The following is a 123,885-nucleotide window of genomic DNA, read 5'->3' on the forward strand; positions in this document are numbered from 1 at the left end:
CACCATCAGCTTTTATTATTTCATCTGACTCTTAAAACTTTGGCAGTAGCAATTAGTTGATACACATATTCAGGAAAACAAGCATCAATAATGTCAGCCAAAAAAGATATGTGAGTAGCTTCTGTATATAGATGACATTTGTTACTACTGTGGAGACTGAGATGCATAGCTGTGTGTGACCAGGCACAGACCACAGGCTCTTCATGTCTGCAGAAGATCTCCTTAATGGCAATTCAGCCATCTACACTAATATGTATTTTTAAACTTAGTCAGAAAGCCACAATAAGAATGTTGTTTAATTCACTGACAGCAAAGTCCGTCTCCATTAAACATTTGTTATAGAAAGTCCACAGTAAAAAGGAGGTAGTAGGCAACCCAGAGGTGGCAGGAAATACCAGCTGGGCCAACGCTTCTCAGGTCAACTGGCAATAATAAGTGGGGAAGGTGAGACCTAAGAGCAATGAGAATGGATTCAAAAAAAAAATTGATCAGAAACCCCCCTTATACAGTTAAATCTGGTGTGTTTGAAATGATTTAGCAGTTCAACACAAATAAGTAATGTAAATGCTTGAGTATTTGAGGGAGGAATTCTTCTGGCCTTCTTCAGAAGTTCATGACCTCTCCATGTCCTTGCTCTTCCAAAACAAATGTTGTCTTTCTTTCATCATGTTCACAGAAGAGCACATATAAACCAGTTCTTGAATTCTGCTTTTTCTCCTTGTTTGTACATAATGACAGCAGTGATGAGATTAAGTAAAAAGTTTGCTCTTGTACAAAGAACAGAAGAAGGGAATTCCATTTTGAGAAAACTGTTGAAGTGATGGTTTAATGAACCATTCAAGATCCTAAGCTATTTTTTCCAATGAGACAGGAATCTGTAGCACCTCTTGTAGTAACTTATTCCAAACAATCAGAAGCAACTGAGTGATGCTTTGGAGGTCAATATTTAAATTTATTTTGATGAGTAAACACATCAGTTTTCTTGCAGAGGAAGTCAAATGTTCTGAGTCCAGAGAAAAGAAGTGCTAACGTGTTAAAACACACGTACTCAAAGAACAATTTATATCCTGTATCTTTTAAATAAACATATTACTAGTACTATTACATATTAGTATTTTGAAACTATATTCTACTGTTAAAATATTTCAAACTACTTGACTGAAAGATAGTCAAGCAGAAGGTTTAAATCTTAACAGTTAGCATTCCACTAATGAGGATGTATGTATAATCACTAATCAGGTCTAAAACCAGCAGCTTCTCTCACCCTGCTCCCCTTGGTGACAGTCCCCTTGCCAGTTGGACAGGTCATCTCTGCCTTGCCTGGAATTTTCTTGATCATCTCTCTTGAGTGGCAGCTGCTGGCACCCTGTGAGCAAGAGGAATTCGCTGGCATATTGTGGGGCAGGCACAGTGGACTCCTGATCACAGCAGAAAAACCAGTTGAGACCCTGCTAGTAGAGGGCAAAGAGCACTCAAGAGAGAAAGGAAAGGGGGGAGTTTGTTGCACCAGATCTGAACCACTAGTTATCCTTTAACTAGTTTCTGTCCAAACAGTAACCAATACCATGTGCCATTTTTTGCCTGCCCCATATTTATTAACCCAACTGCAGTGGCAGCATGTTAAAACATCCACATATGCATACTTGCATGCATGCCCCATGACTGCAAAACTCAGATGCCAACAGACACAACCAGCTCTCCACTGTGCCAGGCAGCAGCAGGCTGGAACATCCCATATAATCAAAAAGCCTAAATTACTGCCTTGGGGTTGAGGGTTGAGGTTCATTCTGTGGTCCCCCCATCTAGGTCTGTGTGGGCTTAGTTAGCATGGGCACTGTGCTATGTGCAGACGTGGAGCCTGCTCAGGGCCAGCTCCAGGGCAGCTGCTCCACACTGCACCCTGAGCCAAAGGGAAGGCCAGGAACATTGTGCCAAGGTGTCTGACATGGATCTGCCTTGGCCTCTTCCTATCCAAAGGGTAGCTAGCACGCTTTGTCACACCTGAGTCAGCACCTGGAATTTCTCTGCCTTTGTGGCATTGCTTACACAATTGCATTACACAAAGAGTAATCAGCCCACAAGTATCAGTTGTATTTCCTTTGGCTTCAAAGCTTTCATTAGACTGGAAGCATTTAAAATACCAGACTGTTAATAATGGCAGACATTTGCAAAAGCATATCAGGCACATTTCTTACTGCTCTTTTGCTTAGTAAGTGTATTTCTTATTAAATACAAGTGTCTTGCTCTGTGCTATAACTGAAAAACTCTTGGAGATTTCCGTTAGAACAATGTACCTCAGGCTGTCTCCTTAGTGGAGTTTTCTACAACAAATGTGCTGCTCCAGCCTGTGTTACCTACCCCATTTTTCTCAGTGTAAAACCCAAGCCTTGTTTTTAACACATGTTTAGGCACCTTGTGGGCTAGTTAGTTGTTTCTTTATGCCACCAGCAGAATCAGATGGAGCATTCCCCATTCCCATCTCACAAATAACCCAGAAAGCTCTCTCTGACCCTATTTGCTTTGTGAGAGGATGTCTGTCCTTGCAGAGGGGCATGCCATACAGCCCAGGCTATGTGCCTGATGTCTAGGTACAGCAAACCACTTCTAGCCAGGAGTGCTTGGAGCAGTTCTGGTGCTCCTCCTCACCAGCACAACTGGCAGAGACCACAGTGCAGTGGAGACAATTACAAGGTCTAAAAGCTTACAAGGAAAGGGGACAGAAGGATATATAAATTCACTTCCATTTTCAAAAGGCTTTGAACTGTCATAAGGTTGAGAAGACTGACTTGAGCAGGTGGCTGTGCAATGCAAGGGCTCATTGCGCAACAGATCAGATCAGTTTGATCTTCACATCACCATCAGACTTCTCAGTTCAGAATCATGAGTTGGTAACACAGAGGTTAGTGGTGATGAGAAAGGGTGCAGAGCCTATGTGGAAAAGTGTGTTCACTTCTTAAAGTTCTGTAATTAAATAAAACACCAACCACTACAATAGCCAACTCACCCAGCCTGATATTCCCTAGCCAATTTCTCAGATACACCTCAACATACAGAAAAGGCTTAGGAAAGGATTTCAAGGACAGATAATTTCATGAAATAAGGGCATTTTGGGCTGTGGAAGTATGATAAAGCCTAGAGAGCTGTGTGGGACCTTGCCAAATGGGCTGCCATGGCCAGAGTCACTGGCCAAGTGGATGGAGGTAAGTGTGATACAAGAGGATACAAGTGTAATAGCCATCCTAGTGCTGCATCCAAGAAAATAGTCCATACATGCACAAAGAGTTTGGCTCATTTATTTTGGTAAATGAAAACTTCTGATTACCAAGCAACCCAAAATGTCTACTTTCTAACCAGCTGGTCTGCTGCTGTTTCAATTTAAAATAGTCTTTCCCAGTTAATGTACAGCTTTGTAGAAACCAGGTGTCCGGGTTCTTCATTCTCAGGTCAGGAGAATTTGTCCATCATATGACTAAATCAGGACAGAAGCCAAGGTGATGCATTTCTACCATGAAAAAAATAATGGCATAATCTCGTCTTAACAATCATTATAGGATGTCTTTGGTCAGAGGAAGCCAGAAGAGACTTCTTAAGTCTTCTCCATAAGGTAGATCAGCTGCTATATCCATTACAGGAGCCCAAACTGATGAATTACACACGGCGCTGACATTAAATCTTCGGGCGTCTCACTCTTTTTTGGTTTTTAAATATGTCTACCCTCCGTTGGAGAGTCAGCATGTGTTGTCACAGCTCGGCTGCCTAATTTTAACCACTAATGGGGCTCGCTTATCCCCAGGATCCAGATTCGGGCCAGAAATAGGAAGCCGAGTGATGGTCATGTGTTTGACAAGGAGCCGGGCAGTGGGCCAAAACACATTTGAGCTGGATGGAATTTCTTGCCCCTGTGAAAATGCAGCGCTAAATCTTCCTCCCCCACTTGCCTCTTTACACACAAGTGGATGTCTCTAGTACAGTGAACTGTCACCCGAAACTAACAAGGAGGATGTGTCTCCCGGCAATCCGAGCTTCGGTCAAAAGTTCACCACTTGCCAGCCCTATGCCAACTTGGACCCAGATTTCTGGAATGGTTAGAAAAATATTTTAATGTAATTCACCTTGCTATGCTATTTCATTAATAACCTCTAAAAATGCAAAGAGTGCGGCCTTAAAATTCCTTGACATCCTCAGCATATGACTAATAATAATGAAACTTTTTCACTGTCAGTGGAGCCACTCTGTGAATGCTCTCTTTTCCCTGGAGGTTCATGGGGCCTTAAGTAAATGCAGTACATTTGCCATGTCCATTTTTTACAGCCCAGTAACCGCTGTTCAGCCAGGCTCGTCTGAGCTGGCTCTTTGTCCACCCCACTCAACTGTGCTTTCCCTTCTCCCTGCACGGTGCTATTTTTCTCACAGAATATTTCATCCAGGCATAATTTGGATGTGCGTGAAATACTCCTTTACACATTACGTCTTTCTTATTTTCTCTATATTTGTTTTGAATCCAGTCTCTCAATGTCTTCCAAAATATGTTGTCCATGCGAAGTATGGAGTTGTTACCAGTTCAGGATTGTGTGTGCTCTGTACTGTGTTGAGTGAAAAGGGCTCAGCCATCGGATGGAGGCAGAGCATGTCTGACATGCCATTATATAACATGAAACCAATGTATACAAGACCATCTTTAAAAGAAGATTTTACAGAGATCCCTATTTTTATATCTTGCTTTAAGCATTTCTCTTTAAAGTTTCTCTTAGTCTTTTGGGAGTCAGTGGATGAGATTCTTCTCACTCAGGGTAAATCCAGTGCCACCAGATTGTTTTCTGCTTGATGTGTGGATTCAGACTGACAGAACCAGGAGTTTATAAACCATCGGATGGTATCTAGAATTAAATTAACACTCCCAGTAGCAAAAACAGAGCATAAAGTCAAAAGTGTTTGGTTCTCAATACCTCCCAAACTTAGCCATCATGTGAGGTTTTCGGATAACAATTATTTTACACCTGTCATTTGATAAAGCTAGTAATAAAGCAGAAATCCTATTGTCCTCAGGTTCTCCAAAACATGTAACAAGGCCTGATTATGGTCCACATTGTGTACACCCTGTCCATCCTCGGTAGGTCTTTCTCCATTGCACAGCCAAATCTAATGGGATTAGCTGACACACAAGTACTTGGAGATGCTGCGATAGTTTGTTGGAACACATCCTTTACCCAACCAAAGACTTCTTTGTGCCTGGAAGATTTGCAAATATGTAGTTATTCTTTGGAGGTGGTGATTTTCCTACCATGAGAAGTACTTGAAATCAAATCAGGAGTGCTACCAAAGGTCGTGAGAAGTTATAATGCAAACATATTCTCTCCAGCAAGCTTAGCAACTAGTTCTCTGTGGCGCATCCTATGCAGTGCCCTACTGCCCAGTTGACCTATTTTGCAATGGGGGTCTGTTCATGCAAAGAGAGGTAAAAGGGCAGATCCAACAGAGTGTGGAAAGGGGAAATGGCTTAGAACTATATTTATAATCTGGTGAGCTTCTACTGCATTTATTCTAAATTATCCCTTTACTAATAAATCCCATTTTCCTAACCATGCCCCAAGCCTGCCTTAATTCATTTTAGATTAAATATGATGTTTACAAGACATGCCATATGCAATGTGAACTTTCTGAGAGCTTCACTCAGTAAGACACATAATGTAGCCTAGGTGATTTTTTTGCCAGTGAAAATTTTTTCCAGAGGTTAAATGAAAAGGAATTATTTTTTTCAAAAATATTTCCCTGTTTGCTCAGTATTTTCCTATTTGTTCATAAATTGGTCCCAGGGAGAAATTGGAACGTTTCAACCTGCTCTAGAAGTAAACAAAAACTAGGGGAAGTGAAACAAAATTTTATCAAGGTAGTTTAAGAACATTTTAGAGTCCAGAATATTAATGAAGCTATTTATATTCCCAGCCCTGGTGTCCTTGGATTTTGAAATAACACTGACAATTCACAGTGGGCTTGAGAGTGCATTTTTTGTGATGTGGATATTTGATTTGATTTGTGGAAAACAGAGACCAGCTTTCCTCCAAAGTATGGGCAATTGTTACTATTACATCAAACACGGCTATGAACATGAACACTGTTCCCTTTCTTCTTCCCGTAGGCTTGTCCAACATCTCCAGTCACCATTTATAAACCTGTGGTACATGGTGAAGGAGCAGCAGCAGCCTGAGAGCTCCTGCAGGAGGAGGAAGGAGTCACCTGCGAAGGGGCTCTGGGAACGGCTTCTTTCCATGTCCTCCAGGAAATAAATGTTTCTGGCATCTTCTGGTTTCAGAGAAACATCAGTTACTTGCCTGGCCATGTGCTTTATGTTGAGCCTGTTCTTCAACCAAATAACAGGTTTTACCTTTAATTTTTTTAATTTTTTTAATGTAATTCTCCCAGTTTTTGGCAGTTTTTAATGAACAATTCATTGGTTGCTGACAATTCTCATCTCCAGACTTTCATTATGGTTGCCAGAGAATGCAAAAAAATGTGTGTATATATACTTTATATAAGTATATATAATATATATTTAAAATATGTGTGTATGTGTTCATGTATATTTGTATAGGTATACACGCAGAGACTTTTTAACTACTGTTACTTTCTTATTCATAATGAATGATTCTACTCATTGTCCATTTATCATATTATGCCAGAATATATTTATCTGAGAGCACGTCCCAAGTGGCTGCTGTAGCAGTGGTGCATCACTCTGAGTAGTCGCAAACATCATTTAACCAGTAAAGCTAAATGTGCATGTATTATTTGTAAGCTCAGTGGAAAGCTGCCAGTGCATGTAAGTTAACCAAGAAAACAGTTTGGGGAAAGATCTGTGTATGCAAGAAGTGTTTCTGCAGGCTTAGTCCTACTGCAATTGCTGTTAGTCCATAGCATGAATGCTCATTTAGTGCACTTCTGAAAACTTCTTGTCTTCCTCCACACCTTTTCTTTTCCCTTTGCTAGAGGTGCCACCTATAGCAAACCATTTTCTTGTTTTTCCAACTGTTTTTCCCTCTGGGTCAGCAAGCCTGTGGAGCTGGAAACCCCAGTGCAGGTGGGAGCAGGCTGTCAGGAGCATTTTTCACACATCAACAAGACCTGCCCTGAGGTTTACAGAACAAGGTGTCAAGGGAGGTTGTAAAAGCCAGCTGGCCATTCCCATGGGGAATGCTGCTTACACTGGCAGTGTTGATATGAGGATGCAGGTTTCTAGGAAAATGTCCCAATCCAAACCAGGTCTGCAGAAGTGAAGGGTGCCTAATGAAGGCACGCGCGCAGCAAGATCTCACAACAGAAATTGATGGAACCATACTGGGATCTCCAGGGGCTGCAGCTTCAGCTGACTTCAGCAAAATGGGTGGACAGGATGACTCTGGTGGAGGAGCAGGGCATATAGGGAAAGCTCCCCCCATGACAGCATGGCAAGCACGAGACAGCAACAGCATCATGGAAAGCTCTGTAAAAACTATCAAATACAACACTAAATACAGAACTGAATGGTGATCAGCTGTAGTTCATATTGTATTTCATATATACAAATAATATATATGATATTCACTAAATATATACGCCCTGGGAAGCCAAAGTGCTTTTTCCAACCATGAGTTTAGCAGTTCCCCTGTCATGCCTTTTAGATCTGAAGGCCTGGCTTCTAGGTATTAGGAGGTGAGACTTCCCTTTCCATGAAATCCCTTTCAAATTGCCTCTACCTAGGTATTTGATCATTTTAAGAAATTTGTATAATAAGCTATTAGGTAGGTAGGTAGATAGATCTGTAGAAAGGTAGATATGTAGGAAGGTAGGAAGATACATAGGTAGATAAATAATCTCAGTGGGTTCAGTCTAGCAGACGTGTAAACTACAACTTCCAAAACATTTGGGGCTCTTCAGTGTGTAAGTCACTGCATATTTTTTTGTGCATATTTTCATATATATTTTAAATATCTATTATTCTTTCTGTAAAGCAAAAGGATTGATTCTTTGTATGGACAAAGAAATTCGTAATTGATTTAGGTTTTAGGATAAATAATGAGTAGAAAGAAAAAGCTGGTGGATACAGAGAAACATATTTGAAGGAAAAAAAAATGTGTTGGCTTAGAAATAGCTGAATTTCTACTAAGTTAATGAGAATGATAGAATATTTTTTGTCCTTAGTGTTTCTTGTGTGTAGAGTCAATATTGCACCGTGAGCTCGCCCAGATGCAGAAGAAAGCACAGTTCTGACCAAAGCACTTACAACTACTTGGATGAAAACATGCAGTCTCAGGATGCCCTGAATACCCTTTGGAAAGTTCATTTTACCCTTGTGCCAGGTTTCTCTCATCTATGTAAAAGCTGTGAGGCAGCATCACTGATTTAGGAGATTAACACTGATACGATTCATAGAGCAGGAGTCATCTTGCTTTTCTCAAATAACAGAAGCACACAGAACAGTGTCGTGGGGGAGTCACTTTTGGGATGCTGCTAGGAAGAACGTGAGTTTTTCAGAGAGCTTCAGAAAAAGTCCCTGGATAGGGCAAACTGCAGAAGGCTGAATAGATGAACACTACCCTATTTTTATGGGGTGGCTGCCTTCCAACACTCTGTCAGGGCAATGCACAAATGTTACATGAAAAAGGACATGCAGCCAACTTCTGAAACTCCAGTGGAGAGCATGAGGGGATGCTCACCTGGAAAAGAGCACGGCACCCGTTAATCTGCGTTGGGTTTCCCCTGGGGCACGGCAGCAAGCTGTGCTCTGTACTGCAAGGGGCAGGAGCAGGGTGTCCCGTGCTGCGGGAATGCGAGGACTGTGGAGTTTGCATGGTGCTGGAAGGCGAGAGACTGAAGTATGGCTTGGCACACACATGCTGGAAAGACACGGCATACTGAAAGACATGCTTCTGTCCTCGGCTGTGCAGGAGACTGGGACGCAGCACAGGGTGTGTGGGAGAGGAAGGAGCTGGAGATTCCCGGGGCTCCTGCTCTTCCTCTCAAGTGTGGAGCTGATGGCAGACTTTCCCCACCAACTTTTGCCTGCCTGTTTCTGATTTCCCTGGAAATCCCCCTCAGCCCCTGCTTCTTCTGCTACCAGCTGCCCTAGAGAGGCACGTGAGGGCATCCCTGCACTGCAGAGCAGCTCCAGCAGTAATGCCAGGTCTGGAATAGAGGGGCACATCAGGACAAGGGCCACACGGACTGATAATTGTAAAATTGTCCCCTGTGACCAGCAATAGGCAATATAACAAAAGCGGTGCCTTAATGAAGGGCAAGCCAGTTTATCTAGTGCGGCAGTTGTATTATTTCAACAGCCAGGGACACACAAAAAGTTTTGCGCTGCCTTTCCCTTCCACTCCGGGTTTGGCCAGCTCTTCAGCACTCATGCTATCCTCTACAATACACCATTCTCCCACCTGGACAGTGAACTCTGTGAGTTAAAATCAATTTCTGCAAACCACTATTCAAAAAGTAATGGCAAGTTCTGAGCCTAAGCAAAGCTCTGACTATTCACTTCTTGTGAGACAGCAGCTCCAAGTATCTGTTACCCTGTGTGCACAGCTCTTACCAGCAATACAGAACTCCAGCAGAGCTTGCATTCTTTATTATCTAGTCTAAAAATCATAAATCGGCTTGATCTATAAACTGGACCTGCATTTCAAAAACTTAGTTTGTTACGATGCTCTCTCCATAAATTTCACTCCATACACCAGAAGTACTTTAATGCATGCAAGTCATCCTTGGATGACTTCAGAAGGAAGCATAAATATGGGAGGAGTATGAAATGGCTTAGTTTCTCTAAACTGATCTTACCCCATCTACCAGACTGCTGGCCGATTTATATGTACATGTAAAACACTTTGCAGTTCAGGGAAGTGCCTACCTCAGCATGAGAAGAGATCCATCCTGAAAATGTACAGCCATCGTGTCTGAAGGTCCCAACACGTGAACCCTGGTATGCATATTAAGATTTCCTTTTGATAGTGTGTTTATGGCATGGGTTTTCATAATTTCATCCCTATTCTAGCATTTTTGTGTACAAGCAGGGACACGGGGGATGAGTTACATATCTTCAATAAATTCTGAGACAACTTTATTAATTACAAATAATGCATATGCATACTATGTTCTTATTCTTCTGTATTAAGTGAGCTAAATCTACATCAATACAAATATGAAAGCATAGCTGACTTTCCAGCTGGGCTACAATATCATTATATATGCACTAGTTTCCAGTAGGTTGGGCTACAATAGACAGATGTTATTAAGAAAATCAAATGACATTTTATTTTGTCCCATCCTCCCACACATGGATTGGGTGCATATTGGCAGTGGCAATACCTTCCTTTCTTCCTTTCTTACTGTATTTCTCTCTCTTTCTTGTTTGTTTTTCCAACTTTACCTCTAACGATTAGGTTGGCTTTTGCAAACATTAGGACTAAGCTCTCTATTAAGTATGACCATAAACATTTTTAAGTGTGGGCTCTGCTCAGTTTCAGAAAGTCAGGATATTTTCCAGCCTCTGAAATCACACCTATCTGCACTGAAGCCAGGAGCTACATTGTCTGGGGCAACTCCAGGAGATGAGAACACAATTCCCTGTACCATGGCTCCACCTCCAGTATTTTGCTGTGAATTTTCCTTTTACTTATTTTTGCCTTTAATTTATTTAAAATTTATAGTTAACATTTTCTAGTAGCATTTTCTCAAGACTTAGCCAAATACACATTGAAGAAAGCTGAAGTGAACCAGTGAGCACCTCCAGTATGATATAATATTGCCCACTCTGAGCAGTAGAAGTTTCCACTCCTGAGAGACTTGAGAGTGGAAGAAAATGTGTCTTTCTTTTTCCCATTCTAGATATGTGCTGTCACTGTTATACAAAAGTCAGGACAGACAAAAAAAGCATATACTTTACCAGATTGTACTCTACTAAAAATCTGCTAATCCTGTCATTTTCTTGCATTGAGCCACTTCCTCTCTCAAGCTGCGGTCTTTCTCTGCCACCTATCTCCCTGTCTGAAATATTATCTACAATACTGGAAGGAAGAACACTTCTAAAATGAAAACATTTATAGGAACTGAGATTTTCATGTTACAAGACTTGTGTTTTGTTTTTGTTTCAAAACAAAGCACACAAAAGTATGACTGTGCACCATCAAACTCACTGAGCCTGGATATTGTAGAAGAGCTACATGTCACATTTACTTCAAGAGCTGACTGCTTATGTTATATTAATAAATCTAGTGCTTAGGTAACTTCTACGCAGCTCAGACACAACCTGTTTCTACTTTTACTTCATGCCAATAAGAACATGCAAAACAAAACAGAAAAAAACTATTTTGTGCTTGGAGATGATTTTAAGGCACATTTTGCCTGCTATTGCCTCTTTGTCCTGAGCACAGCTGAGGAAATATGTATTCTATATTCTCTATATAAATACAAAATAATATGTAGAGTGTCTTGGGGAACACTTCTTGGAACAAGCCTGATGTGGTAGCTTGGTGGCTCTGGTGATTCAGTGCCTGCAGAGCAGAAGTGCACAGAGATTCAGCTCAGTTCCAAATGCCCTGTGACACAAGCATCACAAAAGCTGCTAGCTCTGCCTCTGAGGACCAAACCAAGCCTATTCCTGTATTGATCATGAAAAAAACTTCCATGAGCTTTAATACTGCAAAAGCCAGCCCGTTCAATGGGTTCAGTGTGTTCCCACACATGTTAATCTATTCCCTCATGACAGCTCTAGGTTCCCCTTCCAACCCTGCATAATGATCTCTTCATCTGCCACAATCAGTAGAGGAGAGACAGGTGATGCCCTGGCCTGCGAGCCAGCGCGCACGGCAAGGATTGGGCAGGAGCAGTGAGTGACACGCACCAGATGCTGCACCCGCACCGGGGCTGCAGCTCCCCTCTAAATACATCATTGAGGAAAAATCACCGCACACGGTCCAGCTGCTGCAGGGCCCGTCACTGAGCGGGCACAGTGTCACATACGGCACCAAATAGTAGCTGTGCATGTGGTTAATTAGCAGCTAGCAGTTAATTCATAGAGCCACAGGAAAGGAAAAATAAATAGGAAAAAGAAAAAAAAAAAGCACTCCTTCAAAGGAAGATCAAAATTAACTATAAAATGTCTTTGAGATTGAAAATAAAATATAAAACAAAACTGGGTCCCACGGGGCAGTGAATGAGACAAGGAAGTCAGTGATATGTGCCCTCATTCTATTTTACCATACTGATTTTTGTCGTTAAGTTTCATGAATTCAGCACCCATGAATGCTACCAAACTAGCAGCTCCTGAGCCTGAAGTCTTCTTCATCCGTGCAGACCCAGAGACTGCACCTCAGAAACATCCCTGAGAAAACCATGGTAACAGTTGCCGAGTCCTAAAAAGAAACAAAAAGCTTTCAGGGAGACTGAGCACAGAGACTACAAAGACCAGAAAGAACAGGGTTATCGATCTTAATTCATTTCAGCCAAATTTCACCATTGCAAACCCACAAGTAGCACATCCAAAGTTGGATACTTTAAGTTAAGTATGAATCCTTCATTTCATGACATTTGAGAATAAAATAAGAACACAGAAATAGGAAACCTACTGAAACTGGAGTTACCATCTCACAAAGGAGATGCTACACAAAAAACAAATCACATGGCAAATGGACAAAAAACGCATAAAACTGGAGTCAACAGAAAATCTTTATTATGTAGGATCATTCATATTAGATTGTAAACTATTTGGGATGATCATTGATAACTTGGAATTTGATATAGAGTCTCACCAATAAATTTTGGAGGTAACATAGTGGCAAGAATGCCAGCAAATGGAATGGGAAATGGGAAAGACCTGAGTCTGCTGATAAGCCTACTGGCACTTTCAGGCAAACAGCAAATGAATGGAGCCACTAACAGTGTTGCACATCTAGGAACACAGTAGGCAGGCTGTGGAAAGGGTCCTGGAAAGAATGACTCCAAAGGCATCATGAGCAGGTGTCATCTGATCGCATGGCATCACCAAAGCTTTGAGTTGGTTGCTTATAATCTCAGTCAGCTACGTAAGAGCTCAGAAGAAACATCAAAAATAGCCTCGTGCTATCTGCTACACACCACAAAACATCCCATAATTTTCACAAACTCATAATAGTGATTTTGAAAATGTGTAGTGCCCACAGTGGGAAAGCAGGTCAGTGTGAGTTCCTTGTCTTTAAATCTCTTTTTTTTTTTTTTTTTTGGGGGGGGGGGGAAGGTAATCTTCAAAAATAAACAGAAGTTGCTAAGAAGATATTTTGTGTATACCTCTGGCAAGAGAGTTATTAGAACAGTAACAAGTTCTTGTGTGAATATTTTTTAAATATTAAAAAATTGAACAGGGTTCAAGCAAAAAAAAAAAAAAAGGTAAAAATCTCTCTAATGACTAGAGATATTGCCACAGAAAATTAAGGAGCTGCATCTGTCTCTTTTGGCAGGGAAAAAAATATATAGTGTGGAATAAAATAAGTTTCATAAAATATTATGTATGAAAGGACTCTTTAGCTAAGTGCAGTAAGGCATTACATGAACCAACAGCTGGAAGCTGAAGCCAGATCCGCTCAAACTGGAAGTGGGAAACACTGAAGGCTGTTAAGCACAGTGACAAACTGCTAAAGCAAGGGCTGCATTCTCCATCCAGCTTGAGATATCTCCCAGTAAGGACAGCGTGCCTTTCTGGAGTCAGCAGAAGTTTCCCTGAACTTCTGAAAGAGGATGGCATCAACAGCATGAATTATCCAAGTGGCCAGATTCAAAACCTGAACAGTGCTTTCTGGCTAATAAATGTTTCAGCCTTGGATCAGACATGAGGTTGGCTGACCAAACCTGCGTGCAGAGGGTGGACACACTGGTGCTGGATGTAGGACATCCAGGGCAGGTGAACAGCATAGGCAGTCAGTCCTACCATATTTCCATTGTTTTTTTGTCCTGGTCTCTCTGAGTGTTAACGCCTTGTTGGATGGGTTGTTTGGTTGTCCAGACCTTCATTGTAACACACAATTCTTATTTTGTGTAAGGTTACAGCATAATGAGAAGGTAACTTTGAATCACATTATAGGAATGTTTTCCAAGGCACGATGCAACTTTCCTTGTGGTGCTGTTGTGAAACACTATGGGTATATGAACATAGGATGAGGCCCATGCAAATGTTTTAAGTGTACACAGCCAACTCTAACCCATGTCTTTCCTAAACGTTTTCTTCCCTTCATCGCTGTCATAATTTTCTCTGTAAGATATCTCAGCTGCTTTTTTTCCAAGGTTTTGTTATTTCTTATGTGATGCAACCCACTTTTCTGGTTCTTTGGTTGGGACCAAGAAAAGATATTTACATATAATTGTACATATGTAGTGAGATCATTAGTGAATATAGTTCTGACCCGTGGTTTCCACGATAATTTCTTATATTGGGACCGACTTCAGAGAGTGCACTGACAAGGCAAAACAATGCCAGCACTCTGCTATGAATGCTTACATTGCTCTGCCTTAAGGCTCTACAGTTTGGTCATGTCTTACATTAGGCAGTTTCACTGTCAAATGACTGTTTGTAAAAGAAACTGCATTCACACCAAGCCACATCAGACCTAATTCCTGTAACACATACTCGTGTGTGAGGTAAAACCACTAAATTCAGCCCTGGAGAGGTTCTCCAGGGGACACAACCTAGGCTCTCTGCCACATCACAGCACCCAGTCTCGTGTTGCTTTGGCTTTTTCCTTCATACGAAGCATGTGCTCCACCATGACACATGCCAGGTGTCACCCCAGTGTTGCACAAAGCCATTGGAGAAGCGCTTGTGCAGACAGCAGGGAAATATGCGGTGTTTTGGGATGGCATGTCCAAGGTGTACTCACCTCCTGAGAAATGGGCACCCTTTTCGGACTGCCACCCAGAGTGCTGTTGCCTTCGAAACAGGCGCAGATCACCCGGTGATGGGGGAGCTGCCAGACCCCCGACCCCTGGGAGCAGGGGCAGCAGAAACGAGATCCCAGGGCCCTGGTGAAGTCCCGCAGCCTCCGGCCGCAAGGAGCGAGGGGTGCTCCCTCGCTGGCCACAGTCCTTTGGATGCCCACCACAGAGTGAGCCCTTCCCTCCACGGTGCCTGTTTGCTTTCTGCTCAGGAGAAACAAAATGATAGAGTGTGAGATACGCTTCCTTTTTAAGGCTGGATACTGACAGTTCCTCCCCTTGTTCTCATCTCAGCCACTGGCACAAAATTTGGTGTGACGGAGGAAGGAGTGGTGCCGGGGCTGAACCATGCAGCCATGGAGTTGCAGGTCATGTTTCCATACAGAAAACAAATTTACCAAACTAGAAGAGGGAGAAACAAATGTTTTAAATATGAATTTAAAACCTTGCCCCCAGTTAAGAAAAAAATATGCTCGTTAGGCACTGAAATATGATTTTTGGCAAAGGATGGGCATTCAGAACAATTCCTGAAATTTGAAACATAAGATTAGTTTTTCTGAGCAACAAAACAGAGACAAATGCTAACCTTTTTAATTATGAGGATTTCCTGCTAAAATTCAGTTAAAGAATTCCAGGTCTTCAAAATCCAAAGCGTTCATTCATTTCAGCTTTTTCTTCCCCATGATTTTTGTTAATAATCAGCATTTGAAAATTAAGTGATATTCTTTCACTTTTCCTTTATTTTCGGCTTTAGTACAAATGCTTAAAAATAATATAGAAGGTATGAAGAAGCCGGCAGTCTGAAAGGGCTGCTGCTGAGCTGAGGACTCACGGCGCTGCCTTAGGAGCCGCTCTCCCTCCTGGGCATCGCGGGTGAGGGTACGGCCACCTGCCTGCTCCCGGGGGGCTCCCAGCGGGCAGCCGGGGAGCAAACCCCGCTTACCTGCACCAGGATTTGCTCGTTCCACGCGAACCGCGGCGTCGCTTGGGTTTCCGTTCAGAAAGCATCCTCGCTCCCGCGACGTTTTTGGGGAGGTTCCTCCTCCAGAAGCAACTTTTTCCCACCTTGCTCGGCCAGACCTGGGAATTCCCGCAGCTCCAGGGCAGAGTTTTGAGGCTCACGTTGCTCCCCTGGGGGCTTGGGGGGCTTCACCCACGTCCCCCCCTAGCCGGGCAGTGCCAGAGACCCCCTCGCTCCCCGTTCGCCCCAGCTTGGCGGCTGCATGGGCAGGGAGGGAGAACGGAGAAACCCCCCCCCGGAGCGACAGCAAAAATGCTGCCGGGGGTCCTGCCCGGCTCCCCCCGCCCCTGCCCCGGGGCCGAAGCCCCCCGGCGCGGTTGCGGGCGGTTTTGGGAGCCGGGAGGGAGCCGCGCGGCGGGGGGAGGCAGGGCGGGGGGGGGGGGGGGGGGGGGGGGCAGCTCGTCCCCCCTCACTCCTCCCACCGAGGAGCGGTGCCTCTTAACCCCCCGGATCCTCCCTCCGTCCTGCCGAGCACAGCTCCGCTTTGCAGAGCAAAAAACGAAATTTCGGCCGCGGCCAGCCATGAGCTGCCTGGATGTTATGTACCAAGTGTACGGGCCGCCCCAGGCGTACTTCGCGGCAGCCTACAGCCCCTATCCCCAGGTACGTGCGGGCTGCAGGGTGGGAGGGGTGTCGGCGGGAGGATGGCCGTCTGGGGCCTCACCAAAAGGAAAAAGGGAAAAGGAGAAGGGGAGGGGACAGGGTGGGGGAGAAGCTCCGGCAGCCTGCGATGGTGAGCGGAGCAGAGCCGCATCCCACCTCGGTGCGGGGCTCGGCGCGGTACGTACCCCGGCGGGGCGCCCCGGGAGCGGGAGCGCGACCTGAACCCCGCGATGGCTTTTTAGGGTTTTTTTTAAATTTATTATTTTTTTCCCTTTGCCTGCACGGGCTCCATCCGAGCGCGGCTGGAGGGGGGTACAGTCATTTTCCAGCTTTACGGGGGGCCCGCGCAGGGCCCGGCGGGGGAGCGCTGCCCGAGCTGCCCCCGGCACCCCGCAGCGCGCCCCCGCTTGCGGGACTTTCCCTCGGGAAGCGGAGGCAGCGCCGGGAGGCCGGGGCGGGAGCCGAGGCCCCGACGGGAGCCGAGGCTGCGGTGCCGCCGGGGATGCTCCGGCCCCCGAGGGACAGGCGGGTGCCCTGGGGGGGCCGAGGGGACGTTTGGTGGCATCTGCAGCCCCCGTGCGCGGCGGCCTCGTCGCATCGGGGTGCGCGCTCCTTCCCCCCGGGCTGCACCTGCTGCACGGCGCTTCCACTCGTTTGCTCGTGGGGTGTGGGTTTGTTTTTTTTTTATTTTTTTATTTTTTTTTTCTTCCTGCCCCTTAGTCCTGCCAAAGCCGGAAGGCGGAATTTCCCTGCAAACGAAAAAGGGGAGCGGAGGAGGCAGAAGCGCCCCGGGCTGGCGGCAGCCCCCGGCCCAGCTCCTCGTCCCCACGGCGTGGCCACCCGGGTGGCACCTCGGGCAGCTGGCAGCGGGGCCGGAATACCTGTTACAAATAGCAAATGATGTCTTCCCCCACCTTGCCTCCCCCCCCCCCGGGCCCGTCCGCGCACGGGTGACATTATTTAGGGGGATGATTATTACCTCAATGGCCGAGCCGGCAGCCAAGTGGAAAGGCGGCGGTCACGACGTGACTCTCAGCCGGATTTCGAGCCATGGTTCAGCTATGAAATACCCCGCGGGGCTCAGCCCGGGGCTCCCTCCTTCCCTCCCTGCCTCCCCCCGGCCCCGGTGCTGCTTCTCCCGACCCGCAGCGGCCGGGAAGAGAAGGGGCTCCGCGCCCCCTCGCTTATTTCTAAGAAAGTCCCAGCGGCTGCGGGCGCTTTGAGGCGGGTGCAGAGGGCACGGGGAACACCCAGCAAACTTCCCAGCGCCTGCGGCTTGCTTCCCCCGGCGGAACCTAGCAGGAGCAGTGGAAGCTCGTAGGAAATACCTGAGGCTTCTCGCCGGCCGAGGCGGTGCTTTTTGCCCTGAAAAGTGTTTGAGGCTGCCGGCGTTGGGTTGTTTATTTGTGGTTTTTGTGTTTGTTGGTTTGGTTTGTTTTTTTTTTTCTTTTCTTTTCCGCTTCCTCCTCTCCGCCGTGCACTCGGTGTGCAGCCCGGCGCCGCTCGCCTCCCCCCGCTGCCGGCACCGCCGCCGCCTTTCGCCCCCTCGGTATTTCCCTTCCTGTGCGGGAGGGTTTCTTCGTGCTTTTGCATCCTTCTGCCACCTTTTGCATCCTTTTGCAACCCTTTGCATCCTTTTGCGGGAGCGCGGAGGGAGCGCCGAGCCTCGGGCACCTCGGAGCTCTGCACGGCGTGACCGTCTCGCTTCTCCCTCCCTGCCTCCCCCCTTCCTCCAGAAACTCGCCTTTTACTCCAAAATGCAAGAAGCCCCGGAGAGCGGCAGCAGCGCCAGTACCAGCAGCTCCTTCTCCGGCCACGCCGCCGCCAGCATCAAGGAGGAGGACTGCAGCCCCGAGAAGGAGCGACCCCCCGAGGCCGAGTACATCAGCTCCCGCTGCGTGCTCTTCACCTACTTCCAGGGAGACATCAGCGCCGTGGTGGACGAGCACTTCAGCCGGGCCCTCAGCCAGCCCAGCAGCTTCTCCCTCGGCAGCGCCAAGGCGAGGAACGCCGGCTCCTGGCGGGGTGAGCGCGGTGCGGGGCGTGCGGGTGCGGGGTGCGGGGCTGGAGGGCTGCGGGACCCGGCTCGGTCACCACAGCTTTGGGTTTGGTGAGGTGGGGAGTGGAGATGGGAGCAGAAGGACAAGTGGCCACGGGAAGGAGCTCAGCAGGTTCCCACCGCTGCAAACTGGACGATGCACGACCCCATGTATCGCCCAATGTGTGTCATTGCACTCGTCAGTGGCAAGGACCCCAAATTACACAGATCCTCCATAGCCATGTCTTGTTTTACCCCAGACGGGCTCATGGGGTACCCGATGTGGCAGGGAATAACCTGTCCATGGGCGCTGCTTTCCGGGACCCCCATCGCCAGGCCAGCTGCACAGCTGAGAGCTAATTTCCCAGTCTGTCCATGAAATTCTCATTGGTGGCTTCTAAGACTGAAACGCTAGTTGAAGTATTTCATGGGTGGAAGGTATGCGGTGCTGAAAGCAGGGAGATTTCCTGGTCCATCATGAACTGCTTCCCTTTCTCCTGAGTAATGCCAGGGCTCTGAGCTAATTTACCTCCCCGGAAAATGTGGATTAAGGGCACATTTTCATTTGTTTCAGCAACACTCTGCATTCCCGATCAATCATGCGTAGCACCTATCTCTGTACTCTGTTAGCAACCACTATTCCACCTCACACGTCTTACTGAGCAAGGAAAATGCAGGGTCCTTGTCCTTCACCCTGCCAATCCCTAAAGACCTGCAGAATGCTTCCCAGATATGTTAGTGGTATATCCAATAAACAGGCATAAGCCCAATGCAATAGATGGCAAAATTGCCCCCAGATGTTTCAAAACTTTAAGCTGGCACATAGTCACATCTCACACTGTTGCTGTCCGCTCTGAAACCTCACCGAGGAAGCAATGGCTTTCCTGTCAGGGTCAGGGCATCCTCCAAGGTGTTGGGCATAAATGCTTTCACAGGGAGATTAGGACAAAACAAACAAATGAACAAACAAGAGAAATCCATCCCTGGAACTTATTGTGGTGCACAATAGCTCTGACTCAGTTTCCACTACTGAGGGATAGATATTTACCTTGCCTTAGGTAACAGGCTTTTCCTTAAGCAGCTACTATAAGAAACCTGGAGCAAATCGCTTCATTTTCATGGATCATCCCTGGGCTAGGCGTGTTGGATGTGTGGCTGGAGAGGAATCTGTTCTCATGTAAAGTGTCTCCTTGTGTTCAGCAGTGCTCTGGGGGATAAAGGCAGTGGGAGGGCTTGCTGGGTGCTCACCTCCCTTTCCTCTCTTCTCTTCCGCACCCAGACGGCTCCTTCCCGATGAGCCAGCGCAGCTTCCCCCCGTCCTTCTGGAACAGCACCTATCAGCCCGCCTCGGTCCCCGCCACCCTCAGCAGCCCCCTGGCCGCCGCCGCCCACAGCGAGCTACCCTTTGCCGCCACCGCCGACCCCTACGCGCCGGCCTCCCTGCACGGCCACCTGCACCAGGGCGGCCCTGAGGCCTGGCACCATGCCCATCACCACCACCACCACCACCACCACCACCCCTACCTCGGGACGCAGAGCACCGCCTACCCTCGCCCCGCTGCCGTGCATGAGGTCTACGGCCCCCACTTCGACCCCCGCTATGGCTCGCTGCTGGTGCCCACCGCCTCCGTCCGCCCCCACCGCCTCACGCCCGCCACCGTGCCCACGCCGGTCAGCCCCCCCTGCGACCTGGGCAAGGCCGAGGCAGGCGCTGCTGCCACTTGGACAACACCGGCACCCTTCCCCAGCGCAGCAGGGGACATGGCGCAGAGCCTTGGCCTCAATGTGGACCCAGGTGAAGAGCAGCCCCCGGCCCCTTTGGGTCCCCCCAGCTCAGGGCCACCCCCATGAAGCTGGTAGAAGGGGAGGACCCAACATGGTGGGGCCCTAAGGGGAAACAAATCGGGGTTGGGACCTCCTGGCTCTGGCCCGTGTGCCCTTCTTGCTTTGGAGCCCTCTTGCCCTGGCCTTGCAAGGGCTGCCAGCAGGGTGGAGCCCCGAGGGCCATCGCTGGGCTCCTGCCATGGAGCAGGTGTGCAGGCAGCTGCATGGCTCTGTAAAGTACAGTAGGTTTATAAACAACCACAGCTACTTATTTTTTTCTCCCAGTCTTTGAAAAGTACAATTACATTTGCCCAGCAAAAATAATAACAAAAGAAAAAGGGCAACGGTTATTGCCGTGGCCAGTGAGGCTGGTGTCAGGCATCTGTCTGGTCAGGTGCCTGGACGTAAGGTCTGCAGCCATGTCAAAGAGGTGACAGACATGTAGCCAGCAGTGACTGCTCCTCAGCCAGTGGCAGCAGAGGCGAGGAAAGCCAGCTCTCGCTGCAATTTGGTGACCGCAGCCACAAATGGCTCCGTACGGCATCCTTGCTTCAGGTTCAACAGGGATGCGTGCCTGCCTCTGGTGCAGCCCATGCTCTTCTCACCTCACTGTTTCCTTCCAGCCCTGCTTTAGGAGCCCGTGCTTTAGGCTGAGCCTCCGATCTCGTGTGGCAGAAATGAAGTTTGTCTTTCTCTGTCCTTAAATGCCTGTTCCTATTTTTCTTCCCTTTTTTTTCTTCTCTCCGTTCTCAGGTTTGCAGCCTCAGGACAAAAGCAAGGATCTGTACTGGTTTTAGAGCTGTCCTTCACTCTTCCTCCCCTGGCTCTCCCCTCTAGATCTCTGCCTCTTAGGCATGGTGGCATTTGGAGCTGAAGTCGGGTCAGTTTGTAACAGCTTCTGGTCTTGGTTTGCAGCTCGACGTTACTCCTTCTGTGGTGGATCCCTTCTGAGCTGACGAGCTGACTCAAAGCCTCCCAGACCCCCCTTGCCCTTTTCCAAGCCCACCGTGGCCCTGCAGCTCGGGGAAAGACAACGGGACTTAAGGCGACCTGGCATTGCAAGGACAGTCCTTTAGACTTATTTTGGAGAGGAAAACTCTTCTATTGAGAGAGGAGAGCCAAAGACTATGAACTTCTATTTAACCAAACTCCACTCCCTGAACTGCAGTTGGACTGCTTTAAAAGAGTCAAATGACGTCATGGACAGTGATGCAAAACCACTGGCCTTCTTACAGGGGACAGAGGAAATTGTGTTGTTTTTTTTTTTAGTGGTGTGAATATTTTTTCATGGCAGTGAAGATTATTTCTCGAATGCAACATGGGAAAATCTATTTAGCAGTTTTGAACTGGATTTTTACTTTACATTATAGAAAAGTAAAAGGAGAAGAAACTGGAACGCATGAACATTTTCGGACTACCAAGGAACTGGTCAGATTTTTCAGCTTTGTGGTTATGAGTGGCAAGCGTCTAGCTTGGGCCACCTGCCTTGGGCTTGCAGAAATGCAGCTGTTCTGTGGACAACTGTTCAAACTCCAGAAATACAAAAACCAAGGTGGCACTTCTCAGAGTTTGGCATTTGCATTGGATACGTAACAGTTGTTTGTTTTCTTTCTTTTTTTTTTTCTCTTTTTTTACAAGAAACCTTTTTATGATGAAAGCTAAACCCTCTTAAAGAAGGGGGGAAGGATATGAAAAACTGCTTGCCCTCAACCCAACAATTTTAAGGAAAGGCCCATGATGAACAATAGGTCTGGGTTTAACATTTCCCTTTGTCTACTTGTTGCTGTCATTTTGTCACTTTAATAGCTGTTTTGTTTTGTTTTGTTTTGAAAGAGGGAATAAGATATCTATTTAACGGTAGGAAAGCTGCATTAAAGGTATCTCCTTCTTTCACCCTGTGTGCTTTTATGAAGAATTAAAACTAAGAAAGAGAAATGAGGCAGACTAGAAACTTCAGGATGAAATAGGAAAAATACCTGTAGTGTGGATGAAGTGAGTTATTTTATTACTTCGCATTAAAGCTAAATAGAGATATTGGTAGTTGAAAATATTTTGTTAATGAGTAAAAAAATATGGTGATAAATACAAAAGATAAAAAAGCAAGACTGTGGCAACACTACATTTTAGTGTACAGTGTATTTTTAAGGTGGGTTAAAGCAAAGGTGGCACCCCGTAATAAGAGGTGCTTCTTCACAAAACCAATAGAAGAAAGGACTGTAACAATCAGCATGGTTATTTTGAACTGGTAAGTTAAAATGCTATTATAGAGTGATGAATGGCTAATGAAACAGTGCAAAAGTGGCGATTTCCCCCTATACTTAAAAGCTGATGTTTTTACATGCAAAGTATCTGATCCCAACACTACGGCATTTTGTTTTGTTCCATTTTTTTTCTTAATGTAATGTCTTTGGAGGCTGATAAATTTCAGTGTGTGTGAGAGGACAGTCCTCTCACCAGGAGAAGCAGCATTAGAAAATGGACTTTTGTACTGTTCTGAGGGTTTTCACCTTCCAACACCTGGTGTAAGGTGGCAAAGTGTTGAATAACCAGAGCTTGCTTCTCCTAGGTTCCAGCTCAGCAATAACTGAGAGAAATAATTTATGGGAAAGAACAGGAATGTTAAGAGCAAGAAAATAATAAAGCAGTGTGAGCAAATATTGTGAGAAGCTGGCAAGGAGGGGCTTTGAAATACAAAGTGTGCAGAGCATCCCCAGTCAGAGCTGGGCAAAAGGCAGGAGGTGACTTGCCATGGTCACTTCAACCAGACTTACTCACAGGCATTTCGTCCTCAGTCCCCAGTCAGCAAGATGCCAGACAAGCTGTAAAGGGTGAGCAAAGGACTACAGGCTTTATAGTACCGGTTAAACCAAAAGTATTCTGAGGCTTCTATCAAGAAAGAAGGCAGATTAATTGGGCTCTAGCATTGCTTGTGCTTCAGTGCAATTTCTTTTTTTTTTTTTTCTTTTTCATTTTCTCTCTCTCCTCCTAATGAGGATGACTGGGGAATACAGCCCAAATACATTTGGAAGCATTTTTGTAAATAAAAAACACTCGTTTACTTCATAGGCATTTACAATTTATTTTGATTTTGACCGTTTTCAAGCATGAGGATTTATGCAATGAATACATGAATATTGCTATTGATATTTGTTCTCCAAGTACTTTTTTATTGTCATATCATGGAAACATCCAAACACCAAAGTCAGGATTGTGGCTTATGGCCTTAGGTGCTGTGCAAACCACCTTTTTAAAGTGCTCCTACTCCAGACACGCTGCAGTCTGGAGGTGTATGTGCCCTGTTTTGGTTAAGCCTTGCAGAGCTTGGCTCTGTGGGTTATCCTGACTGTGGGGGCTGCTCACAGCTCCCACCTTTAGGTTTGGGAGTGAGACTTTGCAGAACTGGGGCTGCAGCTCATGTTGCTAGAGGAGGAACTTCATCCTGTGCTTCAGGCTGCCTGGCACAAGGGAGGGGAGGCTCCTCATGCAATAACCTCAGTGCCATTTCATAAATCTGTGTTATTCCTCTTCGCATCACAGCATAATTGCTTAATCCAGAAAGTGTGCAAGAAATCTGTAAATGCAAAACATTTGCTTCTTATATGTTACATTTGTCTTATATGCTGCATGCTGATCCCACACCAGAAGAGCAGGGCTGTCGGTCCCGGTCCTGCAGCCTGAGGAGCAGACCCTTCAGGTGCCCTTCCTGTGAGCATGGCACACAGGTTAGCACCGTTTGCTGCTCTCCAGCTATGCCCTAACAAACAAACACCACTCATGGCCCCTCCATGCAGACGCCAGGGCAGGAGGTGAAGGGCCTGGGGTGGCAGCAGGTTGGCACCGAAGCAGGCACAGAGGTGAATCTGCTCGGCCGCTGAGTGTCAGCGTGCAGAGTGAGCTCCGGCATGTTTGCTGCAGACATTTCATCCCTGCTCTGAAAATAACTGAAACTGAGCGCAGCACAGAGCAAAACTCTTTAGTGAATGCAAAGGTTGACGGTGAAGTTTTGTCGGGGAAAGTGGGGATGGGACGTGGTATTTGTGGCCACAGTCTCCACTGTATTTTACCAAGGGTCTCCCTGTGGAATAGCTGCAGTTGCAAGAAGGCAGTGCAGGGCTCCTTAGAGACAAATATATGTGTCCCTGCATTAGCAGCCTCATGTCAGCTCACTTTAGGGTAAATGTTCCTCCCTTCCTGCCGCCTGTCCCACTGGGTTTCCCACTGGAGCCCCCAGGGGAGCAGAAGGGGAGGAGAAAGTCTGAAAACCCCTCTGTGCCTCCCTTGGATTGTGCACTGCCCGTCTCCAGGGAAATGTATCTGCCCTGTCTCCTCCTTGGGTCAGAAGTCATCCCTTCTCGCTTTACCTTTGAAGTCCTATTTAGGTTCGTGACAAGCCGTAGCAAGGGCTTAAAGGTTGGTCCCTTCCTAGAAGGGAGGAAAATGCTACGGGTGCCTTTAGATGCAGCAGGGGCCTCTGACTGGCAGTTCCCGTGCATCTTTTTCTGGGCAAGGGTTGTAATTAAGATGCCCTTTTGGTTACAGAAAGGCGAGTCAGCTCCTCTGGGGGATTGTGGTGTCCTGGCTGGCTTCCCTGGCCTGCCACCCAGAGGAGCAGTTGCAGCAGGGGAAGGAGAGAGACTTGTGGTGTGATTATTTGGAGGAGTGAGGTACTTGTTTTGCAGGTTAGGCAATTCTGCAGAAGGTAGTGCAAGAAAAAGGAAAAAAAATAGAACAAGAAAGAGGGAAAAAAAAGGAAGAAAAAAGAAAAGAAAAAGAGAAAGAAGAAAAAAAGAAAAATGAAAGAGAAAAGAAAAAAAGAAAGGAAAAAGAAAGAAGAAAAAAAGAGAAAAAGAAAAGGGAATAAAAGAAAAATGAAAGAAAATGGAAAAAGGAAAGAAAAAAGAAAGAAAAAGAAAAAGAAAAAGAAAAAGAAAAAGAAAAAGAAAAAGAAAAAGAAAAAATATAAAAATGAAAAAAAATAGAAATGAAAAAGAAAAGGAAAGAAAAAAAAGAAAAAAGAAAAAGGAAAAGGAAAAAAAAGAAAAAGAAAAAGGAAAAAGAAAAGAAAAAGGAAAATAAAGAAAAAAGGAAAAAAAGAAAAAGGTGAAAGAAAAAGAAAGAAAGAAAAAGAAAAAGCCTTATTTTTATCAGCCCTTAAGCTTTGAGGATACAGCCTTGGGAAGTGATCCGTTCCTTTAGTTCCACCACAGTTAGCCTGTTCTCTAACCCGACTGCACTGACAAGCAGCTCGGACCAGAAAGGTCCTACCTTTCCTGTCCGTCTCTAACCACACAGAAGGAGCCATTTTGCAGCACACCTTCTGCTGCCTCCCCAGGCAGGGACACCCCATGAAAGCTGTGCCTACACCCACGACCACATTGCCTCGGAGAGGTGCATGCCCCCTCCTCCTGCCCAAGCCTGCCAGGTGCAGCCCCTCCACGCCCCACCTGGCACAATGCCTCCGGGCTCAGCACCCACACCTCTGTCTTTCGTCTTCTTCGCTTCTCCTCTCCCCAACCACGGGCTCCATTCCCCAACCTCCATCCACAGCTGCCCTGCCTCAGGCAGCCTCTCCCCTCACACACCTACCCACCCAGCCCCATGAGAAGCAAAGGGGCAGCAGTAGGAGGGACACAGGCCTTCTCATCAGTACTGCTTGCATGTGTTTAAAGTGTCAGTACTTGTACAAGAAACAAAACTGGACCAAAAAAAGCCAGCACCTTGCCCTCCAGTCCTGCTCCCTGGTAGCAGAAACCAGCTCTGAACCCCTGGCCCAGCAGAGCCAGGGATTCTTTTTTTTCCACAAGCAGAGTCCCAAAGAGCTGCAACAGCCCCACTTGCACACAGACACAAATGATTATTCTCTCTTGACAGACCTGCACAGCTCCGTCTGTGTATTTAAGTGCAGTCACAGGGAGCTGGATCAGGAAAGAGACACTTGATAGCTGCTGTTTCCGTGGTTGAAATATTTGTGAAGTTAGCGCATAATCTGAAAGCAGAAGCTAATAAATTATAGGGTGCTAATTGGGGCCGGAGTGGAGCTGTCAATCATATTTATCCTAAACACACAGAGACCCTCATAACCTAAAAAGGCAAGAGAGACTCCAGGAACAGCTCCCAGTTGTCACTAGCCATGACCTCCACTTCAGTGAGAGCACAGAGAGCCAAGGCAGAGAGTTTGTTCTGCTAAGAAAATGCAAATCCTGCGCCTAAGAGGGCACTTGTATGTGTTTTTGTTTACCCTCTTCTGGCAGTGCATTTCCCAGGACACTTTATTGTTTTACAATACTCTTGCAATTTTAAAAAACATAAAAACCTGCAAATCAGATAAGAATTTGCAATGCCTGTATTCACATAGCCCTTAGAATAACAGGCACAATTTTTGTCACTGTCTAGTCCCATATAAGTCTCTCTTCTAAAAGTCACCTTATTGCTCCATTTCTTTTTTTGTTTCTCATGCACTAGAAACATGTATATTTCCTGAAGGCTGCAGGGGTCTGTGATCTGAGCCACACAAGTGTGCAAACATCATAGCAATAGGGCACTTACAGTCACTCTGTTTCCTCATTTTCCTATATTGTTTCCATCAAGATCTTTGCATGTTACTCATCATATCGCACAAAATTGTCTCAAAGACTGCTGAAGAGGATCTTAGTAACACATTTCCCCCAGAAATTCATGCCTACATTAATATAAGAAGGCATTTCAGGAAGTGCTCTTTTGAAGAAAGATCCTGAAAAAAGTTTAGGAACAACCCAAAAGTGAGGGGTGGGAAAGCTGGATGTTACTGACAGCATGTCTGCTGCATGCACACCTGAGAACTGAGCTGCAATAAGGCCAAACCCTTGTCCTTCCTGGTGGCAGACACCTCACCAGGCCTTTAGAAACTCTCTAGAGTAATTGCTGCAAGACCACATGATACATGAATGAAGACTTTTAAAGGTTTTCCTAAATGGGTCATTTTTTCCTCATTTTTTTATGCCTGATTTAATTATTTAATGCTTTAATTCAGTGTTAAATTAAACACTATTCAGCATTTAATAGCATTTATTTTAACATTGGTTGCTGTCAAGCAGCAGAACCAATAGTCCCTTCTCAGCTTGCTTCCATGAAATGACAGCACCCAACCTGGCTATGGTGCCTCTGAAGCCAAGAGCCACCTCCGGATGGGACAGATGTGAGGACGTGTTTGACAGCTGGCTCTGGTTTATCTCGGCCATCCTCTCCCTGACGTCTCTGTGCAAAGCAGGACAGCAGGGCTGTTTGCATCTGCTCATCATACGGTTGCAATAGCAAGTCTTAAAGAATGGCAGTGGGAAAAGGACAGAAAAGTAATCTTAATTCACCCATACTCAAAATGCAGCTAAGTGGGATATTAAAAAAAAAAAAAAGTTAGTTCCTTAACTACTTTTTATTTTCCAGCAGCAAGTATGTGGGAAAGCTCAGATGAGGATTAAGCCTGTGTGTGATGTATGTTGACTGCTTCTGTCTTCTTTCCAAAATTAGTCCATGGTCACCAGCAAAACCTAATCATCTTCCTTCCATGTCTATGGCAACACTCTCAGTGTGTCACACTGTAGTCACATCAGACACTGCACATTTATGTTTTGGAAAGTTTTGTTCATGAATTAGAATCACACAACCATACACAAACTGAAGTGTGAATACAAACCAATGTGTGGTTTTTTTTTTAATTTTGGAAATGAAATCAGTGGGTATAACAGCTGTATAGCTATTGCTGCCCTCCTCTCCCTTTCAGTGGAGAGGCGTACTTAGCAGCTCCTGTACACTGGTACTGAGAGCTGCACCTCTCCTGATACGGCAATCCTCAGACATTCAGCTATAATTCACCCAGACTCCTACAGATTCCAACAGAATTTGCTTATATCGGTACTTTCTGTCAGGAACTCACCCCGAGAGTAAACATTTATTCTTCAAGATATGAACTGCTGGCACAGGGAGTCTTCTCAGAGCTTTCTCCAAATTAGCAAAACCCTTCTGTCTGCAAATGCAGAGTGGTTTTAATGAAAAAAAAAAAAAAAAAAAAAAGCCTAGCAGGTATAAGATTGGGTATCTGCATGCATGGTGTTTGTACACACAGATCATGTTATTAATTTTGTATTAGCAGATTCAAGCAGAGGATAATTCTTATTGCCTTAAGCACCAAACTCAAAAATTATGGAGTGATATCTTTATTAAGATGGCAAAGACTATGTCAGCAAACAAACTGAGAAAAGCACAAAGCTGGCAAGATCCTAATTGAAGACCATAGGGCTGGACTGTGTGGGTTGATTTCCATCCTCAGGGATGTGGTGAGGTCAGACTAAAGAAATACAAAGATGTGAGAGAAGATATTCTTATAAGAGGTTAATTCTGTGACTCCCAGAGTTCCGCCACTTCTGTTTCTCTGTAAGAGAAAGCCAAATATATTTGTGACTGGAAATTACTGAGAACTTAGGCATGGTCAGGCCTCCTGGAAAGGTGTGAAAATTGGATACGTGAAGAGAAATACGCTAGGAGATTAAACAGGATACTGAGATTTTGGTGCCATAAAACAATGTTGAAACTCCACTGAATTTTCTGTGGAATGGATAGGAAAGTAACTGTAGTTGCTTACCGTACTGCATCAGACCACAGAGGTATTTTAGTGGCCTCATCTCTAAGAGTCACTGAGTGACTTATACTGTTAGGGAAGATAGGAGGAAAAAAAACAAAGAAGAAAGAAAAAAAAAATAGAGCCAGCTATGTAAACAGCATTGCAAAAGAGATTGGTATCCACACTGAGAGTGGCTATTTTACAGCTCACTTCTTACCGTAAAAGATAGAAGGCAGTGATGAACGCCCTCCAAATGGAAGACGTCATCTGAAGAAGTTAACACATTATAAAAAAGGTTATTTTATACGGTAGTATCAGTCATGCCACTGGCAATAATGACAATATTTTGGCATCATCACTTGGCTTTGAAGCACAGGGTTTCTGGTTATTTATTAGAGTTAAAACATAATATCAGCTAGAGGTGCCAAGTGTCATTATAAATAGAGCCATGATCGTTTGAAAAATCCACCTGGTATGCAAGCTCCTGCAACTCACTCCAGTGTGCATGTGTAAGAAAACCTTTCAAGAATCAATTAAAAGAAATGAAGGTGAAATAAGACTTTTCATCCACTGACAGAGTTGTTAGGGCAATTTTACAGACATTCTTCACTATAATGACTATTTTCATCTCTGTTATAGCCGAATTAAGATCATCTTTGTGTAGAAAGAGGTAAATTTGCTACTAGAAGAAATCTTGCCTTCACGGTTTTTGTTAAAATGCATTATCCTAAACCCAAACCACGGAGAATCAGTTTCACCCAGTTATGCTCAGTGGAATCAAACCTGACTACTGAATCCATCATAGGCAACATTCCATAGATGTAAAAGAAAAGAAAGAAGAAAAAAAAAAAGAGAGAGAGAGAGACATTAGTCAATCCAAATAGATGGTAAAACTTTCTTTGATGAAAACTGCTGCAGGGTCTCACGCAAGGGTGCAGTGCCCCTGCTGTGAGTCCTTTGTGCCCCTCCATGAAAGTAGTAAGGAAACCAAATTTTGAGGGATCTTGTGTTCTGGAGGATGTCACTAGACTCTGTTATCTAGGGTACCAGGAAAGTTGAGGAACACCAACTTCACTCTCAGCTCTGGGCTAGAGCTTCATAGAGAAGTGAGGCTGTGGTGGAGACACAAATATTAAGTATAAAAAAAGAAAAAAAGTCATCTTAATGTCCCACATTTTTCAGTCCAATGTGATACATTGTGATGAAACAATGATACACAAACACCTCTTTTGCCTTTTATTTCACCTCTCAAAAATACCGGTTTTCAAGCCACATGCTTCCTGTTCAGAGCTCTTGACAGGCAGGTTCCCCGAGCTCATGTTAAACGACTGAGCACTCTCTCTGGAGCACATGGGAAGAACTGAGTGATCCCACTGGAGTTTGGCATATCTCTCCTCAACAGCTACACATAAACTTTCCACAACCTTCTCTTTGACCTGGTAAGGACTCAATAATTCTGTCAAAAAGTGTTGGGTTTTGCTTTGTAGGTTACTGATTGTGTTCCCAAATAGATTAAATAAATAAATAAATAAGTAAAAGTGAGGTGAACAGTTTTTGGACAGATTTGGTCACCAGTATGTGCTAGCTCAAAAGCTCAACCCCCAAACCCAGAAGTGCACCAATGGTTGGGTGTTACTGCCTTCTGCAGACCAAACCACTGCGGGGTCTGAGGACAACAGACCTAGAAGTGAGGCCACTGAAATTGCTGCCTTAGTAAATAAGTAACATCTGCTCTGGCCCTTCCAATTTACAAAATAAATTACAAACATTAATTGATCACCACAGCACTGATGTTATGTCATGGTAAATGCTGTTCATAGGTAGCAGTAAATATTTCTCATCCATCCGTATTGATATATTTTATACCTAAAATACAATACCCTGTGCATATGTAGCGGATTTTCGGCTTTCTGAATTTCTGTCTTAGCAGGGGTGCTTACCACGGTATGAAGAAGACAGATTAGAAAGTAAAAAGCCACCAGATGCTAAAAGATTCAATGCTGATATTCAATTCAATTTACTTGGCAAAAGCTAACAGCCTCTTGAAAAGGGCACTTCTACCTCACAAACTAACAGACTTCTCTGAACTAACCAAACATGGATAAGGATGATCCAGTTGATATGGTTGATGTGAATTTCCAAAAGGCTTTCTACAAAGTCCTCCACCAAAGACTGTTAAGGAAGCTAAGCTTTCTGTATGAGGAAGGGTCCTCACCTGAATACATATCTTGTTAAAAGCTCAGAGACAAAAGATAGGAATAAATGATCAGTTCTTGGAGGGAAATGAGCTCACCAGGGGAGCCAGTTACACTAGGACTTGTGCAATTTGGCATAGTCAGAAAGAACATGGTGGGAGGGCATGAAGAGTTAAAGTAGGCCAGTGAGGAAGAGGCCCAGCTCTGAGGAGCTGCAGAGGACCTCACGCACCTCAGTGACCAGGCAATAAAACAGCAGCCGAAATTCAAATATGGAGTGATTGAAAGGTGAAGTGAAATATACAGTAAAACTGTAATCATAACTTCACAAATTAGTGGATGGGCTCCAGGAAGGCCATTATTACCTAGATACAACATTTGGGGATTATGAAATAATCATAGAATATCTGAGTTGGAAGAGACACACAAGGATCATAAAGTCCAACTCCTGGGTCCCCAAAGGACCACCCAAAAAGAAAACAAAAAAATTGATCATGTGTCTGAGAGTGTTGTCCAAATGCTTCTTGATCTCCAGCAGGCTCGGTGCTGTGACCACTGCCCTGGGGAGCCTGTCCCAGTGCCCAACCACCCTCTTGGTGAAGAACCTTTTCCTAACGCCCAGCCTGAACCAACCCTGCCACAGCTTCAGGCTGTTCCCTCAGGTCCTATCACTGGTCACCAGAGAGAAGAGATCAGTGCCTACCCTTCCAGTCCCCCTAATAATATAATCCCAAGAATATAATATATAATTCACGTATATATTACATCCCATGGTATAATGATATTCTGTGATATGTATATGTATATATCCCACGAATATGTAATCTCACTACTCAGAGTGGTCAAAACCCAAATAAAACAGCGTGATTGATTAAGAAAGTAATGGAGAAGAAAGCTGAAAACACGTACAAATCTTGAATGCTCTGTGTGTTCCTGATCTGCTCTCAGAAAGGAGCTTGTAGAACTGAGCACAGTCTGGAGAAGAAAAGTGAGGATAGCCAAGGGGATGGGAGAGATCTTGCAGGATAACAATCCACTAGGTTAGGAACCCTCAATGTGGGGAACAGTTGCTGCCAGTGGGTGAGTGTGGGAGCGACAGAGCTCTGTAGAGTTTCAATACCATGAAATAGGAGAAGAATTGGCAACTGTTCCCCCACTTCCCTCTCTATTATAAAAAGGAAGTCTACTCCAAACTAATTTCCTGGACTCTTTCTGTGTTCAGTGAGCTAGTCCCCTCCAAGGGATGGCATTCACGCAGACCTTGCTCCTTCCACAGTCCAGCTATTTCTGCATAACCAGCAGTCATTTGTGAGAGAAGACGAGCCACAAAGTTGGGTGAACACAGCTCTACACTAGATCAGAATTTGCTTCACCAATTCCTTCAATGCCACTTTAGGACAGAAAAGAAAATGTGCAAACAGCCGTGCAGGAAATGCTCCCCAGAATGTTGTGTGCCAGAAGGAATATTCACCAGAGAGAAAGCAGCCTGGATCCCCATGGAGCAGGAATGGGGAGAACTATGCAGCCACTCAGCCATACTGATGATGCCATATCATGACCAAGGAAGGAAGAAGGAGGTGTTTAATACTCTGCAAACTTCTGATAAACCCCAAACTGATGTAGGGGACAGGAAAAAAAAAAAAAAAAAAAAAAAGTGTGCATTAGGGTTGTTCATTACTGGACAGGATCTAGCTTTTCTTTCACATTCTCTTTTCTAGAGTTACAACATAACAACAACATAACATAAGCAACATAAAATATCTCTTGACTTTGAGTTTTGATAATATCCCCTCTTAGATCTTTATTTCTCATGTTCTTGGGATGTTATTTTTGCACTGTTCCACAGGGAACTAGTCAGAGCTGGTAGTGTGAATGCTGCCGGCTTTACTGGGTGCATGCACTGCCTGACTGCAGTATCACATCAACCTGACTACAGCTAAAGTAGCACTGTTATTCCCACTCCCCAACATTTCCAATTCTTATCTGAACAGGGACTTTTCAAGACCATGCCAGTCATACTTTCTATAAGGCTGGTGATACCGAGGCCAGAACTTTACACTGCACTGAAACAGTCAAAATTTGGTTTGTAATGACTAAAGCAGTACTTGCCAAACTCATGCCAAATCTTGAGAATCTGCTCCCCTACCAGAGGCAGTTTCTCCACTGCTGTGCATCAGCCTATCTTAGCGTATTTAACCTGATTTGCAGCAGGTGAAGTCTGGGACCATCTGCTTTATACAAGCCAGAGAATTATGCTTTTGTTAAGAAGCTTTCAGAATTGCCAGCAGGAATTCCTGTGCATTTATGATTCAGATTGCAAACACCTCTTTCTGGTTCCTCCAGTTCATGCAGAAAGAATCTTCACAGGAATGGTTTCTCATCTTATTTGGGTGGCTTCCTCTGGCTCAGAAGGGAAATCAGGAAGAATTCCTCTTACTGTATAGATAGCACGCCCTACACTCATTGTCAATGTATGTTTTAAACAAGGAAGATAAAAATGCACAATATTAACTCTACACTCGAGGATGAGACTCTCAGCAGTATGTCACACGTGTTGTCATAATGACATTCGTTAGTACCCTTATCTCACATTTAACACATTTCTGACACATCAGGATTCTTTTTTCCCCTAAATACATATCTCCTTAAAAAGACAGTATAATCCTTAAACCCATTTACACTTATTTAAAAAAAAAAATACCCTTGAAAGTCAAGACTCTTAAATTCAAGGCTTTCTCGAAGTGCCTTTTGCACCTAATCACCATAGATCACTGGTCAATATCCTGAGTATCATTTATTGGCAATGCATTAAACCTGACATTTTCTTCCTCATCTTGCTGTGATAAATCCTCCATCAAATCTAGTTTTGTCTTGCAGCACTTAGAAAATGCAAACAAAGCAACACATCTTCCCTCTGCTCTTTCTGTGCAGTTCTGGGTATGTGTGACTTTGTCAAGAACTCAAGGGTTCTTCTGACTGCTCTCTCACTGGCATTCACCTTATCCACTAACCCAATTTACCCATGTTGAATAAGCTCTTACATGATCCTTTTTCAACTCAGACCAACATAAGACTGAATCGACCTCAATTATATCACAGACCTCGTCATGAGGCCTGGGAATGGTGCTGCCTAGACAAGCTTCTTGACAGGGCTGAAGGCTTCTCCTGCTAATGAAAAAGATAGCATATGAAGTCAGGTTGATTTTCAAACTTTTGTTTGCAGCTGGCTGACTGAGCAGTCCTCTTCAGTTAGATTGAATTACACATGCACTTAAATTCATCCAGGTAGGGTGACTACAAAACTGGGATCTTCCTGGTTTCTGGCTAGCACATGTTACTGGTTAGTAAACATTATTCATGTTTAAGTTACTGAAATGTAAGGAATGGCTGTACAATCAATCAAATAGCACTTGAAGAGAGAGGAAACATTATACAGTATTTATTTATCTGTCATTCATGGCCTGGTGAGCATAATTTAAGAAAAAAAAAAGATGGAAATGCTCCAACTGTTGGTATTAGAAAATGTTGCTTGTGCATGTACAAATGTGGTTAATCTGCAAACGAGAAAAACATTGATTTATATTTACAGACTACTTGGATTGGTTTTGACAGAGAATTTTAAAGAATCATAATTCAAAATCCCTCATTTTTTGTTAAATTTGAAGTAAAAAGTAAAAAATCAAATCTTTTATCTATGTTGTTTCTCCATTTAAGAAACTTTTGGAACTTGATTTCAGTGGAGGTGCACCTTAAAAATGTCTACATTCTGATCTCAGATGGTGCCTTTACTACTCTCCAACATGTCCCATGATCAAATATGTGCATAAAGTGGGCATGATTCTATCTTCCTGACAGATGTCAATGAATAACTGCAAAATTTGCAAATTACTGTTCATGATACATTCCATAGAGCTTATTTCTGTCTTTTATTCAGTAATGATTTATATATTGTTTTATTATATATTTTAATTAGATCTCCAAACACATCAAGGAAAATTATCTCCTTTTATCCAGTCTAATAAGAAATGAGATGATGATCAATATTAAAAATGGAAAGGAAAAGAAATGTAAGAAAACACATTCATCTAGATTCACAGATCAGTTGCTGCACAATTTACATTCAAGATGATTACAAGCACTGGTTTAAATTAAATAATAAAATAGACCATCCCCTGCAGTGAACAACCCAGCCACCTTTTGTCCGTTGCTTACAGATTTGGAGTTCATAAAAATACAACTATAACTTCTATTAGTTTTTCCATTTGTACATCCTTGTGTGCACACAATGGAGCTAGATTTCAACTGTTTGGGTTTTTTTTTCTTTTTTTTTTCATGAATAAGTTGGTCCCTTCTGTGAGACAGCATACCAGTTCTTCTGTTTTGGAAGGACTGTCTATGTGTGAGGTGAATGTGGCTGCATAAAGTTAATCAGCATCAGAGTAAAATTATTTGCTGTTTGATTAAAAATTTTATTTCCTTAAACTATTTATTGTGAAACACCTGAACCATAACATTTAGAAAATCAAAAAGTATGTAATTGTTGTCTTAGTCTACACATCATTCAATACCTTATGACATTCTCTGGTAGTTACGTTATAAGTACGATAAAGTGCAGAATATTTTCTTTGGCTTACGTCGTCTTCAGTAGAGCTTTCTCTTCTGTCCTCAAACAGAGGGAATCAGACTGAACTAAGTTCCTCAGAATTGATGCTCCCTTGATCTTGGTTGCTGTCTTTGACTACTACCAAATAATTTAAGCCTTCTTGATCCCTTGTTTCCATTAGTGTAGTTGAAAGTATACTGTCCGAATCTGCATTAAAATAATAATAAAAAAAGACAATCATACGGTGATATACATGTAGTATTTGAAAGCATGCAAAGTCAGCTGGTGGAGAAAGTTGGTCTAGTGACTGCATAAAGAGTGACTGATGAATCAAACTTATTTTCTCTTATTGCCTGCGTGGATTATATCTTCAGCCAAATCACTTAGGGACGCTTGGTCGTCACCATTCATACCTTCACGGGCAGCAATACAGTTATGAATAAAACTTGCTTCTTTTGGTATTAAAGACAGCCTGTATAAAGCTAAAGTAGTTTTAATCTGTGTCTTTGTGTAACCCTGCTAACAATACAATAATACTGCTAAAGAGTCCTGTAACATGGGCAGTTTTCTACCTACTAAATTATAATATCCTCTCTTTCTAGATGAATTGTAATACTCTGTCTTTCAAGAAGCTTGAAGTTGGCAATTAAGTGTGCTTTGCCAATTCCTAAAAACTGTATTTTTTTCTTATTTTGATAGTGTTCACATATACATGGTTGCCTGAAAACCATTTCAGGGGCTATATCTTAAAAAAAAAAAAAAAAAAAAAAAGTAAAAGTGATTAACTAAAGGCTCAAGTTATAATTGTTGCTATTTTGTACATTTATTCTTAGTAACACATACCTTTTTTTATTACACTCCCTCCTTATTTTACTTCACAACTGGAAAATGAAGCATGTGACATTCACAGTTCTCTACTCATAAGGCTCACAAGCATTGTGCTGTTGCAGCAGGCAACATACAATTTATTATGTCACTACAATCACACACACACCAGCTACAAAGTCAAAAGTCATTTCCACACGCTAGAGTCCATTAGGAAATGTTACAAAGAAAAATATGAAAGAGAATTTGGAGTTTAGAAACCTGTTAGCAAGATGAGGATTGGGACAGAACAAACTGTCTTCACATACCACAGTGACTGACAGCTATGAAAAATCATTTGATACTCACTTTGTTAGTTCAGGACTATTATGGCAATATTTAGTAACTCAATCCCAACCAAGCCTTCACCAAACAGTACAGCTCTTCTTTGTATGTGGTTTTTGTTCAATAATTCTTTTAATGGAAACCCTCAGGCGCAAGCTGCTTTGGAAAAGGCACGCTGGCAAATGTTGACGGCATGTTTGCGGCAAACTCTTAAGAGAGAAACCTTAAAATAAGGACCCAAGTAAAACTGGGTATTTAGAGACCAGACATATGCCGGCTGACCTGCCTAAGTATAGAACACTAGAGGAGCATTCAGATTTGTTTCCTGTATAAGTATCTGGAACTGATGAGGTGATGTTTACACAAATGTGAGTATGAGGTCACTGAGATATTTTTACCAGATATATAGATACATTACTAATTCTTTCCCCAACAGGTCTGAAGAACTACAGAATATATAAAATATTATAATCCTTTCTTAGCCTATATGCCGCTGCGTTTATTATTACAGAGAAAAAGACCTAAAAGTCAAATATCTTGCCTCGGTTTTACTTCTCGAGTTTTGGAAACAAAATCAGCAAGAAAGACTATTTGTTGCAGAATACTCTTTCCCTATTAAAAGACAGAAGTATACAATGTTGATATCCTTTCTCCTCTGACACAACACATACAAGCTACGTAGCCATTGTTGTAATGAGATTTTTCACTACAAGTACCCTTTCCTTTGCTGTTGTGTCATCTCCTCTTACCACAGCATTCAGCACCCATGGAAGCTTAGCACCATTCTGATGTACAAGCCAAAAAACCTATGCAAAGATGCCAGGTTACACAGTATGATGCTTGCCTCTCATGTAAGTCAGCAAAGCAAGCAAGCAATTTCTGCTCACTTAGTTATATGGTGGATGGAGACAGAAGAAACTGAAAATGAGCAGTTAAGAAAAAATCATTATGTGCTGTGAAATTCCCCCAGAAATGTGAGAACTAGAAGCATCACCAACACCCTGGGAAGCCATAAGCCAACACAGAGAAGTCTGAATAATCTTAGGAAGACCCTTCCAAAAAACGTTAAGAATTTGAAGGAAGATAGAGACAAGCTGGAGTGGGGAGGCAGGTCAGCATATTCACGAGATATCATTCTTTTCTTTTCAGTTTTAACATTGCTAAAATTAGTTGATTGATGTATAGTCATGCTGGGTTATACGTGAGTAAATGCAGAATAAACCATGTGATGTGATCCCCTCAGATTTCACAAGCAAAGCCTGGCTGAGCCAACAGAACGCCCCGAGAGGAGGCGTCCAAGGAACACCTTCATGGAATCTGAAGTCGTGCTGAGGAGTTGACTCCAAACACTTAAATCCTGAGGGGTTGTCTATGCTGGAACTGCTGCATAGTGTAGAGTTACCCACATTCACTTCAAACAACCTACCTCAGGGCACGAGGCAGGCTAGCTCTGGCAGCCCAGAGCTCTGTACCGGCGGAGAACAACTTTGCTGAGAAGTTGGTCCCCACTAAGCTCTGTGTGCCCTCAGACAGACTGCTTCCAGTAATAAAATGGCACCTTCAAAGCTCTGTGCTGTAGCTGCATAGATACCTGTCTCAGGTCCTAAATGCATGTGACCCTGACCTCTCTGGACATTTTCCCTAATAGCAGTGGTAAGCACAACATCTGAGCCAAACTGCTGGTAAATTAATTACAGTGCACCTCTCCAGGGGTAGCAGAACCATGTCCTAAAGAGCCTTGCATTAAGTGATACAAGAAACGATGATCGCCTGACTCATACTCATGAGGGATGGAGTTTGCTTGCTTAGCCTCCTCTGAGGAGACTGGTCCTGACCTGATAAAATCTGTGCTTCCCCGTCCAGATCTCAGCATCTCAATTGGCTGCTTCCTGCCATGGGGCAGCTGAAGCATGGAGCATCGCCATCGCACGGAGCATTTTGCTGCCTTCTCGTTAGGCTGTGCGGGCTCACAGCATGCTTTGAAATCCTGCCTGGAAGGGTGCAAATTTTTATGATGTCTTGATAAGCAGATGCTTTGGGGGGGGGGGGGGGGGGGACGGTGTTAATTCCAGAATACAACAATGTAGAAGAGGAAAAAAAGTCATTAGAAAAGCTGATTGGTAGGGAGTGAACAAACTGATCTTAGAGATATTGGTCTTCTGATAGAGCTGTTTCATGGCCAGATACTCAGCTAGCACAAATTAACAAAGCTGTATAGAAAACGGTGGGACACCACTGCCTTACACCAGCTAAGTTTCCAGCCTGAGACATTATTAATTCTGGGCAATGCAATCATATACAATGCTTAGCACCTACAACAGGGTAAGAATCACTTCTTTGGAAGTGCGGTCACATTTACTTTTTCCCATTAGCATCCTCTTGCTTTTCTCATACATATTCTGCCTTTTGTCCCTTCTGCACAATTTACGTGCAGGTGAAGAAGAGACTGGCTGACTTGCTGGCATGGCAGAAAGATGTACCGTGCTCTGAAAGCATTCAAAAGAAGCGCTTGATGATGTATCTTTGTTCGGGGAGAAAAAGGTGGTTACTGAACCCTGACTGCTCTTTCTCAGCTGTGTCAGTTAGCTCAAGGAGACAGTTCCTGTGTGTGGAGTGTTTTACTGATACCTGTTGGCCACCTGGAGCTGGAGGTGCTGTGTTTCAGTGTCTGCACATTGCCAGTAAGAATATAAATAGAACAAATATATATCCGTTTTAATACCCCACTCTGTATTATATATCAGTGGAGATATATCTGTGTTTCCTGTCTAATGAAGCATATGATCTCGCATGGCTTGAGGGTGACTCACCAACCCTGCTATTCTGTCAGACACTAAAGATGCTAAAAACAAGAATTTTGCTCATCCTGCACTTTTACAGCACTAAACTGCTTGAAGCATAGACTGACGTTTTTTATTTTATTTGGATAGGGTTTTTTTTAGAGATTTGTGGACAGAACCCCCTGTGTGCAAGATGCTGTCTTGGGAAATACAGATATAAATCTGTTTATTAAATAGTTTGTTATCATTTTTAATATAAGAGCACCCAAAAAAGGCCAGTTTCACACTTGTTGCAATACAATACGTCTATATATATATAAAAGCAGGGAAGCAGCCCCATTCTCTAGGTCACAAAGCAGGAGTCATTTTACCAAGTTTTAATTACTCAGATCTTATGTGCCTAGTTTAGGCTCCTTGCCCAGACTCCCTTTACAGTCAATGGAGAGAGAAAAGAGGGATGAGTCGTTTTGCTGAGATGCTTATTTTTCACACTTACCTTTACGCAGTAACGTCCTCTGAACATGTCTACAACTCTCTGGTGACTTTCAAACAGCTTAGACAGCCAGTATAAACACAGTACTTAATTTTCAGTTGGTCATATCTTTGCACCCATACAACAGAAATCAGATCATCTGATTTTATTTTATTTTTCCCTTGGTCCAAGGCAAAGTAGTAGCATTACTTTTCTTGCAATGTCATATGGCTCATGTGCGCTGTCTGGAATCAAACAGCATTAGTCTAGGTTACACATATGAAATGGTCACACCACCAAGTTTACCTTTTCCCTCAGTGTTGTAGCCACTCACTGTTTTGGAAGAAGTCTTTTCACTGACCTCCACAGGCTCTGGGTCAGGCACTCACTAAGCTAAGTGGGGAAGAGGATTACTGAATTTCAGAAAAATACAAAGGAGGCTAGATACTAGGTTTAAAAAAATGTCTCTTATCAACACATCTGCTTCAGAGGAGCTTCCGTTTGTCCAAGTGATTACTTTAAGTCCAGAGAGGTGTGCAGAACAGTTTTTAAAAGGCAGCTGGTTTTAGGAAAATAAACTGATCGCTCTTACACAGGGAACAGCAATCCAGTACTACTCAGCCAGCAGAGAAGGCAGCTATTATCATTAATGGTGAGATCACTGACCCCAGATTTTAAAAACAAACACCCTCAAAAAGTTTGCAATGAATTAAGAAAGAAAGAAAGAAAGAAAGAAAAAATTTTAGCAGGTAATTTAATTGCTGGGAAAAAAAAAAAAAAAAAGTAAATACACTGAACAACTGGCTTTGGAAAAAAAAAAAAAAAAAGGAGAAATTGCAAAAATCTCTTCCTACATATTTCAAGAGGCAGCTCCAGTTTGGGGATTAAAAAATGATCTCTTTGAGGCCAAATGTGTTTCCTTTTACTCTTTCTAAACAAAAGCACTTATGGCTTTTAAACAAAACAAAATACTGTGGGCAAACGTAACCATCCTTTGAGTTGTTTTTTTTTTTTTTTTCTGTAGTCGCTGTTTGTGTCCAGTCATGCCAGAACTCCTCTCCTCACCAAATTTTTCCATTCAAAGAATGAACCAAAAAAAAATAAAATCTATGATCCACATGGTTCTACCAAAGGTAGATTAGCACATTAACAGCCTTTAAAAAGTGATTTAAAAAAATCACTACAGGAGAAATGTTGTCAGTTGAAGGTAAAATTCCCTCCTATCTACAGGATAACTACAAGGTATCCATGGAAATTGGCACAGCAGATTGGCCTGGATTTCCTCAGGGACCCTCGAAGAACCTTATATCTGCCTTTGCAAGAGGAGACACTTCTAGCAGGAACAGTGTAGTGCTCTGACAAAGTTTCTGAGCAGTTTGACATTTTCTCCTTAAAGGTCCAAATGGACTGGGGCGAGCAGCGCTGATAAGAATAGTTCCACTGGGTCATAAAGGCAAGGAGCTGCTCCAGCTGCTTAATGCCCAGTTGTCTGATGTCGGCAAAGACATTTGCCAAAACAAACAGGTGTTTCCATCCGTAAAGAGGAACGCTTGGGACCTGAAAAAATATCATGCTGTCTTGCATGTACACATGTAAAAAGTTGCGTCTGAAAATAGATGGACTGGTTATTTTTACAGCAATGCAGGACCATCTTTTTAGCATGCTGATTTATGAATCCTTTGTACATTTCCTTTGCACTTACTGCAATTGGGGGAAGAACAGCCAATGTTTCAGCAATGGATGGGCATCTGCTGAATCAATTCCCATTTGATTCAAAACCGTTAAGGTAACCCACAGATGTCTCAGTCCTCCTGACGGAAAGTGCTTCCCTCACTCTAAAAATGTTAATTCTTCTTGCCTGCCCACAATCAATGCCCCAGGAAAGCCTGTAAGAGCAAGAAGGAAAAACTCTAAACTGGTAGATTTCTGGGTCCTTTACATTGCCATGATACAGAGCACTTGCAATGATTGCTGGGACTGGTATTGTGCCCAGCTGCTGAAATGCAGCAGTAACAGGGTACAGGTGGATTTAGGTACATAACTCTCGTTGATAAGGGTTTCACTGGAAATCAGTGAGAGGTAGGTGAGGAAATACCCATGGAGACCCAACAGAAATGCTGAAAATATTGAGTGGAACTGAGGCTTAATAAAGTATTCATTGCAGCGTTTATTTTGCAGACTGATAACCCAAAGAAACAGACTCATGTTCTCCTGACTGTGATGTTTATTTCTGTAAAAATAATACCGCTTTTAGACCACTGCTGCTGGAGCCTGAGAACCAATCTGCACATCCTGGTGGGCTGCTGCCTGGTTCTCCAGTGCTGCAAGAGTTACTGTTGCGTATAGCCGGCCATCCCCATCATCCTTTAATCAAGGCAGTGGAGTCAGACTCTTCCTGGGTTTCCTTCCCTCCCTTCCTAAGCAACAGTGCCACGACCTGCCAGTATTGCTTGGGTGTATTTACCACTACTCGTTGCCTCCTTTAGAAGGGTAGCTTGCAGTAACAAGGCTGGTGTCCCTTTTGCCATCCCTACACTATCTTGTTAGCATGCAGTCCAGATCACTAACATACTCCTTATATTAATTCACCCATACTTTCAGTCTGCATGACATACCGCACCAGCATTAACGTTAATACGGAAATCTAACATTTTCCAGCTCTTCCACCTATGAAATAGTGCTAACAGCACGTACGGACCTGCGAAAGGTGTGACTAAGTACAAGCAGGTAAGGTTCAACTGAATTTGGAAGATGTATGATTCCATATAGGGCTAAGTATCGTGGTTATTTTGAGGTCTATCATTTCACTTTGCTTGACATTTGGCTCTTTCTTTTGGAACCAAGTCTCCTGGTGAGAGCAAGCATTTCTTGGCGGGAGGCTCATGACAGGAGTTTCATTACACACAAAGGCCAATGACTGCGTAACATTTTTGGAAAATGTTGTCCAGGACAATCCATCATGGAACAGTATTTTGGATTATTTGTTCTGGCTGTCATGTTTCTACTACTCCTACAAACACAAGAAGAGCTCCATTCAGTCCCAGATAAAAATGAATCCAAAGTTACGGTTATTTTAAAAATCACTTACTTGTAATACAGCATTTTATAAATCACTGACTGGGACTTGCTCTGTGCCCCAAACAGTGTATGGCAGGGTTATGAAAGAGTGTGTGTTTTAGTCTGGAAGGCTGACTAGAACCTGAATTGCTAGTTCTTGCTTAAATCAACCATACTTCCAGAGCCAGCATTACACTGAACTCCACAGCAGGGGGTTTACATTGAAGGCAGAAAAACAGTTCAATAATTTCAGGGCTGGAGATCTACAGAAAACTGGTTCTCTGATCAGATAATCCAGCAACATTAAAGTATTGCCAGGACTCCAGGCCTTCAGTCAAGTATGCAGTGCGTAGTTTTAATGGACTTATAAAAACCCTCTTGGGGAAAGATGCAAATAGCTGACAGATTAACTATGAATATATGGAGAAATAAGTATGTTTGTCATAGAGACTTGTAAAGAGCTTATCAAGTGTTTAGTAACTTAAAATGCAATCATATGAAAGGACAATATGTAGATGAATAAATTTCAAGACATACTGTTAACACTCAAGCTACACCGTTTTCTGATGGACATTCTCTGTGTGAAAATCACCACATGAGCCCGGGGAGAAGTTAAGGAGGAATTTTGAGAACTGGAACGTGAAAAGATGAAACAGAAGCATTAAAAAGATTTGCTTTGCCTCCCTGTCCCAATGCAGATGCAACAGTGGGTCTATGGCAACACCACATGGGCAGATACAATGTTAAGGAAAGAACAGAGGGAATCTTTGAGAGGGAATAGGGCACCTAATGGGGAAAAGGGTAAGACTAGGGAAGAGAATGTGCTGAGCAAAATACGCTCTGGTTCTGAGAGATACTGCCAAAGTTCCGCTTATATGGAATTGCCCTGGTTACCATAGTGGGTCAGATTTTACCAATTAGGTTATCACAAACAGATACAGAGCCTAATTTAAAAAATGACCATTGCCAACAGATTCCCTGTAATGTACATTATAGAGTAGCACTATTATTAAAACTGCCCTAAAAACCCCACCACATAACCATATTTTGTGTAGTAAACTTTTTTACAAATGTTACCTATTCAAACCAAACGTTTCATGTCAGTCTCAATCCATATTTTACTTTTCAGTAATTTCACCATTTTTAAGAACACCGTTTTCGTCCATGGCAAAGAAATAAATCATCAATGTTTCTCTGTGATTTCTGCAGTACGGCAGAACCTACAATTTTGGCATAAGGATTGCCTAGCTTGAGCAAGCTAACAGCAGAGCAAAGATTGTAGTTGGAACATACTAAGCTGAGACTTGCAACAAAACTAAACTCATTGCATATTACATGTGTCATGTCTGCTCCACCAAAAGAATGACAACCTATATTCCTGTCTGTTCCCCAACATCAAGCAGCAGAAAGGCAGGGTGCACATGTAAAATTTCAACCCTGCTGAAGTTCTTTAACTGGTATTGATTTAATGCCACAGTACTGTCTTAACTCCCTTAGTTTTCATGTCTTCTTTCTTCTCATGGAGTCAGGGAACACACAGATGTCTAAATTAGGAAATCAAACTAGCTCAGGAGTAGATGGAAGCAGACAAATCAGCACAGCCCTGTGTCCAGTGCATGTTGTGTTTCAGTAGCCTTCTGAAAATTAAACATCTAATCCAAATCATGTCCAAATCCAGTACAATGAGTCATCTAGAAGCCAACTGTCGTCAGTGGAGAGAAAGGCAAAAGATGACTCCTTTCCTGCTATGATACATGCCTAAAACAAGAGAGTCATCACTCTCTGGACATGGCTGTTTCTCCTTCTGGCCACAGAGATACCTTGTTGAATATCTTAGATGACACTGCTAGCTTCTGGACAGCTGCATTTAGGTGAGGTAACATCTATCCAAAATTTAAGGCCTATTAGCTTGGGTAAAGTGCCTAATTAATTGGCTGTACTCATTTCCTGAGCTAATGCCAGGTTTAGACTTGTACAGATTAAGTATCTCTTACCTGAACCTACAATTTTGGCATATTCTGAGCAAAGATGCCCTTAAAGAAACTAGGAAATTACATGCATATACACATAGCACAAAGCTCTTCATTATAGGATATGGACGCAAAATCAACCATTAAAAAAAAAAAAAAAAGGCAGGAAATTATAGGTTATCAGTGCTAAGTTGCTTTGGTCCATCATGTCAATGATAAAGTCTTTAGCCTTAGTCTTTACCCTCTTTACACATAACCATATCATGCACAGAGTGAATCTGACAGAAAGAGAAATCATGATGGGTAAAATAGGAGAGGCTCACACCTGTAAAGCTACATTGAATGGTAAAGATTAGCAAAATATCAAATAAACTATCATTAACCAAGCATTGGACAATGCCATGGAATTGAACATGGACAGAATATCTAGAAAAAATACTACAAAATTGTGTAGTTGAATACTGCATCATTCCTGGAATGGATCAGCAATTTATTTCTTTATTTAGAAAGTCACAATATACTGATGTATAAAAACTGTTTATGAAACAGGGTGAGTTCCCAGTTCAATATCATTTTGTGAGGAAAAAAAAAAAAAAACTCTTCAGAAATTTTATAAACAAGTAGTTTTTGCTTTCTTAGAATGGGAAGCACTTTTCTTACAATATTTTTGTTTTTTCACTAGAAAACCATACTATGAAAACAGGTTAAATTGAAAAAGACTGATAAATAAAAGGAAAATCAATAAAGAAAACTTTCTTTTTGAAGATTTTCAGATCACACTGTTTACAAAGACTTCACTTTCCCCTACGTTTAGTCAGACTGCAGGACTGGAAAAGCTCCTGCTTCTGCTCCAGTCAGTTGTTTTCATTTCCATGTTTAGATGCTCCAAATCATAGTTGCACAGGCAACTTCAAATTTGGCATCACCTATTTTTTGAATTCTTGCCTTCACAACTTTAACAATGTTATTCTCTAATTGGATTTTGTTGTGTAGACTGTTAAGCATATCTTCCCTAACATCACTTTGTTTTATTCATTCAGTGTGCAGAACACAGGCATACCATGATTCCTGACTGAAGCTATCACAGTTCAGGCTAGGATAAAGCCTGCCTTATTTAGGTATCTAATTTATGTCCCCCTTCAGGCAACTGCTGAACCGGTACTCCTAAATTGCCCAACTGCCATCTTTAGCTAATGGAGAAATGGAAATTTAGGTGCAAGTTGGATGTGTCTTGTGAGGCAGACTCAGTCTCAACCTCACAGCGTTGTTTTTTTTTGCTTGGTAATCTTATATACGCTTTACCTAATGCATCATACACAGTGGCACCTAATGCATCTTTACAAGTTCATTATGAGAGAAGTAAGTAAGTCTCTTCTGTTCCCATTTAATCGGCAGAGAATTTGCGGCAGTGACTAATGAAAAGAACTGCTGAATCACGCTTTGTTGCAGTTCATGGGGCTGAGGCAGTGAGGACAGCAGGTGCTGCCCAGACTTACCCTCAAAAGCTTGGTTGATGACTCCAGTTGCTGCCTCTTTGTCTCCAACGCAATGGTTGAAGCACAGTGGAGAATGTCTTATCTCTTGCAGTTTGTCCTGAATATAAAAGAAAGTAGGTCTGTTGTGAGGTTCTTGGGCCCAGCATCTTGTGATTAAATCACATCTGGAAAGAAAAAAAAAAGTGTTAAAATGCAAATATTAAAGATAATAGTCATTCATCTCATCACTTGTCATTAAATCATCTGACAAGCAAGTTCAGCCTAGGTTTTCAACTTCTGAAAACTTTATATGTGGTGCAAATATTATCACCAGCTGCTGAGGGAAGGAAAAGTAGATTAAAGGTCAGTTGCTGGGAATACTCGTTATGAATACTTCCAATTTTTCAACAATGGACATTTTTGAGATTGGGAGGATCTATAACATTGCAGGGGAAAAAAAAAAAAAAAAGACACTTTTGCCATTAATACCTGCTCCCACCACTCTCACCTAAAAACTGACCAACATTCTCTGGGAAAGGTGACAAGGAAATAAACCTTTCACAGAAGAAAGATCACTAACACTAAAAATGAGCTTGAAGTTATCAACTTATTTAATTATCCTTCAACTCACACCACCTCAACTTCAGGGGAGGTCGAAAGCAAATCCTCCAGCACAGAGAAGGTTAATTTAGACTTCTGCCTCCAGAGTAAAACAAATAGGAGCATTTTCCCATCAAAGGCAAAAATGGCATGAGTTTCCTCTGGGTGATCTGGCAGGGATCCTAGCCTGCCTTGAACAAAACTGTTGGTACCATTCAGAAGAAAATCTGCCATTCTTGTTTGTCTAAAGGATAGGGCTGATTTACATTGCTTACTTGAGGGCATGAAATGTAGCAAGTCCCAGCTACACAAAACCAAATCCTACAAAAGCCAGGGGGAGCCTGGTTGAAAACCAAAATGCAGCCAGCACCTGGATATGCTAAGTGTTGGGAGAGGAGAGGGGTCTTAGGGTTTCAAAACTGGAGTGCAGCATTTAAGCAGTCAGTGAAAGGATGGTTCAGGAAGCTGTTACGGGAATGCAGAGTATTCACCTCTAAGCCCTAAGTTCAAATCCTCCCTGACAAACAGCTTCAGAGACTTGCTGCTATGTGATACCAGGCGTTACTGAGTTATGTGAAATGAATTGGCTTGCTCAGATCCTCACTTATCCATGTTAAAAAGGAGACGGCTGTCCTTCACCACAATTCAGTGTTTTACAAAACTCTTGGTGACAGCTGAGAGAAATCTATTTCTGATTTTTGATATTTTTCATCAAATCATTGTAGTTGAATGGAAAAAAATTCGAAAAATAGTTTCAGAACCACTTTTCATCAACCTGTATCATGCAGTTGCAGAACTGGCAGAGTGATGCTGGCTTTTCAAAAGAATTCAATGAAAACTTGAAAATTTGTTTTAAGAGGCTAAAAAGTGGTAGTGACTTCCTGACACACTGAATCACTTCCTCTCCTTACTTACTTTCAGGTGAACTGGTTATTGATGACACTGGAAATATAGATGGAAAAGTATTGAGTTAGACTCAAAATGAGATGAGCTAATTCTGGTTTTCCTTCTGTTGACAAAAAATGTCTGTCACATTCAACTCAAAAGCCAGTTTTGGACCCTGGAAGCCAAACAATCTACTTTCTTGTCAGACTGATTTGCAGGATATCCAAGAAAAGAATAAGAGCTCAGGTGCTGTGCTCCAAGGTTAGCACCTGGACCCTGATGAGCAGAGCCTTTTGCAAGGTGTAGCAACAAAGTGTTCAGAGCTTGCTGAATACACTGCTGCTCTGATAGAAAGGAAGAAACAGAGAGCCGTTAGCCAGCAGAGGGAGAAAGAAATAAGAAATGATACTTATGAAACAAAAACTTGACAAATGCATATTCTGAACATTTTTGCATTCCTAAGACCAACTTCTGTCTTTTTAAATAACTAATCTTTTTATTGGACAATCTGCTTTACAAAGCCATTCAGTTTCATTACAAAGAGGAGATATTCAATGAAGGAGAAAAAAAAACTGACAATTACTTGCTGGTTGTCTTAAAATATTAATACCGGGTAGAATAGATATAGTATTTAATTTATTTAATTCACATAAAGTTTTGGTTTCTAATGACTGAAGCCAGAAAATATCTGCAAATTTTGCAGGGACAGCTATTTATGGCATGATTTTTAGATTTCAAGGCATGTTGTAGCAGCTGAAGCTTTAAGTCACATGGCATAAACTTTCACTAGCCCAGAAATGCACCAGCATGAGACCAATCAAGAGGATGAAAGCTAGGCTAATAGGCCAAGATGTACATGAATGACAGCTTAAGCGCTTTCCTGTATTTTCTTGGGGGCCAAATGTGCACTAGCAAATATATTGCTTTAGTATGAGGATGAGACTCAGAGGATTGCCCTACATCATGGGGAAAGCCTTTCAAGAAGAAATGAAAAATAACAATTCCAAACACATCATCAGATAAAGTTTTATGTTAGGTTTAAGAGCTAGCCTGTACACCTAGATGTACACCTACACATGACAGCTGTGTTTTATCTGGGCTGGACAGCAGCTAGCCATGTGTCCAACAGAGCTGCATTTGTGGAGAAGCTGAGAGCCTGGAAAACCAAAGAACTAATATTGAGTAGCTGACGTTGGAGGTGGAAAGTGAACTACTCCTGAAATTTGCTTTAGTGCACACAAGCTACAGGACATTACCAATTTTCTCACACACAAAATGGAAAATATCATTGATGTGGGGACTGTTTGTTAGAATAAAATAGAGTCCCTGCTCCCACTTGATGCATTCTGAGCAACCCTTCCTTGTCCCCCACCCTCCAAAACCTCCAGGGGAACTTTCCTACAATCAAAGAACAAAAGTCTGTAGTTATCAAAAGTTTCTTCAGCAAACTCAGTCATACAACTTTGCAAGGGTGTGAGCATTTGGTGAAACTTCAGCTTAATGTCAGTAAGTGGCATTGCACTTGTACAAATTCTTCTGATTGCAATTGCAGCCTTTCAGGGTCTGTTAAATGAGCTCAGTTCTGCCCAAACCTCACCATGCTCTTGCATGCAAGCCTCACACCGAGGTGACCAGATGCATGTCTCTGACTGCAAAACTAGTACCACTCATATATCTGATTCATAATTCAATAAACCTAGCCCATTTACAGATCCCAAAGCCCCTTTTTCAATTCATTACCAAGCTTTGCATATCCATACTTCTCTAGGGGAAACAGATGATTACTCCTTGAAGTAATATCTTGTGGACCTGGAATCATATCCTGGGGAAATGAGGGGCAGAACTCGTCTCCTTTTGCTACCCCAAAAAAATAAAAACAAACCCACTTCCTTAATGCCTTTTACACCCCGAGGTTTCTGTGTCAGCCCTACTTGCCCTTGCAGTGTAAGCCTACCACAGATTCCTAAACACTTCTCAGCTGAAGTAGTTTGGCCTTTGAACTCTCTTCCTATCAGTGATGTTTTGTTTTGTCAAATGACAATGAGCAAGCCAAAGTGCAGAGGAGACAATTACTGACTGCTGATGTCCTGATGCAGGTTCAAAACCACACTGAGGAAAGCAGGAATGTCAAGAATCCCAGCATGCCATTAATGACCAAACAAAGTAGCAAAAAGCTATTTAGGCTACTGACAGAAGCTGTATGCAGGTGCTGAGTGTTCACCAAATGAGATAAAAAGATGGTACAAGAATCTAAGAGCTCATTCAGCCCCTTGGCTTTCAAAAACTAGGTTACGGCTATTAGGTCCTGATCCTACAAGTTACAACGTGTGGACCTGTGTTTAAGGCCTACCTGTTATACTAATTTCTGAGATCTGTGACTTTAAAAAAGAAAAAAGAAAACTTCAAAGTTTCCTTGATTATGCTGAAGATCTGGTCAAACATTTTAAAGGCAGCTTATAAGCCTTTGTGTAGATTTGAATATCAAACTAGTTTCATGAGTATACCTTATCTACCATGCTTTTATATTCAAAGGTTAGGTGTGAGTCAAACTTTTATGGAAACATTTTTCAGCAGAAAATATTGAAACAGAAATTGCTCTTGGGCTCTCCTTTGTTCTGTCACTTCCAGTTTGAACTCTGTTCTTAAAACAAAATCCTAATGTCTTTAGTTATTCCAAGTGCTGAAGTTTCTTTTTCTTTTCCTTTGTTTTTTTTTTTTTTTAAATTGTTAATACGGTATTTCATCTATACCCAGATAATGATAAATTATCATACCCTCTGGAACTGAGAACATTGTAATTAATGTGAGACCTATCACAGAGATGTGGGCTTGTCAATCACAGAATTACTCTCAAACCATTTTCTCAGCTCCAGGAGTAAGAATTGTGCACTTTAAGTAGCCCCTTCTTCCATTTGTAGGACCAGCTGTCAAGTGCATGGCTGAGACTGCTTATGCAGAGTGGGCATATAGAAATTGAGACATGAAATTAGACAATACTGAGTGATTACTGGGCTCAGGTTCCTTCATACACCTCTGGCCAGTATGAGTTTGATCCACTATATATATTCATTCTTTTCTTTTAATTACATCTGAATTTTGTGCTCAAGAAACAGTTGGAAATTGAAAGATTTGTTTATCCAGTTCAGTTAAAGACTAACCAGAAATGCAGAATTCACTTTTGTTGTTCAGCTTCAGCTTTTATTGTTGTCTTTTTTGACAGAGATCTGCAAAGAGAGTATGGTTTATTTTCCATATATAATCTAACGTTAGCCTATTTTCTGCAGCTATCAATGAGAAAGCCAGTTATATCTGCTACTGTAGGCACAGTGGTATAAGAGGGACAGGTAAATTCTTCCTTACAGTCATCTTAATTTCTAACCAATACTGAATTGGTTGATCAGGCATTCTCAGCCTCTTATCGCATTACTGCTGGATTCATGTCCAAGACTGAATTTATATTATCTCTGAAATCCTGTTTAAAAGACCAATATGTATCAGCCTTTCAACTTCAAGACTTAATTTGCAGCTGAAGTTCACATTCACAGGCTGCACTACTGGAAGAGTTAGTAGCAAGTTGGCAGCTACAAGTGCAAGCTGTTCTGTCTAAAAACAAAAACAAACAAAAAAAAAGTAGGTTGTTGAACTCTGAATGGGTGTAAGTAGACTTTCAAAATGATGGCCTGCTGGCAATAACCCTCTTGATGTCTCATAAATATTATCAACAATATTTAAACAAAACTAACTTACAGGTCATCAGGACAGTTGCTTGGAGATTCCAGCCTTCCCCCTGATCGTACATGGTGTAAAACTTCCATATTGGAGAGACCTGGATATGGCTGTTGACCCAAGGTTAATGTTTCCCACATTAAGACTCCAAAAGACCTAAGAAGCACCAACAATAGATTTTAATTACCAATGTCATGATGAGCAAGCTCCCTATCAACAGTTAACTAAAATGACTCCAATCTAATAATAAGACTCAGAAAAAATTAGAGTAACTAGTTTTAATTTTATGTGAAACAATTCATACATACTTTAGCCAGCCTCTGAAATAGCTAAAATATGTGGAACAGACACACTTTCCCAGACTGAGATGGAGCTTAGAAGACACTGAGTACCCACAGCTTCCCCAAGCACCACTCTCTGCTTGAGCATGTCCTCAATTAAACAAGCATTTAGAAATATCTGGAGTTGTCATTGGAAATAGAGACACTTAAAGATCTCTTAAGCACCACTCATAAAGCAATCAGTGCCTCATTGGGTTTGGTACAGAGCATGAAATGGTTTTCTTAGATAAATGCAAAAGTGGTAATTAAACTGAGAGCTGCAGACCTCAGCAAGATTAGTGTGCTACAGCACACCCTTTCTTATCCGCAGTTACCCAATCTAAAATTGTGTGAAACTCAAGCTTAAAGGATCTGGTTTGGTTTGGTTTTCTCTAGGCCTCCTGGCAGTGGGTCTCCGCTTCTTCCCTAAAAACCCAAGCCCATCCACATATACACTTCAAATAAACCACCACAGCAAACTACCATGAACTTCCCCTGATGATGCTGTGAAGATTGGGCTTCAAAATAACAAAGTTGCCAGAACAGGATAAAATGATAAGGGGAAAGTATTTGCTGGTAGGAAAGAAATGTCAATTAACCTAATGAAAAACAAAGTGGAAAGAACAGGATGCGAGTAGTCAATTCACTGCTCAAGCAAGCAAAAAATCACATTGTAGGCCTTGTACAAAATTGTTTGATTGAGTGACACTAATTCTTTCCAGCCAGAATCCAAGGCTAGAGCTCAAAGCATTAAGTAAAGAAATACTTCCATGCGGGTACTGTCCTGGTGCCAAACTTTTCATTAGCTCATGAAAACGCCACTTAGGAAGAAATCTGCCTTAGCTTATAAATTATTGGAGCTGGAAATATACAAACTTATTATTGCTGCTGCAAACCAATATTTTCTTGCTGTGGGATTTAGTATTACTATCCCCACTGCTCTTGCCTGCTATAACTCACCAGACATCAGAGTGATTTGTAAAGACACCATCAACAAGGCTTTCAGGAGCCATCCATCTAACAGGGAGTAGGCCTTCTCCTCTTTTCCTGTAATAATCATTTTTATAGATATCTCTGGCAAGTCCAAAATCACCAATCTTTACTACCCGGGAGCAGCTCTCATAGTCCTTCTCAGATACAAGGCAGTTGCGAGCAGCCAGGTCCCTGTAAGGCAGAAAACAAGAGGATGGAGTTAGCATTGCAGAATAAATCAGGTCAGAAGAGACCTCTGGAGGTAAGATGCTTCAGCCCCCCTGTTCAGAAGAGCACCAACCTCAAGACTAGATCAAGTGTCTGGGGCATCACCCTGTTAAGTTTTGCATATCTGCAAGGCTGGAGGTGCCACAGCTTTGCTGGACAACAAGTTCTAGTGATTGATCCTACTCATTGTGAACAATACTAGCTAACTTCACTTGCTGCAGCTTATTCCTATCACCTCTTGGTTTCTCCCTGTGCACCTCTGAGTCTGACTGCAGTGTCCTATATGGTCATCCACTTAGACGGATAAAGACAGCAAAAGGATTTCCCCCTTTGCATCACATTATTTTAATACAGTGCTCTCACTTTTCCTGTCATATTGTGATATCTTTCCCAGGCAAGATAATTACTCCTGATACTGTCAGTAAGCCTTGGAATACTAAGGAAATAAGTTCTGTACCTGTGTATGAAACGCATGTTCTCTAAATAGACACAGCCTTTGCAAATATCCAAGCATATATCCAAGAGGTCAGTCACTGTCAGTAAGGAACTCTGGAGCTACAAGAAACAAAGGCAGAAGTTACCCATGTCTTCCAGTTTTACAAACTCAGAATAACAGCCTCCCTATACAAAAAACAGTATTGTTTTCTCTTTGAAATTTATAGGATTTTTCCAAAACAGGTGCAAACTATCTGTATGCCAATAGAGCAAATGCCAATTACTTGCAGGGTAAACTGCTAAATTACAGCACTGCAAGGCAGGTGAACACATCCTGTTCTTTGATTTGGGGCTAAGAATATCCTAGGGACTTCAGAATCACTTCTTTGTTGCAGTTACAGAAATGGGACACCAAAAATTTCCTCCCACTATCATATCAGGTTTGTTTGCTGCTGTATTAAGAGAATATATTATTCCAGCAGAATACATACATATATATACTTATCGGTAGACTTCAATAATGACTGTGGATTTGATGTGATCATCTACATAAATTAGATGATTGCTACGATGCTATAAAATTTCAGTGTCAAGCCCCTTTTAGCCCATATAATCCTACCATTAAAGCTTTTAATCTACATGCTACCTATGAAAATTAATTAACCTCTTAATTAAATAGAATTATTCTTTATTCTTTTCTCCTCTTTACTGTAAAGACTTTATGGATACAGGCACAAGGACAGTATCCTCTTATGTGCTTGGATTCTGCTTATCACATTATGGATATTTCCACTATTCAAAGCAGAAAAAAAAAAAAAAAGAAAGAAAAAAAGAAAAAAAAAGGTGAGGTCTAGTGGACCAGATACATGATGTATCATATGTATGATGTATGATGACCAGATATCATTATGTAAAATCCTTTTTCCAAACACTGTTCATGGTGTTCATAGAAAGGAACTCAGCAGACATATCATGACTGAAAAAAAAGAACAATTTCAGTCTGATGACATTTAACACGACATTCAATCTTCTTCACAGCATGCCTGGTCAGCAGTCAACACTGAGGTCCCAGGCTGTTAAAGAACAACCAGGTCTGAGCTTGCAGATGCAGAAAAGCTGGACATCAGCATGGCCTTTGAGAAAGATTAAAACTGAGAAACAGTGTGAAGCTACAGGATAAAAATAGACCCCTCAGGAGTCTTTACCCTACCTTTTGCTTTCTGGCTCCTCGTAAATAGCTAAGGAGATCCCCTCCTTCCATCAGCTCCAGTATAAGGTACTGAGGTTCATTTAACAGGCACACTCCAAGTAACTTCAGAATGTGGGGGTGATCAAATTTACTAAAGAGAAGGAAATGATGTAAGATTATGTATGAAAAGTCCAATTGGTTGACAGTTAATAATTTGCACATAGCTACAAGTAATGAATGAGCAGTTTAGCATTTACAAGCCTGCCTCTACCAACATCATGATTTTATAACTTAAAATGCCTGAACTTGCTCAGTAATGGGACAATTTCAGGGACATCCTTTCAAAATACAGATTTACACTGTACTTTGACAAACACTCTAATGTATGCATACATGTTAAAAGCAGACGTCATCATGTTTACAGGAAGCAAAGCAAGGTAGCCAAATGGCAGTCTCATCTAGGAATAACATGAATTGCCATCTATATGTTAAAGGTATCTCTATTATTTTAATAGAGTATTTTTACTACAGTAATCACAGTTGAACTACTGTTTTGGAGAAATGCACATAGAAAAGCAGAAGCACAAAGTGCAACTTCTTATTCCCACAATCCAGAGAAGAATGGTTTCTGACAGTACATTTTCCAGAGAAACAAAATATGCACAAGTACCTGCAGATATGCTAGTAATGCCTGTGTCCAAAAAAAATGGGATTATGACAGAGCAATCAGCCCTCTGAGATCTAGCACTTTTCAAGGAATGGAGAACACTTATCCACTCCATCACTACTCATGCTTTTACAACCACATTTATTGTGTTTAAAAATGTTTTTTTCTTCACACTGCTGTGTGAAAGGACTTGCACCATCAGACAGAGAAACCTGACTCTGTTGGGGAAACTGATGGTGTCTAAAGAGCTGTCAAACGTACCAGAGTAAACAAACAAATACAACAGAGGAACATTTTCCTTCTAACCTCTTTCAATTTGCGTAATCTCAGGTGTGGGCAAAAACTCTTTAGCAAAAAGTGTGATTTTGAATTTGACAGTGCCCCCCAGCCTCCAGCACATACCTCTCAATCAGAAAAACTTTGGCACTCTCAAGAACAAAAACAGAGGAAGGAACACCTGGCACTTTCCTTACAGCTCACACAGCCCTTTCTCTACTGAGCTGTCATTCCTTAGTTCCCAAGTGATGGGATACACCCAGGAATTTGCTACATATATTTGTACACAAATGACCCACCAATCACCAATATCAAATGACTGTTTGAAAAACAGATACTCACAGCTTTGCATAGCAATTATAAAAGAAGCCAATAGTCCTTGTTTAACTAGGACAGCATAACACCACTACTGAATTTTAATACACTTCCAAGAGGCAAGCAACATTTGAACAATGAACATCAGGTTTTGTAAACAGTCAGATCCATGTATGTGTCTTTTCTACCTTTGGTTTAATTTGAGGCCTCATAGATGAGCATCAAAAAAAGTGTCTAAGTCCTCCAGGAGGAAACTAAATCACTCTTTTTCACAGTAAAAATAAATAAATAAATAAATAAATAAAACATGTAAAACATGCTTTTTATTATTATTATTAAAAGACTCCCGTGAATATGTAACACTTAAACTTTCCTATTCCCTTTGTTTCTTTGTCTCATTGGATTGTTATATTCATGGGCCCACATTAGTGTTTACATTTAAATATAATTTCCAATAACATATTTTTCCAGGAATTCTCATTTTGGATTAATAGCTGGAGGGAAAAAAAAAAAAAAAAGGAAAAAAAAAAAAGGCAGAATTGGGGAAGCTTCAGGGATTTTGAGTACATATAATTTTCATAGTACAGAGAAAAGTGTCCCTAACCAGGTTTATGACTGCCAGATAGACAAAGATAGACTGTAGGAAGTTTACACACAACTCTTACTCTTCATCACAAATTTAGATTGTAACAATATGATTTCCTTTTAGTTTTCAAAAGCCTTTTCCATCATTCAAAGTATAGTGTATAATAACAGTTAGTCAAAGTAGTGCAAGATTAAAAAAGAAAAAAAGGAAACAAAAAAAGACTACTGTGTAAACCAATTTCAAATTTAGAATAGCATTTCTACTGTACAGGAAGAAGTCCTTCACTTTTCAAAATATTATAATCCTGCACTCATGAAACAAAAGTCAAAGAAGTCCAGATCAGCATATCTGAAAGCCTAACTGTACTTTTAGTTTTATGCTATCAGCTGAAAACTTCAGTTCAACTTCTATTATTCTCTCTGGAAACCCTGGAAAACCAGACTTCTAGCTAACACACTGACCTTTCCATGCGAAGTTCTCGCACTGTTGACATACATTATTTTTTGGAGTACACCTTAGTAGAAGAAGTATGTGGCAGCCTCTAGTGGTAAATTATGCACATTTTTAAAAAACAATTTCCTCAGTAAATTGAAACTGCAAGGCATCAGCTTGTTTTCGTATGTTTGTTTTGTTTATTTTTTGTTTATTATTGTGGGTTTTTTTGTTTATTGTTTATTTGGTATGTTTATTTTCATAAAACAATATTAGACAAAAGTTGCCCATTTACCTTTAACAACTAACTAGGGAAGCAAAGATATTGAAATATTTTTTGGGTCCAAAAACCAAAAGATCCATGACACGAACTTGCAGTCTGTATCTTAAATTTTGCAAAAGTCTTACAGCTTTATTTTCATGAGATTCATCAGTAGTATTATTTTTTTTAGCAGAAACATGAGAACACCCCAAAATGCCACACTAATTTGTTTAGAGAAAAGTGTTGCTCTCATTCCTCTTCAAGGCCACCACCCTCATATGATAACAGCTACAAAGGGTACTCAATGGCAAAGCCTTTCCTACCTCATTAAGTGTGCCTCCTTCAAGAATTCGCTCTTCTCTTGGTCTGTTGCACCCTTCTTTAAAGTCTACTCAAGAGAAAGCACAAGTGTAATAACACTTAGGTCACCACCACCATTATCACACAGTGCTTAAGTAAAGCAATCAGACTTAGACACAGCCTTTAATACACAGTATTTTCCAGCAATCATTACAAAGTGATAGGCTCAGCTTTAAAGACTTGCAAGAAATCCTGCAAGGAAATATCAAAATCTCACAATGCCTGTTTTGGTGGTATAACCTCTGAGCCAAATCTCTCTGTCCATCCCATTCTGCTGCCAGAGAACTACACAGCTGTGATTACCTTGACTGCTACTTTGGTTTCTCCACTTCCATCTGCCAGGATATCTACTGCAGTTCCTTCATACACCTCTCCAAAGGCTCCACTTCCTAACAATTTGTGTAAGTTCAGTTTGTCCCGGGGGAAAGCTGGCAATGATTCAATCTCTGCTTGAGAAGGAAGAGTGCTACAAAACAGCAATACTAGTCACTTGTTAATACTTAAAAATGCTTGAAATGTTATTAACTTTATTTCTCAAATGAATCTGGTACTATTTGTCTCATCAGGAGCATTTAAGGGGAGTTCAGATGAGATCTAGATGTTTTAGAATCTACCGGAAAACACTGTGTCTCCTTCCATGCCCCTGCACTTGCATTTCTTGCCAAAGTGAGTGTGCAGGGTGGGCTAGAGGCAGTCTGGGCCAGGGTATGCACCAGGGAGGCAGCATGGCAGGGCATACTTCAGAGCAGACTTGCCCTGTTCTACAGATGTGGCCCTCAACATCATGTCAAGGCATCAGGGATAAGCACACTGATAAAAACCAGTCCAGTGAAGCCCTTTTACATGTTTTTGTTCAGAAAATGCATTTGCTCCAAGGACATACCTGACAGCATAACAGGCATTGGATAGTCCCACTGCTTCAGCCATCCCCCTGAGTTGAGCTAATTCTTTATCTTCCTTGACAAGCACTATCTGCCCAATTAAGGACGGTTTTCTGGATTTCCTTCTTTGGTACCATACTGGAACAGAAAAGAAGACCACCAGATCTTTCACTCTGAGAGCACACCAGTATGTGAGTAGACTGAAAGGCTACAAGTGTTTTTTTATTGTTGTTGTTACTCTGTTCAGCTTGATCCCCCAGCAGCTCTTGTAAGCAAGATATTTCCATCTGGCCACCAGCTTTTCCCATGAAAGACAGACAACAGAGAAATCAGTCAAGTGCCCACTTCTGAATGTGGCAAGACCCAAACCCAAAGGGCTGGTGCAATGTCCCAGAGAGAAGATAAGGAATGAGAGGGCAGGACCATCATCCCAGGGTAATCTCTGCATCCTTCCTTCAGGGACAAAGTAGAAGAGGAGAAAAATGGGAACTTTTGATGAACAAATGCAGTACCCAACTGAGAATTACAAAGTACAAGTTTTCATAAGGATACAGGAATGTCAGAGCTCCTTCAACATTTCTGTGCTCTCCCTGCAAGGAATCAACAGCAAGAAATGCCTGAGGATGGAATCCTAGATACTGAAAATGTAACCAGCTATCTCTAGGGTTTTGAAAGATGAAAGCTCACAAATTCCCCCCAGCTCCCACACTGGGGATTGTTCAGCATTTCACTAAACTTGGAGGCCCATTATCCCCTGCTGTCTGAACTGCCTTTTACTGAGGCCTGGCAAACCAAGGATATGCAAAAAATTCAGCTGCATACCGAAACCAAACAGCAGAACCATACACAAGCCCAGCACAACTGCTCCAATCACAGCAACGATATCAGTGATGTCTGGGTAGGTCACAGTATCTGTTAAATAGAAGAGGAAAATTGGTAAATGTCTGTGTACATGAACCATATCAATCTGACGGAACTGAGTAAACCTGAGAGGACCCTTTAGCTGCTTGCTGTGTAAAAGTACAAGTACAAAAGCTCTGTACAAAGCTCTCTTATAGGCTGTATGGAGACATCTACATTTGGTCAAACTAATTCTCCTCCCCTAGGTCTGGAGTATTCCTGCAGTGATGACCTACAGTGTATATGTAACAAGAAAGTGCTAATTGCTTGACCACTCACAATGGGATTTTCAAAAACACCCCCGGTATGTAGGTCTAACATTCTGGCTGATGGCAAGAAGTAATTTTCACATCTTACCCAGCACAGAAGCTTGCATTTACTTCAAGGATCATACCATGATGCACAATGTAGGGCCACAGAGACAAATCAGTATAAAGGAGCAGAAACAAAGTTCAGGCCCATGGTGAGCTAGGCTCACCGTATGAATGCTACTAATGATCAGCCACTTAGACACATTATTTTACTTGTGCAGCAACTTCATCATAAAATAGCAGGTCTCTCTTCAGAAATCAGTACAATTACTCTGTATAACACACTTGATTAACAGAATAAGAAAGTGCAGGACATACCTTTACCCAACACGATACCCTTGCTCGTGTCACTGTATTCACCAAGGCCAAGCACGTTTGCAGCTGCTGCTCTGAACTGGAAAGTTCCTTCTAGGTTCTTGGCCTTCCATGTGCAAATACTGGCACAGGAGCCATTATAAACCACCACCCACAAGGACTTCATTTGGTTGGTGCTGTCAGTCTGCTTCCTACAACAGGCACATCAAAATTACCTGTGTATGTTATTAATGCGGTGAGGGCTGCTTACTGCTTCTTCCCCCTTCTTCAGTTCCACAGCCTTCACAAAATCTCTCTGCCTGTATGGAAGCTCAATCTATTCATGGGGTTTTGGCTACAGAGCAGAAAATTGCACCATGCCATTTCAGCCATGCTAGGAATCACAGATCTTTAGCTTGTCATGGGAAATGTAATGCTAGAACATTTTAGACATACAAAGCTACAGCACATTTTCACCTGTTTCAGTACACAGCTTACAGCCAAGGTTTCAAAACATTCTTATTTAGCTTTCAGAAAAAAAAAATGTACTAAATTTATTTTGTGTACTGTTAGAAGTTTTTGCTTTCTTGGGCCTAGAGTAACTCAGTGGCTCTTGTGCATCAGATTTCACAAGCTAAAGAGGAAGCAAGTCATTGGCAGTGAAGACACAATTCTTTAGCTAGCCAGTTTCCCATAGTATCTGCTGACTGCTGCGTATATTTCTTCCTTTCCCCATTGGACTGAGATTGATTGCTCACAATAAATTCAGAGCTGATTATTCACCAACCAAAAGAAGACCACGTATTTAAACTTGAAAGGCCATATCTGAAATATCATTTCATGTCATACAGGATTGTAATATTTCATGTGAAATGACCTTCATGAGCATGTCAATCATTCTCCCAACATACTTCAATGCAGAAAAAAAGGCCAAATATTTCTAAACCAAAAAGACACGTGAAAACTGTATGTTCTTGTTTACATCCCTATCATAGCTGTATGAAAAAAAAGGGGTTGTTTCAAAGGGCTATGCAAATATTTTCTAGAATACTCTGGGTCTGACTTTACATTTTTCTAACTGGTGTAAAAGTACCGTGAGGCTCAAAGTCAAATTCAGTCAAAAACACCAGTGTATGCACATTCAAACTGCATGAAAAAAACATATTTTGTTAAACTAAAAAAAGCTTCAGTGATACAGTATGATTCAGAGATGAATACAAAGCTGGAGCCTGGAGAACACAGCAACTAAAGCATGGCCCCAACACAGGCCAAGGAACTGTCCTTTCTTTTCCCATCCAAAGCAAGCCAGGTACAATGTGGCTGCTGGCATATCAAAATTATTGTGGTCTCATAGCATGCAGGTCAGTGCTGATGTACACTCACAGAACTGTATGGAAGCTTACAGCAGCAGGAAAATATGTCTGGGTGAAAACTTATATAAGTAAAGTATGCTCAACTCCACAGCGCTGTCAGTCCTTAACTTTCATAAGCACCAAGTTAACTGAGGAAAAATAAATACTAGCTGAGTTTAAAACCTTGCTTCCCTCTATCACTGCTCATTTAAACATTATAGGAATATCTCAGCAAATGGAACCTCTTCAGTTTTAATAGTGCCTTAATTAAACTTTGCACAGACCTCTCCAAAGTCATGATCAAAAAAATAAGAAATTTCAAAGTCACTGCCCTCAGCAATATACTCTAACCCGTCCATACAACCTTGACAATGCTAGCGCAGGAATAAGTGTGAATTAACTCTCTGTGGATGCCTAATGAGTGTTACTTGTATAGTCCAGACCATCTGTATTTGCTGACAGAGCACTATAAAAATTATCTAGTCATCCCATGTTGGTGGGAATACTTTATGATTCCTTTTGGCAACTTTATAACAGCTTTCTGTGGGCCCTTTGAATGCTAAGATATTTCTACATATGTTTTAGCTGAGAATATTTATGAAATGCTTGAAAATTTAGATTTGAAATTATTTCTGAGTCTTCTAATCAACAATATATATCCAAATATATATATATGGATACATCCCTGTATTTCAGCCTTGGTCTGGAAATTTTGCTAGTGTATATTTTCTTCTACGTTTCCTAGAAATTTACGGAAACAATGGCTACTTGTATTACCCAAGGAAGAGATCCTATGGGAACGACTATTTGCATCATTGACATTTCACTCTTCCCACCAGGACCAAACTGAAAGCCCTTGAGATCTCAGATCCATATTTCCAAAAATGATTAGTTGTATCAGCCATACTTCAAATTGTCCAGTTTCAAAAAGAGTGTTGAAGCCTAATTTTAACACAACCCTGTAAGTCTTCTGAAAAATCAGAACAAATTAAATTGTCTCAAGTTGGATACTCAAAATGGAGAAAACAAAAAGTGCTAGTCAGTTCAGAAGTTTCATATTTTTACTCTTAGTTTGTGCAAAAGCCCAAGCAAAGATAATTTAAAAAAGACAAACAATCAACTCCGAGGAATTTTCCAAAATCTCCATATTGGTTTGGGCTCAAAGGGCAACTCAAAACTTATTTCTTAGCTAGCATACCAAAGTTGAGGCATGAGCAGGCCTAGCTCGTGACTGCTACCCTAATTTCCCAAGACACAGGCTTGCAGACCATGTGAGTTGTCTGACAGTGGCAGAGTAGCCATCCTACTCTCTGTTTTTCATGGGCTTTCTATAGCCATCCCATCACCCTCGTCTTCACAACATGCAGCTTTCACAGCCAGGTACTGCAGGGGGATGCGTTTGCCTCTCAGCAGGGAGAGCACACATCCAGAACACCTGCTGCTTCTCATGGACCTCTCTCACATCGCTTCTGGTTGCCCTCTTCTCTCAGAGGTAGACAGAAATTTTCCCTGACCTGTGGATGAACAGCACTCCAGTGCTTCCTTGGAGGGAAGTTGGTGACTATAGCATCCTTGGCACGATGTGCATGTAGCTGGAACAGCCAGACACAACTGCTAGGAAAGCCTCCCCCTGCTTACCCAGGTTTGTTCTGGGCTGCTCCCTAGGTGAAGAGTGTCTGCACACATGGCTTACCTGCTTTCTAAGATGTAGTAGGTCAGGTTGCTTCCATTGTCTTCAGCCTTTTCCCACTGTACAGAGTTTTTAGTGTTTTCTGCTCTTTTGGGGGTACCTGGCTTACTGGGAACACCAGCTTTGACCAAACAGGGAAGAAACAGAACACTTAAAACATGTATACCAAGACAAAGAGCTAACAGACATGGAACAAAATTTGGACATGTCCATGGCTGTTTGTACATTCAAGCGGACCAAGGATCTAGATTAATAATCCCCATGGAGAATGAATCTTTGGCTTTCTCTTTGTGATGTCCAAATTTCAAATTTTTCGCTCTCATGCAGCCTTTCATAAGTAGCTGTGAGTTCACATGTATATAGATATTTCATTTCAATTTCCCTTGCTCTTTTCCTGTGCTCCACTTGAAAGTAAACCTTAATTTCTTTCCTCACATTATTTTTGTGGAGATGGTATGTTGTTATTTATTTTTCAAACACACAAAACTATTGGCTCTTAGTATAAAAAAATGCCTGCTTTCCAAAATATTGTGTTTGATTATTCGTGTCCTAAAAACAGTCTTAGAATCTTGTTATTCTACACTATGTTCTTACCTGTAGTTTTAAAGATTGTTGAAGAGGAAGTACTTTTCACTCCCGTAACATATACTACTGTCGCTCTTACAAGATAGTTGGTAGAAGGAAGAGTTCCTGTGAGATTACACATGTAAATAAGACCTGTGGTGCTGCATGTAGTGCTTGCAGGAGAAAACCAGTCACTTTTTGTTTGCCACTAGAAAAATAAAATATCATCATGGTCAATATTCTTGCTCTATTGAAAGTATGTCCATCTCTGGATATATTAACTACTTTAACACTTTTAATATCACAGGGGAGAGATCATGCATGTGTTGTTTCAATTACAGGACTTCGTCTTCTTAGAGATCAAGGACACAAAAACTAGTTTTTTTCTTTGTTTTCATGAGACCTACAAATCTTGGCAGCCATAAAGGACAACAGATTAAGTGACCCCTTTGCACAGCCAAAAGGAACCTTCCCCTTGCTTATCTCTATGTAGCTTATATTTCTGGATCACTGTGGTGACATGCCCGTGAGTTCAGCTTGCCACAACGCAATTGAAAGAGACAGTCTAGTTGAATTGTGTTATGACATTTGTTTTAGGGCAGATGGGAAATGTCTGGTGTAGGCCTAATGGATCTGATTATCTATATTAAGGAATCTATGTGATCCAGATTAACACATGACATTTTCTGTGTCCAGTGGTCCAGAAATTAAAACCTGAAGCTTCCATCCATGCTGCTGTCACTGCAGCACTTCACCAGTCTGCACAACCAGGCCCGTTTTTCTCTTCAGCATTTTCTCCTAACCTCTGTAACAGGAAAATAAAATGCATATACCAGGTTGTAACTGACATTTAGTGCTGAAAATCCTTTCCTTTACTTTCTTGTGCAGAGTGGACATACCATTTGTAACTACCAGCTAGGCTGGGGGAGGGCAGTGAGGAAAGAGGGAGGGGAATATACTGAAACAGGAGACCCAGGAGGAATTCTGGTGGGGTGATCCAGGATGTCCTTTGGCACTGTGGAGTATTGAATGCTGCAGCTGCACTCCCCCTTGTTCCTGGCAAATGCTGCCTCCATCCTGCCCCTTCTGAGTCACTAAGACTGACGTCACCATACCCAAATTAACCGCTGAGATTCTTCATAGATGTCCTGCCACCCTGTCTCGCTCACCACGAGAAAAGCGGGTTAAGTTTGAACCGGGAAAAAAAAACTCAGGAGTATTTTTACCTTACACAGCTCAAACCAGAAGCTGGTTCCATTGACATGCAGAGGAGCTTGCCATTCTAGCTGGAAACTGGTATTTCTGGGGAATATGTTGACAGGTGCTGGTGGAGTCTCAAAAGTTTTTGCAGTAACAGGGACACTTTCAGAAAACCAGTTCTCATTGGGATGAAAAGCAAGAACCTAGTAAGGAAAGAAATGAACTGCACAGTACCAGACCAGGTGGAAAAGGTAGCTTTAGCAACTCAAAATGTTTGGAAGAATAGCTGTTTTCAATCAACACAATATTCAGGCAATATGGGACGAAACATTTTGAGTTCCACAGCTCCAGCATTACAAATCTTCAGGCCGGAAGTTCATGGTTTCTAGAGTCCCCCTCCTCAGAGTCTCTTCTGAGTTTCTCATTCCATCTTTCTACCAAGACTCCTCTCTTTTTAGACCTTTCCTAATTCCATAGCCTCTTACACCAGCATGCAGATGTTATATGTGCACATGCTGGTCAGTGTTCTACAACCACAAAAACACGAGGTGAGAATGTGCCTTAGCACAATGTTTTCCAGTAAACTACAACTAAATATGACATATGTTTGGGTATGCATACGTAGATACATTCATATAGGTTTATATGTGTATGTATATATATATATTCCTCATTATACCACCCAAATTATTAACAAAAGCACAAAATAAAATTTAGGACAGAACAGATCCCCTCCAGCCATCAGCTGAACGTTCTCGTAGGCCAAGGGTGAACTCTGAAAACCACTCTAACTAACTGCATTTGTGATGGATTCTGCAGTGTGAATTCTGCAGACAACGTGTGCTTGGCTGACTTCTAAAATGTCTCTCTGATGATAATCCTATTGTCCAGGTACATCATCTATTCTCTTCCTTTTAACCTAAAATTGTCATCTGTAAAGGAAGAAGCAGTATGTTTTGTTCTTATGAATTCACACCAGACATTTTTATTCCCCTATTTTCCTCTAGTTGCTTGTATACCAATTATTTATCATTTTGTCCTAATGTAGTCCTACTGAAAATATACATAATAATGCATTCAGGTACTGAAGTTACACAAAGTGGTCTATAATTTCCTTTTTGAAGCTAGGCATGACATTTTCTTTTTGCTAATTCAGTGGGACTTCCTCCCTTCCAAAAATTATAGAAGATAATCTTGAATGTTCACAGACAATTTTTAAACAGATCCTTGATGTTTTAAATACACCTAACTTTTAAAAATATTATTTAAGCTGATCTTTCCTTCAAATATATTGTACTACATTTAGTTTCATGCCATTGTGTTAAATACCTAGATATAGGTCTCCTGTTCCTCAAAAAATAAATTAAAAAATACTAGATACTGCAACCTATTCTTCCTACATTTTCTTGGTTGTATCACCACATTAAACTATTCTTGTCTCTTATTCTTACGGCAGTGACATGTGCGCAGGCAGATAATACTGACAATACTTCAGGAGGCTGCTCCCCCTGCCCCAGTTGCCCACACAACCTGTCTGCCTGAGTTAGTCTGACACCATAACCACACAAGCCACCAAAGTTTTCATGTGATGTTGATATGGGAGTACACATGAACTGCAGCAGCTGATGAATGGATATCCCATTCTGCTAGTCATCCTGGGGCAGACCTATTATTATATTTTCAATATTCTTCTAAAACTTTCTGCTTCAAATTGGTAGTTGAAAAACCTGGATCTTCCTTTATCTGTGACTTGCCTAGACAGTTGAAATAATTATTTTTTCTATTGTACTGATAGCATCATATGCCAACAAAATCCAAAATCAGATGGTTTGCAACCACCCTTCAATATTCTTGTCTACAGAAATTTTGTTAAAAGTCCTCCAAAGAGCAAAGCCCATGCTTGCGTTTTTAAGCTATAGTCATAGTTAGTCTTCTGCATTTTTTAAAGATATCAACACTGATATCTTGGTCTTGTTGTGAAGCTTGCAAGCAAGCTATATAATATGCTGTTATTTTAAAAGGTGACTGCTGCAAAACAGAATCAGCATTATGCTCTGTCAGCTATTAATTCAATCATCACTTATATCTCCACGGACCTATCAGATACTTTTTCGTTTTATTGGACTAAGGGAAAAAAATATATATTTTTTTGCCTAAGGAAAAACTATTTGTTAGAAAATTTGTTAAAAACAGCAACTGGTGAAATGGCTGAGCCTGCTATTAATAATAATAATAGAGAGAGAGTTCCCCCGTATCAAAATTTTCAGACCTTTTGCTTTCCCAAGAAAAAAACTTAATCATTTGACTGTGACCTATTTGCACTTGCATGGCCCTGTTTATTGCACACCTAGCATTTTACAATTAGGCCACAGTTCTAGGCCCCTTTCTTGGAGAACAGAGGTTTTCCATCAGTTGACCCTCTTTTAGCATGTTCAGAGCAATTCCAGCAACTATCAGAGCAATTACAGCAGGATTACAGCAGAAACTCCTATTTACTTTTGAGAGCTGTGATATGGTCCCCAAATAAAAAAGATCTCAGTTTTAAGGATTTCACCTGATAAACCCATGTAGGAATAAGCTGTTATACTTAATTTTCCTTAATCAGAAGAGTAAAGGACTGAGAGAAGTCTGCCAAGTTTTGAATTCATATTTTCAAAACACACATATAGATTTATAGAAGAGCAATCTAACAATTTGCAGGTTAGTGAACAAACAGGTTGTGATTATACTGTTTATCATTATACCTTGAATAAATTGTTTCTTCCGGACTGGAGTCCACTGACAGACCAAGCAAGTGTCCCATTTGGAAATTCACTTTTTCGTAAGGGTGTTGCTGGGACAGGAGATAAAAAATTGACAGAGATTTGATAGCGGATGGATTCCAGAGGTCCATTTGGCTTCAGAGGTTCTCTCCAAGATAGGTCGATAGTGGTATCAGACAAAACGACTGCCTTAATGGAATCAACTGCCTCTGGTACTGAAACAAAAAGAAAAATGTATCTACCTTTAAATATCGATCTCACTAGAGTTTTTTTGTTTGTTTTATTTTTAGAGAAATAAAGAAATGTCACTGAGGAAGGAAAACAAATAAGTATGTGAACATGGTAATATCCTTGGCTGTTGTACCATGTAAGTAAGAAAAAAAAAAAAAAAAAAAAAAACCTGCTGTCCTATATCTCTACCGTTATAGTCATATCACAAAACTGCTTTCTTTAGTTTACTAATCAAAGTATCAGATGTGAGTTTGTGATGATGTTTATTTGGATATACGCTAAAAAGTACCTATGCACTACCCCAATTGGAAAGTCTTTTTTTTTGAACAGAAAAGTCTGAAATAAAAACCCAAATTTGAAAATATCTTGCAATACTAGTAAAAAGACACATTCAAAGATGAATTAAATTGCTCAGGTTGGGCTCTAAAAATTGTGCAGTTCCAACATAGTTTGAAACTGATTTATTTTTTTCTGATCTAAATGTTAGAAGTAAAAGTTTCACTTTATACCAAAACCTCTAGAAAAATTAAGTTGTTGCATAGCTTCTATGTATTCTCCTTTCTTTAAAAGAAATCATTAAACTCAGGACATCTCATATATCATGAGTCTGGCCTTTGACAGAGAGCTTAAATTCACCTAAGATGTCACTGTTAGTGGTAAGTCAAGAGAAGATAGATAACAACATAGTAAAACACTGCATACCCACCTAATGGAATAAACTTTCTAAATTTTGGAGATGCGCTAAATCCATTTTCTGTGGTGAACAGAAATACTGTATTCTGGACTGCCAGTAAGGAACTTACAAAAAAAAAATCAAAATATTTGTAAATACACCATGTAAGAATGATGCAATTGAAAGGGCTATTAGATAAAAAAAAGCCCCCCACAGTTCATTTTTCGTCAATCCATATATTCCTCAGTTCTTTGTTTTGTCCAGTTTAGAATATCACAATTAAATAGACTTTTTGTTTATTTTGACAGATGCTTTGAGATTCCAAGAACAAACTTGGAAGTTAGATATATTCAGCAAAATGGCTTGTTATATAGGCTCTCCACAAAAAAGAAGCTAGCAGAAAATTCTGTTTCCTAAGCATTGCTTGCCATAATTTACAGTTTTGCTCAGAAATACATGCTCTGACTGAGCTATGTAAACAAGAAACTGGGTTGTTGTAGGTCTGTTGTCCATGCCAGCTGGTTACTCACTAACTGTTTTGGAAAAAATCAACTATTTCTTCGAATCTTTGAGATAACAAACTTTGAACTGGTATATGGAATGCCCCAACTCCACATTATTTTTTTTTCTATTGAACTTTCTAGATGGTAAAAAGCTAAAATTTGCTACACTATGTAAGTCCCCAACATATCTGAATGATGACAATGTATGCTATAAATTATATGTTGACAGCAAGACTGCAGGTTATTTAAGTGAAATGTGCAGAAGCTGCAGTAGTAAGGAAGACAAATTTCTTGTTTCACTACCTAAAAGATATGTGGAGGAAGAGTGACACTCTGTGGCAAGAGCAATGCATTTATTTTTCCAAGTTGTTCTCTTTTTTTTTTCATTCCCTTTATCTTACTGTTTGTTTAAAAGTAAAGATTAATCCAAGTTTCTTTCATTTCATTACAGAATTGAGGGAAAGACAGAGGGAATGCACACAGCTTCAGAGGTGTGAAATAGCATGCACACTTCAAGTGGCTCTAGTAGCATCTGATTACAATTTAAACTAGCAGTTACATTCATGAAATTGAGAACATAGGTGCTGGGACACATACACATTCTAGTTACAGCCAGTTGGAAAATTTTCAACAAACTGTGAAAAGATCAGAATGTTGATAAAAATACCTATTAAAATGCTCAGACTTTGGGATATGTTTGTTTGTTTGTTTGTTTTGTTCTAGGACTTTATTTTGCTTTGGTTGTACTGTTTTATATTGCCCCAACTAGAGAAGCCTGTTCTGAGTTTCATGTTTCATTTGACTTGAGCCTGAAAAATTCCATTTCAGTGGTGCAACCCAGTCTCCCATTTCATATTCTACCTTTATATTTCTCCATGGAAAGTGAGTACATTGTTGTAGGATGGCTCAGTTTACCACACAAAGGAGCAAAAGTGTGAATTCCTGCCACATCTCAATAATATTCAATCTTATTCAATCACTGGGTCATACAAATTTTACAGTGGATTCCCCTGCAAAGAACTGAAATCCACTGATCATTGGTCAGTTTTTCTTACCTTCTGCAATGGACTACTTAGAGATATGCTAACAGTATTCAGACATCTAAACTGGATGTGATCCTATTTGCGTGATGCTTCAGACAACGAGAAATCCAATTAAGTGATAAAAAAATAGCAGGGTTGAAAGATAACTTCCAAAGTATAGCAGGTCTGGTACCCAAAAGAAGAGTGGCAGCATGCCTCCATCTCTTGTTTCACTTTTTCTTTCTGGGACTTGACAAGAGCTTCAGGAAAATTGGGACTGTAGCTGTTCAACAGTGCAAACAGGGAGAGAGATATAGGGGGTGGGCAGAAGCATTTTCCTGCCCTGATTAAGGTATTTCAAACTATAGCACACATCTAGCTCAGACTAGTAAGGTTATCAAAGAAAAAGAAAGCTTAAACTGTCTCCCTATAAATCTCAGTTGCCCTTTTGGCATTTGAGGAAGGCTTTTGGGCCATTTTGGTACCAAGGCAAATGGAGGCAAGACCCCCATCTACATTAAAGTGCAGTGGAGTTGAGTTTCTTCCCTATGCCATGTCCTACATTTCATCAACAATGACAAGATAAGCAGTTGGTATGTTTGCACTCAAATCAGAGTCTAAATCCACCAACAAAAACAGCATTGCTTTTTTCTTTTTAGATAGGGAGCTAAGGCAGAACCAGATCACTGTTCTGAACTGGGAACTCCAGAACAAGATGGAGAGGGTAACTATGAAAGTAAAGGGCAGTAAATGCAAGAAAGTGAGGAGAAGACACAGTACGATATGTGCTAGTGATCAGGCAAAATGGTATCTTGCTACCTGCAGCTGAATACTTAGCATTTGCTGAGTAGTCATAGATTCCCCATAATGTAACCCAGTCCACAGATCAACAGCAGAAGTGTTAAGGAAATCCCTCATTTCCTCTTCTGAAGAATGTGTCCTAAATAAAATAAGTGTATTTAACATGACAGCTATCTAAGAGAGCACTGAAGTGACTGACAGATGGTCCTTTGGAGTATGTCAGTAGAAAGGGAAACTTGCAAAATACCAAACTCAAAGCAGGAAGTGGAGGAGATGTTAACTTAAACATTTAAAATTTCTTGAGCTCACCATCAGCTAATACACAAATATATTATGTGAGGTGAATACTGACTTCATAAACTAGACACACAACAGAAGCACAGGCCCAGCTCTGAAATAACAAAAAAACAGACTGAATAACAAGCTATATATACATTAGCCATTCTTGACCACTCTCTTTTCTCTTTACTTTAATTTCTCATTCTTCTTTCAAAAGCAACTTTGCACTTAGGGGAAAACCTTTAAAACAAAATACACCTTTCACTTTCACTGGCTTGTCTCTTAGGGAGAGCACTGTGCAGGTTTTCCCAAATGCAGCCTTGGCCTGTCATTTTGTGAATGCTTCATGCTTTTCCAGAAAGGGAGCTGTTCTCCTGTCATCTTTTTCTAGGCTGTAGTTACCTGCTCCCTTAGACGCTGCTACAAGTTCATGGCCCTGTCCTCTGCCACTGCATCAGTGGGTCATACCTCATCACACAGCACAGAGACAGCTGTGCTTCAGTAAAACTACTTTTAGCTACCTAGTCATCATATCTTAGGCTCTTGCCTTCACCCATCAACTGTCCCTCAACTGTCCTCTCCCACTCAAGTTTCTTAGAAGTCTTCTACCATAATTAGAGAAATTGACAGATGTATTTATTTATTTATTTTAGCTAATCCCTAACAAGTCATCTCTCTACTCTAAATGGCACAGTGAATGCACAAGTCAAAAACACTATTCTAGCTTTCTTATTCTATGAAAGTGACTGAGAAGGGCACATCAAAATTTTTACAACCTACTGAAGAGACGCTATTGGCACTTGGACAAAGTAAAAATGAAGTGCTATCTCTTTAGCCTGATTTACAATAAAACAATTCTGCATTGCCCTAAGAAACAGTAATTATGAGAACAATGTCAATCCAAGGGAAAAAAATCTTAATGCTGCTATCTAACACACATTTAAATATATATAATTGCATATACACTCAAACAAAACTTATTGAAAATGTGGTCTAAGGCAGAAACTGCAACTGCTTAGTCATTTTAACCATAGTTTATCTTTCCACAGGAAGCCAATAAGTAAAAACATTAAAGAACATACACATTTATTATGACTTTTATGGATTCATCAGGTTTGGTCTCCAAATTCTTCTGAAGATCTAGACAGGTTACATTTTGAGCAGAAAATTTCTCTGCTTTCTGATTTGCAAACCAAACACACACATTTCTCTAAATGAGATGAGAATTCTATTCAGAACTAGAATAAAATGTGAAACAAACCTCCATATAGAGTTTTGCCAATTGTTTCCTTTCCCATGGCCAGCTCTTCATGATCTGAATAGTAGTTTTTCACTGCAACTTGTATGACATAACTTGAAAATGGCTGTAGGTTGTCTATGACATCTATAGGTCCCTGAAATTCCTGTGATTAGAAATCAGATAACAAATATGTATTGTTAGAAAAGACTCATGTCACACCAATTATCTGTCAATGAATCAAAGAATCATAGAATGGTTTGGGTTGGTAGGGACCTTAAAGATCATCTAGTCCCAACAGGATTTTAGCAAGGACATGTTAAAAGGTAGAGGAGTACTTGTACAAAGAAAAGCTAAGGCATCTAACACTTAGCAATTCTAATTTCTGATTGGTATTTGCTATGGGATATGTAGAAGTGGAAAAACTCTATGCTAGAAAGTTACAGACTGGTTTATAAAATGATTAGAAGTGATATCATGCCCTGTTCATATATGATAGCAGATGTATTTTTGTTCCAAAACAGCCATACCAATGTTTTTTGCTGTAGAGTAGACAAATGGTAGGATGAGTTCCTGGTGTTGTTAGTCATTTCTCTGAGAAATACCAGATATGTTGGTGTAGGCTGGGATATGCCAGGGCATAGCTGCTGTGGTGTGACAGATGGCAAGCTTAATGTAAGACTGGTGTTCGTTGTATCAAGGATAGAAGGTTTCTCAGTGTCTAGCAATGGAATCAAGCAACACTTATCTAAGAAAGACATCAAAAAATATAAATAAACAGTTACTATTGGACTAATCCAAATTTTCACGGGATCCTACCGTGATTCATATGAGAAAGCATAAGCACAAAGTATTCTCTTTGCTTTCACAAATAAAAACAGAATAAATTACCACTTGGATATGCTATATTTAATTACTTTCATAGACACAAAGATAGCAGTCACCAAAGTAAAGGCTTGTTTATCTTTGATAAGATCTGAGCTCTTAAAGTATTTAGGCTATCTTTAGGTACCTAAAGAAAATCCACACCTGGAAATCCACACCTTAGTTGCTATGCTATTGAGGGTAGTACACACTGATGAGTCTGAACTTCCTTGTCACAGAAAAGGCAGATAGGCAGAGTAGAAAGTAACTTTCCCTCACAATTAAATCTCTCTTTTCTTCCAATCAGCTTCTCACTTGTAAAGTTCATTGTAACAACAGGGAATGGAATGACAAGTTTTGGAAGGAAAAAAGTGGTCTCTAAGGAGAAAACAATAGAAAAATACTCAATGATAGTATACAAAAAAGTAACAAAAAATACACCTTACCATTTGATATATTAAAAAAAAAAAAAAAAAAAAAAAAAAAAACGTATTTAAAATATGTGACTTGCTGCCAAGAAGGAAAAGATGGTGCAAGGACAAATGTTTGCCCTTTGGCCAGAACAACTGACCACATTGTTAAGATCTTTTCTCCCTAAATGAGCAACCCTGCTATTCCTGCCAAAGGCAGGCTCGTGCACATAAGGGAAGGAGAATCAGAAAGCCTGTTTGATAGAAATAAATGTAATGTTGAGTCTTTGACAATTTATATTTTCTTAGAGTAGTAAAACTCTCATGAGAAAAATCCCAGGTGGAATAAAGATCTGAGTCATTTTCAGAACTAAAGTTTCTGTCAGGCAGTTCCATAGAAACGTGTTTACCCTGACAAAAAATCCTTCACTGCATATTCAGTCCCTTTCCTCCTAACCCAGCAGAGAAATCATTCTCTCACAGAATCTGTGACAGGACGATAATTTTCACTGAGTACTTCTGATGTGTTAAATGATCAACTGACATCACTACTCTGGATGGCAATTAAATAGGTTAGAATGAAAGGAAAGTAACAGTGCTACTTGAACACATCACTAAAAAAAAAAAAAAAAAGCATGTCAGTTAACACAGCTGGTCTTTGCAAACATCACTGTTTCACATACACCCTATTTGCTTTCAGTACAAAAAATATTTTTTTTCTTAATTTAATATTTTCATTTCCTTTTATCTTAAACTTCTGCAAATAATTCTGTGCATTAATTTTTTTTACTTTTTTTTTTCCTTTCCTTAAATCCTGCGTGTTCCTCTAAATATACTTGCAGAAGTCCAGTCTCCAATCAGAAGAACTCTGTGGGGATCTTTGGGTAGAAACAATCCCTTTGGACTTAAGTTGCTCCCTTTCTGCACTAGGTAAGCCTAGGGCTCTTACAGGGAGCCCATTCCCTCAGGAGAGGGATTGGTACATTTTGTACCAGGGCCAAACCAAGCTCCTGTAGCAATGCCAAGCCCACGCAGACCTCATGTGAATAAACTTGCCCAAAGTTCTGATGAGAATAGCCTGGATGCTGGTCAGAGCAGCTATACTCAGGAGAAACTCTGCTAGCTACCCAAAACTGCATGAAATTCTTTCATTCCAAAGAATTCCATCCCATTAAAATATTCTCTTGTATATTCTCTCAGATTCCTGTAATATTCTCTCAGATTTTTATGTAAAAATTAAGTTAAAAGTATTTGTCCTGGTTTCAGGTAGGACAGAGTTAATTTTCCTCCTAGTAGCTGGCAGGGTGCTATGTTTTGGATTAGAATGAGAAGAGCGCTGATAACATGCTGATGTTTTAATTGTTGTAGAGCAGTGCTTACACCAAGCCAAGGACTTTTCAGCTTCTCGCTCTGTCCTGCTAGCGAGCAGGCTAGGGATGCAGCAGGAGCTGGGAGGGGACAGACCCAGGACAGCTGACCCAAACTGGCCAAAGGGGTATTCCATACCATCTGACGTCATGCTGAACAATATATAGGGGTGGCTAGCCGGGGTGGGGGGCCGGCTGCTCGGGGATTGGCTGGGCATCGGTCAACGGGTGGTAAGCAATTGCATTGTGCATCACTTATTTCGTACACATTATTACTATTAATACGATTATTATTATTATTATTATTATTATTATTATTGTTATTCTTTTCCCTGTCTTAATAAACTGTCTTTATCTCAACTCACAGACTTCACTTTCCCGTTTCTCTCCCCCATCCTGGAGAGGGAGGGGGGGAGGGTGAGCGAACGGCTGTGTGGTGTTTGGCTGCCAGCCGGGCTAAACCACAACAGTATTATTTTAATATATTCATCATGCTAGTAGCTGTTCTAAACATCTACACTTACAAGTATAATCCCTATATCTATGATGAATCCCGGATTTGTATTGAAACTAATTTTTCTTTTTTTCATTATCACTCCAGAATTGTTTAAAACATTAGGAGTTGTAAGTGAAGCCTGAGATTACTAGCATGTAAGCTGTAATTGCCTCTCAGGCACTTCTTTATAAATCACTTTAATAAGTGGAAGTCTTATCTGTTTGTCTTTGGAAGCACATACATTTATTTTCAGCTTTGCATACTTACAAAAAACAGCAGAAATCTGTGTCATAACAAGGATCATTAACAAACTCTTGCAACAACACCTTGTGGCTACAGACCATCTTCAGGACACAGTGTTTGCTCTTTTTCTGTTTTAATGTTCACCACCTTTTCTAAATCTCTAGGTTCAACACAAATTTGAAAATAGGTATGGTTTGGTATTTCCACCCTAAGACATTGAAACACGGGCAATATTTACATCATCATGAACTTTCATGCAACACATGGCCAGTTTTTATTTCCATCCTTTTAAAAACGTACACAGTGAATTGTTTCCCTCTACAAGGTATCTGAATCCATAAAGCATATTTTACCTAAGTATATATAGCATGATCTGCAACTCAACTACAAGCCCTGAAATAGATTTATTACATTTACAGAACAACTCAAATCCCCACTACCTGGATATGATTGCAGTGCTGTGCTGTAGGCTAAAATTTTCAGCCCATGATTTGCTTTCATTTGAAGAGAGAGTCTTGTGGTTTCTTTATTTGCTAGATAAATTTCAGTGTATTTCTTCGTTTCAATGCTCCAATATAAAAACTGTTTATCTACAGTCAAGCTGCCAATTTTCTTATCTGTAAGAAAACATTGTAGAGTTATGCTTCAGCATAAACACTGAGCAGACAATTTTACAAAAGCAGATGGATGCTTTTATTCACATTGAGTCAATATGGGTCAGTATCTCAGCCACACCATAATTTCAAAGACATTCCCTGGAAAAGAGGTTTCTGATATATTCCAATAGGTCTCATGAAGCTGAGACACTTTGGTATTTCTCTTTACGAGTGTAGATTTGGGGGCTTTTTATTATCCTTAGTCATGAGAACTGCAACTCTGTTGTTTTGGTGTTTTGTTTTTTTGTTTGTTTGTTTAAAAAAAAAAAAAAGAAAAGAAAAGAAAACAAGAGCAAGAGCTGTCCAAAGAAACTTTCGTCATTTTTCCAAGATTAAAAACACTGTTTTGCCCTCTCCCAGGAACAAGGCAGTTAAGGCAGCTCCTTTGGTAAAAGGACAGCTTTACCAGCACTATTGCAGAACTGAGCTGAAAACTGAGCAACCACGATTAAATGTTATTACAATAAGTGAAACACAGATAAGCTGTCATACATGACTCTACGTATATGAAGCACCCCCACACACATCTAATACTGACGTGTTCAGTGCCACTTACAGATATGACCTCAGATGGTATGGTAACTTTTCATTGAGATAAGCTGTAATAGGTGTATCTAATATTAAACCCCAACAAAACAATGTCTTAATACTGTAAGTGAAATCTATTGACAAGTAGTGTGTGAGGCTGTAGTATCTCCATTCTACTGACATCTTACCAGAATGCATGCTTGCATCAGTAAATATCCTCACACTGCTCTTTCTCCTAGTTACTATCAACAGGGTACACAACTGAAAACATAGAACACAACAATTTTTGTTGATCTTGCCTACCGATAAATCAATATTATAAGGAAAGTACTTCATGAATACTATTTTACTGAAATTATCATTGTTAGTGTAAGAAACAGAACTAATCACAAACTACCTAGAAACATAACAGAGCACTCAGACCTTGAAAATTTGGTATTCTGGTAACTCTCCAGCAATGGCAACCATCCACATCTGAGGCCCATATTTCATCTCTTCCTCTGATAAAGAGCAGCTGAGGGTTCTTGGAGTCAGACACATCTATACTCATAGGTCTTCCTAGTTCTGCTTCTGTCACGTTACAGCTGCAGTAGTTCCTCATTTGTTCTTCCACTGATATGTATCCCAAAATGTGTTGCACAGTGTTATTCAGAGTATTGTAATAAAACATGCGGCTGCCATAATCAAGCTCTTCCATCCAGTACAAACGGCTATCAAATAAAATGCATTGCTTACAGTAGAAAAACTTCAATCTGAACAGTCTGGACTAAATGCACTCCTGTAAGTGAATACAGTTACAAACCTCCCAAATATTTCAAACAGTGTAACTAAAGCAGCATACTTCCAGAGAGATTCTAGGTGTTCAAAGAAAATTTTTGATTAGAAGATCACAATAACAGACTATTTCAGAATAAATGTTTACAATAATGTTATGTTAATGATTACGTGGTGCTGACTTCCATTTGCATCACTTGAACAGAACAGCCTACCAGGATTTAAGTATCATTGGAAATTTTTACTCACACAGACTTTTTTTTTTAAATTAGATATATGTCCAAGCTCAAGTAGCAATATATAAGCAGAATTACACACAGAAATATCTGAGACTTACACAATGAAAAGAAAAAAAAAATCATATAAAAAGTACTTTTGGGTCCTTAAGAGCTATGTTTCATGAGAACCATGTTTCAAATATATTTTAAAGAAGTTATTAGCAATATATATCTTACCTTAAGAGAGGATATGACAACAGAGACGATACAGTTGAATTATGGTTACCCAGTTGTATGTTCAAGGCTTGTAAAGACTTTTTCTTGAGTTCCAGATCAATAGCAAATATTTGAGTTTCATTCCATGATGTTTTCAGGGCAACAAAGAGATGTCTTGCAATCCAGTCTACTGTGATGGCGGTGACATTGCGAAGAAATGCATCTTTGAAAAACTTAAGGGTTAAAAAAAATTATTAAAACTGCTTAAGAGCAGAATTATCCTACCTGATGCTAGGGCACTATGAAATCAGATTTGTTTCCCAAGTCATTACTACTTGGAAAATAGAAGTCAAAATATAGAGAGATACCATGGAGTGAAGGTTCCAATATTTTTATACAAACAAAATCTGTTGTTTCACTAATATTAATAATTCCTTCCATGTTGATTCAGTTTTCTTGAAATTAGAAAGAAAACAAGTTAAATTAAAATACATTTCATACAAAAATTACATTTCTTGTATTTAATAGTATGAATTTTAAATTAAATATTTGTTGAAATGTCTCATGAACAAAGCAGATGTCAGTAAAATCATACATGTTTAACAGGAAAACTATACCAATGGCATACACAGGCTTGTTCCAATCACTATTGATGACAAAAAAAAATTGGAAGTCCAAATTTTATTATATTATACATATTCGTATTGCACTGTTAGAAAGGGCCACTCATCTCCTTCATATAAGCATCTCATATGAACCAACAGTCATTAAGAAAATTGCATCTCTCCAGTTCTGTTTTCCCCACTTCATTTTGCCATTAAATGTGCTTTGTTCATCATGGTGCTTTCTTCTGTTTTCAACATGCAATTTTGACTTCTTTAAAAACATGATTAGACCCAAAATAATAGCAAAAATGGCCATATATTTCCCTCAAGCAAGGTAATGGACAAAGGAATACCTGAAACACTGAAGTAGTCTGTATGTTCAGAAGAAAAAGAGAGTCTTCTAGGATATAGTACATCGTGTCATCATTAGCAGTATAACAGATGTCCTTTATACTGGTCTTTGCCAAAAGTTCCCATATGGTATGATTATTGTCTATGTCAGTAAGAAACAACTTGTTGGCAGAAACAGTTATAAGAGTTGGGACAGGGAAAAGATCTGGAAGGAAAAGGGCACAGCAGAATTTACACCAAACATTCTAGACAATAGCAGTCATTCATAATGAAAGCAAGTACAAAAACAAATGATGGCCCCACACAAATTATATTTGGTCATATGTCATATCAAATAAATAAAATAATGACATGCACAGATTGATGTTGCCTTCTTGTCATCACATGCAAACTTCTAAGAATTTTTCAATGCCATTGAGGATGCTTACCCAGCAACTTTAAGCCTAGCAAAAATAGATTTGCTCTCTTAATTACCTGTCACAGCCCAATTAGAAATAACCTACGATCCCTAGCCCAGTTACAAATGACCTATACTGCTACAGTAGAATGCAGACTACAGATGAAAGACTGCTGTTCTGTGCTACGCTGGTGCTGCCTAGAAAAGTTAATCTCGCTTACTTCTGAGAAAAGGTTTGAAATTCCCCAAATTTAAGCTAAAGAAATGTGTTAATAATTTCCTGTCAAACTATCTGCTGTAGCTATCTCCTCTGTGGAGTCTACCATAGGGTGGAACAAACGTCACCCAATTGTCAGACTGTTTATCAGATTACCAAATTTCTGTACTGTCGAGTTTGCCAGCTATTACACACAAACCATGAAGGGGCATTTAAGTCATCCATACCTGATGAATTCCTCTGTGCTATATCAGACAAAGGTCCTGGACCCACAGAGGTGAAAGCTTGCACCTGTGAGACAGGAGGTTGTTACATACGTTAAACAGCAGCATAAAATATTCCATTAGAGAGCCTGCAGAGTCACAATCAACAACAAAAAGACAACCAGATCCCCTGACTGCTGAGCTAGGAACATATATGTATGTGCTCTGCTCTGTTGGTCAGTTCAAATGCTACATTGAAGGTTGGACCATGGCTATGAAGAAAATTTTAAGTTGTGGCTCATAGAGTGGCAATTCAGGCTGCATGTATCAATCGGTGCCTAAAGAAAGCCAGACAATCTTGTTTCTTTGCCCAGGCTGGAGCAGTTTCCTACTGTTGGTTGATGTTGCAACCAACATGGTGTTCTCCCCTATCTACCTGGCCTATTACATGCTTTCATGTTTCCAGCTTGTCTTCCATGCACACATTCTGTGTGTTCTTTTATCATGACGGAAGCATGACCTCCTGGCAAGTTTTAATATGGAAGTCTCCTATTACAGATATCATGTGAGTCCTTGTGTTTCCCCCGCAGTGAAACTTTTCTTGATCTAGTGGCTCTATTTTACTGGTCTGTGACCCTCCACCAGCTCAGCAGAATCTGTGTTGAACTTGTAGCTTTTAGCAGTGGCTTTGGGAGACCTCTAGAAAAGTTTCTTTTGGGCCTCAACAAACCTGTATAATATTGCAGTATTGTTTTCCACCTTATGTAATGAACAATACAACATATAGAAAGGTTAAACCAGGTATCCAAGGGTGAGTCAGTGAATCAGCAGTTCCAAAAGCAGAAACCACAAACTCTTGCCCCAAGTCCAACACAATCTCCTAGACAAACACATGAAGCTGCACAGATTACATCTGAGATGAGCTCAGTAATTTTTCATACCTGAAACCTTACTGTGAGGTGGGGAAGCACATCTCTGAGAGAAAAGAGCAACACATTGGGTTTGACATTGCTCACATTCCACTCCATGAGAGTGTCAGCGGTGTCATTCTGACACAATAGTTGATAGTAAACCCTGAAGTGTGTTAGTACACCATTGTCCCTTTCAGGCTTGTTCCACCTGAACTCCACATGGACTTTCTCTTCACCTTCATGCAGGTTATTATGTAACACATATATTCTAGGGTTTGTAGGGGCCGAAGGAACTACATTAAAAAAATAAATAAATAAACACAGAATTAAGTATTTCTATTGAAACACAATCTGTACCTTGTAAATAACTATTTTAGTTTTGAGCCTTGACAACTTTAACGCTGAAAGAGACAGATAGCAAGCGGTGAGGTGTAAGTTAGAGTATTTAAAATTTCATGGTAATTGCTTTCTGTTTTTCATCAACATATATGTATCTGCTTTTAATTTGCTTAGGAAAAAAAAAAAAAAAGAGAGAGCTATATGAGCAGCACTCTGTGTCTCAGATTGGGACATTTCTATTTAGCCAAATACTATAGGTAACAGTGGAACTGCAAGAATTCTCACAATATAGAATGAACTCTATCCACTCTCCTGTCCACTTCAAAATCTACTGCAGTTCATAAGCTTTCTCAATGCATCAGTCTTTCAGCACTATGTCTTAGCTGCCTTAACTTTGACCTGCTTGAGATCAAAACCAAACACAAGTAAAAAGTGCATAATACTTCTTAAAAACTTAATAAGTGGTTAATATATTACATGCAGCCTTTGATGGTCACTATAATGAATCTCAATTTCTCTTTATTACTCATAGTCATAGGTGCCTGGTGGATATATTGTCATGCACTTGCTGTTTCAAATTCTGTTACTGCAACTGCGTGCATTTATGTGGGCAACAGATAACTGCCAAAGATAAGCAAGAACAAGTCCTTGCAAATCTGCCTATGGTCAACGAGCCCTGAAAGCTCCTCATTTCTCTCTAGACAGGGTTCCACATGCTAACATAGACCTGGGCCCAGCACGCACTACAGATTAGGAATGGGACTTGAAATTCCGGTACCTTCTTCAGGAGCTCGAAGGAATACAGATGTTGTTGGTGCCTTGCCCCAGTATGTGTATGGCGTCACACTAAAATCAAAGAGTGCAAATGGTTCCAGCCAATCAACTTGGTAGGATGGAACTGTCAGGTTATGGGGTTGGAGGCACTGTTCATTCTCCAAAGACTGTGAATGAAATGAAACAAAACGAAATGAAACAAAACAGACCTTCAGTTTTCCAAATTCTTCTCATCAATCTGGTCAACAAAATCAAGACAGAGCTACTCTTCGTCTGAGTGATCATTGTTTCTCCAACTCCTGTAGCACTGTAGTGCACAGCAATCTGCTAGCAATCTGCCCTTTGAATTTAACATACAGCTCACCAAATGTGCTAAACTTAAGTGTGGGTGAAGGCTAGATTTCACATTTGGGCAAAGGCTGTCCTACTAGCAGCTCAGAGGACACTTCTGCCTTTGCGTTACTGTGAAAGGCTTTCTCACACATCTTTGGGCCCTGGGAGCTCCTCGCCTTGCACTTCACACTCCAGAAGCTAGTCCAGAGCTGCTGCTAAGCCCATATTTCTCCAGTGCTGGCCTCAGTGGTGGGGAAATGGGACGGGTGCTTTATATTTACATTTTGGTTTGATTGCTTGACCAATTTCTAAAGTCTGGAGAAGAAACAAACTATGTTTCTGTTTAAAAATAAATATATGAGTGACTAGAGGCAGTAATATACGTAGATAATATGGAGGGATTGTATGAATATCCTCACTTGTAGAGCTTTTGATTCCACGCAGTAAAAGACAGTTCCCCATTCCACATTTGTGGAAGCACTCCAAATGATGTGAAAACTTGAAGAATTTCCTTTAATCCTAAAGGAAGATTCTGGTATTGAATTTGGAATCACTTTTGGTGTAAAGGAAAAGTTTCCTGTACATAATGAGAAGAAAAAAATAATAATAATTTAAAGAACATGAGGAATAGGTAGAGTTTTCAAACTGATTTAAAACATGAAGGTGCAATGGGTAATTAAGTAAAATGCCATTGAATAGAAACAAGGGCCTACGAAAAACAATATTTGTATTCTTTTTAGCTATACCCATTAGCTTTTCTAATTGCACATCATGTAGCTATAGCCTGATATACTTTTTAATAAGTTGCTGTTGTTCTTATGTCAAATGACTAAAGAATTTTATGAGTGGAGAATTACAGGCTGACAGTGAATACCCTTACTGAGGGGGTTCAATAAAGAAAATAATATACCTGGCAAAGGTTTAAGTGATGTGTGAACAAGGGTGAAGGCTGCAAACTTTGCTGGCTCTGAAAAGGGAATGCTAATGCTCTGATTGACTTCTTGCGTTGTAATGAATTGAAGATTATTAATCCAGAACAGACGACCACTGTAGTACTCCAGTGTACTCTGAGATGTTTCTGAAATACTCCATGCTGCAAATTCTGTGACTATGACATTACCACAACTGTGAAAACATGTATGAAAACAGCAAGCGAAAACACATAGTGTAAAGAGAACAGGATTTATGCAACACATGACCCATTAATAAGTTCCTCGTCATTCAAATTCTTAATATTCATGTAGGAGGCAGGAAAACAAATTTAAAAGTTTTGAAGTTCTCTAGAGCACAACACTTTTCAAACTGGAAGTAGCACCCATAAAACAAATCCTTCATTCCTTTGATTTCATTAGAAGATAAATGTTAAATGGCTTAGTACTATGACCTATGGATGTAGAAAATTGAGTATTTCAAAAAATCAGCCTAACTTCTCAGCCACTCCACTGAAACAATGGAGACTACTTCACAGTTTAAGATCCTTTCTGCTTCATTAGAGCAGATTCTCAGATGAATTTGACCCTGCTAGTTTCTTCAATAACCTTCCATTATTTATTAAACTCTATTAACATTTTCCTCCATTTGTATCAATGAAAATTTAATTTGTCTAGTTACTTCTATGTCAAAACTTACAGGTCCTTTTTGATCTCAATTTATCTTCTCAGAAAGAGATTAAATACTTCGTAAAAGGCATCATTTTAGCATCTTAGAAATGTCTTTCAGCTTAGACAAGTGCTATCCAAAGCAAATTCGGAAAATCTTTGACGCACCATCAGGACCATTAGGATGGATTACTTCTAATCTCTCTGTTCTGGCATGCCAGAGATGATGATTTATGACTGCCAATTGGTTCCCAATGGAGCTGCATGTTCGAGCTAAAACTAATCAACATATTTTGATGCTTTAAATGCTTACCATTAATCATGGCAAGTCTAAAATCAGTCAGAGAATTCATCTGATTCCACTCACAGCCAGCTTACAACATTATGAACACATGTAAATACAGATACTGTCCAATTAAGTTTAAGAGGTTTAATTTCATGCTTGTAAGAAAGCAGCACTCTCCCCATATGAAAAGGAGCAAAAATGTAGTTTCATGAGCTACCACAAATCAACACTGGCAAATAGTTTCTGTATGATGTGCTTGGCACATATGCAAAAAATTATCATTTTTCTCAAGGTCGTATCATCATATATTTGAATTCTCTCATAAACACAATTTTGTACTTTTTTATTATTATTTTAATTGCCTTTCAGGAATAATGAAGCTGTTTCATGTTCAGGATTATCAAGAGGAAACCCTGCTGAGCACTGATTCTCTGAGAAAGTGGTGTCGATTCAAGTCCTAACCTCCATGTAAGATAAACAAGTTACAGCCCTGGGCACTTGAAAACCATCAGGTGTTGTAAATACCAAGATAAAAAAGACAATTAATAGTGATTAGTTCCTAAAGCTAAGTTTAAAAATTGATGAGCATGACCTAAGTTCAGCTGAGCATCCATACTGTGTTTCTCTCACTGTAAAAGCATGCTGACAACTATCTCAACGCACAGTTTGCCATCACCTAGGTGTGACCATCAGCTCTTCTTGTTTATTGTGCAATTAGTAACTAGTGTGTTCAGCACCAGACACTTTGTTTTTAAATAGAGCCTCACCCCACAACCCCCCTAAAAAAAAAAAAAAAGGGAAGAAAATAAAGACTTTCTTACCTGTGCTATACATTTACTTACCTTTCTTTGCAAAGAGAAATTCTATATAGATTTAGATATAGACTGTCTTGTACAAGCCAGTAAAGAAAACCATGGCTGAGATCCAAAGCTAAACCAACCATCTAAGAAACAAAAAGTTCAAACAGTAATTTGAATATACTTTCACTTCTGGGCTAAAAGCCCTTAGGCATCAATGTTGTCCAGGCAGCATGACGGGTAGCTCTTTATTGGCAAAAATAACATTATTACCATGAACATTTATTCTAACACTAAAAGAGGTAACACTAGAAAATAATCGGGTCCTTGGTGGGTACTTATTTATAGCAGCTGATGATTTTCCAGATAACATTTTATGAGCATCTGTCACAGTGTTCATTCCTAGAGCATCTGAGTACTTCAGATATGATGGCAATCGTGTATCAAGTGATTAGTGAAACTACCTATCAAAATTTCCAAAGCACCTCTGGTATTTTAATATTCTTTCTCTAAAACAGATGGTTGATATCCAGACTGAAAGTCAGAATCACTTTTTAAAAGAAGTGTTTCAGATCTTTTGTCTTTGTTTTCTAGCTTTGATTTTATGCATAGAATATTTAATGTGTTGCATTATTTATGGAAAATATATGCATTTTTATTGATGTATTCAGTTAAACAAGATATTCAAATGTTTACATTTTAGTAAATCCTCTACTATTAAATAAGAGTCAAGGGAAAAAAATGTTCATTACTTCAATATTTCATCTTAATTTAAGCTAGGTGCAGGATTTTTGTTTATTTTAAATAGGATTTAATATCCAAAATAAAGCTTTCTTGCTTTTGCAATAAACAACAGATTCAATACCATATGCAAAAATAATAGAAATCAGACATCTAATAATGTGTTCTGTGACTGACAAAGAATTTGCTTCCAGAAGTTATTCTGCTAAATGTTATCAAGTTCAGTCCATGTCACGTCATTAGCACAGTTCACAAGTTGTTAGGGGCCTTTCTGAGAACATTTTTCCTGCTGCTCCCAAACTTTACATACAAAAACTAGTTGTAGCTACTCTTTTATAAGGTCGGATTTATATTAGGAATGTAAGTGGAACACTTTTTTTTTTTTAACTCTTCATTAATAAGCTGCAGAAGATGATGACAGGAAAGCAAATGCTGTGTCACTTTGTTGTCTGCTGGTCCTTATGTAATCACATTCTTGACATATTTCTGTTGACATTGTATGTCAGAAAATCAAGGTTTGAATGATTGCTCCTGTAGGTTTTGCTGTTAAAAATATCTCACAGTATGTATATGCCTTAGTGCATATTCAGCCAAGCATGTTATATTTTATCCCATTTACCTATTCTCCCATCCATGTTCAATACCAAATTACATATTCCTGAGTCTACCTTGCTTTTTTAAACATTTGGATCTTCTTTTCTTGCCCTGTTTTCTTTTTGCAGCTATTACATTTTCCCACAGACAGACTCATCTTTCTCCTAATCCCTGTATCCCCATTAATAAAAGGAAAAAAAAAAAAAAAAAACATTTGTACTGTTCAGCAGTTAGGGAATAATTTAACACCTCCCTTCCCTTATGCTTCAAAAATAAACAGACTTTTTCCATTTCCTGAAAGGCATTGGTCTCTGGACATGATAAATTTAGCTACTTGAAATGCCCCTTGACTAGCAATAGTAAGAGGCAACTCCTAGAAAGACATGGCCCTTCCTGCATACAATGCACTTTGCTACTCTATAAATTACTTTTGTTCCAGGCAAATTGTACAGTGTAAACTATTTAAGTGCTTTGAATATTCTGGGCCAGATCCTAAACTGAAATAAATCAGAATAACTCTGCCAAAATCAATCAAACCATACACACCAACTAGGCTATGCAACTGATTGCAAAATAAAATAATTGTCACAAAAACATCTAGTTCCTGCCAAAGAACTTTCAAAGCTTTGCTTTCATATATTTTGGGAAACCTATTGTCTCCATACTAGCGATCTTCTATTCCCATCACTGAAATTTCATGCTAAAAGAGGTGCAGCTCTATACTGCTGAAGGTCCTGTACTGAGCAGCTGAACAACAGTTCTTCATTAGAAGAGCAGCTAGTAAATTCCAGTAAGAACCAGCTATGTAGAAAGCATGTTCTAACTGTTGCATAACACCAATTATCTATTACATCTGTGTTTTAATATTGAGTTAAAAGGTACTCTTCTCAAGATAAAGGACTCCATTTCACAAGATACATACTATTACTTGTACAAACAGGCATTTGCATATTTATATGGTATAATTATGCCATTAAACAATATTGTACAGCCTTTTTTGGATGAATTTATTTGGGATTTTATTTCATTAAATAATCACCTGTCAGTTATGATTGGTCACTCCTCATTCTAGACATTTTTACTTGGCTTTTTTCCTGTATGTATCACAGCAGGAGGCTGAGTTCAAGAAGTCAGCGCATAGATTAGGGGCAACACAGAAGCAGGAGAGGAGATGTTTGTTTGTAGGAGGTGTGAATAAGTGGATGGTTGAAGGCTGGTATCACTGACATAGAGAAAAGTGCAGAAAAAAATGACAGCAGCAGACAGGCAGTCTTATTGCTGCCAAGGGCCTCGAAGCCGAAAACAAGAAAAATGAGGTTAGAATGAGGTGATTTAGAGAAACAGGTCATATGTCAAAAGAGAAGGGTAGGAAAGGTGACTTTTGCCACTTAGGTTAAATTGCAATTTGTCAGTCCTTCACAACGGATCACACAGAAGATATGAGATAAGTGCAAGTGTGCTGTTGAGCTTGGACAACATACCTTTTCCCACGAAGACAGTCCATACTATCCAGCTTCTGTGGAGAGGTGTTAGGCTAGTAGTGGAAAATACAATGGCCCTTTGCAGCACAGCATTGTTCTCTACATGTGACAAAAGCTGTTCAGTTCTTCTATGTTTACTTTTACAAGTATAGCAGGTGCCACACCAGAAACAGCTTTCCCTGTCCTCACCAGACCCTCTTGCAATGTGAACGTAACAGAGACCTGTGAGATCAGCTGGCCTTTCCAAATGTTAATCACTTTTCAGAGACTAAATCAGACCTGTTTTGTTTTGTTTGTCTGTTTGTATTGTTTGGTTTTGTTTTTGGTTTGTTTTTTTTTTTTTGGCATGTGTATTCTTTGTTTTTGGTGGTGGTGGTGGTGGGTTTTTCTGTTGTGTTTTTTTTTCTGTTTTTTTGTTTTGTTTTGTTTTGACTTTTTAAACAGGGAAACACCAGCCTCTTTTCCTCTTGGAGAGGGAGATTGAAGTGTTCTGGGCAATGATACAAAGCTAACCAAGAGACATAGATCTCTAAAGTTTTGGAAGGCTTTTTAATAGAGAACCTGTTTTCAGGTAAAATGGGGGCACAAGTTGTAGGATGGGTGGAATTTTTTAAAAAGGCTTTTTTATCAAAAACTATGTTTTAAAGAATGATGTTGAAGCAATAATAAATCTGAGTTCATGTCTTCTGTGGCAGTCAAACTATGCCTCACTACAGGGCTTGGGACAGAGAGTGAAACCCTACACAGGCTGTGGTTTCAGGTGGGGATCATTCAACTTTTCTTTGAGAGAGACTCCACAGAGTAAAAGCCCTGCAAGAGGACAGTCCCTCAGCCTGACCTGAAGACAGAGCCTGGAAGAGGTTCATCAAACCTTTTGTGCTTCACTGATTCTGCAGTCCCAATCAAACTGACTCCCAGACTCTTCCTGTCCCCATTATGGTAATAAAGTGTTTTCTTGCCAGGGAAATGGGTCATCCATCACTTTTCTCCCAGCTACATGAAAAGCTGGAAGGAAGGAAGAGAGGGAAAGAAGCAAATATATGCAACTGCTGTGACCCTGGCTGATCTTTTCACGAACCAAATATTCAGTCTCAGAGTTCCTTGGCTGCATAGGCAACACTGAATCCCACCTTGCAAGTCCCTTGCGTGGCAAATCCCACGTGGTGGCAGTGTCAGAATGGGTTTGGGAAAAGCAAGGATGATCTATAGGGAGCCAGCAGTGAACTTAAAAGTCTTGATAGGACATCAGAGAAGGGTGGATAGAGAAGAAAGACGTGAAGAGGTCAGCAGAGAAACAGCTTGTTTGGGAGAACCTCAGAGCACACCAGGAGGTCTCCAGGTAGGGATGGGAGGGAGGTAACAGGCTTCCATAATTTGCAGAGGCTTTGCTGAGCTCTGGGTGCATGGCATTTCTCCACTCTACTAGCCTATGTCTTCATGGGATCCATTATCCACCCTAATGAAGGTAAAATAACAACCCCCATCCTTCCCCCTCTCCTCCGCCTTCCCCCCCCCCCCCCCCCCCCCGACCTTATAGTGTCTTTACTCATTCTTTCAAGAAGCCCCTTCTCTCCTACCAGAAGAGCTCCTCTCCTCTGTGGCAGCCTCTCCTCAGCCTTCTGGAGCTCCCTAAGCAAAGGAAGAGGAGCCAAGTTGAGGCCAGGCCTCCAGCTTACTGGGGCAACTGAGAAAGAGAAGACTGGGAAGAGCAGGAGCAAATTGGGGGTAGAGACCTCAAAGATCCCCAGAGCACAGGACTTGCTGCTCTTGCTATCATGCAAGAAGCAGGAACAGGCAGGATGGGAACTGTCAGTGTCAAAGCTGGCACCCTCACTGACACAGTGTCAGCGGAATTAGGAGCCAAAGTTTTGGTACAGTTATTACATGATTTAATTCTTACCCTGCCTCGTGCTCTCAAAAGGACAAAACAATATTGCTAGAAGAGCATGCTGTTTTTCTGGTTATAACATGGTGATTTTAACAACCATAGACACTGACTATACCCAAGAGATCTAACCACTAAAACACGCTAAGTAATTAATAATAATAATAATAATAATAATAATAATAATAATACAGTCACCTGTTTACCAGAAAACTGTAGCTGTTCTTGTAACAGAAGGTACTCTTCTCCATTCAGTCTTGCACTCTCCACTGAATACATTGTAGCCCAATACAAGTAGCCATTTACTGAATCTACTACTAAATCCTTCACTAGGTACACAACATGAACCACAACATCCATATGGCCTCCCAGCAGTGATTTTCTGTAGATCTAGGGACAACAGAATTGCTTTTAGCACCACACTTAAATTGTCAGCCATGATCAATTGAGTACACACAAGTGACTTTCCCACAGCCATATATCACAAGTTTATGCAAGCCTTAGGCTTCCAAAACTTGAACCTTTTCATTCAAAATGGAAGAAGAACAAGGAAAAATTATTAGTTAATGTTTGTCAGAAAGTAACAAAAGAAAAAGCTGAAATATCTATACCCCTTGGCTTTACAAGTTTCAGCAGCCTTCTGTCTGACAGAGTTTCTCACCCACTTCTTATTCACTATTCACGAGAGTAAATGAGGGTGCAAGGCAGTGTGAAATCTGGCCTTCTAGCTCCAGTTTTTAAAAAAAGCTTCTGACTTTGCACTTACAAGAAATGAAAGGCATAATTTGACAGCACTGCATAAATTAGCACTGCAATTTTGAAGTCAGATACCTTTTAAATAATTCACATGTCAGTGTTTCTGATATGAGAGTGTACAAAGTGCAATTGTAATTATTTTTTATCTACAGTGATCTGCAAAATATCACAGTACAGAAGCCAGTCTTGAAAATCTTTGTGTAAACAAGTCATGCTAATGTGCTACATATATAAGGATTAAAATAAAGTCCATCTCCCTCATGGCTGAGATGGACTTGGCAGCCTTCGTTTTTGCCATCTTCACTCATTTTTACAATGTTGAATTCTACAAAACTGTTGATAACATATTTGCCTGTTTTGCACCTGCAGTTCAGTACCCTGCACTAGTCAATATTAGTGAATATTTTACCCCAAACATTTGTATAAGACTGGAAAATCACATAAGAAAAGCCTCCTCTTTATATATTATGATAGCAAAGGTCCAAATGCATCTCAGGTTGCATGTAATAAGGACTGTCTTCCCAAATACTGTTTTACAGTCTTCTTATTGACTTCATTTATATACATATATTTTTAAGTGCAACCCTACCGTATTTGCTTTGCCAGCCCAATACAAGCATTGTCCCAACCAATCGAAGGCCAACATTCTTGCATTTCTGATGTCAGATATATAAGGATTCTCAGCGGTACTCTCTCTCTTGTTCAATGACCATGTCTGAACCTTCCCCATGGAATTACTCCAATACAGAGTGTCATTATACCAGTCGAGGTCTTGAAGAAAAAAAAAAAAAGATATTAAGCATTTCACAAGCATGTAAATAAAACAATAAACAAACAAACATATATAATATATATATATATTTAAAAATAAAAAGGAACCAGACATTTTAGTTTTTAAAGAAGAATGCAAATGAACACTTAGTCTCAGTTAACATGAAGATAAATATTTCCGTATAGGAATCACAAATTTTTATGCATATCACTCTGACAGTTATAAAAGTATATCATCTGTATTGGGATGCTGGAGGCACCACCTTTTGGCTCAGAGAGATGATTTCAGCTCTGCTGTAGCTGTGATGACATCAGTATCAGCCTGAAGAAGAGAAGGCTCTGGGGAGATGTCATTGCAAATTTTCAATTCTTAAAGGGTGCTTATAAAAAAGATGGAGAGTGAGTTTTTAATTGGACAGATAATTATAGGACAAAGGGGAATGGTTTTAAACTAAAAGAGAAGATATTTAGATTAGATGTTAGGAGGAAATTCTTCATTCAGAGGGTGGTGAGGCACTGGCACAGGTTGCCCAGAGAATCTGTGTATGCCCCATCCCTGGAGGTGTTCAAGGCCAGGTTGGACGAGGCCCCAGACAATGTGATCTAGTGGGTGGCATCCCTGCTCATGGCAGGGGGGTTGGAAATGGATTATCTGTAAGGTCCAACCCAAGCCATTCTATGACTCTATGATCCGTAGCACTTCACTAAGGACTAATTTGATCCAGAAAGTAGAAGAAAGAGGATGGAGTCAAAGGCTTGGCTCAGTGAAGCTGCTTCACTACACCTTCAAGTCTAGACTGCTGCAATGAAAACTCTTGCCTTTCAGTTGATAAAATTTATGAAGACCTCATAAATGCCAATATGCAGCAGCAACACTAAGTTTGGTGGAGTATTTACCTGAAATATTTCTTATATCGGGAGAAAGGAATTCTCCTGGTCCATAGCTGTCCAGCCACTGCCTCCAGAGCCCTTCAGCCCCCACTGCCAATATATATGCCTCCTCTTCAGCTGCTAAAGAAAGAAAATTGCAGCTGTGCACACCAACAAAGAGCTAATTTATTATATTTGTATTTTAATTATCTTAGCAGGGGTTCCTGTTTCTGGGAAATTACAGAAGTACATAGTTAAAATTGGCCTGTGTTAAGGAATAATGGACAAAGAAGGCAGGCATGAAAATATCACAATTTGAGAAAGTTACAGATTCAGGCAGGTTTAGACCCAGAATAAGACAATTTGGAACCCTATTAGATATCTAAACACTACTGCAGGTTTGGACCTTGCTTATCAAAGTCAATTAATATCCCAGATTTCAACTGCCAGCCCAGTACATTAAATAGAAACATTTTTTTTCCCTCAGACATAGGTTATTACAGGTGAAATAGGTATCAAAAAGCATTTCAAAGATCTACTAATCTCAGACATTGTGCACATGCGCATTTCTCCCATTATCTCCATTAAACCCAACAGTTTTCAGTTTTCAGTTAGCGTGCACTCTCCTGTAAACTTCCATGAATACCTAAAACACTGCTCAAACTATTTCTTCATAGGAAGTGCTTTACAGAGTACAAAGCACCCTTTGTATACCTGTTTTTTCCATGTATAAAAAATGTGTTTGACGGTGTATTTGCATTAGAAAATAATATATTTATAAATATATATATAAACATTAATAATAAATACATACTATGTAGTACCATCATTGTAGTTTGAGAATCTTGCTACTTTAACTAAATGCAAATTCAGTTATCCTGTAATCTTTAGTGTCTCTAACCTAATCCTTTTTGTACCCCTCTAGTTGCAGTCTTTATCCAAAGCCTGGACCAGGTGGAAAGCTGTACACATGACTCGTTCATCATTTCTCCTGGATAACAAAGAAATTCTCACCTCCTTCTAATGTCATGCCCCTAAATGACTCCGACCACGGCCCTTCACCAGCAGGAGACACAGCTCTGACAGACATTTCATACGCTGTGAAGCTGGCCAAATCCTTCACCATAAACCTGGTGTCACTAATGTTTGAGACAACCTGTTCCTCCTTGGAAGGATTTTGAGATGACACTTTCACATCATAAGTCCAGTTCTGCCAAGCAGATGGACCTGTGAGATGCAAACATTTATGTTATTGCACAGTAGATGACTGTAGTGGAAGATATGTATTCTTTGAGAAAACTCTAAGTTTGTAAGTTGGAAGCTTGTTTCAAAAATGCCAGTGACAGGGGAATTAAGAAAGGGATGAATTAAAAATTTATAATCTCCGTCTCTGTGACCAACCAAGAGTAGTGGCTGAGTTCCCCATGAAGAAAGAAGTTGGAAGAACCCAAATTTTCCTCAGGTAGTTTTCTGGTGTTACTCTTCAAACACGTATGCACAGAGGATAGACAATAGCACAGATTGAAAACCACTATGTCACTGACATGCATTTTCTGTGTGATATCATCAGCAAACATTACTGACACTCCATACCTTGGTTAAGATGGAACCTTGCTTAAAATCCCTTGCAAATGACAGATGAGCTATTCACCTATATAAACTTTTTTTTTTTTTTTTAAATTTATGCCGACAATTCAGGTATTTTACTGGCAAATCTTGAGTTAAATTTTTCAGACTGAGGTAAATCCACATCTTCCAGCAGAACTGGCTACTGAAGTCACTGAAGTCCAACATCAGGGACAGGAAAAAATGGGAGGATTTCCCCTAGAAAGAAAAGGACTGGTCTTTCAGGAAATAAAATCTGAACTTACTGGTTCCAATAGTGTGTTCAGGTGATCTCCAGCTAATCACAGCTTGATGCAATCCAAATAGAACTGTGACAAACTGAGGAGGAGTTGGTAAAGGAAAAGGCTGAGTTGATACCCCATAGAAGAGCAAATTGCCAAAGCCAAAGTACTCTGGACAATCCAAACTGCAATCCATAACATACTCATTGAAGCTAGACTTTCCGTCTAGAGAAACCTCCTCTTGGAAAACTGCCCGGCCATCCGTGACAGTAAACATGTTATCTTCATAAACAAAGCTCTCCATGTCATCAAGTGTCACGTGCGATCGCAACATATGAAATTCTGAACCATCAAGAAAACCCGACACAAAGGCCTGTTCTGTTTTGTTGAAGAAAATAAGTCTCTTCGACTGGAAGTTGATCACGAAGTCTCTCAGAGCACTGGATTTCACAACTAGTGAAGCTGCAGAGGCAGTGTCAGGAAAGTGTGGAAGGTTTGCTCTGTATATACCATCCTCCAGGAGACAGAAAATATACCTGGCCATGGAGCAAAATATACCCAAGTAACTACAGCGCAAGAACTCTATAGATGAGTCACAAATATTTTAACAGCTCAAAGATGTGCCTGACTTTATGCAGACAATGAAAAAATGCTTTTGGTGCTAATAATATACATCCTAGGAGAATTAAGTACATCACTTTTTACCTTCTGGGGATCTGGCTGGCAAATCACTAGAGAATATTCTTCTATAATACCTCAGGTATTAAGCATTGACATTTAAAATGCAAAGAGCTTTATATTTGTAAATGCACCAAATGTCTATAAAACAAATTTCTGCATGGGAAATACTTTATCTCCTCTGATAACACCCTAGGGAAGAAAATGCTGAAACAATTCTGCAAGGTGTCACTTTTGTTCCAACAGTTTTATCGTTTGTTATTTGTTGCCATTGCACTTCTGTTTTAGTAAGGGAAGAGTTTGAAACAGGAACTAGATGACTACTGAAGTGGAGACAATTAGAGGAGCTTTATAGCACCTTTGACACCAAACACTCACAGGAGGACACTCACCCATTATAGGGATCAGCTACAACCTTCCTAGGGGATGTCACATAAAGAGGAGTGATGTCTTCAGCTGCTGTGCAGTTCTCTAAATGACAAACGTGTATCTGGGGAAAGAGAAGAGAAACCGGTGATGCATTTGCTAACAAGCAAACAAGCTGACTGGGGATTCTTTCAGGTGAACCCAACAACAAAACACCTCTCTCACAAGCCTAGGTCCTTCTAAGCTCCAGTGTTGTCAGACACCCAGGTATATCAGTGTAGCATGTACAAATAGATCCATGACAGCTTACCCTGAAAGAGCTGTCTGCCAGTCGTCTTCAGCTTAGCTTCCTGCCTCTGAGCTGGAGGGAGAAGCCTGATTTTGGGGTATTGACAAACTGTGCTTTGAAAATGATCTAGTACAGTAGGACAAAGAGAGAAGAAAGTGCTTTGCTGATACTGGGAGCAATACCTTGGGACTTCTCTAACCTCCAATGGCTTCAGAAAGCTGTTCAGTGTGTTCATCTACAGCTGCTTTTGTATTATTTTCTCACTACTAAGTTTCTCACTATGAGAGCAGCAAGAAGCTAGCAAAACCGAATAAAAAAACAAACAACAACAACAGCAACAAAACACTAACCATTTAGGGCAGCTTTCTAGTCCTTTGTGCATTAGAGCACAAAGGTACATGTAAAATCTGGCCATTAACATAAGTGATGTTTCAGCAGTAGGGAATCAAGTGCAGAGTTTCTATCTATAATTTTACTTCAGGTTGAAACAGTAGTAACTTCAGCTGTCATCACTTTCCCTCTTGAACTTCTTTTGCCATCTATGAAGAGCATTGTAATCACTGACTAGTTACCACACCCCACACCATCTTCCTGAGGAAGAGTAGGAACTGAACAAGGTACATAGAGAACCCAGTAACAGAAACAAAGTCATTAATATTGGGTATGAGCTGGACATGAAGCCAGTCTCAAAAAAAATAAAGCATTTAAAACCAAAGCCTTTTCTGTCTTAAGGGGAAAAATAAGACAAGGATACAGAGTTCTGTATAACCTGTTTGCTTTAAATATGACTTGATATTCCTCTTTGCTTTTTTTTTTTTTTTGTGAAATATGTGGATATTATTGAAGTTAAAACTCTATTTCTACAATTATATTTTGTGTATGATAAGCATCAAAGAGAATTTCCCAAGTAAATTAAATTATAGGAGTGGTTCAAATAAAATAAGAAATTAATTAAGCCCCAGAGCTCTACCTTTTCATTCATGACAAAGTATATCCTCTGGAAAAGCCAGTCTACTGAGATTGATGTTATATTCCCCCAGCCAGCATAAAAGAGCATTAGGTCAGATGTGTCAGACATATCTGCAGCTCCTTTCACCCAGATGGAATTCCCCTCAGAAAAATAGACAACTTGCTGATAAACATTCACTGAAATTCCTAAAAAATAGAAAAATATGTGCACACAAATAATATAAGAAATATGTCTCAATTTTTCAGTTACTTTTTCCTAATTGCCTTGAAAAGAAGCACTTTTCAATCTGCAACCCAACTTCATAGGAGAAACGTTAACTTTTTCTCTCCTCCACTTCTAGTCTTCATTCAGACAATGAAACTTTCCCATCTCCTATGTAAGTGATATTATTGTAGACAATTACCTTTCACAAAGGTAACCAGACAGAAAAAGAATATATAAAATGCAAACCAACTGACACTGATTCCTCCTCTCCAGGGCAAAGAGATGCAGTTTGTATCTGCTCACAAAGCACCATGTACTCTAATTTAAGCTAGACATTATCTGTGCCACTCCTGTACTATCAAAGAGTATTTAGTCTGGGGCAACATTCATTCTCTGGCGTCTTTGCGGCTCTGTGAACTGTAGAAGATAAACTCAGATTTCCACACTGTCTCCAATGACCACATACAGCACCAGTGTAGATAACAGACCTTACAGTGGCAAGTAATTTGAGATAACATGGTAGTCTCGTGATTTAGGCTACTTAAATGTCTTGTTCAGAAGCAATGTGCCCCAGACTTGCTAACATACAACACTAACATACACTTCAGCCAGTATCTTTTGACACTGTATTAAGTCTTTAGCTTGAACCACTTTACTTCCTCATATTCATGCTGAGAAAATGCAGTCATCAGTCATAGGGAAACATCTGCTTTGGCTTCACCTTACCTCTATTCGTATATCTACTGTATAAAAGTCCACCTCTGAACTAGCTGCCTAGATTCAGTGAAGAGGTAACACTGGGGAGAAAAATTTATCTCATCCTAATGCCTGTCATTTCAAACAGGTCAAACCACATCCTGAAATTTCCCATTTCTCCCAACTGATTACGAAGGGAGGCCAATACTTTCTCAGACTAGGTGAGGTTCATTCTGCCCTTGCGAACACAGAGGTGTAAGTTACACCTGAGAGAGAGAGAGAGAGCCCAATGAAATTTTACCTGTAATGTTGTGGTGTATTATACCATTTTGAAGGCACTGGGCTGCTTCGACGAAATGTTCCGTGTATCTTTTCCTTAAAGACTGGTTCCTGGATAGGAAGAGCCATTTTGTTTTTTCCTTAACTAAAAAAAAAATAAATAATTAAAAAAAAAAAAAGGAGAAATTCAGAATTTAGACAGATGCCTGCAGCACAAAATAATGTTAAGTCAGACACATCATTAACAGAAATGCATACGCGCACACATATATACATACACACATATTCTTGTGGTAGCAACGACTGACTAAAAGTTAAACTCTTTGAGTGTTGCAAGTGGATGGAGTTATTCACCATTACACCAACAGCATCTGGCTACTTGTCCAGGGTGAGAATGAACCACCTGAATTTCACACCATTATTTCCTGTAACATGAGAGTCCTTAGTGAAGGAAAGTGAGCTGCGGCAAATGAGGACATAAGGATTCCCAGGGAAAGGAACACACTAAGACATCCACATCACCCTGAAATCCAGTGGAAGCCAGATATTTAACTCCCCTTGGCCTCTTTGAAAACCCCAGTCAAACTATAATATTATCCCACATAGCTTGGAAAGTGCAAAGCAAATACGTTTATTACGTTTATTTTGTGTATATCATCATGTTAGCCTGTGATTTTTTCAAGGAAAAATTTATTTTCACTGATAAATAATGATAATGAGTTAATACTATATTCTTCAAAGTAGATGATATATATACACATCTATTTTAAGGTCAAAAAAGAGAGCTTGTTCACATAAACTGACTTCCTGCTTATACGGGCCCAGGTATCTTAGACAGAAATCTCTGCAGGAAGCCTTTACCTTCTGTCTGGGCTATACATAGCTCTGGAAGAGATAGCTATCCTTGCTTCTGAATCTCAGGTTTCTGAAAGTTTAATGCATTCCATGCTAAATTGATTTACAAGGTAGTTACCTTCATTTTAAGAAGTGATACATTATTTTAAGTCTGAATTTGGGTAATTTCAGTTTCCAAATAATCCTTTCCTTTTTTTTCTTTTTTTTTTCTTCTAGTTTAAACAAATTCCTGCTATCAGTGATCCTTTCTTCATATGGGTATCACAAGACTGTGATCAAATGCTGTCTTAATTCATTCCTGTATAATCTGAATAGTCTGAGTTGCCTGCACATCTCACATGATGCAGACACTACAAGTCATTTCGGTAATAGTCCCACTAGTAAAATGGAGTAGAGTAGTTCAGTTGGAAGGGACTTTCAGAGATCATTGAGTCCAACAGCCTGACCACTTCAGGGCTAACCAGAAGTTACAGCACATTACTGAGTGCATTATCCAAACCCCTCTTGAACGCTGACAGGCACGGGGCATCAACCACCTCTCCAGGAAGCCTGTTCCAGTGTTTGACCACCCTCATGGTACAGAAATTTTTCCTAACGCCCAGTCTGACCCTCCCCTGGTGCAGCTTTGTGCTGTTCCCTCACATCCTGTCATCAGTGACCAGGGAGCAGAGGCCGGCACCTCCCTCTCCGCTCCCCCTGCTCAGGGGGTTGCAGAGAGCAACGAGGTTGCCTCTCAGCCTCCTCTTCTCCAGAGCAGACAACCCAAGTGCCCTCAGCCTCTCCTCACAGTACATGCCTTCACACCCTGTTACCGGCTTTGTTGCCTTCCTCTGGATGCTTTCAAGGACCACAACACCCTTTTTACACTGTGGAGCCCAGAACTGCACACAATGTGCAAGGTGAGGCCGCACCAGCACTAAATATAACAGGAGTATCACCTCTTTTGACCAGCTGGCAGTGATGTGCTTAATGCACCCCTCAGTGCCGCTTGCCCTCTGGCTGCCAGGGCATGCTGCTGGCTCACTCTGAGCCCACTGTCACCAGCACCCCCAGTCCTTTCTGCTGAGCTGCTCCCCAGGCACTCCTCTCCCAGCCTGCGCGTGCGTCCAGCACTACTCCGATCCAGGTGCAGCACTCAGCGTTTTCCTTTGTACATTTACCTTTGTACCTAGTATAAGAGACTAGTGTCACTTCCTCGTCTTTTTTCCAGTGACATTTCTTACAGTTTAGCCCAGAGATCAGATTCTGTCTCTGATACAGTAAAACTATTTCTGAATGTGATACATGCAGAAAGGGGAGATCCTGTTCATGTGAGCACACACAAAAAATGCATGTGGGTGCAACTCACAGGAATCACCTGTTTTAAGTGGCAACTAGGAAGAGGATAGGGGGAAGGTTCCCCACACCAAAAGTTGTTCTGGCAGGAAGGGTTGTCTGTTTGTTTTCTACTTTAAATTAATTGCTTGCAAATTGACTTGACTTAATGAACCCAATGAGGTGTACTAGTCTGGACATTTTACAAATGGCACAAATGTTTGTGGCTCAGAGTCAGCAAGCTCTAGGGTATAGGCAGCAAGTTCTCCACCTCTGTGGAGCCTCCAGATGAGGACATACCACTCTGTTAACTAACTTGAGCTATTACATAAAAATTTAAGGCATAGCTTTAAAAAAGCTTAACTGAAGCTAACGGACAAATTTCTTCAACCGGTAGAAAAGGACTACTGATTTTTAGATTTAGAGGCAGACTAAAGGGTTTGCTAGAGCTTGGTTAAGAGCTTCCAAGTATTTGACAACAGGGATTTCTTCAGGAATGGAAGAGTCTTATGTTTTCTTTTCTAAAGATACATTTTCATAACAGTGAATTCATTCTCATTTGTGGTTTATGTCAACATAAACCTTTCTCTGGCAACTAATCAATATTTCTGTAATTTTTCAAGTGATACTTATAGTGCATCATTTTTATTATAAGTGAATACAGTAAAAATAAAAACAGCAATAAAAAAAAATAAAACCAACAAAAGATACATTTCCACATATTTTGCATGAGATTACTGAGGACATTTTGACAAGAGACTTTAATATGATATATTCAATGTTATTAAAAATATATGTTTGCTTATCAAAATCTTGTAGAAAATGAAAGCATGTCTTCTCAGTCACTGCCTTGGACCACTGGCATGTTTTTCACCTGTAGAACAACTCAAGATGAATTTGTTTGGGCCTACCAACATCTCAGATTATTATTGTGCTGTGTAGCCCAATAATGCTAAAGCCAAAGAACAGGACTGTCTCTGATGTACTATCAGTCCCTCAGTGTAAAACTTGTGCTCTGTTTGCAGTTTAAATATTGTTCTCTTCTTCAGGGTACATGACAACCCAATGAATGTGATTTTGTCCCCAGATACAGACAGTGATAAGGACTCTGCTGCTCCTGTACCTTTGGATTCTGGTGTTGTGATGTTGGCTTCTGCAGGGGGTCCAGCACCAGCCTCATTAACCGCTACAATGCTGAACCTATGGTAAATCAAAGAGACAGGTTTGGGTTTGAGGGTTTCTTTTGAGAGATTGATTAAGAAGCATTTTATAAAGAAGGGCAGGTGCTACAGAAGTGTTTTCCTTTTGGAAAACATACATTTAAATAAAATGTTCTTGGAAATTTGTAATAAAAATATAATCAACCAGAATCTGATTTCTCTAGCTGTGAAAGGTGAAGCAACAGCAATATCCTCTAAGTGAAAATTTCAAATGGGATTTTAGACTCAGAAGAACAACTCAATTTCATTTCAAAAGATCTGTATTTACCAGTGAAGTAGAATGCAGACCCTGGTGTTTAATAAAAATGAAGGAAATTTTTCTAATGTTTAAATAGAGAGGACTGTTCTGTCACTCCCTGAATACACTGAAAACTTGCTATATAAGCTTTATATATATATAAAGATAAGAAAATGCAGCTTATTGGCCCTATATCAGATTGTTTTTCCTTCCTCCCCGCCTGGATTCCATATAAATATAAGCAGCCTACCCAACCAGAATAACTTCATTATCTCAAGGAAGGTACCTCTGCTTTTGGGAAGAACATAAGTAAGCAGCACAATTGTGCAGAAGTGGTATTCAGGCATACCCTCTTATATCTGGGCAAGAAGTAGTACAGCAGTCTTGGCCTTGTTGGTTATCTTTTCTTTTCATACCTGTAAGTGCTGTTTGGGAAAGTAGAGTAGAACTGAAAGCTATGCCCTCTTGATGCTCTCAACAGTTTATGATTCTCACTGGTCAGGAGCAAGTTATATCCAATAATCAATCCATTGGGAAAAAGTGGTGGAGACCAACTAACTTCAACAGTGTTTGGACTTGAACTCTGAATATCTTTAATGATAGGAGCTGTAGTAGGAGCTGCAAAAGACAGAAATAATTGACAGTGTTGTGGCATTTAAGACATGAATAGTTTTTCATTTTTTCAAGTACTGTTTTAGTTTTTAGACCTGGTAATATTGTTCCTGATAATATTTATTATTATAAAATAATTAATAAATATTATATAAGGTGTTGAAAAGTTATACATTAGGACCAGAACAGTTTCTAAAGGATCGTGAAGAAAAGCTAGCCTCCTTGTATTTTGCAGAAGACAACTAATTTCCCATTTTGAGTGTATAACCTTTCAGCTCTTCATTCTCATATCTGTTTGCTCCACGTAACAGGGAACAGAACAAGAACAGTCTGCCCTGTGAATCTTCTAAATTATGCCTTTTCAGTGCCGCGTCCACATCACATTTTCACTGAAGTTTATTTGGTATCTATACAGTGACCTTGTTGTAAAAAGAAAAAAGGAAGCAAACCAAGCCTTACAAGGTTGGAGAACATTTAATTTCTCACATATCTGTGATCCCCACCACAGTGTACTTGGGAATCTGCTGAGAGCCAAGTCTCAGCTTCCATAGACTTTTCCCTATATTGTATTCTCTGGTCAGATGGATTTGTCACAATCTATAATGTAGAAACCCTGGAGGGTTTTTCCTTCTACCTTCAGTCTTGAGGGTTTGTTAATTTTCTTTGTTTTCCTAAACAGGAGATGCAAGGTGGGGGGGGGGGGGGAAAAAAAGTATGTCATTTAGGAACATGAGCAAGACTTTTAAAGTTAGATCTTGCAGCAGTAATGTTTCAACACTAAGCTCAGTGAAGCTGGAAAACAAAGTAACTTAAAATCATGAAAAATATCTATTTTTTTCTATGAAATTATGTACACTATGCCATGAGATGCAAACTAAAAAGCTATGACACCTCCTCTAATGCCTTACTCAAGGGTATATATAGTTCTCAATATGAAACTGCATATACCACCAAGAGAAAGGAAACAGTATCAGTGCAAAGTAAAATATTTTTTAATGTCAGTTCCATGAAATGTTGCTAACATGACCATGACATCATATGCTGTCTGTAAGACAATAACAGACCAGGAAATTATATTCAAATACTATAATTTTGTTTACCTTTTCATATCACTGATGTCTTAACTAAGGAATATTGTTAATGTAATTTGTCTCACAATAACAAGGTACAGGGAGGTTCCATCTTTCTGTTGTAGATATATAGATTTTTTAAATATGAGCAAATTAACTGACATGTTGTAAAAGAAAAAAAAAAAAAAAAACAGCAACCGTCTTTTTTTTTCTTAAAGGTCCAGGAAAGCATTTGTATTTCATTCAAAAAGTTATTGTGTGTAATTATGCACAAAAGTATTCAATGTGCCCTAACAATTTGACCATGTACTTTTCTGTTTACATTTTTAAAATCAGAAGCCACAAACAGTCCTAAATCTTGTAGTTCAAATAAAAATAGCCTATAGCATTTTAGCTCAGTCTTCTGCAGCTACTTAGCAGACAACAAATGTAGTTCTTTAGATTAAGCAGCTTTTTTTTTTTTTTCCGTGAAGGAAGCAAGAAACAACAAGGAAACCTAAATGTGTCTGATACGGTCCTGAAAGAAGTGATTAATAGTGCAATATATTACCTCCGAAAGCATGGGTCCGGTAACTGGGACTTGGCGGAGAATGGAGCTGCAGCTGAGATGTTATGATCCAAACTACTCGAAACACATACTCTGTGAAGGCTTGAAGGTCTTTGACTGTATATGAAGTTTCAGATACTACCTAGATCAATGTATAAACACATCCATTTTCTTTCTTCCTCCACCTGGAGTTATTACGTAGCGTGTTATCTGATCAAAAGAGATCTGATACAGCAGCATACATATTTCAAGATACTGGAGTGCAGTATCCTAAGTTTAAATAAGAACAAATTCTGGGGGCTATTTGTATCACAGAATTTGATTTTTCTTCCTTTCAGAACTTTTTACCACCTATTTTCTTCAGAAAATCTAAATTTTTACTAAATCTAAGCAGTGAGTGGATGTGTGGAAGGATGGATACAATAGTAAATTTGAAGAATAAGGTTAATAATAATAATAACAATAACAATGACAACAACAACATGGGCAATATATTTTAAACTTTTGATGTATATATATATATATATATATATATATATATACACTAAAGGTTGATCCAATGGCTCCTAGATACCCTAAAATATTTACAGTCTGAAGTCATTGTTCCACATTATTTCACCAATGATTAATTCAAAAGAACTTCCTGGTTAGCAAATGGTCTTCATGCTTTTTTGTACCAACTCACCATGCTCCATAAATTGGTCCAATAGAGATGATGACAAGGTAACAAGCATGCAGTTGACACAAAAGAGCATGATCGAAGAATGACTGCACTGAGTCAGAACAAAGGTCTACCTAGCCAAGTATTGTGTCTTTTACAAGAACCAAAAAAAAAAAAATATCTCTAAGGTAGAATACCCGGGGGAGGTGAGAGGGGGAATAAAAATAAAAATAGCATGCAATTATATTTCTCTAGAATAATCACAGTCTTGACATTTTATAAGTATGGATCAACATGAAAAAATTGCAATGTTTATATTTAGTAGAACTCAATTTTTTCTTCCATTAAATTGTCCAGTCACTTTTTGAACCCTATTTTGTAATTTAAATAATTTTAATATTTATTAATTTAAATTTAGTAATTTAACATCCACACGTGTCAGGAAGCAGCTGAACATCTTAACTAAATATTCTGCAATGAAATACCTTTGTGTGCTTGTTTTGAATTTTCCACTAAGGTCCCTAGTTCTTATGTTGGAGGAAAAGGAATAATTTTTCAGTTCTCAGCTTCTCTATGCTATCCATGATATTCACAAACCTCCTTTACGTGCCTAATATATTATTAAATTATTTTCTAAAATAAAGCAAAGAGCAGACAATAAACGTAACCTTTGCCCTACAAGTACATTAAGAATCCTAATATGTTTTACCAGTCTTAGCAAACTGCTAGAAAACAATAAAGGAGCCACTTAATTCACCACTAAATTACAGCCACTTCTGTTGCAAAATCTGGCTGTTACTTTCTTTCCTCACGTGTTTTTTGACATGATTACACTCTAATAAATTACCTTATTTTTTCCCCCCAGTGAAGCAGGAATGGATTATAAATTCGAAGAACCTTTTCCCTTGCAAAGTAAAAGGAATTGTCCTTCTTTACCTCAGTGTATCTCCAGTCCCCAGGGAGCTGATTGAACTTCCACTGGATAATATATTTCACCTCAGAGATGTTAGCTGGCTTCCAACCTAGTGTGACATTGTGGCTTCCAATGGTAGATGCAAATGGTGCTCCAGGATTGTTCAAATATTCTGAGGAGGAAACAAACACAATAGTAAGAAAACTCCTTTCATGGCAAATTCTGGATCTATTACCTCATGCACCTGATAGCTGTGAAGCCAACAAAAACTCATAAAATAATATATTTAAACTGTTGGTGAATGAATCACATGACATTTTAAAAGTAGTTTGATAAAAAACCTTGAACGGGCCAAGCTCAAACTGAGCAAATGTGGCTACAACTCTGCACTTGGGTAAATGCACTTTTAGTTATAGGTACCTAGTGAAGGTCTGATGAGTAGAGAAAGCATGGGAAACCTCTGAAGAGAGGATTTGCACGGAGCCTGCTTCAATACCACTGTATTAGCCTAATTATTACCATGTAAGTCACAGGAGATTTTGGCAATGATTTCAATGTAACAGTCAGGTCAAGGATGAATGCTCTACAAAGCATCATCTTAAGTAGTTGAGAATGGATTCAAAAAGTCCCAAGTCCATGAAAGGGAGGGGAAAAATGTTCTACTGTAAAGCAAAGTTAACTTCATTTTATCTGTTATAAGAAAAAAGAAGAGAATGATAGCTTTCCAATGAATCAAAAAACACAAAATATCCCTATTTTTTCCAAAGAAATCCAGATCACAAAGCAAGGCTGTAATCGTAAATTGGAATTTATCAGACTGTGAGTTAGACACAGGACTATGTTTAGACTTACCTTGTGCTTCAACACCATATGCATCCTCTGCACGGCTACAGCCAAACTTGCAAGAAATTGTCTGTGTAGGATACAGAAATCACTGGTTAGTTTTGTAGAAATACATACATTTTAAATACATAGAAACCCTGTAGACATTTTGAATACATTAAAATATTGTAGAAATAATTACATTCATTTTTAAAAATGGCAGTACCACAATTTCATTCCAGAGATTTTCCTGAGAGCCATTCTATCAACTTCACTGGGCACTGAATGAGGGCTTTTGTCCTTACACACTGTCCCTTTGTGGAAAGCACAAATACGGAGCTGTGTTAAAGCTGGAAAAAGAATTTGGTGACAACCATGGATTTAGAAAATATTTTTTCAAAAAACTTGTTGGCAATGTATTCTACATTTAGGGTTTCACTCTTTCTTGCTTCACGTATTTCTCATGAATGAAGCATACTCTTACAAATGTAATTCCAGAGAATTTTGAAAATGGTTGAAATCATTAACTTCTCAGAACAGCCCGGCTAATTCACTCTTCCTCAGTAGTAGTTACTACTTCTGCTACAATCATGTCTACAAGCTGAAATCATGACAATATCCCAGGGCAGTGAGTTCTCCACACTCACATCCTAAGAACAGAAAACTTCTAAGAGGTTTCAGTCTAGGCAGGGAACCTAGAGGTAGCATTACCCTGTTTTATAGGCAGAGAACATAAAAAGAGGTGGTAACATTTCCCAGATGCATCGTAGTAGCTTAAAAATCACTTTTAAGACTGAGTCTCCAGGAAATTCCAAAAATTTGAGAAGTGATGGTTTCAGTTTTTTCTAGACAGGCATTTTATTTGCGCTCATTTTACTCTGTGAGTTTATTTGGCCTATAAAACTTGAAGTTTGCTTCATACAGCAGCCATGTTTTGAGTGATAATTAAGATTTAGACCATTCAGAGGCAATTCATTATATTAACTGAGTGATTTTCCTCAATTGCGCTCTTTCTAAGACTCCAGGATATCCAATTCTGGCACCCTTCAGACACTGATAAGGCATACGACTTCAGAAAAGTCAGTTGCTGCTGAGATAGATTTCAAAACTTCCTTAGCAGTATATCCTTAAATATATTACCTCAAATCTAGGCATTAGCTGCCAAGTACAAGCATTTCAAAAGTTTTTCCAATGCTTTCATGTTCAGAGAAATAAAATACTTCCAAGTGAATTACAATGGCTATTAGCAGGCAAAGGTCTAGGTATAAGTAAATATTACTTATCAGCTGTAAATTGCAGCTTGTCTTTACAACCAAGTATTGTTTACTTTGCAGGGGATCACTTTGTCAGTTTAACAAGCTGATTCTTCGTGCTTTCTGCTTCATTTAACACAGACATTTTCAACCATTTGTGTTTTGTATTGTTTTTCCTTCTTCTTCTGATCTGTGTCAGAACCATAAATCCAATTTTTGCTTTAGGTAGGAGGATTACAGAAGCTCCAACCCTTAGAAATTTTGAAGGAAATTTGCCATCTGCTCTGCCTGAAAACAAGAAATCCTCATATATTCTCCATCTATAGGAACTGCCCCTTCCTGTGAATATCCCCACTGAATTTAGAGGCATTCTCCTGTTCCTAGCTGAGCAGTACTATTCAAAAGGAGTAATACTCCTGGCTTCAGTCTCAGGGCGTAGTCACACAACAGAGCTGAGCCGATGCCAAAGGAAAAGTCCCACTCTTGTGCCTTCTCATTTCCCCTGAGGACTGCAATGATCTGATCTCCTACATGCAGTGATCTGGTGCTCGCGTGACCACATGGGGAGTCAAGTCAGGCAGCTGATCCAGCATAAGGATAATCCTGAAAAGCCCTCGCATAATTTGTGGAACTAACATTGACATTTTGTGTGGCCAAACAAGCAAAAACAAACAAAACCACTATTTCTATGTTTCTACAGAAGTTGGTTACTTCTTGGGCTGTTCCTACGCTCTAAAACCATTTTATCTGTAAGCCATTTAGCTTACTTGCAAACTATTGTCATGTTCACAGTTTCACAGATCAAGAAGCACACCACCACCACCCCGAAAAATCAATCCTTTCAATCAGATTTCCAGACTCCCAGCAGGTTTTTGTTCTACTTGGGATCCTCTCCAGCTCCTCTACTGCCAGCTTGCCTCCAACTGGATACAACAACTGGCCTTAGCAGTGCCAGCCACTGTCCTGCAATCATCACTGTCCCATCCTACCCTCTATGTTCAAGTTAAAAGGCCCCTGTAAAGCATCATCTCCTCAGCAGCATTTTGTCGTCTCATGCTTACCAAAGTAAGTGCCACTCCATCTGCAGCACAGATCAGGCATTTTCCTTCCAAAGGGCAACACATTGCGCCTTACTGAATTACATTTTATTTATTTCACATCTTCTACCCAGTCAAGAGCATGTATTGCCTTCTAGTCTAGCTCCCACTACTTCTAGTCTAGCTTCCACCTCTCCTCAGCCAATGCCATACCAGCCTGAATAAGCATTCTCTCTGGTTTATCCTTGATGGTATCAATGAAAAATTGAACGGAACAAGACCCAGGGAGAGCCCAGAAAATAGCTGAAGTGGGTCGCTATTGTGTCCTATGCTGGTGAGATTAGATTGCTTTCTTTAAAGCAATACTTCTTGCTACAGAACAGTCTTCAATGTAAACATGCCCTTAGCAAACATGCTGGGAAGAAGAGATTGTATATTCAAATACTTAAGTCATTCTTCAGCTTTAGGGAACACAAAACAATTACACCTGGATTGATAAGCTTGTGTATCTGCATTATATTTCTTAGCACTGTATGAACATTGTAAGAACTGAAATTATGATTTTTTTGTTTGTTTGTTTGTATCAATCTGATAGCATTTAACTTACCTCACATGCTCTGGCGTATGTCTTGTTCTGCCAAGAAGCAAATTAGAGAAACACAGTATTAGCATAAATATAATGACAGAGTATTTTAACAGATAATATCAATTAATTAGAAATTTCTTACTGTGAAAGTATACTCAAAAATCTTATCATTGGTAAATAGTGGAAAAAAAAAAGCCATCATTAAGATGATGCCAAGGCTGAATGAGCTTCAGTTTTTCAGGTAGGTCCAAAAAGATCAGCTTAAAAATTCATGGCAGTTGTCCTAGACCCATGCTAATTCTTCCCCATCTGGTTTGCTAAAAGCAAGAAAACAGTCTAGTGAAGAGATGAGCTACATATACATCCAATATAGGCCCCAGCAGTGTAAAATCCTGAAATCACTAGTTCTTTCTCAGTGCTTGAAAATCTGGGTAAGTGGTTGAACTGAATAAACTGTAAAGTGTCCCCATATTGTGACACATACAATTTAAACCTCTGATTTTACAGGTAACTCCTACACTAAGAATTATTATTATTGATCCCTGTGGGTCCCTTTCAACTTGGGATATTCTATGATTCTATGATTAGTTTCCCAACGGAGATAGTTACAAACGTACTAAGAAAAAAATACAGACCTTACATCTTTTCATAAAAACACTGCTCTCGTTAAGTTTTCCACATCTGCTGTTAGATAATGTACTTGATGGACTGGAGACAACTGCTATAAAGCCAAGGTTAAGGCAATACTCACACATTTCAGAGGGCAACTGAGCTGCACCGTTGCATTCCAAAACTGACATCCCTGTGTGCACTGCAAAGACAGATGGTGGCTTTAAAAAGGACTTTGAAATCACATTTGTAAAGAAAAGGGAAACTCCAGTGCTAAGGGTGAGGAGAACATTTCAGAAACACTTGTTCACTGGGTAGAAGTGGCAGATATGCATTATGCAGCACAGCCAAGCACAGTGGAAAGCCATTCAAATAAAAGCCTCCTGCTCTTCAACAGGCAAGGCATAGGCTTTAAAACGATGAGTTTTCAAAGATGTAATAAATATTATGTGATTTGAATTTGATGTTGGACCTGTGTTGTTTATTCTGTCCCATCCACCTTTTAATGTTCCTGTACGTTTTTCTTTTTAAAGGGAACCTGGAAGGGAATTGCTTTAGAAGCGTGACAACTCTGACATCGAGTCCTGCAAAGCTTCATGAAAAAAAAAATATCAAGGCTTAATAACACCGAGCAAAGATACAATGTAACCTAGTCAAGTCAACTATGTACTGTCATGACAACACAGCCTTTTACTATCCCATCATCATAAATGACCCAGCCTTGATAGATACCTGGTGCTGAGGTTGCTTCTTGCTAATCTCTGCAGAAAATACTGATACCTGAATTCTTCACAGCTCTTCAGATAATACATATATAACTACCAGCATGAACTGTGCATGAAATCAGAAGGAGGAGAACATCAGCTAATGTCCTCACAGGATTGCTGCTATAGAAAGTTCATGTTAAGCTAAAGAGCCTCCTGCTACAGGCACAAACATTTGAAGTCCTACAGAAGAACTCTGAATTTTAAACATTTGTCAGCTTAAGTTTTCTCCCATCAAATCACTGAGAAAACAAAATAAGCATACTTAATTGTACAAAGCTAGCTGAATAAAAGTCTTAATGATTTCCATTTTGGAGAGAACACTGGTTTTGACTCACTTTCTAAAAAATTACTGATTATGAATTTTGTAGATCACAAATCTGGACACAACTAGCTGCAGAGAATCAGACACTTTACACAGAGTTTTCTTTTAACAAAAAAGATAGTTGTCTCTTTAATAACGTGAGCAAAATCTAAGCACACAATTTACTGACTTATGGCAGACAGAGAACTGTACACATTTGCATGAAGTCTTTGACAATATGGTCATTGTACCCATATTAGCCAAATAGCAGTTATGTAAACTACCAGTAATTAACAAAGCAAACCATTACTCACCGCCCCATTGATGTCACTAACATTGCAAAGGTTTGCAATTCCGAGTTCTCCTTCCTATAAGAGAAATACATGTTTTTACAAAAAGTCTAAATGTTCCCCCCAAAAAAATAATTTATTTCAAATATAATGAAATATCAGTTTCTTGTAAAACAAGTTTTCTTTGACTAACATTTATTCATATGAATAAATTTATTGTTGACACACAAGTAGCTTCTCACTTGGGACTAGTTGCAGAGCGCTGCTAAAACAAAGACTTGGCAGAATCAGCTAGTGTTAATTTAATTATCTCAGGTATGAATTTGGCCCTTGTCTCCTGATTCTGGTTCACAGAGTCAATAACAAATGCTTCGTAAATACGTTGGGCATAAATAACACAGCCAAGTGGCTTTGACCTCTGGGGAGCAGAAAGACTTTCCTTCGAGCTAAGTGCCTTTTGTCTGGCCTGCTTTTGAAGGGGTTGTATGCAGCCATATGGTGACCAGCTTTGCTCTGCTGCCAGAAGGGCTTTCCAGCCAAGGTGCCTCTTTTTTCACATCATTCAAAGTGTGTAAAACCAGTCATCTCCTGTGAAGTGCAAATGATTTGGGGATGTATCTAACAACCTTTGAGAAGCTGAATGTTAGTTCTCTAGTTTGGTCCTGCAAGCAAGTAAGAACATCCTTAACAAGACAACCCTCAGAAGGACATTTCAGCACACCAGGCATAACATGACAATAGGTAGAACCCCAGACCCACATAAAGCTGTCACAGAACAAATGTGAACACAACAAGTAGATTGAAGGAGAAAAATAAGATTTACAGCTCTTAGGCTCCAAGATTATATTTTTCTCATCTGAATCCCTAACACAATACATTCACTGAACACGAATGTGATTTTCCTGTCTTTCAAAGCTGATAGGAAGAAAAACTTATTTCTTATTCTGAATTAATTTAAGCTTAAATCAAAGGATCCCCATTAAAGTTATCATAGCATGCTAGGCTTCCACCAGGGAAGGCAATTAACTCTTTCACTGGTGCCAGAGTTAGAAATAGTTTTAAAGGAACCGTCAGACAAATGTATGAAATAAAATGGAGCAGGTGCTAGTCTTTTGCAGGAGGTTTACACAGTTAATAAGCCTGAAGGCACAAAATGTCCTTTTTACAGAGCAAAGGTACATGATGTCTAAAAACATCAACATTTCAAGCAAATAGGAACAAGCAGCTAACTCCTGAAAGTCTGAGGAAGATTTGTCATTTGGATTTGAGAGCTTTTGCTTATCTTTGTTGTGCATCGGTAGAAGGAAAAATAATAAATTCCACTCGACTACTCAAAGGAACACTAAGAAAGCATAAGATTAAGGATCTAGCCACTTACTTTACTTCTTAAAGAAATATCTACAGTTTAAAACATAGATGATTTAAAAAAGAAGCTGAAACTAGTATGGGATAATTGTGCAAGCCACAGATTCCCAGCCAATTTCTTATGAATTTAGAGTTTTTCTAAGTTTACATAAGAAAAGTCAGGCTAGACAGAAACCTGTAAGCAAAGTGAATAAACTGAATGATCAAAGGTTGCTCTCCTCCACTGTCCAGGGTCTTTAGAATTTACAGTAATTTCAGGAGCTGCTGAGACGAAAGTATAACATGAAAACCCATGCAAGCTGATTAAAGGGATTTTTTTCTTTACCAGGTTCTACAAATTCAAATGTAAAATATTAGTTCTAAAACTCTGTTTTTACTCAAATACATTCTTTAAAAGATTTTTTAAAGACTTGATCAGTAATCAAAAAAAAATCTTACAGTGTTAATGATCAGATACATTTCAACAGATTAAGAATAACTTTTCAGAACTTACCAAGTTACTTGTACACAGGTTTTGACAATTTTTTGAGAAAGTACAGTACACTGCAGAAATCCATACAAAGTAAAAAGTAGCAAGTCTGTTTAGTGGATGATCCCACAGGCAAGTGTTCCTCATAACTTGAACAATTTCATCTGGCAGTCTGATTCTTTTCTTGACTTGGCCATACAAACTCCTTTAAGTCTAGATGACGGAGAGACAACCGTGAGATTTTACTTTTCGATATATTAAATATTTTAAAGTCTTTGTTTAGTCCATTGTTTGTACGACTTTTCAGCTTCCTGGAGCACTTGTCTTGAAATTGCACAACACCTATTTCATAGTTTCTTATTAAGCCACTGAAATAAAAGAGGTGACCAATGAAAGTCAGCGTATCTCCTTACATAAATATCATTAACGTGAAGAGGAAACTAAGTGTAACACTTTGAGCCAGGTGCTGCAAAAAACACAGAAACAGGGAAAGCCTGAGAGAAAACTGCCCTAATCTTCATTTCTACTGTGATTAAGCTATTTCTAAATATTTTCAAGTGGCTATAACTAAGAAAATTTGTTCGTGATGACGAGTAACTCTGCTAGAACACTAATCAGTCAGTCCAAAAATATTAATTCATTATATTTTAATAAGTTTGTACCCATGTCATGGAAGAAAATGGAAGTGGATATATAAATCATATATCTGATTTGGAGAGAGGTGAACAATCCCATCTACAGTTGGAGACATATTAAAGAAGTGAGAGGGAATTCAAGCTTGAGATAAACACAGCTTCCAGTCTCTGGCACATTTCTGTTGTTCTAGCAGAGCCACGCCCAGAATAATTCTATGAACTGGAACAGGAAATCAATCCACACAAATATATATATGTATAAATAAATGCTATGTCATTTCTGTGCATGTGTATTGTGTATTTTTGTGTACATATTTGTACAGACACGACAATCACATAGCATTTTAAAGATCTGTCGCATCCTGTCAATGCTACTATCCCCTCATACCTCAATGCTCCTTTATCTTCCCACATCCAACTCATTTGCCGATCAAATATTCATGCGTTCATGCAATGAACCAGTCTAGGAATCTGGTTAATGCTAACCCAGCACCAACAGAAACAAATTGGTTAGCATTAACCTGATGCTGTTGTCTCTGATTCGGGTCACAGCAGAGCCCCATGTGCTGCTGTGCCCATGCGTAGTAGGTGAAAGAAGCCAATAGCACAGAGGCAGGATAAAAAGGATAAGGCAGGCTGGAGAGAGCCAAGGGATATCGCCAAGTACGTGGCCTGAGGACGGAAGGGCTTTGTGGAGCAGGCGCCTTCCTTTTCTTGTCCTTGTCCTGGGAAGCCCTGACGGGCCTTCTCGTGCAGCATCTCAGGCTTCTCACCACTACTCAAGGGAGCTCTGATGAGAGTAAGACCGTGAGCTTTCAGGTACACCGGTGAGGGGGAGATTGCCCTATCTGCTTCTCACCTCTCCACTCCAGATGGATGCTGCCCCCCTCCAACCCACCAGCAAAGCTGCTCAGGAGGAAACTCCTTAGCTCCAGCCAAAATAAGCCAGGTTAGTCTGACTGCTTAAATAGTAGCTCTTTGCTAATCCAGCTCAGCTTGGCTGAAGAAGTTTTGTCAGTGCTCACAAGAGAAGCACAACTGAAGAGGGAGCTGGTGACAGGCAGCTGTAGGCTGTGATTTCTTCTGGAAGCAGAGCAGTCCGTGATCTGCATAGATCTTTAGGAGATTCTAGTACCTTCAGGCAGTAAATTAAATGTACCCATGCCAACGCTCTAGCATCCAAACCAGGAGTCATAGGAAAACCCACATCCACACTTTACAACTCTGCCACACTCCAGAAGAGGATGGCCACAACTGAAATGCCTGTGGAGGATGGCGCCTAGCTTTTCCTGACTCCTAAACTATTTCTGGAATATGTGATCACTCGAGATTAGGGATGCTGCCTGGCATGGCTTTAAATCACCAGTTTAGATGCATTCTGACTAAATAATGTCTGAATTTGATCTTAAAAAATAAATAAATAATAAAAATTTTACAAATGTTTTGAATTGTATTTATTCTTTTTTTTTTCTTTTAAGGAACTAATTGATTGCGTTGCCCCAAAATGAGTAGGGGAGACAAAAGGCACCATACCTGTGCAGTGCTAAATCTATACAAACTGTGAAGAAGCACGCAGCTTGCCTCCCTAGTGCCTCCTACAAGGACTGCCAGTGCTAGCGCTCCTCAGCTATTTCTCAATGCCATTTACTCCAGGTAGCCCATGGCAGGGGTGGCAAGAGGCACAGCATCAGCTTGCATCAGGTCCCACCAGGCCAGCCAATGACCATGCTCTTGGAGTGTCAAGGTCAGGAGGATCACATTGTTCCCCTGACTTTGTCACCGAGCTCAGGCTTCCACTCTGTAGCGTTACCTACCAGATGCAGCTGGTTGGCAAGCCACAGGTCACACTGAATAGCCACAGCCAACATGTAGGGGCCGAAGAGATCCTACAGCACAAATGTCAGTACATCTCCTCCTGCCCTACTGGAGGGAAAAGACACTGGTCTGACTCTGCAAGCCCTTCACAGGTCTGGAGTTGTCTGGAGCCTGGAGTGGGTGGAGATGGGTCTGGGGAACGAGTGTGGGGAAGGCTCAGCAGGTGAGAAGAACTAGGTTGGGATACTGGAGGATGTGTCTTTGGTGTTTTGGGGGTATGTATACGGAGGAGCAGTGGGAGGTGGAAGGAAAGATCAAGTTAAGATCCTGGTTAGGAACAGAATATAGGTGCATCTGAGAGCCAGAAGTTGGCAGCCATTTAAAAATGTTGGCATTTGGCTCCTAGGGCAAGGAAATTGGGCTGCTATTAATTACATGTAACTAACACCTGCCCTATAACTGGAAAAAATTGTGATTACTGATGCTGGTAATTCTTGTACATGATCATTTGCACATCCATGTACATGCCTTGCAAAAATGTGCTCCAACCATTACAGCAATATAGATAATTAATGAAATATTAATATCAAAAACATTATGAACGATTCGTTTTAAAAAACAGAATTTTCTCTTAGACTTCCAACACTTTTCCACCAGGTGTCACTGTAATATGCCATAAACCAGGACTTTCAAAGGAAAAAAGTATTGAAATGTCTCCTTATTTACATTCCTTCTTGTACTTTGGTCAAACAAATACAAGTAGTCATTTGAGGCTCTGGATTTTTCACCTAAATACCAACAACTGCCTCCAGGGAGAGAGTATTTATGGGCTTCAGAAGCCATGCTTTAAAATGAGGGTTTGTAAAATCTGTAAATTTTAAAAAACATCTGAACATTAAGTGTTATTTTTAGGGTATCTCTTCCATAAAACTGCATCCTGGCATAGAACTGGGGACCCAAAATCTGTGAGGGTTCATTAATAAAACTTATCCTTTATATTCTAGATCTATATGCAGTCCATCACTTCCTTCGCCCCAAAGACCATTATAAGCAGAGAAAATTCTAGGATCTGCAATGAAGAACAGTATGAATGAGCAGAAAATAAGTGTGGTTAATAAGAGAAAAGCAGACTCCATTACAATTCCCTATTTGAACTGCAATATATTTCAGAGCACCTCACGAACTGTGGATTCATCTTTTAAATTCCTTTGAGAGTGATAGAAATATATACAGATGAATGATCAACCTTGACAGTAATGAATAAGGGTTATTATATCTTGAGAAGAAAAATGCACATTATAATTGCCAGCGAGGCAAGTAACTAACTTCTTCTTTATACCTGGGATGGTTATGAACAGTAAAGACAAATCCTTCCTGTATGTGAGCATGCACATGTTTGTACTTATGTACACACAAATGGTATAATATATGCAGGGTAATGATGTAAGACACCAAGTTTTAGGGCTCCAATGCACTTACAGCAGAAAACTGATTTTTTTTGCTGAGGAGGGCTGGCAGCCTCCCCTACATATACCCCAGTGCACAGGCACAAGCTGTTACCCCCACAGCCAGAGTGATCTGTTGGGCAGCATCTCCTAGACTGTCAAAGGTTACAGTCCCAGACATTAACATAAACCGATGCCAACTTCAGATTATTTTCATACCTCAGAGTGAAAGCTCTCAAATTTCAGAGCCAGGAGCTATCCCATCATCCCTGCCCCAGTAGCAGCAGCCTCCACCAAAAGGTAGACCTGTCAGCTCAGGTGGCCCACTCCAGCCACCTAATTTTAATCTTCTCCCACATGCAAATCAGGCTCCTAAAACCTCATCAGATGAAACACCTGACCACACACTGCAATTTGAAAACAGCTGTACATAGCTTCACAGAACCACAGCATGCAGCAGCAATTGGAAAGGCTGTGGAAAAAGAAAAAAGGATGCCTGAGGTGGCAAGGAAGGGCACACACCAAGGCCCCAAAATGTCTGTGTCTAATCTGGACTGCTTGTGCCCTGTTTCATAGAAATAAAAATTCCTTGAAGCTGTGACCACATTCATGTGCCCTATCTTGGTGGGGAGGAAAACTGGAGAGGTGTAAAAGGAGAGACTGTCAATCCCACCACCAGCCTACAGGGCAGAGAAATTAAAAGGAAAATCTGTGTTATTTATCTAACCCTTTTGGCTGTTGGGAATAGCCTTTAAAAGGTATGCAGATGTGAAATCCTCACTAGTGGTGACTGATTTTCACTCTTTTCCAAAGATCACAGATTATTTTCCCGACAGCAATGGGCCCTCATTAGCTTTTGAATTTCTCTGTAAAGTAAGTGAACAAGGACCCTAAGGGCAAAGAGCTTCCCTCCACTGCCCCTGCCTCCCTCCTTTTTTATTTGTTAGTACAACTGCTAAGGCAGCTGTTTGTCTGGCAGTCACAGCCAGTCCATCAGGGAACACTTTGCACAAACAGAGGGAAGACCGTACAAGAGAAACCCCTTGGAGTCTGGCTCAAGATTTATATCTGTCTCTGCAGATTAGAGAAGGGGGAAGGAAGAAAAAAAAAAAAAAAAAAAGCAGACTGTTAAACTGGATCAAATTGGAAAGACAGTCATGCGTGAGATATTTAGCTAAACCAGTCAGGAGACAGGGATTTGTTTCTATTGATCTGCAGTAATGATGACTGGAGAAATGTCTCATTAAATGATGTACAATGATGCATTTCAAACTAGGCAAGTTTAAAATGTGGAGATTAACAATAGCGAGAGATCTGAAAGCTAGGCCGGGACAGAAATTATAAGGAATGTTAAAGAATAATATCTATCAATGCCAAGAGTATATTACGGTTAATTACAAAAAAAGATCAGGCTTTAAAAATATCCTTGATTGCTGCAATATGTGTATATATATATATATCAGAGCTTACTATACTACATTTGTGTAATCATCCCATATGACATCAGGGAGAAAGAGTGACACAAATGTGAGTGTTACAAAGTGACGATAAAAGCCTTGCTGTTAGGTGGGTAAAACTCACATTGCATTTTGTATTGCTTTTAAGATGATAGGTTGGCATGATGATATTTGCAAAACTCTTCAGTGATTTGTTCAACTGTATTGTCTCCTAGATATCTTCTGACTGTTAATAATCAATTGTGCAATCTGAAATTTGAAGAAAACTAGGTTTCAACACACGCAAGCAGCACACAGAGCAACAGTGCAAGTGTGAAATGGATATATGCAGCATGCCTGAAGAGGACTACATGGAAAAGATTTGCAAAGGTTTTTTTAGAGAGGAACAGAAGGAAAAGAAGATTGACTTCTGCAGAGGGAGTGACTTACTGCTCTGAGCATGTAGATCAGTGTACGAGAAGGTATAAAGCCAAGAGTAGGAGAAAAAGACAAAAGGAACCACAGCAGTTGTATAGATAACATGATCTTTGTACAGACTCTCCAAACAGTCTGCATAAACATCTCCCATAAAAGGCTATACCTCTAACACCTCCTGGTTTCCATGGTGTTCCAAAACACCTGAACATTTCATCTCCTGGCACTTTCATAAAAAGAAACTGCTCAGCCAGCAATCCAGGAGTAAGCCCATATGTGTGGAGCCTGTGACAGCCTGAGAAGCAACAGAGCCCACCTGGGGGGAACGTAGCAGAGGCTGCATTCAACCATCTCTGTCACCTGCCTGTGAAGGGGTTTGGATGCACTACTCACTAACCATTCTGTAAAAATCTAGGGTTTCAGTCCCTATACCCCAATAGCATCCAAGGACAAAAAATCAAAATAAAATAAAACAAAATGAGAGACCGCTCTCCCTTCTCATTGGTTTAGTAGCTCTCTTTTCAAGCCAAAAACCCTGTGAGAGAAACATTCAACTGGGAAACATATAGTTACTGGACCTACTAGCATGAGAAACTGCTGGGGATGGTAACCCAGCACGTAATTTTCACATGCATTAACAGGTCAAAAAAGGTATATGCTGCGGGAAGGCCAACATTTTGTCTTGACTTGCTAACATGTGCTAACACCACAGACAGCCAAGTCCACCCTTAAGGTTTTATCTAAAGGTTTCAAAGCCTGTCTGGAGGAACAGCTGCTGCCGTGGCTGAAGAGGCTGCATCACCTCAGGAGAGAATTGACACTCTCATGAGGTTTGCTGCCCAGGTCCGCTTGTGAGAAAAAGGCATGAGCACACCTCCAGCAGCCCCCAGGCTCAGATCAATGCTGGGAGACAGACCCAAAATGTCGGTGACAGCACACCAGCACCTGCCAGCATGCAAGGTCCCCACTGTGGGGGAGCCCACAGGGACTCCACTTGCCCATGACAAGCCTCTGCTTGGTCCCATCACCTAAGCACAGCTCCCTAGGGACACCCAAAACTGTACCCAGGGCTGGGGCACCGTGTGCTACAGCTCCCCCAAGGCTGCCAGGGGGCACCAAGCACCTCCCTGCAGTCAGGGACAGGCCAATGCCAAGATGTGGGCTGGCAGGTGGGCCATGGCCAGGCTGGGCAGGGCTGTGTAGAGCTGGAGCCCAGCCCTGCTGCAGCCTTGCTGTGGCAGGGGCAGAGAGCCCCAGGGCTGGTATGGGGTCCTGGGCAGGTGGTGGAGCCCCCACTGCAATTACAGGCAGGCCTAGGGGTGCCCTTAGGCCCCGGGTAGGCTGGTGTCACCTCACACTAATGGAGCCCAACAGGCAAGGGCAGGCAGGGCCAGGCACACAGAGCTCCACCTGAAAACTAAAGACGAGGATACACACTGAGGCTGAGGTGATTTATTGCTCTGTGAAAGAGAGCAGCCCTACTCCTGTTTTCCCTCCCTGCTTCCACCCCATCAGGCTCCCAGATCTCGCTCTCTCTTGCCCTGCCCTAGCTGTGTGGTTGTTCCCCCTCACACCAGCTCTGGTGCTGTTTTGGTCCTGTACCAAGATAATTCAGCTCCCTGACACAGCAGAAAGCCATTTACCCTGTGGTCAAGAAAATTTTCTGCTGGCTCAGCAAGTTGAATTGGCTCAACACAAGATCAGGTGAGTAACAGGAAGAAGGGAAGTAAGGCCAAAAAAGGGACCCTTTGACCCAACTGGTTTGAACCTTCACTGTAACAGCTGCTATTGTTAACTAAATTTAGGTCTAAGGTTACATCATTGTCCCTTAATAGAGAGAAGCCTGGGGAGTGGGGTCTGCTGCTTATGACCTGTTTGAATGTGATCTTGCACATTGGGGCAGTGACCTCTCCCTGCATTATGATAATACAAATAATAAGAGCTGGCCTTTAATTGTGAGCACATCTGGACTCCCAAATGATTTGCAAAACAATGACATGCTTAAACTGTAATAACAAATACTATGTCAAGGTAAAGCAGGATAAGAGAGAAGAAGCATTAAACAAGGGATGTCATACTAGTTCATAAATTTATGCTCTCCAGATTAAAGATATAAGTTGGTTTATGAAAAGTATTTCATTTTTCCAGTATTACTTACATGAACAAGAACACGTGTACACACATCTCTTCCAATAGTGAAAGGACTCAGACAAGCTCAAGGACAAAAGGAGTAAATTAGGAAGAAAAAATCTCTAGGTCAAATCAGATATAACAGCATAATAAGGATAAATTCTTATAAGAAGTGATACTGTATAACTATTTCTGAGAATATCCTACTTTATGTTTTTCTTTTCTAGCAATGTGTGGGATACAGACTAAATTATAAACCTGAGAAGAACTATTCTGTGAAAAAAAAAAAAAGTGTCCTTTTGTGATAATCCACAGTAGAGACTGCTGGAGACCACATCCTTCAACCCCCAAAGCCATTTGTGTTCACAGTCCAGCATACTGGTGCACACCCATCTCAATGGCAATTTAAGCAAAGGTCAAACAGCTGAGGTGCAGGTGTGTGCTCTCTTTGCTGGTTTGTAGATTGCAGAAGCTGAGCAGAGCAGAAAGGTATGGGCACAACAATATTTGAACCACTACAGCAAGATCCATCAGAATTTGAGAAGTAAGGGCCCCAAAGAGCACTTGGTGATGATGTCAACACAGACTGCCTGGTATCCTCAAGGTTCTTTGAATTAGATCCAAGAATTAAGCTGAAGGCAGAGACTCTGCCCAGGCATGATTACTAAGTAGAAGTGCTTCCTTTGGTAGAGTTTCCAGGTCCAGAACAAGTACTCAGGCATGTACTGCTCTTTTTCATGTGCTTTTTAGATAGAGATGATACATATGAGAAACTGTCTGTACGCGTATTTCTGTAATACCAATAAAATAAAATAGCTTTAAATGTTTTTGTTGTGTAACAACAAGTTAGCCTTCACTTGGTAGAGGAGTCATCAACAAATGTTATCATCACTGTTTTCTGGCTGTGGTATCTCTGTCATGTTGTTTTTGTTTCTTTTGCTTCAGTGTTTGCTATTTTATTGCATTAATGTAATTCCACATGTCAAAACAACAACAACAACAACAACAACAACAACAAATTCCCCAGGACAAGGAACATCAACAAAAAAATGCTGCTTGTAGGATGCAGGGAAGTAAGTGAAGGTTCATGGTCCACCAAATTCACCATCTGCAACCACAGGAAACCAATGTAGGATAAGCTACATGTGCTCCAAGAGTGGTTTGTAATTGAGAAGCAGGTGAAGAGCAACATGTCTTCCTGCCCCTGCATGTTTAGAAGTGGTGAAACAGGCAAACTGAGGAGTCATAATTCACCACCTTTCTAGCAGTAGGAGTGGATGTTGTGGTGCAGAGGATATTTGACCATAATTTTTCCTGACGTTGCCTCTCTAGATCATAGAGTCATAGAATGACTCAAGTTGGAAGAGATCTTAAAGATACTCCAGTTCCAACCCTCCTGCCATGGGCAGGGATGCCACCCACTAGATCAGGTTGTCCAGGACCTCATCCAACCTGGCCTTGAACACCTCCAGGGTTGGGGCATCCACAGCTTCTCTGGGCAACCTGTTCCAGTGCCTTACTACCCTCTGAATGAAGAATTTCCTCCTAACACCTAATCTAAATCTTCTCTCATTTAGTTTAAAACAATTCCCCCTTGTCCTATCATTATCTGCCCAAGTAAAAAGTTGTTCTCCATCTTTTTTATAAGCCCCCTTTAAGAATTGAAAGACTGCAACGAGGTCTCCCTAGAGCCTTCTCTTCTTCAGACTGAACAGCCCCAGCTCTCTCAGCCTTTCTTCATAGGAGAGGTGCTCCAGCCTTCTGATCATCTTCATGGCCCTCCTCTAACAGATCCATGTCCTTTTTGTGCTGGCGTCCCAGACCTCGATGCAGCACTCCAAGTGGGGCCTCAGAAGGGCAGAGCAGAGGGGGACAATCGCCTCCCTTCACCTGCTGGCCACTCCTGTGTTGATGCAGCCCAGGATGCAGTCGGTCTTCTGGGCTGCAAGCATGCACTGCTGGCTCATATCAAGCTTTTCATCCAACAGAACTGTTGAATGAACTGTTTCATCCAATCATTCTATGCAGGGCTGCTCTCAATGAGTTCTTCACCCAAAAGACCCCTAGGAATGAGGACATATTGGTGGGACTGTAGGAAAGGGAACACTTTATGCCATGAGAATGAATCAAAATCCATTTGATCTCTCCCTTTTCAAAGTAAAGTTTTAGATTCTGACTGACCCAGTAAAAGCCTGACCCACCCCTAACCTCTGCTGTTCATGCAGGTGAGGAGCCCACAGAAGGTGAATTCATCATTTAATCTATGCAAGGCAGTGGGTCTGACCCCACCATCCTGCATGAAAATCACCATCGTGCTCAAGAGCCAGAGAGTATATCATATGTGATTTTTGTGGGCAAGTGCCACACTGGATGTGGAACAAACAATTAAAAAATAGGCTGAATTTAAGCCTAGGAGGCAGACCTAACTAGGTCACAACTTCAAATATCACATCTCGAAAATCCTTTAGGACCACTGGTAAACCCCCAGGCCAAAAACAACCACCATTATGCATGTCTACATAACTAAGAGTATAGTATCTTTAACAAAAAGGAGACAGAAGGATGCCAAAAGTTCTTACTTTGAGAAGACATATCTGAGAAACGATACAGTCCACATGAACCTAACTTTAAGTCATAAAAATTTCAAGCTATTGATCATTGATCACGTTATAAGGAATGAAGGTTTAAAATTGATCTGAGCATTTATCACTCTGCTAAGTTTCTGTTATACAAATAGGGTAGGCTCTCATTTTTGCTTCACACAGTCTCCATAATACATTGAATACTGCAATTAAATTTTGAGAAAATATTAAAATTCAAGCCCAAATTTTTTGAAGTTATTTTTAAAAATGGACACAAAGACCCACCTTCACAAAAACAGATGATGACATTTAATCACTTTTTTACATTTAATACATAGTCTGGCCTTAAAAGCAATTGACAGTGAACCCTTAAACTATATATACAGTTGTAATTCACAGCTGTGGCAGTTATGAATTACAAGAATTTGACCTTGCAATTCATTGGTGTTATGCCCCAATGCTATGTGGAAAAGTTGCACAAGAAGCTTTTTCTCCACACATAATGATTATTGCAGATTTATGACCCATGCCTCCTCTACGCATAACTGGCTTACTTCTGTGAAGCTCTCGAGGAATGCAGACTTTCATAGGTTTCAAAACGAGCGTGGGGAGGGGAGGGAAAGTCCCACTCATCGCTAATTACTGAATTAATAAGCATGATTCCCATCCCTCTCTCTTCAAAGTAATAAACTGAATGAAATGAAGAGTATCTCTGGACTTACTTTTCAACCCCTGAGGCTTTCTTGCCTGAGTTCATGACACGCCCTGCAAAACAACAAACTGCAAGGTGGCATGAAAAGTTGA

At 40.5% G+C, this 123,885-nt stretch overlaps 2 protein-coding genes across 2 annotated transcripts; one reads left to right on the top strand and one right to left on the bottom strand.

Annotated features, from left to right (window-relative positions):
- Window positions 1–16,474: 16,474 nt before the first annotated feature.
- Window positions 16,475–21,373, top strand: VGLL2 (vestigial like family member 2). The gene is made up of 3 exons (XM_035538921.1): window positions 16,475–16,555; window positions 18,292–18,580; window positions 21,333–21,373. Exons 1-3 carry the CDS (start codon window positions 16,475–16,477, stop codon window positions 21,371–21,373), a joined length of 411 nt encoding a protein of 136 aa, XP_035394814.1.
- A 14,511-nt stretch (window positions 21,374–35,884) lies between these two features.
- ROS1 (ROS proto-oncogene 1, receptor tyrosine kinase) lies at window positions 35,885–112,750 on the bottom strand. Its single transcript, XM_035538630.1, has 44 exons — window positions 112,628–112,750; window positions 110,794–110,847; window positions 109,554–109,613; window positions 108,824–108,850; window positions 105,957–106,017; window positions 105,128–105,276; window positions 103,534–103,672; window positions 101,718–101,919; window positions 100,967–101,043; window positions 97,697–97,819; window positions 96,496–96,680; window positions 95,263–95,360; window positions 94,217–94,728; window positions 93,360–93,572; window positions 92,373–92,483; window positions 91,294–91,475; window positions 90,147–90,338; window positions 85,293–85,393; window positions 83,477–83,691; window positions 82,979–83,143; window positions 82,238–82,399; window positions 81,151–81,413; window positions 80,234–80,297; window positions 79,395–79,597; window positions 78,458–78,669; window positions 77,652–77,938; window positions 76,485–76,661; window positions 73,195–73,412; window positions 72,689–72,830; window positions 67,901–68,133; window positions 65,183–65,359; window positions 63,987–64,164; window positions 63,396–63,513; window positions 60,375–60,562; window positions 59,668–59,757; window positions 58,848–58,983; window positions 58,268–58,430; window positions 57,928–57,992; window positions 55,088–55,217; window positions 53,900–53,997; window positions 53,203–53,406; window positions 51,944–52,078; window positions 46,733–46,896; window positions 35,885–36,015 (listed from the first exon to the last, which is right to left on the bottom strand). The coding sequence occupies exons 1-44, from the start codon at window positions 112,748–112,750 to the stop codon at window positions 35,885–35,887; spliced, it is 6,927 nt and encodes a 2,308-aa protein (XP_035394523.1).
- Between the last annotated feature and the right edge of the window lie 11,135 nt (window positions 112,751–123,885).

This window comes from Cygnus atratus, chromosome 3 (genome assembly GCF_013377495.2).
Source record: "Cygnus atratus isolate AKBS03 ecotype Queensland, Australia chromosome 3, CAtr_DNAZoo_HiC_assembly, whole genome shotgun sequence".
Taxonomy (NCBI): domain Eukaryota; kingdom Metazoa; phylum Chordata; class Aves; order Anseriformes; family Anatidae; genus Cygnus; species Cygnus atratus.

What these genes read in the sequence shown, in the direction of transcription:
- VGLL2 (XM_035538921.1), top strand. Translation starts at nt 16,475, where the DNA reads ATGAGCTGCCTGGATGTTATGTACCAAGTGTACGGGCCGCCCCAGGCG. An exon ending in CCTACAGCCCCTATCCCCAG is followed by an intron (nt 16,556 to 18,291) that starts GTACGTGCGGGC and finishes CCCTTCCTCCAG; the next exon opens with AAACTCGCCTTTTACTCCAA. An exon ending in GAACGCCGGCTCCTGGCGGG is followed by an intron (nt 18,581 to 21,332) that starts GTGAGCGCGGTG and finishes CTTGGTTTGCAG; the next exon opens with CTCGACGTTACTCCTTCTGT.
- ROS1 (XM_035538630.1), bottom strand. Translation starts at nt 112,750, where the DNA reads ATGAGGAACACTTGCCTGTGGGATCATCCACTAAACAGACTTGCTACT. An exon ending in TCAGTTGCCCTCTGAAATGT is followed by an intron (nt 108,851 to 109,553) that starts GTGAGTATTGCC and finishes GCTTCTTGGCAG; the next exon opens with AACAAGACATACGCCAGAGC. An exon ending in AAAAGCTCTACAAGTGAGGA is followed by an intron (nt 82,400 to 82,978) that starts TATTCATACAAT and finishes TTCATTCACAGT; the next exon opens with CTTTGGAGAATGAACAGTGC.